This window comes from Pelecanus crispus, chromosome 5, assembly GCF_030463565.1.
Source record: "Pelecanus crispus isolate bPelCri1 chromosome 5, bPelCri1.pri, whole genome shotgun sequence".
Taxonomy (NCBI): domain Eukaryota; kingdom Metazoa; phylum Chordata; class Aves; order Pelecaniformes; family Pelecanidae; genus Pelecanus; species Pelecanus crispus.
In genome coordinates this window covers 36,731,155-36,875,333 of record NC_134647.1, presented here as the reverse complement: position 1 = coordinate 36,875,333, position 144,179 = coordinate 36,731,155, and the positions used below count along the sequence as shown (strand labels likewise).

Here is a 144,179-nt window from a genome sequence, read left to right as displayed (position 1 = left end):
GCAGCAACTTAGTTATGATAAGTTACTGTCTGAGATCTCAGTAAGGACAAAAAAAATATTAGCCTCGACTGTTGCTATTTCTTTGTGTTAGAGTAGTATAATCTAATAGCTGTCTTGGGAGGGGCAAAAAAAGAGAGTTTTTACTGAGCAAAGTACTTTATCATAAAGAGACTTTGGATTTCTTCAGATGAAAATATTTAATTGCACAGAACCTTTCAGAGGGATAAGCTGTTTGGAGTTGAAAGAGACCTTACTTTCCCCCTGTTGGAAACTCTGTAGTCAGTTGACAATACCTTAATGAGTATTCTTGGTTATACCCCTGAATCATAGAATGATTTGGGTTGGAAGGGACCTTAAAGATCATCTAGTTCCAACTCCCAAGTAGGTCATTATTGTTTAATTCTGGAAGGTGACTGTTCCTGGGTTTTTTGGTTTTGTGGTTTGTTGGGGTTTTTTTGGGGGTGGGTGTTGTTGAATGCTAAGAACGTGCTTGATATTATACTTTTTTTTTTTAAGCTCAGTGTCATCTGTGCTATGGCTTCTACAGTTAGCTGGTGATGTCATAGTTATAGGTACATATAAATGACAAGTAATTTCACTTGTTAGATTGCCTGCTAGTTTTTCTTTTCATTGCTGTTAATACATGAAAGCGCTCTGTAGTGGTAGCAGTGGCTGAAAAATCTATTAGATGGCTGAGGAGGTACACATGATTTTGGCAAAAGGAGCCTGAAATGAAAGATGATTCCCATAGAGTGTCTATGTAAGTTGCTAATTGTGGAGGGATTTCCTTTTACTGATGTTTTCAACCACCTGAAATAAGGGGTGCTAATTCTAGATTAGCTGGGCTCCTTAGTAAAAGGAGTGCATGCAGTGTTCAGCCTGGCAGAGAGCTCGGTGAGAAAACTCGTGGGTCGGATGGACTTCAAGCCAAGAAGAGCTTGGTGAAGATGTAGACAGACCCCCACGGCCAGCTTTACTGGACTGGCCTACAGCAAGAGTGATGGATGGTCTGAAATACTGCATGGGACAAATGTATCCCAGGTAGCAAAGGTGCAGACTTTTGCAAGACGAGATTACGGAAGACTCCTACTACACAACATTGACCCTGATCACTAAATCACAATGATGCCTGAAACCATTTTGGTAAGGACAGAGGGAAAAAAAGTAGCTCATCTTGTTTTCTTTCCAAGTGTATAAAGAAGAATCAGAAGAGGCTGCAAAATTGTATGTCTTCCAGATAACCACGCTAACTTGGTATCTGCGTTATATTTTTGTATATACTGACATATTGTCTGTTTTTTGGCCACACCTAGAAGAGACACCGCTTAGTGCTGTATTTCTGCTGCTTATCATAGATCTCTCCTTATGTAGTAGTAGAATAATAGCAGGGACCTGAAAAAAAATCTGTTTATTTTACTGGTCTTCTCTTATCACAGTAATTATTAAATAACTGTACTTTAACTTCAGTAGGTAAGGTTGCTTAAATTTGACACTTGATTCTCCAAAACTTCTTGCCTTCCCTTTCACAGCTAAAATTGTTTTGTTTCACTGCTAGAGATACTCAGTCTTCATGGAAATAAAGGGTGGGATTTGCTTTTTATTTTTGTAAAGAGAAGACAGAATTGTAATTTCAGTACTTTATTACCTGAATTTTGTAGACGTGGATTGTAAGGGACTTAAGTGTCTAAACAGGGCTTGCCCAATGTGCAGTGTTCTTAGAAACCCCATGCTGCTGCTGTATTGGGAAATACAACCATTAGCTGCAGTTAAGAGGATGCATGTAAAACAGTTCCTCTCTTTCTCAAGGCTGCGTACTCAGCATAATAAAATAACTCCATGCATTATGAAACATGAAATTCCAGGGTTGGTAACAAAGGGGGGGGGGGGGGGGGGAAAGAGGCTGCTATTCCAGTGTGACATCTCTTTTGGAATTTCTTTAAAGGTTAAAGGTTTAGCAAAGGTCTATGCTTGTGTGATTAGAGTTGCCTGGGGGTAAATTGGAGCTGAAAATCTGTTGGGTGTTAGTACAAAGTAGAACAGCTCTATGTAAAGCAAAGTTATTTAGAAGCTCTCTGTATCAGCAATTACTTTAACTCATCAGTTATTCTTCCCCTTGGTATACACTAAGACTTTAATAACAACCATGGAGTAACTCTTGTGAGTTTTTTACAATCTGAGAAACATCTTGCTTCCAAACCCAGTAGCTTTTATCTCTTACAAGACTGTTCTGAAAAAGATGAGGGAATAGCAGGAGGAGAGGTGAAGCAACAGAGCGCTGCTACAGCCATGAAGGCTTAGTGAACTTTCGTATCTCTCTAGCATTAGCAGTATCCCTCTGTTAAAAGTAAGCAGCAGCCTGAAGTTTGCAGTCACAGTATGTTTCCATTTTTGTAAAAGATACGTGCATCTTCTGTGGTTTACTTGAATGAAGTTTATTAGGGTCCAGTATCATCAAGGTGAAATGCATCCTGGCTGCTGCTTTGGTGAGGGAATTTTTATCTGAAGTATCCTAGGTGGCCTGTGTTTCATGCTGTTTGGTTGCAAGATCTTTGTGTTCTGCCAAAAAAAAAAAAAAGTTAAGTATATATTTCCAAAGTGTTTCTCTGTTTTTTTTAAGCAGAGAAGTGGTAGTGGTTTTATAGTATAATGGAATGGCAGATTTTCTTGATGGTAATTTTCTGGTATGCAGGTGCTGCAGCCACTTTGTTTCTGACATGTATATTATGGCATATTTGACAATGTTGGTAGCCAGGGAATTGGAATTACATTTAATGCGCCGCTTGTTTCTCTCAAAATACAGTTTCTGTTTCTGTCAACACGTATAAGACGTGTTAAATGAAACAGGTGAGCTACAGCAGATGGTACCCCTGACTGTACTGACATTCAGCAGATACATGTTCCTGCTCCAGAAATCTCGGCTGGGCCAGCTACTTCTTAAACTATGTTTATGTGAGCTTTTTCTTTAGTGTCCTCCAGATGCTACTGGTAACTTCTTTAGGCCATATAGGTGGCTGTGCAGTGTTCTGATGTGTCTGGTTGTATTAGTGTTTATCTGAATTACAGTTTTGAGGCCTTACCAGTCACCGATGTCTGAAATAATGGATCTTTAAGGAGGCTGCCTTCTGTGACACCTGTGAGTGTGAATTGCGGGTGCATTGTCATTCTCGCATGTTAGCGAGAGATGGTGAAGGATGTAGCACTGGTAGAGAGAATGAGATGAAATGTAAATGAATGGAGTAGGTGACTTTTGCTTTGTCTACATCTTAATGAAGTTTGATTCTAAAATACAGCCGTGACCGTGATGTCTGCTTGCAGACAAAGTTGTTGAGAAACTGGATGACTGTAGAAAAGATCCATAAAAATGAGTAAAAGATTGGCAATTAGAGACTTGAAGCTTATCAGAAACAGAAATGAGAAATGCCTTTGCTATATTGGAAAACAGCAGGTAGTGAGTGATTCATGTGTTCATTTGGAGGGAGACACATAACAGGAATCAATCACTAAACCAGATGCTGGATAACTCACTTTGGAGGCAAGGCATTTGTTTTTGACAACGAAGATGATTAATCTTTTGAACAAGCTACCATTTGGGAACAACACTGTAGCCAACATTTGAAATGTTTAAATTGAAACTGGAAGTTTTTGCTTTAGCTTTTTGGAGGTGGAAATCTTTACCAGATGAAATTTAATGGCCTGTGGCAGGCGCAACAGGTAATTTTGGTCCTTAAATTTAGGAATGCTCTTGCTTCCTAGCTTTGCACGCTGATATGTTGTTGGCTGCTGCATATGGAACAGTCTCCTTTGCTTAGTGTTTTTTTGCTAAAATGTGATGTGATCTTAGGGTCCAGATATAAACTCCCAAACACTTTTAACAGCTCACCTATTGGCATTGTAGATGCTTCTGCCATCTTAGTGAATGTCTTTAACAGGTAGCTTCTCTTTGATTTGTGCTTCTTGCTTTTGTCATGTTCCAGTTCAAAACTTAGTAACTTCCTGTGTTGGAATTTGAGAAATGAGCCATTTCTTAGGATTGTGACAGGTACAGATTCACTTTGTTCTTTCTCTTACTGTAATAATCCGTATTACAAGAAAGGTTTGGTCTGTAACTTACTGGTATTTTAACTTTTTATTATTTATGGCTTCAAGCTGTACTTAGAAATATTTTGGTGCCTTCACCAATGCATTGAGATGAACCTCTACTAGAGTGCTCTGTAGCATTGTTTTCTTAGTATTGTGGGCTCTTCTTGTTCTTGTGGGGTTGAAAACAGAACTATGTTCTTTACACAGGACCTAGAAAATCCAGGGGATGGAACATCTTACTAATCGTTTTTTGCATAGCGGGTCCATTTCATTCTCCACTGGGTCTATTTTGCTGTAGTAAAATACTGATCTAAAAAGTTCTGAAGTGTTGTTTAAATTAGCATGGTTTAGCTTTAACAGCAGAACTGGCAAGGTAGGCATGGTAGCTGTGATCAGGTGCTTTTTGGTTGTTGCCTTTCCGTGAGGTAGAATGACCCCTGTGATAATACTGAATTGTCATTGAAAGACTGTTACAGTTTTCTTTCCATTTTATTTTCTGTTGTATGCTTGCATTCCTTTTTAAGAGTGTGTGGATCAGAAGTACCAACTGGAAGAAGGGAGGCAACTTCTTTCCTTGGGGCAAATGAGTCTGCTTATTGGAGAGGAGTTTCCAGAGGCAGCGTGACACCCGGCAAGTGCTGCAGAAAGTCACGGCTCACATGAAGTGTCAGAAGTTGCAGTGAGGAGCAGAGAGCGCTAGCAAGGCCCCGGAGGCTATGAAAAGTATTCTGTAGGGAATTGAGGTGACTAAGCTAGTTTGCAGGCTCACAAACCTATTGACTTGGCTCAGGCTGAGCCCAGAAGGAAGATTCATTGGTGGGGAACCAGTGGGGAGGGGAAAAGCTCTGTCTTTTGTTGGACCAATCACATTAAGTTTTCTTTTCTCAATTGATTTGTTATTACAGATGTTTTGATAAAACTTTTCAGTTTTAAAAACCCCTGGATTGTTTTTGGCAGCTTGTTTTACGACAAATTCACTGGACAAATTCAGTTCTAGCTCAGGCCAGCTTGGAATCCTAGGAGAGCATCATACAGCAGTTAAGTAGGAGCAGTGGTCTTTAGTATTGGATGACTCAGACAACTAAGGCTATAATTGCTGTGGAATATATGCCATATACCTATGGCAGGAGTTAGAAGAAATTTTAAAAATGGCTGTGTGGAATCAGATTAATACCCTGACTTTGCACTATGCTATTTATACACTAATCTTCTTCCTTATCATTTATTGGGGACGAGTATAAGAACAAAGTAGCACACAGAGACACTTTTTTAGTGATCTGTAAGTCAACAACAACTAGGATCGAAGATGTGCTTTTTTTTTTTTTTTGTGCTTAAGGGAACTTCATGGACACTTTACCCCCACAGGTTTGTCCAGATACTTTTTGAATACTTGGAAGTTCGGAGCATGCAAAAAACATAGGCTTTTATTAGTGTCCAAGTTAGAAACTCTGTGTGCATATGTATTGAATACACAACGGGGAACTTGTTATTATAATGGTATTGATACAGTTGCCAAACATCAGTACTAGGCTGTTTGTTTCAGCACGTGGATTTAAATTGACTGCCTAAGGGGTTTTGAGTATATTTCAGTGATTTCTCAGGAGCCAACTACCTGCTTAGTGGACATCTGTTCAATATTTTAGCGTACCAGTTGAAAAATTAGTTAATAGATGGTCCTAGCTTTATGTTCTTTAGAGCTTACTTCAAAAAATACTGCTTAATTTTTTTTTTTTATCCTAAACCGTGTTCCTGTTAAATCATTGATGTGAAGCAGGGGAGGAGGCTCAGAAATCTCACTAGTTACATGCATAGTTAAGTGCTGTGTTGCTTCCAGAAAAATGAGAGGCTGATGTAGGAAGGTCTTTGAAGGAACTTCTTAAAAGGAAATTGAGCACAATAATGTAAACTGAATGTCATTCCACTGGATAGGAAATCTAGTGAATAACTGAATTGTGAAAGAACAGAGGTATTGTAGTAGCTGTTCAGCTTTTAATTAAAAATCAAAGCAGTGATACATTTTTTTTTCCAGTATTGTGCACTGTAAAGAATGAACAGTTGTCCGTAATTTTGTAAAATATATGCCATGTCTTTGTAGGAGAATTCTGTGGGAGGCATGCAACATTTATAGAACTGGCTCATGAACTTTGTGGTTGTGTTTTTTTGAAATGGTTGCTAGAAATCATTTTGATACCTATTAGTCTCTCATATTATATGTAAATATGTTTGAACTAGACCTCTCTGAATTCAGAGGATTTACTTATATAAACTCAAGGAGACCGTACCTTACTTGGCTTTTGGAATATTAGAATTATATCAAAGATGTACTATTTGGCTTGCTCTTTTCAGTAAATTTAGTTATACTACAGATGAAGTCCTGAAAATTCTAACACTGTAAAAAGATGGAGTATGCGCTCCAGGAAAAAGTGAAAAACTTTTCTCGTTTGTATGGGGACACTTGTGCAAAAATGAGGGAGGAGGGACATGGGCTTGTGGCATAGTTTTGGAAGCCATTTGATATGTGAGCAGGGATATCTAAAAGTCTTAGATAGCAAATACCTTACAAAAAAGGAAGGTTTGAATAGAACTTGCAGCAAATGGCAAGATTAGACATTGTGCTGCTGGCAAGTATGCAGAAAGAAGGCAAAAAAATATTTATGAAATGTATGTTATTGATACGTCTTTCACAGTTTATGTAGTAGCAGGGGGTGGGGGAGAAGGGGTCGGGTAACAGAGGTTATATGCAAAAGGAACTAACTGAAAATCCCTTGATCTTAGAAATCTTACTGAGAATGGTAGTACTGAAAGAGACAACCTCATGTATAATACAGGAAGAATGCCTTCAGAAGCTTAACACGCAGAATTTTTTTTATGCTGTAATTCCAGCTTTTCCAGTGCAACACAAGTCACTGCCTTTTTTAACTGTTAATGCTTATGTGAGTTGAATTTTTGCAGTGGCAGTTCTGACATGGTCTGGTTTTTTATATGATTACAAAGTCGATGTTTCTTGCAGTAAATCTGTTGTTCATAGTTTTGTTTATGTTTTCATCCACAAAGAATATGCTGTTTTAATGTGATTATTTGGGGTAGTGCTATAGATTTGATACACAAGAGTGTCCTTGGGATTCTGAACTGTTTACAAGTCTGATTATAGAAAACCCATTTTGACACATGTCCAGTAATGAGTAAAGCTGAGATAATTTCATTCTACAGATATGGCAAATGAAAAGTACTTTTCAAATAAAGATAACTTTGTAGTGATTATCAACATGCATATGTTAATCACTTAAAGTTTTGCTAATAATCATTTCGTTAGTTAGTAAGAAAAAATAATTTCTTAGTCTTCAGTGCATTAGAAGTCTGATTTGGATTACACTTAGCTAGAGGGAAAGGCTCCCATGAACTTCCCCCGATGCCCCAGCTACCTGTCAGGGGAGCTTAAGTATTAGCCAGGGGTTTTAATGATTTCAGATGACATCCAGGTCATTTCTCACTTAGGGAAACTGATAACCTGCAAAACTGGCAAGAGGTTTTCATGTCTCGTTCCACCTTACTGTGATAAATTCAAGATTCTTTGCTCACCCAGCAGTCTTGCTTAGGGTTAATACCCTGTTAGGAGTTCTGTAGGAAGTGATGAAAAACCTTCACTGTTGTCTTGGTAATAAGGGGCTTGGGCATGGGTGTGTTTGTGCTCTTGAGTTTTAAGAGCTACATTTAGTGTTTTATTATGGAAAATAATCAGGTGAAATGAGGGTAGGGTATCTTTCCTTTATTTAGCATCCTATATTGGTATCATTAATGTCTTGTTATCAACTCTTGTAGTTTTTGCAGTTCTTTCTCTGCTGGACTAGCCTCTTCCCTACTGAGGGAAGTTTGACTTGACTCAGTAGCCAGTGAAGTGGGTAAAATAAGTGCAAAATCTGCTATGAGACTCTGAAGTTTACTTGACCAAAGACTTTGCTGTTATAAAATGCTGATTCCGTATTTTGCTAGTCTTCATATCCTGGATTTTCCTGAGTGTATTCATCTTAATGTTTTTCCAGTTGGGCTACATTTCACTTGGCTTTGACTGTATGATCATTACTGTGCCTTAATAGGTGGTCAGCTGCATTTTTGCAGTTAAGTACTGGTTTTAGTATACTGGTAGTCCAGGCCTCTATGAAGAAATATCTGTTTACTGTTGGACTATGTGCATACATATAATCTCTTCATAATGTATTTAAAAATGCTATCCATGTTTTTCCTCTACATGACAAGAATGAATTATGGTTTTATACTTGGCTGTTTTACAAGCTGTTTTAAAAAGTAAATATTCACTCTCTCCACTGTAGATTTAGGTTGCTTCTAATCTGAAATGGAAAAATACAGAGATTAGGTGTGGGTTTTGTGTTTTGTTGGTTTGGGTTTTTTTTTTGTTGGGGTTTTTTGTTTGTTTGTTTGGTTGGGTTTTTTTTTTTTTTTTTAAAGTAATTATTTCCTAGAGAAGTGAATGCAGCCAGAAAAGGCAGGATTCGGATCAGATGGAATTCCTGCAGAGACACTGGAGGGAGCTTGCGTTGGATCAGGAGTTAGTTCCCTTGTTATCCCCTTGGAGCTGGGCTTGTATGGAGCTTCACTGTGTCTAGATCTAGTGGCTGTATCGTAGTCACATCACTGGCCTTCCCGCCCTGTTCTGAGGAAAACCTCAGAAGTGATTGTACTTGGTATGGTTAGTAGATCTGGATCTTGGGGATTAAAATTAATGTCTGAACAGAGGAGCTCTATCTACTAGCAGTTTGTAGTATTTTATTTTCCGTATATATGCTTTATAGAATCCCAAGAACTCAAGATGTTTTTTTCCCACTTGGCAATTGTGCTTTTGATCATTATGTGTGCACATAAAGATTGTGCAGACATAACTTGTTATAATGAAATATTAGTCTTTGTGAAAGTGCATACAGTATCGTGTCTTAATGAAATTCAGGAAACAGTAGCAAGACTAAAATTCTGTAGTACAACCTGAATTTTATTGATACTATTTTTGGGGGGTGGGGGTGGGGGGTGGTGTAGTATTACAATGTGCCTGTAGGTGTGAAAAGGCAATGCACATCTTAAAGAACATGATAGAAAGTCTAGCAACAATCTTAAGAAAAGCAAAATTGAACTGTCCAAATAAGTCCACCATGCTTTTACCCTCTATAGGACTTGGTAGGAAAGTGAATGGTTGCAGGCTTGAACCTGTGTTTGAAGAAGACACGCCTGTAATATGCAAATAAGAAGGGAAGTCCTTTTCTTTATCTCTTTTTGCTAAGTATAAATGTTTAATAATCATAAAGGTTATGATGAAAGAATACCTGATAGGTTTTTCATCTCATTTGGAAAGGAGGGATGGATTGATTCAAACCCTCACCTGGCAAGAAGATGCTGATGGGCTGGTTATGATATTATAAAAATTACTGCATTGAAGGCTATGGAGTAGCAATGCAGGTTTTGAGTCTATAATGATTGCCCCTTTGTACAGCCAGTACTACTTTTGGACCTTTTTACAATAGAATTATGTTTAGAGATCATTTAGAAGCAATCATTTAGAAGCAATACCTTCCCTTATTTAGTCAAGAGTTTGGCAAGCAGGACATCACCAGAACTCCATCATAGCTGTGTTTAATTGGAATAGTATGCTGTCCAAAGCCAGCAATAGCAGTCTGTTGCAGAGCACAAAATGCAAGGTCCTTGTAGCAGTCCCATCCAGAAATTGTGGATGACTGTGGGTATTGATCTCCCATCATCAGTCAGTATAAGTTGTGATTTCTTTCATCTCAACAGAGAGAGGTTTTAATCAAGAAAGGAAAGGAGGGAAAAATTAAAGATGCATATGAACTGAAAAATGGTTTCAAATAAGAAGAGGGGAGGAGACCAGTTACTGACTGAAAAATGAGCACTAGAATCAGAATGGTATTTCAGGAAGATAAATTTACCATAGTAAGAACTTGTAACTACTTTATAGTTTCTCTACAGTTAATTTTTACCTATTTTAAAAGACCAAAACAAGTTTTAGTGGAAGTGGCTGTACCTTACCTTCGGTCCTAATTAACTTACTGTGTATCTTCCTGCCTGTATGACAGGCCAGACTGAATGTGTTTACAATGATAAATGACCTCGCCAAGACCTTGGCCTGTTCATTCATTGCATGGATGACCATGTCCAAATTATGACAAAGCCAAATACTGTATTTTAGTGGGAGACATTAGACAGCCATTGGGGACCAGAGTAAGATAGTGTATTGCCTGTGCCTGACTGAGAATGTCACACTTCATTCCAGTGTGAGTGGGTTTGCTTAAAAGTAGAGAGTATCTGTGTGAAATGCAGCTGTGGTGTTAGGAGAAGTGACGCTTGCTGATTTCCTAGAGGTCATTACTGTAATAGAGCTGAAGATGGGGAGGGAAGGTTTTTTATCTTGTGTAAGTGGAATCTGAAAACAGCCTTCCAGATCCACATAAATACTACAGGATGCCTCTTATTTCATGGACACTCATGGGACTTGCTAACTTTAGTGGTGAAGCCTTGGGGAAGAGTTATGATGTATGGTATCTAAAACTGTCTTTTAGTCTTTGCATTGCTGAATATCTGCATTCAGGTTGACCATAGGATCCTTAATTAAACATATACAATGTTGAAAGAATGTTATATGGAGTGCTGTGGTTCTTGTAGGTGGCATCTAGAATTTACTTTGCTTAAAACTTGTCAGAGATGTTTAAATTTAATCCTATTAATAGCTTTGGTTCAGGGATAATTTTCGAGCTTCTTATCTAAAAGTGTTTTATCAATCTAATATATTTTTTCACTATGACTTAAGCTTATCCTTGCTTTATGTAATGTGATTTGCAAAACAAAGTTGTAGTATATGTGGCTTTAGGTCACTGACTACAGCTAAACAGGCTTTTGTAGTAGAATATGTTTAGCAAATAAATCTGTGACAGCTTTTAAAAATTCAGATGAAAATTGAAATTAACCATCTTATAGATTTACAAAAAGCATAATACCTTTATCTGATGATATGGTTGAGAAACCCATCTAAAATACTTTAAAAGATGATAATTGTTTTACTTCTTGCTAAAGGAATTTTTCCATTGTGTAAGTACCTATACAATATCTCTATTTTAGATTAAAATACACAGTGAATCACAAATTATTTCCATATAGGCTATTTTAGTGATTGATAATTAAATGTAGGTTTGTAGTTTGGCAGTTTTTTTGTATTGCCTCCCCCACCTTTTCCTGGATACAGTCTACTTATTTACATTTAAAATGTATCTTAAGATTGACATTTCAATTGACATGCTGTATATAACCTTCTCTGCCATCTTACCTCATATAAATAAGTGCTGAAATGTTTCTTAGTTTAAACAACAGATTGTCTACATAGTTTGTCATGTCAACTGTTATTCACCACGTGTCTAATGGCAACTGGGATTTTTCTTAAAAGAAAGAGAATGTCTCTATGGCCTGGGCGATTTGAGATAATGCCAAGGAAGTTGCCATGGATGCTAAAAATGTTGCAGCTGCAGTGCTCCATGCATTGTGCTGTGCAACTTCTGGTTTTGCACTTTTGTTCTTTCTTTTCTTTCCTGGATTACTGCCAAGAAACAGGATGAAATATCCAGGATGAAGCTGGGTGATGCTTCTAAAGTCTTACGATGTCTTGCATCAACCAAGCTGATTTTCTTTAAAGGGGGTGTAAATTTTCCTATGTGATGCTGTTGCAATATTGATATAATCCTGGGTTTTTCAGTGAGGCTCATGATCCTCATTCCTTGCATTGCTTCTATCCACAAGAGCAGTCACGGTTCATGCCATGCCTTGGTTTGATGTTCCATGCCTGTAATTAAGGAGAAAGTGGATAGATGATAATATTGTGTCCAGCGTGTGAAGTGTAGCCAAGAGCGGAGTAACAGTGAGGATCATTAAAAGCTGGGATCACTGTAGACAAATACTATTCTAATTTCCAAAGTAATGTCTTATTTACTAGATACTTGATACTTTTTCCCCCATTTTCTTGAGTTTCATTTTCTTCATGATTCCCCTTAGTTGCCTGGCTTTTTTTTTTTTTTTTTCTCCCCCTCTTACCTATCAATTTTGTATGGTCATAACGTAGAATAGTAGAGGATAAGAAATTGTTTTTTTTTTTTTTTTAAACCATTGAGTTCTGCACGTGGAAAGAGTGCTGGAGGTAGCATGCAAGGGAGAAGGGTTTTGATTTAGATGCTGTCCACTGTATGTTGATCCACAGAAGTTCAGCGCTGTGGGAGGAGGGTCCCACGTGCTCCAAGTGGTTCTAATCTCAACTGAGATACTGTAAAGCATCAGGGAAATCCAGGCTGGGGCTGAAGGACTGTGCAAGGGTGTGCTAAAGCCATTACGGGGTGGCAAAAGCGATATAATCAACAGTGCTTCCAAGTGTAGGTCTGTGAAATAGTAATAAACAGGAAACTTTTCAGAAAAATCTAAGGGGATGCAGTATTACAGCCCAGCAGAGACTTAGTCATGGGACCTTAATGTGTGAGACAGTCTGAAAGCTCAGGTAAAGTCTTTCTGTGAGGAGTATGTGGCAGCAGCATTCACTATCTGATCTCAAAATACTAAGAGGGGGATTCATTCTGCAGTTTGAATCATTTAAATTCAGATTTTTAGGCAAAGATGGTGGGTCAGATTACAACTTTTCCTGGAAGTTGGATGGAGTTTTTGCCTTCAGACAGATTCACTAATGTTAAGTCTTCCATGTTGGCAACTGCCAATGTCTCAGCCTGTCTGTCCTGATCTGATTTTTTTTTTTTTTTTGGAAGCCTTGATTAGAAGTGATGTGCTGCAGAATATCTGGAGGTTGGTATATGTTCTTATGGTGCCATTGTATCTAGTACAGGAATCCTGTGGGCTGAAACCACTTCCTTAGTCTTTAAATGGTACTCTACATGTTTTAGTTGTAATCACTGTAACTCCTTTTTTACTAATCAAATGAACACTTGATACATATTCATGTGCACATAGCAGAGGCTAATCTCTGAACCCTGCCGATCCTTAACAGTTGGTTGAGCATCAATGTACAAAATTCTCTAGCTTTAATAATGAAGGCATTTTTGATCAACAGTCCTGAATGTTACCGAATCAATAGATGTTGACATCACTTTTATTCATGAGTTTTGATAACAGCAGTAATTAAAGTAACTACATCTCCGAATCAATAGATGTTGACATCACTTTTATTCATGAGTTTTGATAACAGCAGCAATTAAAGTAACTAGCTCTAATGTATCGTAAGATATAAATTCTATCCTTTGGATAATTTCTGTACTGAGGGCATTTGCTCATACGAAGTGATGTCACTGTCAGTTGCTCCAAATGTGACTGTATATCAATATGTAGCTGCTATCTACCTTATGTTAAAAGAGATACAAATTAGTTGGGATTCAGTATTGTATGATTTGAAGCTCTTAATCTGGTTTTGTTTACTATTTGGAAAACTTCAAATTGTTTGGGCTCCTTTCCTAAATAAACCCAGGACTGAAGAGTTAAACTAAATTATATTTTGATGCTCAATGCATTTGCTCACTACTTTCTGTCTGGATAGGGAGCAAATGTGTTTTATTATTAGGAAGTAATATGGCCATTTAGAAAATTATTTAGGCTACAGTATTTGTGTTGGCAGTTTTATTTTCCAGGCATAACAGTTCTGTTTTCTTTCTATACCCATTTGTAGAAAGATTACATCATCATAAATCATGTTTTCAAGGGCTGTGATGCTCAAGTTGTTCTGTTTTATGCAGCTCTGGGCTGCATGGATTTAGGCAAGCTATCATCTGTAACCTCGCCTTATTTAAATAATTTCTTATAAACCACAAGCCTAATCAAACTTTTACCACCAGATAAAAACAATTATTTTCTTTAAAACTGGCCCCAAATGAGTAATTTGTCAGAGGGTTTAAATAAAAATTGACATCCAAACAGGAAGAAGAAAGCAGAGTATGTGCTTCCTTAAATCTGCTTGAGACAAGCAGACTGCAAGCTTACAGAGAAAGCTTTGAATTCTAGTTTTGGTTGTGTTTTTATAGGACTATTAGATTTAGAGAACCTGCACTGAAAAAATCAGTGTATCCAGTTGCTTAAATACAGTGATGTGACTGTTCCTCTGGGGGTGGGGAGCAGGTATCAATCAATTCTCTGGATTTTCACAGGTGTTAAATGATGAAACCATTGTAAGTCTGAGAACAAAGTTTAGTGCTTGCTGGAAAGTTCAGGCTTAATCTGTATGAGGTCTTGGTGTCTCAAACTTGAAGTATGTTTTTACGTCTGAGGAGGGCTGTGAGATTGAACATAGGATTGCCTTCGATGTGCAGATGTTTTGAAATCCCATTAAAAAGAGAAGTTAGGACACATGGTGAGGCTTATATGTGGCTATTTCAAAATAGTCTTAATTTGTGTATTGGAATTTGGACTTCAGTAAAACCTGAAAAACACAGCTTTTTCAGGAGTGAATAATTAGTGTGATAGGTAGTTGAACCTAACCGTAGCCTTATATTTGTTTGTGTGTCAGCTTAGCAAACTGGAAAACTTTTCTGGCATTCCTCACTCAACTCTCAGCTTTGTTTACTTAACATACTAAGCACAAGATTGTACTTCTTGAAATGTAAAAGGAATATTTCTCAAGGCTTTGTGGGGTGGGGGAAACAGTGTAGTACAGTCGTCTACTGTAGATTCTGGCCCTCCTCCCCCCCACCCCAAGCAGTGGAATTTAACTTGTTCTGTGTCTGTTCTCCATCTTCTTTGTCTCCTCTAGCTGCATTCCCAGCTTTATATTTGTCTTTAGACAATGCTTATAATCACTATCTTGTTTTCTTACTGTGGTGAAAAATAATGTCTGGAGTACACACTGAAATCTGGCTTTGTAAAACTAAAGTGGTGTTTGCTGTTTTTATTATTTTCATCTCCGTTTGTGAGTGATGTTTCATGAAGCTTCTCATTAAATATTTAACAGCTCTTCTTAAGTGTTTGACTCACGATTTTACAGTGATACGTGACTTTCCTATCTTTACACAAAATTTCCTAGTGAGAGAGATACATTTGCAGCACGTCCTCAAGGTATCACTGGTGTTTCTTGCTGTAGAGACTGCTTTTTGCTGCATGGTGAGTGTGATACATTCTGGGCTGATTTAATCTGCCTCTGTTAATTCTGCAGTGGATGTACGTGGGCAGTATTTCTGGGTAATGCGAGCAATACTTTGAACCTGCCAGGCTATGGCAGCCATATGAGGAAACCATCCTTACCAAACGGTAAATCCCGCACTACACAGGGTTACAATATAAACCTTTTTTACAATGAAGAGGGATCCTGTGGGAATAAATTCAGTGCAGCGCAGAACAGCTTCAGAGGGCAAAGCTGCTCTTGAAGGCAGAGGTATTTTTACTGTCAGCGAGGAACTCTGACTCTTGGCGTCCTCCCACGTTTCAGTCCACAGAAAACAAAGTGGTGTTGCATGAGTCACATTGAGCAAGAAGCAATACTATAATTACATTTACAGAGGGAAGAGTTCCGAGTCCCAGCTCCTAAATCAAGAAGTTTATGCTTCTTGGTTGCAAAACAACAGCTTCTGAGCCTTGCATTGCTCTCTCTGTCACATACCTGCTCAAACTTAATGGGGGAAGGAGTAAACAGCTGAAGGAAAGACTGCTTGCCTGCTTTTGAGGCCCTCTTGGGAACAGTACCAGTAAGATCAGTAAGTGAAGTATAAAATGCAGAGAAATTGCATATTGGTGCTCTATGCATGTATATACACACACACAAGTGAATGTGCTTGCATGTATACTTACTCCTATTAATTCCTCAGACATAAAGTAATTTACTACCCTATGCTTTTTTTTTTTAGCAAATTAGTGTGCTGACTTACTACTGTTCTTTTGATCTCATGAGACTGTCATGATCTGCTTGAAACTATTTAATCTCGTAGGTGTTTTCGAGCTAGCATGTGGGTATAGATCAGAAAAGCTTTTTTAAAATCTCCGCATTAATTAAAATATTCTGACAGTTGAATGTTTTGGCTTGGATTTTTTCATGGACAATGGAGACATCTAAAGATTTCTCGTCCCGCTCTTTCCTAGCAGAATATAAATATTAGGTGGTCAGTGAATTTTTCTTGTCTCTGTGGCATCTTTTACAATATGCGTTAATGTGTATCATGACAAGCTTTTGTATTTATGTTTGTAAACAAATATATGTATGTCTATCTGCAAATCGGTTTATATGACAATAAAAATGTGTGTAAAGACTGGCTACTGAGGAAAAATTTGTGTGATCATTTATTAGATAATGAACTCCAGGCTGGCATTGTCCGTTGTAAGGCAAGGAGCTGTATATTAGTTTACGTGGTAGAACTGTATGGAGTTCTTGTTTGATAACTGCGTTGATTCAGTTTCTTATAAATATTTTGGAGAAGGTTAAAATTAGTAAATGAAGTATATAGTCATAAAAGATTTGTATTCATACATGGTACATACTTATCATACAGCAAAACATATTTTAATTTCTGTCAGCTTACCCTACTTAATTTGCGCTCCAAAATAAATACCAGCTACCAATAGCTGAAAAGTCCTGTAGGTCTCTTCCTAATTTTTCCAGGAGTCTTTTGCTTACTCATTCAGCTTGGTGCGCTCATACTGACTCCATTATCCAGGCCAGTGATCGAGGCACGGTTAGGTGACATTTAATGGTCAGATAAGAAATAAGCATAGAACTGTATCTTAACTTTCAAGTCACTGGCCTGTCTAATTTTTATGTTTCATTGTTCTTTTGTGTTTTTATGAAAATTTCTGTTGTCCAGCACTCCTGCAGCATGTAATTTGTCGTGTTTTCTACATTATTGATTTTTAGTGAGAAGAATAATAGGACAAGCAGAATACAAATTCATGACATTATCAAGAAAAACAAAATATGAAATATATTGCCTGAAAATAAAATGGGTTCATTGACTATTTTGTTTGTTCTGGCAGTTAGATCGACCCTCATCACAGCAGCGAAGGCTAGTCAGTGCGTCATAGTTGGCTTGGCTGTGCTGAGCCGGTGACTTGCGCTAGCTTGCCAAAATATCCCTGTTCGCTGTACTCCTTCCCAGTGTCTGTAGGGGAGTATGAAGGAATGATCTCCAAGTCCCACAGCTCCTGACCTGTCAGTGGTGATGCACTGCCTGAATACCTGGTGAGACAAATGAGAATGGATGTCCTAAAGATGTTGTGCTCTGAATTGGTTTTAAGCATCCCATATTAATGTGTTAAAACAATTCATGCATACCCTTAAGGGGACCTGCTGCCTATCAAGAAGCTGTAGGATAAGTAGGATTTTAGACAGATTGCATTTCTTCAGTTTGCTTTTGGTTCTTTAGGGTGCAGTCAGATTTTGGGACTTCTCTGCAATCGTAAGGAGATTTTCCTTGCTGTGGTCAGAGATATTCTAACTGTTATTTGGGCATAAATTAAAACGGAGGAATAAAATAGTTGTGGCATCCTGTGATAGGGCTGTATATATTGCTCATTTCTCTAGTCTTCAAGATCTTAAAAATATCCCTGGGGTAAATTTCTCTCATACAGAGGAATTAAGCAATATTCTACTTTGATGTTTCTTCCCTGCTTAAGAATGCCTGCATCTTTAGTTTCGTCTTTGCTAATACATTCTAATTTAAAGTGTGAGAAATGACTATGTCTAATCTAGGAATTTACTTAATCCTTTATATTTTTTTTTCCACTAGTCTTTTCCTTGTATAGAGGACAATGTGATTGTGAACTGTAAAAGAGCTCTCTTCCCCTGAGAAGCACCCTAACTCCCTGCTCCCTGAATTAACCTTAAAATAACTTAGCTTAGTGGATTTTGATTTTTGTACTAATGGTTTGCTCATTTTTATTTCCTTGAAAGCTCTTATAACCACATCAAAGTTTTGAAGGCCCTGCCCCCCCCCCCCCCCCCCCCCCCTTTTTTTTTTAAGGACTGTATGGGAAACAGGTTGTTTAGACAACCATAAGACTTGTGAAGAGGTTTCTTTTCAACTTGAATACAGTCAGTTACCTAATCCATGTTCTAGCTGCTGGCTTCCTTAATCTGCCATAGGTCATTATTTTATGGCACTGCTGTAATGTTTATATTGCAGGGTGGCTTTAATTCTTTTGAGTACTTCAGCTTTGCTTTCTCATTCTTTTATCACCCATTTTAGAATTTACTTTAGGCCTTTACATGTTAGCATTACAATTTAGTCAAGATCATATCACATTACACCACACAGATCCAAGATTTAAAAATACCCTATATTGTCAACATTAGTTTATGGGTAAGTAAAGCCAACTGTAATATGAAGTACATAGATAACCAAGGTGCTGAGACATAGAAGACTTTTAATCTTATCTGTAGAATAGCAGGTTCTCTTTAACATCTGCTGGACCGGAATATCTGTAAAAATTATTTTTATGACCCTGCAAAAGAAGAAGAATGTAAAGTATTTTGCAAAAGAAAGAAAGTATTAATCACATTGAAATTATGTAAGAATGAAGTGAGATGCAGCTCTGAACTGAAGAAGATAAGTTGACAGGGATGGGTGTAACCAAAGTTGGAAAGGGGAGTTTAGTTGAGACTGTTGGGGGCTGTGAAGACTGTTTTGTTTCATGTGGAATTAAGGTTTGGAAATTTTTTTAAAATAGTATAATCAAAATAAGCGTGTTTGCACCAGATATGCTGTATGTGTCCACTAGGACAAGTGTGATTATTCATCCAAGAGTTTTCAAAGAGCAAAGTTTAAATGGTTCGGAAAAGTTTGCTCTGAGATGATGTCAAGCATACTGCACGTTGCACAGATTTTATACCCTTGACTAAATGCTGGTTGGTGTCTTCTAAAATTGGCGTAGCTTCCATTAAGCTATAATTATAAAGAGGCATCTTCTCTCTTTTGGAGGTAGGTTAAAACCAGAATATTTAGGAATAACTTACACTGGGACTTTTATAATTTGGAATGTATTCTGATAGCTGAGTTTCTTATATGTGCTTCCCTTCCCGTGTGTTGTTATATGATGTGGGTAGTACTGACCTGTGCATTATTGCCAAATCTTTTGACAGGTGTAATGAAAATATTCTTTACAATTTGTATATATAGTGCACTTAAATATTTTTATTGTTGTTATGATAATCAGAAGGTGTAAATGAAGAGAGGTAGTACTACTCAATGTTACAAATACTGTTTTACCAACTACTTATAGCTGAAGAGCTGCTGCTTTATTATGAGACAAATTTTTGGCTTCTGTACAAGAACAGACCACAGCAAAGGTACTTCCATGTCTTTCTCTGATAATTCCAGCTTAAGAACCTGTCTGCATGATTTCTGAAATGTCTGTGCCTTGAATATAGCTGGTGAATTGCCTTAAGTTTCTGCTGCACGTCTGAGTCCTACTGAGAGCTGCTCTATAAATGTAATTCTTGAAATAATGGTTACAGTGACTGTGAACAGTCCAATATGAATGAGTTTCTGAATAAAAATTTTCTGACAGGCAGCTATGTCAATGGCTTCAGGCACTGTAGGATGAACTGCAAATAAGCAAAAAAGAGTAGAGCCATTGGGTCAGTGATTCCCAGTTCCATTGCTCCTTCTGATCCAGCCTTGAACGCTGCATTAATGAGTGTTGCCTTCCAGAGTGTCCTATGACCTTTTCTCTTGTTCTGCTTTTACTGTGGAAAGTACAGTTGGAATGTTACTGTATAGTTACAAGAAAAATTACAGAGAGGCAAGTAAAAGTGTTTACATTTTTTTTTTAATTAAGCAGATTTTGAATCTCATGAGTGAGGTGTCAATCTAGGTGTGAACGACACTTACATATGTGTTTCAGACTTGTTTTCTGGGTTGGATCCTGTGTCAGTAGACAGGGAGTGGATGCTGTCTTTAAAGCCTGAGTTTGCAGAGTGGGGGGGCTGAGGATTTAGAGCTTCTGCTGTCTTCAGGGATATAGAATGTTCTTGGCTGTACAGGCTCAAGTAGAGCCACAACGTCATTACATGTAGAATAGATTAATGGTTTTATCTTCTGTCTGGAAGATCAAACATAGTACAGATTTGGAGTAGAAACAAAAATACATTATTGCAAAAGCTGAAATTACCACTTCTCTACCTTTTTTTTTTTTTGCTGAAGAAAAATTTAAGAAATAGAACATCGTTGTGAGTGTATAGCATTTTCTTGTTGAGTTCGGTACTGTCATGATGATGAAATGGTACAGGATACATTAGATCACAGGAAAAAATCTCTGTTGTAACTGCAGAACGTACTCTCTTACACAAATGACCTTCAGCATTTATTATCTTGGTATTTCTATAAAGGCATGATAGAAGCAAGTGAAATAGGTGAGCATGATGTATTGCTTAATTACTAAAATTGACATGCATTTTTGTTTGGCAGAATAATAAAGCAGTGAAATTATAACGTTATGTTGCAGTGTACAGCCTGTTAGAAAATGTTTCTGATGTATTAGCACTCAGCTTTTATTCTACTAGTATAGTATATCATTAGTCGTACTTTCTGGGTCTTTTTTGTATTTAGCTTACCAAGTTACAGGAAGAGCATGAAAGGCAGGATGCATTCTTGCTAATTATAGAGAGGCAAACTAGCAAGCAAAATTCGCTTTCATATTTCCTTTTTCAAGTTTTGTTTGTCAGGGGTCATTTTTTAGAGGACTTAGCAATTGTTTCTTAACTAGAGGTTTATAGGAAAAATGAGGGAGAAAGTTGTGGTGTTTTTCTGCTAACTTGTTGATAAAAGGCCAGTAATGAATGTGTGGTACACACAAACAGCACAAATCAGCATGTGTGAAGGACATACCCTATTGAGTATTAAAGGATTTAGTTAATGAACTTGCTGAACCACTGGTAATTATTTTGAAGTACATAGATAACTGATACTATCAGCAACATGCTGGGTAAAATTATTTGGAATACTTGTGTTCAAAGATAGTAAGTTTTGTTTGGTAGACCTAACTTTAGTCCCTAGTAGCATAAATAGAATAAGAAAGAACCTGGTGCAAGGTCCTGAAGCCTCTTTGCTTCTGATGCTATTCTGCTTCTTAACTAGGAAAACAAAATCAACAAAAAGTGCCTTTACCTAAAATAAACTTTAGTTAAGAATCTAGGTCTAGATTTGAGTAATATTTGATCATGTGGCTAGCTTTCAGTAGAGACAATCAGATGTTGAAGTTTTAATATGAGCTTAACTTTTTATTGAATTGAGACTACAGTGAAGACTTCAGAATTTCACTTTCATAAATATCAAGTGCATGTGTGATGGTATAAAGTCTTAGAAACCACAAAAATAAAAAAGGATAGTTCACACAATCACTCAATATCAAGTTTGTCATCTGTTTTATTGCTGTTTCTTCTTGTGTTTCTATGAAGATATAAGGGTGATCTAGTGATAAGATCACTAAGGAATGGAATGATAAAGAATGGAATATATTTATAAGTCATCTTTTTAAACATAACAGAATATTGCAATAGTCTTGAAAATAACAGCCCCTCAGCTGAGTAACCCTGACAAATCTATCCCATTTCAATAGATTCTAAGCCAGTTACTGAAATTTGACTTGGATGAAATAAGGAGACACAGGCTAAAGAAAACAGTAGATATGACAACAAATAGGCAAGTATGGTTGAAAAGGCAAACCAAAACAAAACCCAAGCAACTTTATTTTGAATAAAAGGGAGAGAACTAGGAAGAAAGCTACTTCACCTTTAAGAAACAATTGAGAGTACGTGAACCCAAATAAAGCTGCTTAGGGCGTTGGGGAGAGGTGAATGTAGCCATCCTTGTAAATTAGCTGAATCACTGAAAAGACTGAAAACCATAGAAGTTCAGCATAATCCAGAACATCCTTTGATTTATTTTCACTTTTGTACCTTAATTTACAATTTCGCCTTGAAGAATACGTCACTCATTTGCTATATATTTTTCTTTAAATTTCCCTAGATGATACCTCTGGTATCTTCAGTACCTCAGGTAACGGCAACAAGTGTAAGGTGTGTTTTTTTCTTTCAAAGGAAAAAATCCAAAGAGGCTTTATGCAGCCTAGGACAATTTAGGTATGTTATCTCCAGCAGGCTGCAGAGAGCTAATAGCAGTGTAATAACCAATGTAAACCTCTCCTGAGTACCTTGTGAGTAGGTTTCTAGTTCTGATAAATTGGTGGAGCTGTGGCTAGTACTATCAAGTAGCAGACCACAGCAAACCCTTTCCAACCTTAGTAGGTATGAGGCCTTCAAGGCCCTTCAAGAAACGGTAAGTTGAGAAAAGGTCACCAGTGAAACTGGATTATGCTATTCTGTTGAGCTATCTGATGGGAGAATGATGTTTTTTTAATTGTGTCACCTATTTATTCATTGTAGTGGAGTAAGTATCAGGCTGTAGTTATTTCTGGTGGGCTCTGTGCTGTAGCTGAAAAACCTTTGACATTTGTGCTTCTCCAATTTGTAATAGAAAAATTATTTTAGAATCCTTGAATGCAAGAGCTTTGTGGTTCTTGACTGTATTAAAAAAAAAATTATAAACCAGATCGGAGTTGTCAAATAAGGTGGTAGAGGCATTGCTGTCACCTGGTTTTACTTGCTGCCTTGACTAATGGCTTAAGAAAAGGGGAAAAACTTAATTAATTGGATTGATTTAGGTAAAACTCAGTTGAGAACTAATGAAGAAAACTCTGACAATTAATAGATGAAATGGTACAAGGTGGGGAAGGACTGAATAATATGATGAGTTTGTTTTGTTGGGTTTTTTTTCTTAAAGTGAAGGGGGGGGGGGGAGCAACCATGTCAGGGAAAGAGGAATGAAGTAGAGAAACAAGAAATGAAGGAAAAGAAATATGATGAGTTCATATTCCTCACCAAGTTGACTTTTTACACTAAAGCAGCAAAAGATAGACCAATGGAAGGAATGTCTGTATAGAAGACGTAGAGTCATTTACTCATTTCATGGATCAAGGAAGTAATATTCCCTTGCTGGTTCGGTGAAATTCTAGGTCTTGATATCTTGATACCTGAAAGTTAACAGGTCCAAGGGGATTGAACAGAATAGTATAACTAAACATCTCAGAGTGCATCATCAAGAATAGCAAGATTTAGATTGGTATGACTTAAGCAAACATTGAGTTAAAATCCTCTGTAAATATCTTAAAATGAAGAACATCAAGGAGTGAAGGCCAGGGTGGTTACTTAGGAGGGACCAGGTCACATGCTGCACTCTGGTAAAACCAGAAGTGGGGCGAGTGCAGACTTCTTTGACTCCTGGTTCTGCAGGAGAGTGGATTGAACCTCCCTATGTTGAAACAAGACATGGTACCGTTTCTACAGACACATTTCCTAGCATCTGTGGGAGTGCAGTATTCTCTTTTTTTTTTTTCTTTTTAGTTTTTGGGGTTTTTTCTAATTATGAAACTACCAATCAACTTTTCCTTTTTCCTTGAAGGAACAGGATTTTGGTCTAATGCTGCATGTGGTGAGCATCTTGTATTTAGAGAAATTAAATTAATAAATGGTCCAGCTACCATTCTGTGTGTTAAATGGTTATTTTGTCGGTGTAGGGCAGTTGTGGATAGGAAATTATGGGGAAAACATTTGAATCAGAATTCCTATTTGAAAATACAGTTCTATTGCTACCAGCATTTTAATCAGATCTAGACCTTTCCAGCAGAATTTTAGTGAAAAGATTGTGTGAAATATATTTCCATTAAGCTGTTCACACTAAATTTCTTAAAATGAGAAAGTAATTTCTATGCTTTGATAATACGCTAGTTCACAACTGATATCTGTCATTGTTTCTTTTTATTCTAGTACATGAGAAACTATAAAGCAGCAGTAACAAAGGTTCAAAAATGTTGACAAATGAGTGACCACAAGAGAATTAGTGCCTGCTCTCTACCTTGGCAAGAAATTTGAATGCAGAAGGGTAAGCTGTTTTAATTGTTGCTATGAACTCCTTTACAGAAAAGGATTATGCAAATATTTGAATTTTTCTTGGTTGAGTAGAGGGGGTTTTTTTAAGACTGGAATGAATTACTCAAGTTAGATTTTTTTGTTTGTTTGTTTATTTGTTTCTTTTCCATTCAAAGTGCTTGTAACAAAGCCAAAAGGCAAAGTTTATAGACTTAAGGGGTTAGAGAGGTGCTCCTGTTCATTTCCCCTGTTAAACAGTACCCTTGACATGAAGTCAACTGGTGAGTGTATGGTGGGACCAAGTTGTTGTCCCAAAGCTCTCACGATCTAAGTAACTGTGTTTCAGTAACCCTGTTGTTGAGTGAGAGATTAATGCTTGTTGGCATGAGTGGTATGAATTGGCTTTCTCCCCCCACCGCCTTTTATGTCTGTCCCTTCTCCACACCTGGTAACAGTGCTAGATTGAAAACACTGCTACAGTTCACTGAAGCTGCAGTCTCTTCTCTTTTATTTAAGGTAGAGGGAAAGGCTTGTCTGGATAAAGGAAAGGCAGCAGCTGTGAAAAAAGGCAAAATTTGGGGACTTAAAATGCTATGGATAAGAGTTTATTTATCGAAGTGGTTGTGATTACTTCTCAAAAACATTAAATAAAGCTGAATGTTTTCTAAGTGTGGGTAGGGAAAAACTGAATGTTTCATTTAGCTTAGTGAAGGGAAAGTAGGCTAAAACTGTGTAGCAAATTTTTGTCCTTTTGATGTCTATATAAGCAAAAACATTTGTTTAGCAATCTAAGGGTAGACAAAAACTTCCTCTTTGCTGCAACTGAAATAAGCAAGCCACGTGCTTTAGAGCAAGTGTATATTGCTACATTTGACTGTAAATCCAAAAATCCATTCAAATACCTCTGAGAAAGTGTAGAGCTACAGTCAGATTAGGCTGAGTCAGTCTGTTGATGCTGCTGACTTTCCCAAAGGTTATCTTTAACCTGGCGCCAAGGTGTCTATTGCTATGATATTATAGCCTCTTCAAACTACCCGCATGATTTCATTACTTCTGAAAAACAGATCACTAGTCTGCAGTTCCATTCCGACCTCCCTTCTGTATCTTGATGTCCTCAATATAGGTGGTATGCAGATACTTGAAACACAGTAAAAGTTCCTTGGATTTGGAATTATTGGTATGGCATTGTCTTCTAGGATGACCGAGGATGACTTCAGTTATGTTGGTTTTCAGGAAGTCAGTGTGTGTGTTTATGACATCATGCTGTTACTTCCCAATTCTGTCTCAGGCAGGTTATCGTTCTCACTTCCTTGACGGTTGGGATCAAAGGCTGTCATTCATGCCTTTCTAAAATAAAACAACGGGTATACAAGTCCTTAGCTTTCTTCCTTAGACTCTTTCACTACTTAGGCAAGAGTTCCTTGTTGAAAGATCTTTCTCACGGGGCAGATGGGAGCTTAGATCATAGAAAAAAAAGGGGTGGGGGAGTGAAGAGAAATAATAATTTAAAAAAAAATCAAAGCTTGCCAGTTGCAAAAGGATCTCGTAGCCTGGGAACAAATGGGAGGGACAGGTCAGATTCTTTCGTGCTGACAACAGCAACTCAGAGTCTCTCCCATGTACGTACTGGATTTTCCTTTTATCTCTGCACTTGAAAAAGACTACCTAATGGGTCTTTCCTTCTGCAGGACAGGGCAAAGCCAGACCCATTGGCAAAAAATGTTGTTGATAGGACTCATTGCCAGTCCAAAACAGGGAATCATTTTGTAGTTGTAGAGTTATTTGAAACCGATTTATTTAAGATGCTTAGATACAAATTCTTTTGGTGATTTGCAAGCAGGCTTATTTAGTATTTGGAATTCTGGAATTTAAAGACAAAGCTGGTTTTATGTGCTAAGTCCTTTATCTTAAGAACATTGTATCCTTGGGCTTTTAAAGGTGTATGTAGCTTTAGAGTCCATCACTTACTGAGTAAATGAAGAATGTAGTGTTGCAAAGTTACAGCAGAAATTACATGGAAAATACGTAGACTCGCACACAGGAATCTTTAGGGTCAGGATTAATCATTGGCATTATCAAAATCAGATGTTGACCAGTGATGGGATCTAAAAACTCCAAAATGGTGAACGTGTTCTAATTTCACTGTGGCTAAGTTAGAAGAAATGTTTCAACTTCCCTATGTTGTTTTGCAGAGTGTTAAAATTTATTTTTACTGCAGCAGTAATGTACTGCTGTAATGTACTGTAAATGGTAGAAGGTTCTAGCATGCATGACCTGGTTCAGCTGGATAACAGTATTGATTTTTTTTTTTTTTCAGTGCCTCTGCTTTAGTTAATTTTAACTTCACTTTCTGATTCTTGATTAGCTCAGTGGTAAGCTGTCACTACAGCATTCAACTCCCTAAGGACATGATCTATAAGGCAGATTTTTCCAGTGGAGGGTCATGATTCAGCTAATTTACACATAATTTAAACAGCAGTTGGCCTAATACCCTGAAGTGGAATTTGAGATACTTGGAAGTCCAAGGGTGTAATACCATAAATTAGTGTTTATGTTAAGTACTCTTTAGAGACCTGCAGGAGGGGCCAGTGGGACATGTTCAATAGGCATGTGAAGTTAAAATCTCAAGGAAGATTAAGAAAGCAGTTGCACTTGTTTCATCAAAGTTACCATAATATTTGTTTGCCCAGACTCTGTATTTGGATTTATATTTTAATGGCCTTTTCAAATAAATAAGCATAATAAAAATGTCTTCATGCGGTTAGAGCAAGGTAATGAACTCTGACTTTTGCATTTACTGGTGTTGTACATTTCTTGTAAGTTTAGTACTGAGCTATGTTTAGTTACTTAAAACAATTTGTATAAAGATACAGAGAATTTGCCTCCATGTTAGCATCTAAATGATTTTGTCAAGCTGAGCTGGTGTCTCAGAATGCTGTGTAGCTGTGGCAGATTGAGGATAAATGAATTGGATTCCTGTCTTTCCTGACTATTTTTGGCGCAAGCCCCTCTGTGGACTGAAGTGTGAATGTCACTACATCCAAGAAAAGATAGTTATTTACTGAAAGATTTCCTATATATCTTAATGCTGTGATTTCCAGTTCAGTACCACAGTACAAGCCAGTGTGGAAATTGGCAGAGACAGTCCTGCTCTTCTTCCACTTTCTGGTGCTTATTGTCAGCCCTTACTTTTTGTTGGCGTGTGGTAGGAGAAAACTTCAACACAGTTGGTGTTTTGGTTTTTGTTTTATTTTCCCTTTGCCCAGTTCCCTGACAGAGCTGGCTATGCAGGAGTGCTTGTGCCAGTGCAGGAGAAGGGCAGCATCAGTGGGAGGAAGTGTTTGGGGATGGAAGGCAGTGAGGAACACAACTGCTCCAAGAGCGCGTTAAATCAAATGTAAAGCTATTTATGGGACTAATGATAAGAGTAACATCAGAGCTAAATGTGTTTGAATGGCTGTGTTTCTGTGAAGTGGTTTTCAGCTAGGCTAGATGGCGAGTAGTTGATGTGCATTAGTAAAGTTTCTAAAAGTATCAGAAGCTATTGTCTAGATTGTTTTGTAAGTAGCTGTACTTTAATGTGATTCAGTCAAAACTGTACAAAACATCTCATAGGGCAGTAACTAAATTGACGGGTCACGGTTTGGATCTGTATGTTTTAATAAGTAATAATAACAATGTATAACTAACAAATACATAAATTTAAAAGATTTTTTTCTCTTAAAACAATTAAAACCATTTTTGTATTTCTGTAGTGTATTTGTATGGTGTTCTGAGTGTGAGTAAAATATACTAATGGTGTATGGTGTTCAAATAGGAGGGTGGAGTTATATGCACAATCTGGATTTTGAAAAATCTTCCTATAGATCTTTAAGCCTACAAGAAAAGCAGTGAAATTTAGTCTTAATTACAAGATGTTTGCCTGATTGAGATTTTTTTGTTTGTTTTGTGTGTTGATTTTCTTGATTCAAAAGTGGATCCTGTTTTTAGGGAACATAACAAGTTTCGGTGCACCAGTAAAAATCTGTGTGCTCGGTATTGTTGACCATGATCTGCTTATTTCTGTCCTTCGCTATTTCTGCCAAGCTGCCACCATACCTTCCGTCTGTCTTCTGCTGGATCTCTGCTTCCCCTTCCAAACGGCTAGACTGGTTTTATCACTGCTTTTTCTTGGTTCCCTTATTGCCTGTGGTACTGGCAAGGAGCCAACCAAGGCTGCAGCCAAATGATTCAAAATGTAAAATTGCTTCCAGGTCTGTTTCAAGGTATTGACTTGAGCTTCTTGCAATCACCTATATTACAGGCATCCTGCCATTTGTGAGAGTGTCACTCGTTTTTAGAGGGCCGTTAAACTTTTGAAAGTTTTCAAGTGGTAAAGATTTTGCCACATCTCTAATTAAATTCTTCTTTGTGGGCAATTATCCTTTTTTTAACCTGCTTCTACGTTGCATTATTTTTATTTTTAGTGCAGCATTAGGCTTTAGCATCTCTGAAAGTCAAGCAGTTATATCATTTTAGAACACTTTTATCTCAAACTTTTTGCAATATTATTAAAATGGGTGCACTACAGTGCCTTTTGGCATAATGTGTAAGGTCAATTTCTACCCTTTAGTTTAAGGTATGTTTGAGACACGTAATTCTAGCTGCTTTATCCCTGTTAATTTAAATAACCATAAGAACTGAGGACTCGCCTGTAGAAGAGAGGGGTTCATCAGTACCAAGATCTGCTCTGTCATTCGTGTCAGCAGCCAGGGAACCTACTTGATGTAGTTGATGAAGTTCTTGGATGCCCTGCTGCATCAGTGCTCCAGTCTTTACAATTTGCTGTAATCCAGCAGAATAGCTGGACTTTATGCATGATGCAAGGAATGAAATGGTGTCCCAGTCAATCACTCTCTGGCATGACAGGTGTGTCTGAAGTGGTTTCCAAAAAGGCTGTCAACAGCCTGAATACATGTCATCTGTGTTTAAAGAAAGCAAACAAACAAAAACTTAATGGATTTTGTTCTTGCATTTGTCGTTCTTCCCAGTTGTCCCCCCAAACCACAAATACTGCTTGAACTGTGTGTGGAAGAAATCCCCTGTGTCTGTAGTTTGCCCATTTGCTATCTAAATGCTTACTTGGGTTAATGATGTTCTACTATTGAAATTCCTCCTAAAAACTACTTGCTTCCTTTCCTTACTTACCTACAAAAAATATATCTGGCCTTATTAGGAATACACAATGCCTGTCACATTCTGCACTTATAGAGGTATACTTTTTCACTGTGAGTAAACAGATGAATTGAAGTATCAGAGGTCAACTCAAATGTTGTTTTGAGACAACTCTATAGTATGTTTTATTCTTTGTAGTAGAGGTGTAGACAGAGAGGTTACACAGCCCTCCTCTATCTAACCCTCAATCCTGTTGTTAAATGCAAGTCTGTTCATTCCATACTTTTGAGTCATGGTAAAGCATTAATTAAAAACCAGTCAATCTATCTGTGTTAAGCACCTTAGTGGCTTGCACAGCAGATAGTTATTTATAAGGTAATTTCCTTTTATCTGACACCTGTTACTTGACATATGAAACTGAAAGAGACTTTGTTCTAAGCATCCAAATGCAATGTTGCCACTTCTTATTTTCATTTATAAATTACTTTATTTCTAAGATCTCTATCCCTAAAGGTAGCATTCCTAGCAAGTATGAAGAGCTCTGTATTTTTTTAATGTCCTTCTGGAGTGAAAAGATCAACTGCAATATTTTTTTTGACTGCTCTTGAGACAGGGAAAGAATCATATTTCACATCACAATGGCTATGGATTTAGCATGAAAACATGTAATATTCTTGTTAAGAATCAAGGTACTGTATTGTAATTCATGTTGCATTTATTTTCTCATTGTTTATATATTTGGTTTTATATTTATAAATCACTGCCTTTAATTCAGTTCCAGAACTGGAAAATTTACAGATTTGTTTATCATGTTAGTCTAAGTTACGAGGCTGTTTGATTCTGGCCTTTCACAGACAGAAGTACCATAACTAAATTAAAAAAGGTTAATAATAACATAAATATAAAAGCAGTAAAGTGCCTTTCCTTCCCATTTGGATTACTTCCTTTTTGTAATAAGTTGCCACTTCCTTTTTGTCCTCATCTTTAACTGTGTTGTACCAGAGAAGTGGGATGACTGGAGCTACCCAAAGTGTATTCAAGGTCCTAGGTGTATTAGAAGTGATGTTTCCACAGTTCTGTAACTGTATTTCCTGATTTTTATTAACTTTTTTGGTAATTGGGACACTTTCACTTGCTCCTGGGATGCAAGTGCAAAGACCAACTAGGCTTACAAATGTCTGAAAAACAAGGTGAGCAAAGATGTGTTGCTTCACCAAAATATTGTCTATGCTGTAAATGACAGCCTCATTCATAACATTTTGAGGGGTTTTATGTAGGTCTCTACTTTGAAAGCTCAAAAACTTCATACATGATGTAGCCGTTAACAAAAACTTACCTAATTGGCTCACTAGACATGTATACTATTTAAACCATTTTTTTGCATTTTTAAGTGGCTATGGAATTCAAGGTGGAGCAAAAAAATCCAAACAAAGGAGATTTCTGAATAAATGTAATCGAATTTTGCTAGGTTTAAACCACAATCTACTTTAACAGACAGGAGCACTTGAATTTTGGTCTGTTGAAAAAAAAAAAAAACCAAACCCAACCCCCCTCAAAAAAACAAAACAAAACAAAAAAAATCAGGCCTGGATAGCCAAAGAGGCCATGTTTCAGTGATGCAGAATAACAGAAAATAAAGGCCTGCCATATTACTGTTTTTAACACTAGGGCATTTTTTTTGAAAAATTATTAAAGTGCTTCTATGAAGTTTGCAGCACCTAAAATAAAAGCATTTTTAAAGAAACTTCAGAAAAATCAGAGACATGAAGATTAACTTACCATATTTTAAATTAATTTTTTAACTTCTGTTGACCTGGGATTCATGGTTGTGTGGTGGGTAAGTAGGGACTCTCTCACAGGTGCTCTTCTACATGCTGCCTTCATCCTTCCTCTTCAAGAATGTTCTATTTTCCGGGATGAATTTAATCCTTTTTGTAGACTTATTGTCCCAACAGTAACTCTCAGACATGTCCGTTATCTTGTGTTTACTCTGCCATACTGGGACATTAATATGTAAGACTCTTAAAAAGCATATATGCCTCACTGCCCCTCTGCCTTTGGCAGTAGTTGTGTCAGCAGCTCAGGGCTGAGGTGGCAGCCCTAAGGGGTCGGTGCTCTAGTACGATGATCTGTGAAGAGTACTCTGTTACCTTTGAATAAATAACATGGCTCAGTGCCTTGCAATTTTTTATCACTAAGGCACTGTATATTTTGTGAATTGTCATTCACGCAATGTTTCAACAGATTCCTGAACAACAGTGTTCGTCTAAAACTGCCAGTCTTAAGACTCTTAGTTTATTCCTCCCCCACGTTGAGTTGTTCAAAATTAAAACTTGCATCTGAATATTCTTCTACACTTCTGATTGTTTTAGTTTGTGGGTGTTCTCTCAAAACACAGATCTTGTTTCCAGGTGTTTGGTTCCCAGCACCTGATTCTGTGCATTTTTTTTATATATATGCTTTTAAATATGGTCTCTCCAGTGTGTTCTATCCTTTACTGCTAAACAGTGGGAGAAATATGTTCTCCTGAATATCAGTCTCTGTATCTTTGCTCTCCCATCTATAAAAATGTAACTCTGACGTGTGAAGTTGGCAAGCCCTTATTATGTCATTAAAGGTGTCAAATAATATGGTAAAGGCTATATGGATAAAGCTATATGGATATTTAAGAAGAACAGATAGCAAAGCCAGGTGATTTCCTAATAACTCAATTGCCATTGAATTTAGACAAATGATTTACTGCAGTTTAGTGAATTTCTGTTAATCAGATAAGCCATGTTAAATGTGCAGATATGGCTTCATGACAAATACAGGATAAAACACAGTATTTTAACCTTGAGTGAAAGTGGTAATTTTGGTAGTGTTTCAACTCAAGTTGCGTGACTTAAAGGAAAATTTATATTTCTTTATTTCTTTGGTTTGGGGAGTTGTGGATCTCATTGCTCCTAAAAAATACCCCAGACTGATAACATGATAAAGCTGCCTTTGTACTTGGAAATAGCACAAAATAGTATTGTTACACAGCTTGGACTGCACTAAAATCTAGCTTAGAGTTTAGCGGTGGATATCACAGAGCATTTGAGCTATGTTCTTGGCATTTACAGTGATATTTTGTGCTCAAATTTTGATGCTACTGGGTAGGTATTTTTTCAACAGCAGAAATGCAGCTTATTAACTCTGAAGAGGAAGATGGACAGTTCTCTGGCTAGAAGTCTATTGAATAAAGCTAGTTCTCAAAATTAACTTTTTTGACAGGGGGAAGGTAGCAATGTCTGCTAGCAACTTTCCATTTATCACTGATGAAATTCTGTACAATCTGTTTACTGACTTTCTGAGTCTACAACAAGTACCAGTTTGAAACTGGTGCAATACAGATAAGTAAAAAGAAGTATCAAAGGGTAGTTCTTTGTATGGTTTTAAAAAAAAGTCATTTTGACTGTGGGATGAAAAATGCAGATCTTCTAATGCAGTGAAATATCAATTTAAATAATTTTGATCAACGTATTGTAATGGAGTAGTCACAAAACAGGCAAATCAATAGATGTAAGTGTCACAAGTGAGGTTCATCACTGAGCAAAGCAAAGATTTGGTTTCATGTGAATGAGTCTATTCAGCACTGGAGACTATGGACCCAGTGCCAGAATGCAGATGTGTAAAAAAATTAATTCTCTTTAATGTGAATTGTGGGGTAGAATTGAAGGTGATAGGTGGATGAGAATTCATGGCAAAAATGCTTATTTCACGCAGAGCACCCTAGGGAAGATACATAGGAAAGATTTACTGGGTTTGTGTGCATTTATTCCCTTTTACTTTAACCAAGAAAAGGGAAAAGAAAACTATGAAAAACAAATACCATCCTTGTGATGGGAAGATATGTAACAGTACAGACCTGTATTTGTACCAGGCATTTAGACCAGTCATGCAAGTTCTTAAGACTGCAAACATTTTAAATAATACAGTGGCAAAGTATTTGAAGACAAGATCTCCCCTTAGTGTCATGAAATAGCAATAAAAAGACGAATAATCCAAAGTCACTATGCTGAATGCAAATAGCAACAAATAGCTGAAGAAAATAGTATGGTAAATGTATGGGAAATATATGATTATTTCCTAAATCAGATAGTTGAGCAGAATTCAAGGTGTGGTGGTGAATTGCTCCTCCTTTTATTCCACGCAGTTGGAGGAGAAACTCCTTGGATAGAATTTACTTAAATGAAAAGTAAGAGTGTCATTTGGCAAAGAACTTGCTCAAGTGAACTATCCTATATTCATCAGAGCAACAGCAAGACATAAGAGATGCCAACAATATCAAAAGGATTCATTAAGCTTGGATGGCCAGCTAGGACCATTTGAAAGACAGAATAGCTGCTGCTCTGAAGGATCCCAAAAGCATGGTGGGGAGAGTGAGCTTCACTAGAATCCATGGGGAGTGCCACAAATACGTACAAATTCAGTGACTCACAGTATTACCATGGGCACAGTAATCCTTACCTTGGGGGGATGGGGGAACAGGTAGGGGTGTCATCCATTCCCTTTTGTTGATCCTAGCTATGTTGTTCGTCGTAACATGAGGAATGGGGCCATAAAATTAGGAGAAGCTTGGCACTCTGTCCTGTTTGTAGTTCCACTTTTCCCTTTCTGCTTTGAAACCTCCATTTAACTATCAGTTAATGAAATAGTATTAGAGTTCTTGTTTGAAAAGTTATCTTCTGGTTCTGTAGTAATGTTATGCTCTCTGCAAATTAAAGAGGAACTATCTAAGCTTGCTGTAAAAAATTTGTCAGGAAAATAACTTCATTTTAATCTGCTAAATAACTGCTAGAAAATACTTTCAGTTTAGAGAAATCCTTAAACAGTGAAACTCAGAAGTCCTGTGTTTTACTGCTTGTGTCAAATTTTTTCAGTGACATTGGGAGGCCATGTATTGTGTCTCTGTCTTCATTTATGCATCTACAAGATGAAATGATAATAATCTCTTAGGAGTACTTGGAAACTTTACCTAAGGTCAATGGGTGCTTCTGCATCCTTTGAAAGGTTTCATAAGTGCTAAGTAGCATTATGGGAGAGGAAGCAGCTTCCCCAGTATTAACAAGCAAGTATCTTCCTTTGTTATACCAATTTTAGCTCCAGCATTACTTTGGCATAAAAAAAAAAAATCATTTGGCTTATTAGTTCTGACTTCTTCCCCCCTCCCCCCCTGCCCCAGAAGGGGGCATGGGAGTGGCTTATGAAACTCCAGAGAATTTGAAGGAAATTCAGGGGTTGGTTCATTTGTTTGAGTTTAAGGTTTCTTTCACATCACATTTTTCCTTCTGGCTGCTTATTAAGTCCTGCTGTTTGGTTATGTACACTTATTGTAAATTAGGACTGCAAAATACATTTTGTTTCCCATTGGCTTGATTCGAACAACATTTGAAAAGTCAATACCTACTAACTGGTGTAGACTCTAGTTTGGGTGTTAAAGCCATTCAGGTTTCACTGGCAGCATGTTGACATTTTGCTGCTTGAAAAGAATTCTTACACTGGCAGTTTCAGCAATATTCTCCTTTTGAAGGAGCTACAAAGTGTGAAGAATATTTTAATTTGGCTCCAATAGTAGTTATGCTCTCATCTTGTTGCTTCTGATTTTAATGGACTTTTAAAGCATTGGTGGTATTAATAGTTTTTTGTGCTTTCCTTTAAGAAGTCTGGTTATAATAAAGGATAATTTCTGGAAGGCTAAACACAAAGCTAAACCTTTTTTGAAAAATATCACTGAGTTGTGACCAGCAAGGCATACTTTTGAAAATCCAGTTAGCAGACACACACATTCTTGGATGAAATAGAAAGGTGAGGTTTGATTTTGTGCAGTCATTTGTGCACTGGAATTCCAAAAAGATTTAAATACAGGTAGTTCAAGAAACAAATTAGAGCTCGCATGCTCGCAGTCATAATCAAAGTGAAGAAAAAGGAGCGTAGAGGTTTGGCAGAGTGATTGGGAATTTCTATCCCTAAATATACAGTAGTACTTAATGTCTCTGTTACTCCCAGCTTACAACAATACTTCCTCTTCAGTTCCTTTCCAGCTTACCAAGGCATATAAGTAATTTCGCATGTGATTTTTCTCTCCTAGCTGAAATAATGCTTTATGCTTTCAGTTTTCAAGGTAACTACTAATTAGTCATTTTGATTTTCATGTGTTGGTGTCCGGCCCCCGCGCGCCCCCCCCCCCCCCCCCCCCCCCCCCGAACTATTTTGTCTTTTTTTTTTTTTCTTTATACATAGAAATCTTTGTTGTGGTTTACATCAGTACTGTTGAGATACTGATTTCTTTCTTTGAGAAGTACGGTTTAAGATTGTAATTTCACGTAAGCTTGTTCTTTTTTGGTACTCCTAGCTATTTCTTTTGAAATGAACTTCTGTGAAATACAGAAATATTAGTAGAGGTGTTCAGCTCTCTCTCTTGTATAGCTGATTCTTTGATTGTATAGCAACATTAAAGTGTTTCGGAAAAGCAGTATTCAAGAAGTGTTTGTGAAATTGTGTTTGTATATGAATCCAAAATACCAAGTAATTTAATTTTTATTAGCGACTACCAGTATTATTTGTATGTGATTGTCCTGGAAGTAACTTAAGTAATCTGTTACTTAATAAGTAATAAAAGTTATGTGTGGTTCATAAAATTGGCAATGTCAACATACGGTGTTGGAGAAAGGAGGAGGAGAGAGTAGCGTATAGTTTGGTGTAACAGTTGGATATAGGGTGCAGATTTCTGTTGATGGTTCTGATTTTGTTTCACCGGCTGACTCCTAGGTTTGGTTTTTGAAAGCAGCATTTTCTCAAGTGCAGTAGAGAATCATTTCAAGTTCTGTGGTTTTGCTGAGGTTTCTTCTCTTGAAATAGAGTGTCTGGTGATAACTATCTAGGAGAAGATTCTCTATGACTACCTGTTACAAGGATCTCATGAAAGAGTATATGCACGCTGGTGGAGTTTTGCTCTTCATACAGGAGGATAGCTGTTAGACTCTGAGAGCTGTGCTTTCCAAGGAAGTCAACACTGGATATTCAAATACTTGGTGCTGACTGGTAGGGACAGATGTTAAAGATGTGTGAATATAGTCCAAGTGCAATTAACTTGCAGTCTTCACCTGCACAAGTACCTATGAAAATCTGTTTTAAATGGGGTCATATTTGATACACTGTGAATCCATATGCTGAGTTCTTGAAACCTTGGTAGCGAAGTTTAGATTTCTGAAAGGACTGAGGTGCTATGAAACTCTCATGGTTTTGCTTCAGCTTTTACAAATCTTGTCACTGTACCCAAAGCCATAGACCAGAGTTGGTAGCTCAGATCTGTATAGAAAGAAAGGGAAAATAAATGCCTGGCATAGGCATTTAAACCATTCAATAGGAAACTTTCAGGCACGGGTCCATTTCTAGTTTTTAAATGCTGTTCTTCTGAAGTTTGGGGGGTGCCCCCCCCCCCCCCCCCCCCCCCCCCCCGTTTTCAAGAGAAAAGCCTAAAAATTACTTTCTTTGAAAACAGGGCAGGTGTTGCTACCTACTTTTCACATCCCTCTCCTTTTACATCCTGTCGTTCAGTTATGGGATCAATCACTGAATCTGCTGTTAGCAGTTTTCTGAATTTTCTTCGTATACTTAGGAGGATGACCTGTATTTATTTCTCTCCTCTGCTTCTGGGGTTCAGCACAGAATGGTGCCTACCTGGGGAGTGAGTTGCTATGCGTAGTGGTTTAAGGATTGTTGTCAAAGTATCATATGTTTGTAAAGGACAGGAGAGGACACTCTTTCATCCCCAAATATTGGAGCTGCCTCACTGAGAGTTTTTCTATGGACAGTTGAACAAGCTGTGAACATGATGTTAGACTTGCAGCATGTTTCAACTACATGGAAGTTAACTGGAGCAGGGACTGGAATCATGTCTTCCCAGTCCCAAGTAGCCAGTACCATTCTGTGTGTGATGTGATGAATGTTTGAGCCTAAATTTGTTGATCTATCATGCTTTTAAAAACTTGCACATCCTCCTTAGTCCCAACTGTGTTAAAAGATACAGAGCACTCCTATCTAGGAAAATTGAAGAAATTTGTCTCGCTAGCTTGGAAATTCTATTATATAGTAGTCTATATCTCAGCAATTTGCACTAAATTACTCTAGGATGGATCACTTACCAAAATCTCAAAATAAGATTCGTAATAATTGTCATAGTGTGCAAAACCTCCTTAATACACATTATAATGAACTACTTGAACACATGCCTGATCTACAAGACATAGATGAGGAGATTCATTTGTCATAAGTCTTATTTTGTCCATTTAATATCTGTGCTTTTAACTTCATATCACATCCTTGTCGAAATGTTGGGATAATTCAGAATGTATTCAGGAGGGCTAAAGAAGATAAGCTAAAGGAATGTAATATGATAAAGCCTAAAAGACAGTATAATCTAGTTTTCAAGATACTGAGATTGATATAGTCGAATTGACAAAATGGATATTGCCAATTTTTCTTAATCTTGAAAACAGTCGCAATCACTTAATAAAACCCATTTCATCTGTATAAATACAACTTAATGCTGTCCTTGAGGCTAACCAATTAAAGCAAAGATTCTGAATGTATGAATGTTAATGAGAAATCTATTGACTTTAATAGTAAGGGATTGTGTTCAGTATCATGGATTGTAAAAGTCTTTGTGAAGTGAATGATACTTTTTAAACTTTTGTTAAACGAATGATGCTTTTGTATGTCACTTTCAGAAGTATGTAATAAGTCATAAAATGGTTATGAGAAAATCAGTTGTTAGAAGTTTGTATGGCAGTGATTTTTTTCAACATGACCTTTAGCACTGGGAGGGAAGTGATCATAGGAATTGGACTGTAAAAGATAAGAAAGCAAGTATATATACACTCTGCATAGCCGTCTACACCTAGAATTTATACATGGTCCTGGTTCTCCTTTGAGGGAGAGTTGTGGATCAAGGCTCCCCAAATTAATTAAGGTATAAAAGTATGGACTTTAAGTCCTGCAGATACGTAGGTTTAAATAATGATACCATCACACCCCCCCACCCCCATTTTGACATGATCATAACTTTTTAGCATATAGTTCTCATTTCCATAAGAGGACGATCTCTGTTAATTTCATATTGATCTTGTACACTAACCCCCCCCCCCAAAAAAAAAAACCTTTAACAATTAAAAAAATCCCAAACTATGACCTCAAAGAGTTATGAAACCATTTGTAGCATCATAGTTCAGCACTCTTGGAGAAAGGGTGTTTATTTCTTTTATTTTGCATTTTTATAATAAATTGGAGCAAGCCTGCTGAGCTCCTGGAGAGAGGACTGCAGCAGAGAAAGCATCTAGTGTGTACTGTGAAGTCTGTACAGGAGCAAAGATAATATAGGGCAGGGGGTGTGGGGAGAAGCAGGCACATTTCTTCTTGCTCTTCTCTTGCTGGTTCTTCCCTGGTACCTACCCAGAAATTTTCTGATTGCCTCTGTCTAAACAGACATCTAGGTTTTTCACTTCCTCTTAATCATCTTTTGCACATCAGTAATCAGCTTTTGAACCTCAGTTAAGTTTAATGCACATTGAGAGAAGCACGTAGAGTGGTCTTATGGGACCTGTTGAGCAGGTGTGTTGATGCCTAATGCACTTGTCTAATATATGTCTAATGCACTTTTCCAGTTTGGCCAAATATACTTTGCTAGAGTAGTAAAATGATACCTTTTGTTAAGCTGTTGAACCTCTACAATGGATCTCCTAAATATGATGAGCTTTTCATTGTAAGCGGAACTAAATTAATTTTTTTCTAAAATTGTTGTGCTTTTTTGGGATATTACCTTTAGAATACCTAATTAGTCTTTCTGTCTCTGCCTTTTCTGTCAGTGGCACTTTTTACAATGTGATTGTGAAAATGCAATGACAACAATAAATACAACTTACAAAATTTCAGAAGGTTAACGAGAATTTGCTCTTGTTTGGAAACCCGAAGATTTCAAATAATCTCTCTCTTTTCTTTTTTTCCTCTCTCTTTTCTTTTTTCCTCTCTCTTTTCTTTTTTCCTCTTTTTTCTTTCTAAAGCCTTTCTACTGTCTCTAAGCACCTGACATTTGTAAGTTCTTCTACAGCAGAGAAAAAAATTGGGCTGATACGACTGAAATCCTTCACTGTGTTTCACCAGACACTGGTGCTTGTGGATTTGAGGAAAAAGGAAGCTCCTCTTGTATCCTGTTATGATTATTCTATCATAGTGAACAAAATCAGAGTATTGATTTTTCTTGCAAAATATAACAAGTTTGGGAAGAAGGGAATATTCCTGTTTTTAGAATTACTCCTTTTGTTGGTACAGTATAAACTTTCGTTTGTTTTGAGAGTAATGTCATCCCTTGATACATATCAGCATAATCATTGGTAAGCACAATACAAAATTGTTTACAAATAAATATGCTGAAAAATGCAATATTCTTTAAATTAAATGTCTTTTCTAATGCTTTACAAGCCTCATCTAGAGAACTGTTTTTGTGAAACAAGTGAATTTTGTATTTCTGTTTTTTTCTTAAGATTGTGCCATTAGCAACTTGTCTGAGGATTTATTGGTGCTTGCAGCAGTTTTAAACACATTTTCTTCAGAGTTCTACTTTAATAGTGAAATCTATTCCTGTTACATTTGTTGATGTTGATGTTTCTTGTTGCTGTAAAACAAAAGTTAGTGGTAACCTTGTCTAAGGAGTTGTTTTTGCTGTCAGACATCTCAGTGATATCCCCTTGTCATGTGTTACTCATCTATTTTTCTTTTTTTCTGTTGAAAGGAGCTGGTTATTTTTAGGAAATGGAAGAGTAAAAAGCCAGTTACCTAAACTTTTTGGAAACTCATATGAAATGCATGAGTTTCATAGATTTTTCTGGTTCCTGGCCTCTGTTTGATGTTAATATTTATAGCAAAACACTACTGTCTGCTTGTCCTTGGAGTTTCTGTGAATACTTCTCTAGCTTTGGCAGATCCACTGTATGAGAAATGCTTTATGTGTGGTCTGAAAGACTTCTTGCTGTGGGGGGAAAAACACTTGTCACAATGGTACTAGGTTTATCCTTAGTTGAGAGAGAAAAAAAAATAGTGCATGTATGATTCTTCTGTACCTTCCCGCTGGTTTCAAGAGCTTGGGGACAACAGGAGCTGTGATGTCTGTCAGACTGGAGGAACATTTTTAGCCTTGGGATTAGGGTGTTCCTGCCCATCCCTTTCACACAAGGAGGCTGAGCGTATTGGAAGGTGAGCTGTATTTTAGGGCTGCGGTTTCCAGCTGTTTTGGTATTTGCCAGACCACTTCTGTCTTCTCTTCACTTGGTGAGCCCTGGTGACGCCTCTGGTCACTTCACTCTCATGCCTCCCTTGCTGCAGGCTCTAGGGCCAGTGCTGCAGGCTGGCAGTCCACCAGAGTTGTGTTGTCCACCAGTGAGAATATCATCATCTCAACAGGAAGGTAGTGGGGAAATGAGAGCATTTGAAGACTAATTCTTGACCAGTTCGCTTCCCCCCACCCTCCCCCCACCCCGCACCTGCAAAAAAGGACAAGAATTAACCTTGGACTTCTGCAGATTTCTCTGCAGACAGAAAGTATGCCTAGGGCTTGATTCTGGCTAATGAGTGTTTTTGAAAATGCAGAGATTAATAAAACTTTTAAAATAAAGCTTTCCACTAACGTAATGCTCTCCTTTATACTCCATTTGTGCTTCTGTGCAATTTCAAAGCTCAAGCACATGCTAAGAGCTTCAGTTGACAGAAAGTTGTTCAATTTTGGTGAAGCCCATAGAGCTGTGCTGTTTTTAAGGGAAAGATTATTCCTGCAAGTTTTTATAGTACTAAATTTCATTTAAATGCTGTTGTTGCTTATATTCCTATAGACTATTCTGTTATCGCTTATAAATGTAAAGGACACACATAATTTCATAACCGTGACTGGAACTGCTGGCTTCCCGAGCATTAAGCAAGGCTGCATGTGACTGCAGGTTCAGGGTCTGCACCGAATTTTGTTCACTGATGTGTCAACATCTTTTTCTTACAGTTTTACTGTTTCAGAGGACAAAGGGTTGTGGCAAGTTAAGTGTTTCAGTTACTTGTCATACAAAAGGAAGGGGAGTACATCATGATATGATGATGTTTATTTGTTTTTGTGTATCACTTCATGTAGTCTTTTACTATGATAATTTTTTCCTTCATTATATCACATGTTGTATCAGGATGATATTTTCATGGTGTTTTGCTCTAACTCGGGAAGAGAATTTTAAAGCTGTTACCATATTCCGAAGTTTCTCATCTTACCTTCAGAAGTAACTTTATAAGCGTATGTTTCATTGCAAGTCAATGAATCACACATTCCTGTGTGCTGCGGCCCTTTTGAAAACAGGGTTTAAGACATTTTGTACTTCATTCTTTAAGAAATGTTATCCAATATGCTTGACAGGCTGAGGTCTGAGAGGGGAAAAAGTCTGAATCTTCAGGTCTTCTGAAGCTAAATTTGGCTTTGTTATGGAAACTGTGTGTGATTGAGAGGGACAGCAGATTTGACTTGTTTTTTAAAGGGAGTTGACGGGTGCAAGTTGGGGGTTTTAGGAAGGTTTTGTTGGAGGAATTATTTGTGGAATGAAGAAGAGGTACACAAAAAACCCCAAAAAACTCAGCCCATGTAATTGTTATAGCCCATGCCATTGGAAGGGACTGGCTGGGGAGGGAACCCCAAATAAATCCTGAGGAATGTCCAATTTTTAAGGGGAAATAAGAGACAAATGAGACCAGTTACACTGGTGGTTTGTTTCATCCCCTTCCTAAGTACCCCCTCTCTTGGCTTGTCTGACACAGATCTAAATTTAGAAAACATATCAAAACACAACATTTCTGAAGGAGCCTGCAGGCATTTAAAGATGTCTGCGTGGAAGCTTCGGTGGTGTTTCAGCAGCCAGGGAGGACTGCGGTTGCTTGTGCTGGAAGGCTGCCACTGCTTCCTTTGTTCGGCTTCCTTTGCTGCATAAAGCATAGAAGACAGCAACCAACATTATTGCTAGAGTTAGAAAGTAGTTATGGAGGTGGTGTTTTCAGCTTCGAATCTTACCACCCTGGCACTCACCAGCCCAAATGCTTGCAAACACTGCAGTCACCAAATCTAGTAGTTTCCTTGTACCCCCTGCCATTTTGTGGTTTTCTCCTCACTATGAGAAGCACATTGCTGTGAAAAGTAAGGGGTTAATGACAGTGAAGACAAAGGGGAAAGGAGATGAAGGTGTTTGCTTTCCCCTGTTACTGTTTAAAGTTTGATGTGGCAGCTTAAATACTCAACTTCCCATGCAACGTGCCCATGTCGCTGTTCAGACTGACAACGTTATGTGCCCCCCCCCCCCCCGCCCGCCCAGAATGTTTGGCTGTTATTTATACGTTTATTATTGTTAGTTTAGTAAAATTATTTTCTAAGCCTTTTCTCTCTCTTTTCTTTCTGTCTCTCTTTTCTCTCTGCCCCCAAAGAAATAACCTGGTATAACCCAAAATTTCCCTAGTGTCAGAACTTTTCATATTTTGTCAATTAACCATTTTGTGAAATCACATGCAGGTTTGTATTTCCTAGTAGGGTTTGGTTTCTGGACAGAGCTGAAGGAAACTCCTAGGAGTAAGGTGGGGAAACATTCTTTACATAGGTGTGTCTTCCTAAGCGATGAGTAATGAAATAGTTTGGTCCACATTCCTGTTCCCTAATGCCTCCGATTGTTACAACCGCTTTACCCTTTCTAAACAAGTGGTTTCATAGGATGGACTCCCCCCTTCTGCACAGGGCTCCCTGTACCATGTTTTTTTTCTGACTTACCTTCCTTCTGAATTCATTACAAGCTTTTAACAGACTGTTTTGCAACTCTGTTTCTTCCAGTGGCTTTGTGTAGACATTGTCAGAAACAAAATCATATTCTGTCAGAAAACCTGTCTGGCATCTGTGATAAGAGAACAGCTTGCTTGCTCCTAATAGTTTTATTTGTCTGTTTGAATATTGTGAGCAAAGATATCACAGATACATCTAACCATAACTTTGCTCTTTTCCTGATCAAAAACTTACCAGTGCTGCTTACGACAGTCTGATATCTCCCTCTTGCCCTAAACCCAACTGAGGAATTTGAAAGTAGCCTTGTGGTGTTTGTTTGGGGTTTTTTAATGGCAAAATTTTATGGGGCATTTAACCGTCTGCTTTTTCTGCATCCAAGAGGTTGATGAAGTTGTTCATATTAGAGTTTGAGGGAGTTTTAAAAGCAGTTACAGGTAGCTAATTGTGTTCCTTTCCCTGTTTAATAACATTTTCTGTGATAAGTTGAAGTACACTGATTAAGTATGTTAATACTAGTTGTTGCCTAAGCCATTTCCATATTTTCTTCTATTGATGTTTCGTTGGAATTGAAATTATGAACACGCTTTTGGCAAAATACTGTCCATTTTTAGGTAAGTAGTCAATAAATTTTGGCTTTTATTAGTATAGATTAATGGTAATACATCCTTGTTCATGAGGAAGAAACATTACATTTCCCAATTTTTTGAAAAAAAAAAAAATGCAGCAATTAAGAACTTCCTTGCATCTTAGCACATTTGCTGGGCAAATATATGCAACCTTTTAATAGTTAATACTTATGTCACGTATAACAGTTAAAATACTTAGTTACAGTCTGTTTTAAACAAAATACTTGGATGATGAGCTCTAGAAATGTGGCCAGCCAACAGCCTCACGATATCCGTGTATAGTCTCTATTTAGGAGATCGTCTACTCAGTAAGCAATCTCAGATATGTTACTTAGTAGTCTCTTGGATGAGGATAGGAATACACAATTAAAAAAAATAAAAAGAGTTCTGAAAAAGGAGATGCTATGATCCCATCATGGAGGAGAACTGAAGTGGTTGGTCTAGTGCTGTGCAAGGCAACTGCCAGAGCTATATAAGAGGGAAAGCATACTCTTTTTACTCAAAACTGCCTTCTTCACTGACTGTAATGATTCATGAACAAGGTGAACATCCTGAACAAAGTTCTGCCATTGCTTATGTATCCTAAGTGTACATAATAGGCTGCCTGTGTTCCCTGTGAAAGTAAACCTCTAAGCTAAACACATTTGTCAGTTGCCTGAAAAGCTGAAATTCCGGTGTTCTTCACTGCTTGTTACTTCAGTTAAACTGAATTGATTGTCATCATTTACACTGCTTTCTGTGTAACACTGCTGATAGTGAAGGTAGCCAGCAGGAATGGCTGCGAGTGTATGTAAGGCTTCTGCGGTTTTGCTGTTAAGAACTGCTGTGTAGCGTACCAAGTGCATCGTTTCTTGACTTTGTATCAAAACAACTAGATGGAAAGTCTATCCTGCTACCTTTGCTTATTTCATTGCATTGTCCCTTCTTAAATACTCAGTAAAATCTGTAAAACAAAAATGATCTGGTACATGTACTTTAAAGAGCAGATGTTGGATGGTTGGTTGCACATCTAGGGTACTACACTGTAGTTTAGGTAAACAGGGATTATTCCTTCATTCTCACATTATTGTATGGAAGAGAAGTCCTACCATATCAGCGATTATTTGAAAGGAAAACAGGTGTTTTTTAGCTGTAATTACCCACATGTTCTAATTGAAAAATACCAACTGTCTACATGGAAATTGGGATAGAATTGCTTTAATTGGTATTGAACTTAATTATGTGAAAAAGAGGGGCAAGCACCACAAAAAGCGTTCATGAGCTGCATAAAGTATGACTTTGTCATCTGGATGCTGGCATTTGAAATACTGGCTTAGCTGTTTTTTTTCTTTTTGTTCAAATCAAAGGTAATGTTCTAACTGATTTCAAAGATAATCTGATACCAAGTACTTTGATTTTCTTTTTTTTTTTTTCTTTCTTAAATCCTTCCCCCCCCCCCCCCTTTTTTTTTTTCTCCTTTGACTGGATTGCTCTGAGAGCAGAGAAAGAGGAAGGACACTGGTGCAGCTTTGGGCTGGTGGATCTGAACAGAATGGAAAGAAGTGGTGGGAATATCTTTACCTATGGTTGAAAAAGAAAAATCTCTATATTACAAAACAGGATGAGTTTGAACAGCGTTGGATGTGTTAGATTTTTTTTTTTTTTTGGCTGCAAAATGTTTGTAAAGAATAAAATTCTAAAATAACATTGTGAATCAAAAATTAAGGTAAGAATTTAGGAGTGTATCAGTGTTTTCAGGTGAAGAAAATACAGAAATTACTGTACAGTCTGATGTAATCAGAGCAAGGAGGTAGTTGCACTGATAGAAGGCAATTTTTTCAGTATTGAATCCCTGGGTGAAGAGGAGTCTTTACGTTGTGATTATTTTAAATTTTATTTTTCAAAGTCAAGCCCACATGAAGATGAAAGCATAGCTTGAAATAATCTGACAGCCTCAATGACACAAAACAGGGCAGTGCAAATGTGAACTGAATGTTTTTATGGAGTCTTGTAGTCAGCATTCATTTTAAAGCTTTCTTTCCAACCTATTTGTATGTAGTATTTGTCTTCATGTGTACGTATAATACCATCTGCTCTGTGTCTCTGAAATCTTAGTGAAAAGAGCTTCACGGAAAGCTTTAAAATGTCTTTCTGTATTAAGTACCACTGGGCATTCAAACATAAATCTTCTCAATTCTGCAATTTCTTTCTCAGCAAAGCACATCTCCCTTTTATTTCTCTGAATTATTTCAGAATTCTTAAAATCATTTGCATTGTCTTTAATATGAAGATAATGAGCTAACTTCAAATATAATAATGGACTTTTCTGTTTTCTTATGTGTATTGTTCTGCAGGTTAAAGTGGGGGGAAAATACCAGACCCAGAAACATTGTTGACTGGATAGACTTTTCAACATGAATCGTGCTTTTAGCAGGAAGAAAGGTAAGTAATTTAGCTTATGTTCCATGTGAGACATAAATATCCTGTATAATTCTTTAGAATATCAGGAAGTACTTAGGAATAATTGCACCTAATTAACTAGGTAGAAATGGGCAGCCTTCTATAAGCTGTACAGAGCAAAGCATTCTCGATTGACTGTTATAGAGCTTTCTGGATTTGTAAGGCTTATGCTGAATTTCATAGTATTTTCTTTATTGGGGGTGGTGGTGCATGTGTATATATAAAATACACAAACTTTTTTTTTTCCCTCTGCACACACCAGAGGATGTGTTGGAGGGTTTCAGAACTTCTAAAGAGTTAGTGACTTCTGTATTTATTATATATATTCATTGGGTTGTTACTCTTGGAGAAGCTATTTTAGAAAACCGTGTTTAATATACTTGAAATATCTCATGCAGCAGAATATCTCTTAGCTTTAAGAAGCTATTCTGAATTTGTAGCAATCTGAAATGGTATGCTTGCCAAAAGAATATCAAACCACTAAATATTCAGAGTTATGTATGTTGCTCTTCTGGCTTGCTTATTCTCTTTTCATGGTCTGTTTATTGTCAAACAGAAGTTTTTTAGATGGAGCATTAGAGATGCAGCTTTTTTTACTGACATCTTTGCTGCTATTTTCCCCATTTGTTTGTAATGTAGAAAATAGTAGGTCTAATTTCTTTATTTTTCATGTTTTCTTCTAAAGATCCTTAGGTGTGATACACACTGAGCTAGAGCCCCTGCTTTAATAACTAGGTGTAAACTCAGTTGGAGTAAATGTTTTGTTTATGTAACAAGAATTCCTGCTTTAGTATCAATATCAAAGCTGGGAATAAAAGCAATCTGCCATACCTTATACCAACACAAAATGATAGCATCACCGCATCCTTCCATGTCTAGTACAGTTATTTGTTAAAGCCAGATGAATCGAGGTAACATAAGTAGTCCAGAATATCAGCAGATGTAGCTTGATTGCAAAAGGAAGATACATTTATTCACAAAGGCTACAAAACCTGACGAAAGATCATTTGATACCCCAGTAGCACGATGAATGCTGAGGAAATAAGCTAAAATCCATAGCCCATGCTGCTCTTCAGCACTGATATATTTTCCTGTGTAGATATTTGTAACACATCTATCAAGATCTGTACCTATCAGCTCCTTAATAGCATTGCCTAGCTTCTTCCAAGTAACATGAGAGAGCGTTTCAATATTCTTTAATTGTGTATTGATTTATCACAACTGGGAAAGAAGCTTGGGTTTTGTAGATTCTGTTTTGTCTAGGTGACCATATAATTTTTTCCTTTTCTCTAATGACTTCTGATAACATTTGAAACTTGGCCTGCCATGTTTCAGAAACACCCTGGTTGTGTTTTATGGGATATCTCCTTGGCGTTTTGACTTGCACCCAGAGCGCTAAAATGCTCTTTCACTAATTCTCATTGCCCTTGCCAGTGTCTGCATCTTGCCTTTATGGTCAAATGGTGAAGTTGTATCCTCAGGTATCTTGGATCATTTGAGGAGTCTGGATTCATTCCTTTCTGTTTTCACTACTTGTCCATAAGAAAATTCTTACTGACCTCACCCGAATTCTCAGAATTTCTGTGTATTCAAGGGCATTTGCTTTGTTGTTCAGTTGATTTTGTGTGCTATTCTCTTTACCCCAACAAGAAAAAAGTATCATAAAAGAAGCTGTCGGGCACAATGAGGTGCAATTATTGTGGATTCTTAAAAATTATTCAGAACTTGAGCAACCAGAAGAATTAAATACTGACATCCTTTTATTTTACTCATAGTAATGCACACAACATTTCCATTCTTGTGTCCTAGAAAAAACACAAATTTCAGTTAAGCAATTGTCAAGAATAAGTGAAAATTACATATTTTTTGTGCCAATTGAAGTTCAGAAAAGCTTGGCTTTATCAACATTTGTGTCTAATAACTGCATTTAGGAGCAGGTTCAAACAGGTTCACTTGCTGAACTTCCTTTACTGTGTTTCCTGATTTTACTCCCAGACCTCAGATACACAACAATTTCTATGCCTGTGTTTGGTGGGGTTGTTTGTGAGTGTCTTGTGTTCACAAGAGCGTGGATATTTTAAGGAGTTAACTACATGAGTGCTGTGAGTTTCCTAGCAGCGCTCTCTAAATCCAAATTAGTCTCCTGGTGGCTGTGGTGGTAGGGTCTGTGCTAATTACAAGTTTGCATGAGTCTGTTACCTTGGAGCTACATAAACAACAGTCTCAAATATATACGATTGTGAGGGGAATTTAAACACATGTAAGTGGTACTTTCACAATAGCCAAATATTGAAGTAGTTTTTATAGATGATCTTTTTTTAAGGGTCTCTTTCCTTCTCTCTCAAAAACAAATTCAAGACCAACATTATATATGTTCTTGCTGCTTTGCTATTATGACAAAGCTTGTGAAAACATTTATGTATCTTTCACAGTATCAGGAGCTTGCTTTTGTATGTGATCCACGTTTGGGTCATGGTTTCTGAAGAATCCTCTTCTTCCTTTAAAGTCAGGTGTGGTAGCATGCTCGCTTTGAAATGTAGTGTGAAAAGTCTGTAGTGCAGATTGAAGTCTGTTTAATCTTGATAATTTCAGTCTCTCTTTTAAGTAGTTTAGCGATATTAATGTAATTCTGCTGTAAGAGATCTTTGTAAATGTTATATTTTCATGTAAATTTTTCTTATTATTAGTGTATTGGCATCTAAACTGAATTACCTATTTGTCAATTTGTCCTTAATTTATATGTGATTGAGTGTACAGGTAATATGTATACATAAAACAGAAAGCATTAATTATGGGGGTTTTGTTTTGTTTTGGTTATTTTTTTGGTGAATGGAGATGCCTCTCCCAGATTAGTTTGGCACATTTTACTGATTCAGTGGGCTTCCATTCAAAGCAATTAGTATAAGAACTGGTGCATATAAGTAAACAAAAATTAACTAGTATTGGTTGGCTTTTGCCTCATCAGAAATGTGAAAGAAAACTACTGTTCCTTCTAGACAGAGACATTTCTAAATATGGAATGACTGTAATCTGAACCTTCTGGGAGTAAAAGAGTGAAACTTTTTTAGTGTCTCAAAATAGTGCTAAAAATGTAGGTACGTACATCTACTTTGGGCTAATTTAGTACTGAATTACAATGTGTGAAATCCCCTGGACTTCAGTGAGGTTGTGGAAGGTGTTAAGTCACAGTTCAATTTACTTCATTCTTTATTACACCCCAATGGTCCTCCTTCATCCCAGAATAAATGTCAGCCTTTGTTTACATATGGCACAAAGTTCAATGCCAAAGCTGCTGTTGTATGCGTGAATCTGAATTTTCTAATGGGTTTTTTTCATATGATAGCGGTTCATAAGGTTGGTAATTGGTGCCACATTATCAGCTCATGAGATGTAGATGGTATTCATAATGCTAAATGGAATATATTGAAGTAATAGCCTGTCATAAATCATAAGTTTCAGCAATAACATTTCTGTGCAATGGCTTTTTATGAGTCTCATTTATGAAAGTGTAGACAGATGCATTTAATGGGCAGGGTCTGACATATAAAAAAATGCCATCAAATGTTATAGGGTGGTCTTTTATGTGAATGGACTGGCTATAATATGATCTTTATTTTTACTGTAAACCTATGCTGCATTCCAGAGATGACAAATGTTTTGTTTTATATTTCTTTTCCTGAATGAGTAGACAACAGGTGAAGCCCCAAAAGGGTGAAGGGGATAAGTATAGTCCTAAAGCAAATACTTTCATTGTGTCAGAGAGTATGTTTCACATCAGTGATTTAAACAGGCTATTGTGTGCTGGACTTCCACATTAACAATGATGATAAAAAACATAAGGAAAGAGTAGATACTCATATACTTTAAAGGCATATAGGTAGTCACAATCTTCCTCATTGTGATCTTCAGATATTCTTGTGACTGCAATTTGTCCTTTTATAAAAGCACTCATCACCTTCCAGGAACAAAACAAAACTAGGTCTAAATCTCCTCCTCTGCCCCCACCCCAAAAAAGCTTCTGCTTGATATTTGTAGGGTTTTTTTAAATAAGAAATTTTTCAAGAGCAATGTTCGGGAGGAAAAAAGGGTGCTTTTTTGTATACCAAATATTTCTGTATTCATGTAGTGTCACTTGATGCAAAAATTAGTTATATTTATACTTTTGTAATACCTCCACAAAGAGGTTTTGTATGTTCCAAATACTGCTCCTTGGGTTTCGCAGTATGGGGTCATGTGGAAAACCAATATTCAGTGTCCAAGTCCCTTTCTTGGATTGGTAACTGAATATGTCTTTTTAAGTATCATTTGTCCTGTTACATTGTTCTCATTAGGTTATGGAGGTACCCTTTCAAGTATGCCAACAAGGAGACTTGAAGGGTTACTACGTTAATTTGGCAAGGACCAAATCGTCTTTTGTTGGTGGGACAAGGAAGTGGCCAGTCCTGCAGTATGTGTGTGTTGACATGCATTTGTATGCAACTGTGTATGTATTTATATTCTGAAAGCAGAAGGAACAGGTCTAATTATTTAGGAAAGAAATGATTACAGTATCTCTTTAGAGGATGCATAGCTACAAATGAGGAGTACGCTTTGGAAACTTTCTCCATAGGATTCATGTTGAGTCTGCACAGATAAGTCTAATTTTTCTTTTCTTTCTGTTAACATGAGAATAGGAGGATAATTTCCTGTTGGCTATTTTACCTGCGTTATCTTTGGAAAAGCATTGCAGAAATAATCTTATCTATCGCCTGCTTTAAAGAATATTCTAGGCAAGTTAACAATGATATTTACCACAATAACTATTTGTTGCTTCTGCAAAACCTAAGGAGCTCCTTTCAAGAACATATGTGCACTGCTTAACCATAAAGCACTAAATATTGGCTTCAGAATGGGAACAGCATTGAAGGAATCTTAAGCTTTTTGGTTTCTACCCTATTAAAATTTTATACAGCCTAATTTACAGAATGTTAAATGATTCACATGGCAGTTTGGCAAGCATATCTTTTGAGATCTACAAGCTAATAAATTCTCGATGTAAGTTGTTACTAGTGTATGATGTAGAGTTCTTGTCTAAGTGTACTATTGCAATTAACTTTCCCAAGCTACAACCTAAATGCTTGAGTTACATAGGTACACTGCTAGTTAACTGGATGAATGTCTAATTAAAGACAAGAAGTGTTATTCTAGGTTATGCAGTGAGTGTTACTACTGGAGGAAATGCAAATACTAAACTTTTTTTTCATTTTGTAACTATGCCAACCCAGCATTCTATGATATCATTTTGCTATTTTAGTAATCAGCTGTTTAAAACCATTCATAAGGTCCTAAATATTATGAGAGAAGGACACAGAACGGCAAAGCATTCCGCAAAGCTCACTCTGTTCTAGGGAGATACAGCTGCATTGTCTTGGCAAAGAATAAATATGCCTCCAAATAACATTTTGGGGGGGGGGGGGGGGGGGGGCGGGGAGAAAAAGAGAAAGAAAAAGAAATAACGAAAGTAATTATTTTTCAATTATGTATATTGGTGGATATTTGCTTATATGTGCTTAGGGCAGAATCTGACTCATAATTTCAATTGCTTAATCATAGCAGCCTGGTAATAACTTTAATAAATTACTGCTATTAGACACACAGATTGTACTTAGTCATTCCTCTAGAAGGTGGCTGGAACAAATACTATAGCTGAATTATAGAAGAATATGGGTAGATTTATGTTTGTTAACAATGTTTAGGTATTTATTGCATTCAGATGAAAACTCTGGTAACAAGCATTTCTTCTCATGGCTCAGTGTATCAGTTGATTCATTGCCTGCAGTATCCAAGAAAACAGATTCTACCAAAACTCACAGCATAAGTGAGGTTTGTGAGAATCTGCCTATTTCTGTTGCAGTGCAGGATAAAGGAAATGGTTTAACAGGGTGACAATTCTTGTATGTCCCATTGTGAAGGTTGTCTTTATTTAGAAAAAAACTAGATAATCTAGGAAAAATGAGAGATACAACTATGTATATACACAGACTGAAGCAAGTAAGTTATTTGTTCCCTGAGGCGTTAATATGTAGATGTAGCACTGATCTCGTGGGATGCTCTCTTTTTCAGGAGACTGTTATTAGGCTGATTGTCACATAAGATCTTTCTTTCCATAGCAAGTTTTGTAAAGCAGGAAGAAAAGACAGTTCCAAGATTTCTTCTCTTCTATTAGCAAGGAAAACACCCATTGATGTCAAAGACTCTTTGATTCACAAAAGAATAAAGACTTTAGTTTTTACCTTCTAGAAATGACTGTATTCTCACTGTGGCACTAAAAAAAAAAAAGTTAAAATCAGAGTCTTTCTCCGTTTATCATATTAAATGGAATGGCCACTAGGTCTCATATGCTTTGACAAATGCTTTGGGAACATAGTTAAGTAGAGCCACTCTTAGCATGCATGAATGGATAATGACAGTGGGGTTTAGGGAAGCAGTTAGATAAACTTTCCCTGTTGAGCACTGTTTTGCCATTTAGAAAATAGTTCATCAGTGCCTCTCTACTAAATCCATTCTGTAATATTGGTGGGCAGTAATGTGTGGAGAAATTAATCTCAAAGAGAGAACAATTTCTTGGCACTGTTATTGCTTTCCTTTTTGTTAGATAAATGATCAGCTGTGCTGTTATCTAGCCTAGTGTCATCCTCTGCTAAGTGTAGCACAGTTCTTCTGGATAGTTTATGAAGTCCCCGAGTCTATTGACTTCAGCGTGTGATTTGTCAGCACGTTCCTCTTCCCCGGCTCGCCCAGCGCTGCTGAGGCCTCTGAAATGGCTCACACTGGTGCTCCCAGACTGTGTGATCGCCAAGCATTTGATGTGAAATGCAGATTGTAAAGGAATCTTTATGATGGAAAGGGGCTGGTGTGATTCAAGGGGGCTAGAAAGGAGTGAAGTCTCAATTCTGAGCACAATTAAACCTCTGACCATGAAACTGCCCAACCCCCTGCCTCCACTCTTGCAATTCTCTCTGTGAAATCCTGGGTCTTCCAAATGTTAATTTTATGCAGTTTTCCCACTGCCTTTAGCAGACTAGTGTATGCTGGCAGGGAGCAAAACCTGAGAAGCTCTCACCCAAGTCAAATTCTCTTAAAAACTAGATGGGATATTGTGCTGCTGCTACAGGGGCTCTCTAAAAGCCTGTGCTACACCGTTAGCATGCCATGCACGTGAAGAGGTGCTGTGTAGAGGCTACAGGATTACTAACACTCTTTAAGCAGGGCTGTGGCTTACCCTGTGCCCTTGAATTCTGAACGTTGATCCTTTTTCCCATCTTTTCTCCCATGCAGTGCCAGTATGTTTGGCAAAATCACCACACACTTAGGCTTTTACCTCTTAGAATCTCTCATACCTCATTCAAGCTAAACTCTACTTAGGTTTTAATGGGCTCTGGATGGCTCAAACTCCTAATTCTCAAAAAATAACCAGGCACTTATTTAAACTTTAATGTAAATGCTAAGGCAACCTAGATTAAGAGCTTCAGACAAGATCTAAAATAACTGTAGTTTTCACCCAGTGTGATAGCACAAGTCTCTTTTCACTTTCTCCTACTGTTATGTCAGATGCATGCAGTTTTGGTTTTAATCTAGGCTTTTGCTCCTTTCTTAAGACTTACAGTTTTATTTATCTATAAAGTGTCTAGAACTCTTGCTGCTACATAACTAATAACATAATGATATGAACTGTGGTTTTCATTGTAGGGTTTCATTTTGTTTGGTGCTTCAGAATGAATAATTAAGTGCTAAAGCTGTGAAAACATGTTTAAAATTAATTTTATAAGTGAGGGATCATGCAAACCACAAGCCACATCTGCATCAGGTATTTAAACGAGGACCTGTTTTATAGGCTTCCTTTTTCCATATTTTTCTGGTTTATTGGATGCAAAATGTCTGAAATTTGGTATTTCTCAACTGCTGTGAAATCAAACTAACTCTAAGCAGTATTTCAAACAGCTGCTGAGAGTCACCTAAGTCCAAAATCGGAGCTTAAAATTCAGAAGGAGAAGCTGGTAACAAACTTCCTTGTAATAGCTTGCATGATTTTTTGCATGTCTTTGCTATCAATGTGAATTTTGCCTCGTATTGATTTTGTTTAGTATTAAGAGATCTTTCAAAAGTGCCACCACTCTGTAACTATAACCTTAATTAATGGGCTTCCAATGTCAATGGAAGACTTTAATACCTATGTCATAGTGTCTGTGGATCTACATCTGGATGTTGGAAATGCTCCTTGCTGACTCACTGTTTTAACCAACGGCATGAGACTTGTAGAATCCAGGCATCGTTTTGATGCCCTCCTAAGTTACTGATTTCCTTTTAAGCCGAGAGTACCCAGCCATATTTCCTTATCTTCCCCTAACTAGGGGTACCAACAGTTATGGAAACACTTTCCTAGCAGTGTTTTTCATTGCTGGAATCCCTATAGCATTACAGTTTGAGGTTTATATTATACTATAATATTATTATATTATAATATCATAAAATAATATTCTATAATATTGGAAGGATTACTAGCTGCTTAATTAAGACCACCATTGCAAACTTGGGTCTCAAATTGAATCACTTTTTTTCAGATTTGAACTTGCCCTGCTTAGGGATAGGAAGAAGGAAGGAGGAAACATTCGCAAAGAATAGTTAGTTTTACGAGTACCTGTGTAGTCAATTGTCTGCCTCTAAAATTGCTTTAGAAGCTACATCCCTTTTGCTTGTTTGTGCTAGTACTAGGCACCAAAATGAGTGGAAGACTGGTTTGGGGTTTTTTGTTGTTATTTTTTAAGAGATTCAATGGTTTTTTTTGGAGCATTTTTAGTAGATTTTTCCTTTGTGTATTTATAAATATGCCAGTATCCTGCTGAAGCTAGTAAACAGTTGATATATAAGAAATGGGTATATAAAACGCTGACATTAGCAATTTGAATGCATATTTTGGAGCTGAAATTTGCACCATGCAAGTCTTTACTCTGCTGCAGTAAGCACGATGGGACAGAGAGCAGTCCTGCCTTATGTGCCAGCTTCCTCTCCTCTGTGTGTGGGACTTGCAGTCAAGCCCCGTCACCAATCTGCTTGTCTGGCCTTCAGCAGTGCGCTGACTTGGAATAGAATGCTTACGGTTGTCTTTTGGGTTGTCAGGCTTTATTCTAACATTCCGAATTCACACTGATGGTTATTTTTCACTTGTGGATAACACCAGCTTTTGATATTGAACTCAAAATGGAGATCAGGCTTCAGGTCTTAAAATACTCTGGGAAACCAACATGGTTCTCAGTTCTGGTATTCCAATCACAAGCCACAATTGAAAGGAAAAGCCACTTCAGTGCATAATCGTACTCCTGGGTGCCGCTGAATGGACAAATCATGCTTCCTTAATTAAGGAGTCATAATATCACTCTTCAGTAATGGAGCTGAACAATACTGTCATCTAGAATTAAATTTGCTTAAAGAAAAAAATTTCCTCTAGCTTTGCAGTTTTGATCCTGTTACTGTGGTGACTGGTGAATATCTTGTTTAACAGTTTTCTTGCTTCTGTATATTCAAAAATATTTAGTTATTGGTGTAGTGTCAACAAATGTCACAGCTTTTCCTTTTGAACAGTTTGAAGTGAACAGGATTTTACTGTTCTTATGTGTAACTAACAAAACAGTTAGTAATTGCTCTAACTGTAATTCCCATTAAGGCCAAAGGGAATTGTCTGTGAATATCCAAGGGTAGAGTTTTGCTTTAAGCTATCATTTTGTTACTTAATTCAGTAAAGTTCCAGATTTGTGAATTTAATTCATGCTAATTAAAACAGGAGTAGTCTCATGTTAGAAAATACTATTACATATTGAATGTGTGGAGTATAAAATAGTACTCAGTGTTACAGAATCTCTCATGCGGTTGGTAATACAACTTAGTATTTTGGCACTTCTTACTTCCCCCCCCCGCCCCCCCAAATGTTTTCAAATGAGAAAATGTTAAAAAATGGTTTCTAAACTTCTAATAAAAAGCTTTTTCTAATGTTTGGAATTCTACCTTAGATTACGTAGAACATTCTAAATGGCCATTAAAAAGAAGGAGGGAAGGTGTATTTCACAAATAATGAACTCATCCTGTCACCATATGAAACATGCGGCTGGGCAAGCAAGACAATAGCACGGTCTTGTGATGTGAAAATCATTAAAGGAAAATATGCAAATTAATTTAGGATATGTAAGGAAAGATTAAAGAAGATCTAAACTTCTGAATCAGTTACCACAATCTGAATTGCTTCTATTTTCTTGTAGAAAGATTAGGGCTGTTTTCTATCGGTTATCGCTCTGATAATTTTTCCAAAATAATTTCCTTTGTCCCTTTAATATCTTGATAATTCATCAAAAAAAGCACATAATTCATCAAAAAAACATCATTATAAGCGCAACTTGCAGTAAGTGCTTTGAACAACAACAGCGGGATGCAGAAAATACTGACCTGAGGCAGAAACAAGAAACAACCTTAGACCAATCAATATATTTGGGGGAGGAGTTGGAATTCTTACGGTAAATCAAGTCAGTTAAAATGGGAAATGTACCCAAGAGAAATAACCAGATTCTTTCATGTAAATGTTTGGGAAGTTGTGAGATACCCTGTGTTTCCCTCCAGCCCCACGAACTACTTCAGACAGATACTTACCTGCGTAAAAGGAGGGTTGTTGATGTTTTCCAGATAGATACTATAATAGTTACATTAACAATTGAATAACCTATTCAGTGCTTCTTTTATTTTGCTTTTCTGTAGACAAAACATGGATGCACACTCCTGAAGCCTTATCAAAGCATTATATTCCCTATAATGCAAAGGTAAGAAAATACGAAGTTATTTTGTCCTCTTACCTTTAGAACGCAGCACATTCTGTCTTGCTTTTCATTTGAAAACTGCTGAGACATGAATTAGCCAAATGAAACAGTGGGAAAAAAACTTCATAAATGTCTGTTTTGCAGATGAAAAATTTATATTTCTTAAATAAATAACATTTCTTAAATAATGGCCAGTTGATCCTTGTTCTGAATTATTTGATGGTTTTATAGAAAGCAGACCAATGTTTCTTTTCTGCTTGATGCTCTGTTTCCTTTTAATGAATGCTAAATGGATGGAAATTTTGAGTGCAAAGGAATTTAACATCAAGCTGCATGCTTACAGTACTATAAAAATTAAAATTAATAGCACAAACTTCTTTTGGACAATAGCAAAGGCAATGAGTAATGATCCTATCTGCTGGATATATTGAAATGTCAAGTACTCTGGAAATATGGTAGAATAATAATGGAATTTTTGCACAGTAAAAACAGAAGCCTTGCTCATGCTTTCTTATCCCAGTTACAGTGTAGTTCTACAATAGTATTTCAATTAGTCTAATGACATCTGTTCACAGGAAATGCATCTTCCTAAAATAACAACTTAGGAAATGGTTTGCTAAAAGGAGGAAGGAATATGCAGTAATCAGCATAACTCAGAGTAAACTGAGTAATTGGCTAGTACTTGCCCAAACTGGGAGGATGTTTCAATAGGATTCTACCATGGTCTGTTTTGGATAAAGTGTTCATATGATTGGTATTTTTTAATGTAAAAATAAAAATTATTTCACAAGCCAGGACTCAGTTTTCCTATACTGGTATTCCTTGATGTTGTGTTTGCAATTTTATTTTGCTTAGTATTGCCACACAGTTAGCAAGTGTTTGTAGTGGAAATTTGAGTCTTGTTCTGCTAGTTGCCAGGTGAACATGATTTTTTTTCTGTATACTCTCAAACTGAATTTTTGACCAAAGGATGTATTACCATTTAACTGTGTAGCCTTGTCAGACACCTTGGCTTTTATATTACAGTTTTTGAGAGGGAGGAATACTTGCTGGGGTGACTGTACCATCTGTTTGAAGAGCAAACTGAAGCTCTGAATTCTATTAATGCACTGAACAATATCCGTTCGTTTGTGGTCTTTACTTCAAGAGAAAAACAAAACCTCCCTCATCTTTTGTGTCTCATTGTCTTTCTTAAGAGCATACCTCGTGAATAGGTGTCAGTACAGCTATGCAGAAAAAATTTTTAGAATAAAGAAAACGGTGATAGGATGGTGATAACCGTAGAAACAACAGCATCAGCAGCTTCTGGAGTAGAAAAACGGGATGGGGAATTCCTGTCCGAAGGAAGTCTGTTCTCAGCCTTGTTAGAAAGACACTTGATCCAAAAAAGTCTTTCCTTTTATTTAAGCTAATATATGCCCAAGTTTCCTTTCCAGTTCTGCTCCTGTTTGATGCAGGTTCTGACATCACAGGGCCTCTTTGACCTCCATGCTGTTGGCCTCTAAGGTCTGTCAGAATACCTGGCAGGAAGCTGCAATGTACTATAGTATATGCTTTTTTTTGGGGGAAAAAAAGTTTACCCATTTTTCTCATTTGGATCACAGTAGAAAATTATTATTTAGAACTGTCAGTTATTTGATTCATTATTCCAAAGCAAACAAAAAATTACTCTGCTCTGTAACTGCAGTGTAAAGGGTATGAGATTTTCACATTGCTTTTTTTTTTATTAAGATCTGGCATAAATTTGCACAGCTTTTATGAAGTTAGCTGGCATATGCAGACACAACAACATTATTAAATCTAGATGATGTTTCAACCTCAATTCTCAAGTACCATTTTCATTAAGTTTTGCAATATTTTTCTTTTTAAGAGGAAAGCATGTTTCTATTAGTACCTCATTTGGGTTTTGTAACGTTTTGATTTTTAACTAAAATATTCCATTGATTTCATACCTTGTAACTGCATTGTGAAATAGTGATTAAAAATGCAGAAAACATTCATAAAGCAAGTACTGAAAAAGACCCATTGGTTTGGGGTTTTTTTTTTTTTAATGTTCATGTTGTTCCACTCCCTATTCTATAACATTCAATTCGTATAACATATATTTGTTGGGAGGAAAAGACACCACATCTGATTTATTTCAGAAGGTAATTACGTGAGTGAAGAATGACATGTTCAGAAAATCAAATCAATTTGATGGAAAGCAATACCAGAGATGTTCTTTTTCCATGGGCAAGTGAGGTGTATTCTGCTGCATAGTTTTCTGAATGCAAATTACCATGGATGAAAAAGTATTTCTCTTTATAAGACACAAAAATCGTTTCTCTGACACTAATCTTCTGAGATGATCAGAAAAAGGACAGCTTACTGAGAAGAACTGGAAAAGATGGGATTTTGTTTGTTTACTTGATTCCTAAGACATCTTTACGAATTAAAGAAAGCTTGTTGATAAAATGCAGTTCATGAGTTGACTGTTATTTAAATTCTTATCTAAAAAAAAAAAAAAAAGTCCTAGCAAAAGAACCCTGCAGTATAGACAGCTGACCTTTTTTCTACAAATTGGAGAGGACTTTTTAACAGAGAATTAGTAATGTCTTGTATCTCTTAGGACATACACTCTCAGAATGATTTATGGCAATAATCCTCTTTGCAAGAAAACACGAGCAGAGTTGTTTCTTCTGGAAGTAAAATCCAGGAGCCACGAGTATCATAAGGATGCCCTTAAATATAAAAGCATCTTGATTCTTTCTCGCCTTTCCAGCATACCCAGTCCTCATGGTGCTTGCTGTTTTGAAATTTGCTGGGTTTGGCATGGTTTGGTGTATGGTGTAAGTTGATGAGGGTCTGGGGTTTGGGGTTGGTTGGGGTTTTTTTGTTGTTGTTTTGGTGTTTTGGGTAACAGTAACCAACTGTTGTGGTTGGTTTGGGGTTGACTTTCTTTTTCATTTTACTGATGTCCCCAGTCTTGGCCTTGCTGAAGTCACTGATAATAAGACTCCACATGTTTCAGTATGCTCTGGTTGTGAAATTAGGGCCTACTGAAGTCAGAATTTTGCCATCAGTTTTTGATCCTATATTTTTCTTGAATATATCACTCCAAATGAAAGCATACTGGTCACATAATTTTTTTTTTTCCCCCCAAAAAGATTATTTAGAATCTTGATAGTATATTATCAAATATGGGGATACAGGACTTATTTAGATGTCGTAGTGTGGCAGTTTTCATGTTACCAGGATATAAAATGCTAAGGCAAACAAAAATTTCTCTTTTGTGTCATCTTTTTTTCTGTAATGTTTCATAACTAAGAACAGATGTTTGTGTTATTTTCCATACTGTAGGGAAAAAAAGTTTTCTTTTGTTCTTAATTCTCTTTATTTTAGGCCAGTTTCCTTTCTCAAAACCAAAAGTGATCAAAGTATGACTTTATAATGGACTCTGACTGCAACTTTAAAAATGGACTGATTGTTGTCATCACATAACTGATACTATGTTCAGTATCTCAGTACCTGAGGGGTGTTTTTCTGCTAATAAAATGTTGCCACTGCCCAAACCAGCAATGTTTACTATGTCTCTTTGTAGTAAATTACATAAATATGCCCCTTTATATTCATTTGGCTATTTTTTTGGCTTAAATAAAATGTCCACTTGCACATCTTTACATTTTGCAGATTAGAGGTTCTGCTTTGCATGCCTGGTGTTTATGTTGGCTACTAGTATACTATGGAGTCAGTAGCCTTGACCTTATGCTAGGCTGAAGAGCTGCTATTTTACATAATAACATGATGGCATGTTAAATCCTTGGGAGTTTATTTTACCAAGAGGTGTGATGGCTTCCTAGTGCTGAGACAGCTAAAGTCCTAATGCTTACTTCAGACTTATTTTAAAACTTTGTATATTGTCATGTACGTATTTATGATTCTTGATGAAGTTTAAATTTGAAACTTTGAAGATAAATGAGCAAAGCTTTCCCCAAAAATACTGTTAAACATCTCTTACTTTGTATTACTGTGGGGTTTTGATGACAATTAATTGTGAATTGTTGTGCAGTTTCATGGATGATCTTTCCTCTCAATTATTCAATATATGTCTTGGATCTGTATTGCAACTGTAGGGAAGGGGGGCGGGGGGAGCATTAGTAATAAATACCCTGCAAAAGACCTTGCTTGGCAGTATCTAGTAGTATTAATCTTCACTGAAGTACAATACACAGAGTTTAGTTAAGTTTTCAACTTTATGTAATTTCTTATTCCTTCAGCTTTTTTATCATTGAGGAATTGCAGATAATACTTTCCTGGAGCAGTCATTTTGGACAAGAATTTTAGGTCAAGAATATCATGCTGCTTCTAATTGATGTAACTGCCATAGCAGGGCTCTAGGTGCAATGATGTCTTTTGAATATCTGCATATTGCTATCATTAGTGTACGGTATTAACAAAGCCATGTTTTCATGGCATAAACTGCACTTCTACTACAAATTTTTGTTGCTATAGCTATACTAGCAATTTCTTTTTTCTATCCAGTCAGCATACTACAGAATGATCATGGTTTTGTGTCAGTAAAAATAATTAATGAAGAATATCAAAGGGGAAATTGTATATGGATATTTCCAAGTAAACAGAGTTACAAGGCACGCTATTAAAAAGTATGCTTAAATTTATGTGGTGAAGTTAGTTATAGCAAGATATTCCAAACAGAGCACAAAACTGTTGAAAATTAGAAACTAATGAAATAGAAGAGAGCATTACAAGAAAGAGTTAATTTTCCTACATTTAATTTATCATAATTAGAATTAATAACTTAATTCCAATTAACTTTCATTAGAGTATAAAAATGTCTTGGATGTAACCATAATTAATTTAGTGTTTAAGCGCAAAATAAATTAGTATTGTGAAAATATCCAAATGAAATATGAAAACAGAAAATTATAATTTTACAAGGAAATGCAAATCTGAACTTCTTAGTAATTTCTGATACATTACAGTCATTAAACTTGGGGCTCGTTATACCAAAGATGAATAATCGTGTAAATAAAACATAAAATATTTAGAGTCTGCAAGGGGCACTGTTAACAGACTTCTCTGCTTGAGGGAAATGAACCTACCTACTCCATCTTGCTTACAAGATTACATACTTAAAATGGGAGAAGGGTAGGAGAGGATAGCATTATATCCACAAATATCCTACAAAATAAATGACTGTGGTGCAGAAGGATTGTATCTAAACTTTCAACAGCAACAAGCATTGTCTCATATAAGTAGCTGAAGGAGGGGAGCTGCATTTTAACTGTTCAGCATCAAGGAATTTCAGTTGTTGTCATTTGTCTCTCTGGAAACTGGTGAATATTTCAGCTTCCTTAAAATGTGAACATTTGCTAGTTCCTCGGAAAGCTCTGTGGGGTACTGCGTGCTTTTGAAAAGCTGTCAGTCTGTCTTGCCTGAGGTTGCATAGCCAATCTGTAAAGGGGCAAGAATTAAGTCTGCACCTCCTGAGCCTTGGTCCAATCTTTTGAGCCCCACACTTTCCGTCAGTAGTGTATCACTGTACAGTAATGGAATTTGAATAGTATTTGCGGACAATTGTATATCTCATCTGATGTGAATGCACACAAGTTCAAAGACTGTATGAATGTGTGTTGCGTATGCTTGAGTAGCCCACAATGCCCGTACGTGTCAGCAGGTCAAGATCATTTTGCAAGAATTAGTAGGCATGTGGCTTATAGTATCTGTGTGCATCTGCACCTAGAGTTTTGTCTTTCATGTCCATTTACTGTTGCTTACCTGAAAGCTTTGAAAAATGGGACTTGTTTATAATTGGAATACTGGTATTTTTTATGACTGAATGCTGGCTGAGAAGTTTAGAAAACTTTGCAGAATAGCAACAGTGCAGTTCTGACATGTGTATGGTCTCTTTCCAGGTATCTATAACCCTCTGTTTGTTATGTGTAAAATACTGCTGCACAAATTCAGGCTCTACAGGTCACTCTTATTTTCCAGAAAATTATCTGCTTCGAGAAAGGAATGAAGTTTATAAGCAGTTCCAATTGTAATTTCTTAAGGTCTGTTTGTGTGTAGCTTGCACAGAGAGCTTTAGGTTTGACTGAAAGACCCAATGCCATACATAAATGCAAAAAGGTATGTAATTTTGAGGCAAATACATGAGACAATGCTTAAATCCAAGTCATTAAAATTTGGCAAGGTGATAAACACTTGCAGAGTGGAGGAGTAGGAGTAGGAAGTTTTATATCTGGATACTACAGGTACACATACTGCTAATTCTGCAGTGTAATAGATGAGTATAAAGATGAATACATATATGTACTGAAAGCAGAGACAGGCGCCGTAAAGGTACTTCACCTAATGCCTAACTTTTAGTTTACAAATATTACAGCTACTTTTAGGCAAACATGAACTACAGACAGTGTAAGGGCTGGTACCCTTTTTTGGTTTTGTCCACCCAGCACAACTGCAGTGTGCTATTGCAAAGTCCTCCCCAGGTGTGCACAAGGAGACTCTGCAATAGCATGGCTGCTACCACAGAAAACAGCATATTTGCTGCACCTACTCTACATCCGTACCTAGCACGGTATCATCATTTCACCACTCAGGGCTAATAGAAACCAAAAAGGGTTTCAAAACTTCTGAAATAATGCAAGACAGTTTAATATAATGTATAATGTTTCATTTCTTTTTCTCTCTCAGGAAAAGGAGTCAATAGAGCATGTGTTTTAGTGAGATATTTTTGGTAGGTTCTAGTAAAAAAAAATCAGTGAATTTAATTGGGGGAGTGAGATAAAAAATATTGGTCATGTTTTTCAATACATTATAAACTGCAGCTGAAAGACAAAACATAGCTTTTGATCTATTCTCCTGAGTGCTCATCTTCTCTCGGGTTCCGCTTACCATCCCTTGGTCTCTTCATAAGCTTCATTTTGCTTGAAATGTCGAAGTACTGTGTGACATACTTCAGTTACAAGTATGAAACAGATTTGCAATGCAAATAAGAGATGGAAGCTATAATTTCATGGCAAGAAGAAAAAATAGATCACACCAATTAATGGTAGTGTATGTAGCATAGGATCTGAGAAGTATTTTAAGTCCCTTTCTCAGTAATGTATTAAGCAATATATTAAAACTGTGTAGTGAAGCAGGACTGGGACAGAGCCCCTAGTCTGCGTTGAAGCTGATCAGTAACCTACCACAGCCCTGGAGTATTCCCTATTCCGAGCAAGTTTTAAGTTTCCTTTGTATTCAAGCAGTTTGTTTCTCTAGCATAGATTGCCTTCACATCCATTCTCTTTAGTACCCTGGCTGCTTAATTACAGTTTTTTTCCTCATCTCTGACTTTGAGCAGTCTAAGTTTCAGTTCTCTCATCAGGGAAATATTATTTTTAAACAGCTAGCAGCTTTAGACACATTTCTTGGTAGAAAGTTCTAGAATCAGTTATTTGGCACTGTAGATATAATATCTAACAACTACAATCTGGATTGAAACTACAGAACTGCAAGAGAATTTAGCTCATTGTTGGACTTTGAAACACCCTCAATTTTAGAAAGATGGAATGGCTTATGATTTGTTTAATATTAGACTTGTCCTTTGGCTACATTGCATTTGCATTAGGATTTGCTGTGGGAATTGAAATGTTAGAATTTAGAATAATTTAGGTTGGAAGGGAGCTCTGGAGATGATCCAGTTGATTCCCATCTGAAAATGGGGCAGACTTCAAAATCAGGTGAGACACAACAGAGCCTCATACAATTGAGCTTTAAATACATGCAAGGGCAGAGATTCACAGCCTCTGGGCAGCCTGTTCCAGTACTTAATCCCTGTCATTGTGAGGGTGGTTTTTTTTTATTTTTTCTCACTTCTAGTTGTAATTTCTTTTGCTGCAGCTTGTGACTTTTAGCCTTACGCAGGCATGTGCACAAATACACCAGCCTCATCATCTTCAGGCTGAACAAATGCAGCTCCCTTAGCCATACCAGACTTAGCCATACTAGACTTTAGTCTAGTCTACCCTTGATTTTTAGTCTAGTCTACCCTTGATTGGCTTAAAGTCGACTTGGTAGTGTGGGTTAATGGTTGGACTGGATGATCTTAAAGGTCTTTTCCAACCTAAACGATTCTGTGATTCTATGATTCTGTACGCTGTGGTTCGTTTTCCCGTCTCATTGCTTGTCACATCCCTCACCGGTTTCAACTCCAGCTAAGATTTGTCTTTCCTAAGTTCATCCCTGCGTGCCTGGAAAACGTTTCTGTATTCCTCCTAAGTCGCCTGTCCATGAGCCTTCCATACGCTCCCTCTGGTATCCGAGTACCGCCAGGCATTGTGCAGTCTACGTGATTGCTCAGTCAGCTATTAAGGCGTGCAGGAATGCTTTTGGCAGTTACGCAGTCTAGCCAGTCGCTGCATGGCCCATGGCTTTGAGAGGAAAGTTGATGTTGCTGTCTTACTAAGAGGCTTCTGCTACCATAGCAGTTGGTCTAGCTATCTTTCACATTCAAGTTAGGTTTTAGTTTAAGCTTCAAAGTGTGAGTGCAGCTTAAGAGAAACAATAAAACTACAAGGGCCTAATTTATTCTGCAGGGCTTGAGGAGTTAGCCTTGTTGGTGTACCCATACAGGAAAATGCTGTATGTTGCTGCTTACTGCAGGGTTGGTCTCTTGGTTGCTGAGGGCTGCAGTTAGCATTAGGAACTGGGTTTCTAAAGTTTCTGGAGTGCAGGTTATTGCTAGATTTCTCAGCTTCTTTAGATATGGGGAGGTATCAGGCCTAGATGTAATTTTAAGCTTATCTTTTGTTTTACTTTAAGAATGGGATATTGTTGCTCTGTTTCATCTTGGAATTGGAGCTGCAGGAGGACTGGAATGTGAAACTTCTGGAATTCATATGACTTCTGGATCATGAAGCACATAGTTTATATATATATGGGAAACTTCTTTCTGGCTCAAGGCTTTTTGTGGCCTTTTACTGTAAGATTTGATCTCCGAGGTATGCGCATTCTTTTGGTTAAGTTTGAAAATCTGCAGCAGGGGATTCCATAGTATTGATTTATCTGGCATGGTCTGCAGTTAGGAAGACTTGTGTTGATGGCATGATGTCCTGGTTTTGGCTGGGATAGAGTGAATTTTCTTCCTAGTAGCTGGCATAGTGCTGTGTTTTGGATTTAGTAGGAGAAGAATGTTGATAATGCACTGATGTTTTAGTTGTTGCCAAGTACTGCTTACGCTAGTCAAGGACTTTTCAGCTTCCCATGCTCTGCCAGGTGCACAAGAAGCTGGGAGGGGGCACAGCCAGGACAGCTGACCCAAACTGGCCAAAGGGCTATTCCATACCATATGATGTCATGCCCAGTATATAAACTGGGGGGGGTTGGCCGGGGAGCAGCGATCACTGCTTGGGGATGGGCTGGGCATCGGTCGGCGGGTGGTGAGCAATTGCATCGCTTGTTTGTCCCCCTGTCCCCTCTCCCCGGGTTTTGTTTCTCTTGCTCCCTCTCATTGTTCTTCTTTTCATTATTATTGTTGTTGTTGTTGTTATTGTTGTTATTATTATTTCAATTATTAAACTGTTCTTAACCCGTGAGTTCTCTCACTTTTACTCTTCTGATTCTCTCCCCCATCCCACCAGGGGGAAGGCGAGCAAGCAGCTGTGTGGTGCTTGGTTGCCGACAGGGCCTAAACCACAAGGCACAATTAACAGAGTACACTGGTTAACAACATGGTACCTGAGACTCATTTGTGCCAGGTACATTCTTTAGATTATTTTTGTTGTATAAATTATGATTCTTGCCAGTAGTCTTGGTGTAGAAGACCTGTTTGTTGGAATGTAGGACAGCCGTATGTTGAAGTGTTAATCCAGCAAGTTCTGAAAGTACAAGAATATATTTGTTTATATGTATGATATACAGAAAAGGCAAGTAGGAGTTTTTCTGTAGTAGTAATAGCGACTCTCCTTCAACAGCAGTTCTTCATAATATGGCATTTATTATTGAACACAGCATCTAAAGCATGTTTCCAAAGATACTGTGTTAACTAAAAGTGTTAAAATAAGTTTTAAACAGATTCATCACTGCCCTTCCCCAGTGTCTATCTCAAAAGAGCTGAGCAAGGAGACTGTTGAGACAAAAGACTCGAAATCATTAGAAGCTTTGTAACAGCTTTTATAATGTCATTTTCTTATTCTTCAGAAAAAGAAGAAATTAGTATTTGTGTATAAATCTTCACTCTGCTGTGTAAGATACTCGGAGTTGTGAGTTTCTCAGCACCAGGCAAGAGCAGGCACCAATTGAGTAACAGGCAGTGAGTGATATGAACATCCATTCAAGACAACTGAACAAAACTCAGAGGTTTGTCCAAACAGAATTAACAAAACAAAAAAAATATGCAAAGAAAAAGGATGGAATTTGCTAAGACCTTACGGTCAGCAAAGATTTGCTCAACTCTCTGTGTCCCTTTCTGTTCCTCCTCTGTTGCTGATATTTATTCCCTTGCCTCTCCTTAAGTCTGCTTGGAACTACCAATTAGCCTCATTAGCATGCCCTCCAGGGATTCTTTCTGCACAGTTATATTTCCATGTGAGCTGTCAGCTGCGAGAATGTGAGGTTTCTTTAAAGAGGCTTTCTAGCCTCTGGACTGTCAAGTGTCAAGTGAGTTGGATGTCTGAGACTGGGACTAATAGGCTGTAGAGTTCAAACATCTGGATTATTGTACTTGTGAGCTAGGTGGCTCACAGCAGTTTATAGATTGTTCTTGCTTTAAATTAGAATCAGGCCTGCAGATGAATTAACTCCTTCTCATCTCCCATTTTTACGTTTGACAAAGCTGGGTATTTCTGTTTGCTCAGCTTTTGCTACGTTTATGTAGCTACTGCCACTTTCTTACATCTACTATTCATCAAAAATAATTAGGAAAGTCTTCCAAAATAAACTGGAAAAAATAAATAGAACTGGATCATAGAAAATGAGAGAATGGCACGACTTTTTGAACAGAAGCTTCTACAAAGACATACAATTTTACCATAAAAACAAGAGTACTGGAATCTGTCCAACCTTTCAGAAAAAAAGTTTCACATATACTGATCTCCATGAGGATTCATCCACAAGAAACTATTGGATAAGACACCAGCTGCAGTCTCTGACTTTATTAACTTTAATAAAATAATAACCAACACTAGTCAGTTGTGGATCCTGAACTGTAATGAATATTTCTCTCAGAAATGCCTCCTTCAGATTACTCTGTGTGGTGGGTTGACCCTGGCTGGATGCCAGGTGCCCACCAAAGCCACCCTATCACTCCCCTTCTCAACTGGACAGGGGAGAGAAAATATAACAAAAAATCTTGTGGGTCGAGATAAGGACAGGGAGATCACTCAGCAATTACAGTCACGGGCAAAACACACTCGACTTGTGGAAAATCAGTTTAATTTATTACCAGTCAGAACTGAGTAAGGTAATGAGAAAATAAAACCCATTCTTAAAACACCTTCCCCCCACCCCTCCCTTCTTCCCAGGCTCAACTTCACTCCTGATTTTTCTCTACCTCCTCCCCCTGGAGCAGCACAGGGGGACAGGGAATGGGAGTTGCAGTCAGTTCATCACACATTGTCTCTGCCGCTCCTTCCTCCTCAGGGGAGGACTCCTCACACTCTTCCCCTGCTCCAGCGTGGGGTCCCTCCCACGGGAGACAGTCCTCTGTGAACTTCTGCAACGTGGGTGGGTCCTTCCCACGGGCTGCAGTTCTTCACAAACTGCTCCAGCGTGGGTCCCTTCCACGGGGTGCAGTCCTTCAGGAGCAGACTGCTCCAGCGTGGGTCCCCCACGGGGTCACAAGTCCTGCCAGCAAACCTGCTCCAGCGTGGGCTCCTCTCTCTCCGCGGGGCCACAGGTCCTTCCAGGAGCCTGCTCCAGCGTGGGCTTCCCACGGGGTCACAGCCTCCTTCGGGCACATCCACCTGCTCCGGCGTGGGGTCCTCCACAGGCTACAGGTGGATATCTGCTCCACCATGGACCTCCATGGGCTGCAGGGGCACAGCCTGCCTCACCATGGCCTGCACCAGGGGCTGCAGGGGAATCTCTGCTCCAGTGCCTGGAGCACCTCCTCCCCCTCCTTCTTCACTGGCCTTGGTGTCTGCAGAGTCGTTCCTCTCACATGTTCTCACTCCTCACTCCAGCTGCAGTTTGTGTCCTGTTGGGTTTTTTTTGTTTCCCTTTCTTAAATATGTTATCCTAGAGGTGCTGCCACCATCGCTGACGGGCTCGGCTTTGGCCAGCAGTGGGTCTGTCTTGGAGCTGGCTGGCATTGGCTTTATTGGACATAGGGGAAGCTTCTAGCAGCTTCTCACGGAAGCCACCCCTGTAGCCCCCCTGCTACCAAAACCTTGCCACACAAACCCAACATACTCTGATTCAGAAAGTGTAAAGCCAACCTTGGCCTATTTTAAAAAGTATTTTCAACTTTGAACCTGAGAATTTTAGGTGTAACTTACTAGAGGAACAAATCATTTCTGGTTTGGGAAATAGCAAAGGAAAAATATTTACATGAACTAATTTGTAAAGTTTTTGTTAAAACATTTTGCATTTTCACTAGAAATTATTATTGCCCACTGAAAGGAAGAGAGTGGTGGGTTACATTGGTCTAAACTTTAATTTTTTTTTTCCTACTGTATACTTTTGCATAAGTAATACTTTCTTCATTCTCAATCCTTAAAGGAAATCAATCTAGTCAATTCCTGTAGTTTTAAAAGTTGTTTTCCGATTTGTTGCTGTAGTATTACTGAAAAGAGGGAAAATGTGGAAACAAGGGTATATACATCAAATCTTAATGATATGTGTGGAACCAAGGATTGCATTTGAAGGAACAGATAATTTGAAACATGGAATAAAATTTCTCTAAGCCATATCTCTTGCTACCACTGTAGCTCTTACGTGCTTCTGAAATGGGAGATACTGGGGAGACAGAGAGAAGTAATTCAGCAAATAACATTAATTAGAGCATTTTGTTAATAAGATAATAGGATTACTGCTGAAAATCCATTGAACTCAGGAATGTGTATGTCTTCCTAAGTTAGCATTTAGAGGCCATATCCCAACTTTCAGTTTGAGTCTTTGAGGAACAGCAACTATTAAAAGCAAACCCCATTCTCAAAATGAAAAAAAGCATTTGCCAAAATTGCATGTGCATACTTAACATTCAAATCAATTTTAAAAGCTTTAAAACTAGGTACAGGTTTTGGGTTTGAGTGTTTTTTGTGTGCGTGTGTGTTTTGTCTCTGTGTTTTGGGTTTTTTGTCGTTTTTTTTTCTTAACAGATGTCTAAATGATGGTACTAGTGGTCTTGCTTTGGTATGTGGTCAGGTAAATCCTCCTTACTCCTTTAGTGATGTATTTCAGGGGCTTGGCATCTTCCCCCTCTTGCCTTTGGGTAACCAGAAGAGAGGGAGGTTGGAAAGTTGGACCTCTTCATATGATTTTTATTTTCAAAATCAGAGAGCAGTCTGTTCATTTTGTACTAGTTGTAGCTTTTCATTTGTATTAGTATTTGCTGTTAGAATGATGTGTACAAGGAAGAATGAGGTCAATGTTTTATGTTGATTTTTACCAGTAACACTCAGAGGTACTAACTGAAGTTGTGCTGTGCATTTCCAAGAGGTTAGTGTAATTTATCACAGTTCATTAGATCATAAATTCTTTGAAGCTACGGACTATCTTTTTTATGTTTGTACAGTCTCTAGAATAATGAGACAGAGGCTCTAGGTGCTACCGTGATGCAAATAGTCGTAGATCAAAGTTTAGAGTAAGTAAGCAGCAGAAGACCTTGGACTTGACTCTCATGAGCTTTCTTTTCAGTTGGAATAATTAAATGATAATGCAGACAAGAAAGGGGTGAATTATTATCCTCAGTTTAAAGATGGGGAATTGAGGTAATACTGGAGGTTTTCTGCAAATCTGCCCCAAATCTCTGTTTGCAAATCAGATCCCAAATTTTGAATTTTACTTCAGTGCCTTGAGCTCAAGACTAAATGTGTTCTCAATACCTGCTCTCTTAGTAAAAAGGATTATGTTGCTATTAAGACTCAAAATCCTTGTATGAAGGATTTTAAAACACACTGTTTTCTTATTTTATGTTCACCTAATGATGCAAGTATGACTGTAGTGATCTAGACTAGATTAATTTTACTACAGAATATGGGTCTTTTATTGAAAAGCCTAATTTTTTTTTTAATTAAGAAGTGACAGCCAACAGTGTTGGATTAATTGCTATTGTAAAATAATTTATAAATTACTTTCCAATTGAGTTGGTTCTCTTAGAAGAGTTCATCTGAGATGTCCATCTCATCTGCTGATGGATCTTAAGGTTGTGATAATAGTGGTTTCATTTCATATTTGATGTTGTCAAGCTGAAGTAGTCACTATTAAACATTTTTGCAGTTTGCTAAAATAATCTTTTTAATAAAAAAGACAGTTCCCTAATTTGTATTGTTTAGAGGGAAAAATACTTCCTACGTTTAGGTAAGTGCTCTGCAAATTTGTTTTAAATATGTGCAGAATGGTAGCTTAAAGAGGCAGCTCTTTCTGTTTCAAGTATTATTTTGAAGTAAATGGCTGTCATCCTAGCTAGCTTTTGGAAAAATTCTGTTACTGATATTCTTGAAGTGCCTGAAGGCCAGGTGTTGAATTATGGTGATCACATATGTTTTATAACTGGCTTTCATGTCAGGTTATGTGAAGAAAAGACAGTTTCTTCTAAAAAACAGATTAACAAGAGAGAATATAAACAGGTTCATAAAACGATAGTCATCACAGAGAAGATGACACTTCCAGTTACGTGTAGGAAAAGTGAAGGATCCAGTACAGCTAAACTAATGTAAGAAGAGCTTTACTTGTTAAGGCTCATTGTCTATGTAGTACTTGCTTCCAGAATCTGTGATGGAATTGAAGAAGAGGGATTCAGAATAGGATTTGACTTTTATGCAGGCAGGACATTCACAGATAGTGAGGCAGGTATGTTAAGGGTATGTTCCCAGTCTTCAAAAGGAAAATTTCGAGTTTGTTTATGTTATTCCATAAAAATCTAAAATGAAATTCCTGAAGATTCGTTAAGAAGTTATCTTGTACCATGGTCACAAACCTGTAGTAGATGAAAACGCTATCTAACTGCTACATTTAAGTGTCACCCATTTAGTCTTAAGCTTCCGTACATTCCGGTACACTCCAGCCTCTGTTCTTCATTTGCTCTTTCAGTTTGCCTCCTAGGTGTGCTTTCTTTATGCTATTACCCATCTTCAGTTCAAATAATCAAAGCACCCAGAACCAGTGCTGGTTTCCATATCCTTTTTCTTTTTCCACATGATACCTACTTTATTTAAAGAAATTTTCTCAGAACCTCAAACATGATGCAATTTTGGGGTCACAGTTACTACTCAGCTTCGTCCCCTGTTGTCGTCTTCTGTGCTGCATAGAACTTCTCTCTGTTTAACTTCTACAGATAGAGAACTAATCTGATTTTCACTTGGCTACCCCGGTCAAATATTCTCTGAAAATTTCTGAGGGTTTTCTGTGAATACAGTAACTCAGAAAGATGTCTACAGGTGTAATTTGTGTAAAATTAACAACACTTTTAAAGTAGTAGATGGATCTTAGGAAGTAGTTTTCAGGAGCAAAGGGAAAAATTACATTTTTAGTTAGAAAACACAGACATTTTCTTGGCAACTTCTATCAAAATACTGCTATTAATTTATGTGAAGATGGCATTTATTTTAGCACATTCTTGTAGATTATCCATGTTGTTATGGATTGTACTTTACATACTGGCTCAGCATATTTCCCCACTGAAGTTGCTTTACTAAGAAAATGTTAGGCTCATTCTTTTTTTACAGATGTAGTGATTCTCAGTATAGGAACTCTACAGTTTAGGAAACAAAAAACAAAACAAAACCCAACAAAGGTAGTTCACACATGTTCCTATCCTTTAATACACCTCAGTACATATATCTGTCTTGTGTCTATTATCTCCCCCATAGAATATATGTATAAATTATTTGCTACACACAAAAGTAGTTATAATACTAGAATTTAAAGAACAGATGATCTTTTGTAGTAATGATAGTTCGAAAGGAAATGTTCAGATTATGTCCAAAATTTGTGTTGCATGAAAAAATTACCAAAAGTGGTATTAAATTTCCAGTCTACTAAAGCTAAAGCCAAATGATTCTTTCTCCAGTATAAGTATTTTCTGGTGCACTGCTTGTCCTCTGTTTGACAGCCAAGTGTTTCTGTGAATCGAGAATTAAAACAGGAGTAATTTATTCTAATCTATGGTGCAGTAAGGCTCATGGAATTAAAAGTCCTGATTCAGAAAAGATGCAATGTCCTTAAAATAGGCAATTTCATATTTCACATTAAACTGGAAAAGGGCTTTAATAAAGTGGGAGTAATGGACAGTAGTTATTTGTTCCTATTACTAAGGCTATTTGTGTTAGAATTAGAATTTTGTTCCTGACTGTGACAACTTCTGTTTTTTGACCCACAGGGAATTCCTGTTTCTGTGTTTATAATATCATTGCATGTTGCCATGGCAAAAGTGTGGTACTACAAGTTCAGCATTATCATGTTAGTCAAGGACAAAGGAGGTAGCAATCAGTTTAGGCAAAATAAACTTTATTCACAAAATCAAAAATGTCTGTGGTATTGTATCTCTGCTTTTATAAGATATTGTTAATGTTTTCCAGTACAGAAGAGTAACTTCAATACTTTTCTATTTGTCTTTATTAATATTTATACTATATATATAAAGAATCCATCACAATTTCTTCCATAACTTGTAGAGTTTGTTTACATTGAACAGAGGAAGGCTCTAATGATCTTGTGTCCAGCTTCAGACTGAGGAAGTTATTGCAAGCTGAATGCTCAGAATTGGACAGTCCCACCTTGAAACAGCACATGGAAACTCCTGGCTGTTCTTGTACATGTTGTTAAGAAAGAAAGAATCTGAAGCCTGCGCTCAGATTCATGCCTAACAAGGAAGTCATCTGGGAAATACCTCTTTGAAGAAACAGCCGCTTTCTGAATGATGTCATGGCCTGTTTATTCATGTGGCTCAGAGGTGCACCCTAATTCAGCTGTCTTAGTCCATTAAAGAAGTTCTGAGTTAATCAAAATGCTGCAAATCTTAAAAAGCTTCATCTTACTGGTAAAGGAGAATGTTTTTGCCAGTTTTATGAACTAAGATTGGTTTTGTTATTGAATACTTGACAACATAGCTTGTTTCTTCATACATTTTTTTGTGATCTCAGTTCAGTTTTCATTGTTCTTGGGGAGGTTTTGTTTGATAGACTGAATATTTGCAACAGGAAAAAAACATCAGCAGGACAGACAGAGCTTGAGAACGCTGAGTTTGAGCTTTAACTTGCTATATTTTGTGAAAAAAGCTAGATAGCCTGCAGAATGCTAATACAGAGCAGACGAGCACATGCTACAGTTAAAGGAACAGTGGCATTATGAAAACCAGTGGGTTGATACAGCAGGGCAAAACAGAGCCAAAAACTAGGACAACAGTTTTGCCTGTTTTGTGCAGGGTGTTATAGTGGTAACTCTTAAGAAAGTTGTGAGAATACCAGCACTTGGGATCTTGATCTTGCTGTTCCTTTAGTTGTAGCATTGTACTAGGTTCAGGGTTTTTTGGGGGGTGGGGGGGTGGTGTCTGTCCTTTAGCTTTATGGGAATGCTGAAGATGATGAACTGTAACCTCAGTTTGGGTAGACTAGTGGTTTATACAAGTAGTAAAAATGAAAACATTTTTTCACACTGCAATGCAGTGCAGTTCCCTTTAGACTTGCCAGTGTTGCTAGCTAGCATCTGTGGACATTAAGTGGGAATTAAAGCAAAGGTGATCTCTCTGTTCTAAAGTTTCTAACAGTACATTTGACATCTTTGCAAAAGAGCCTGTGGATGTAGAGCTGTTTGTGCTACTTCAGTACATATGAGTGGAATACAGGGATTGTTGAAGTTGTCTTATGGTTAATATAAATTAAATCACTGTATTGGCATATGGTTTATGAAAAAATGCAAACAAAGATGTCAACTTTCTTACAGTAAGATATTTGAAAAGATCTAGGACTTGGTGAAAAATAGCATTTCAGTAAATTTGAGGGCTTAGTCTGACCTTACTATTTCCATAAAGAAATGATGCTTGAGTTGAATCCAATTCCTGTGGTGCAGAAATAAGTCTACTGTCTAATTATGGACTTGTAAAGCTGAAAAATCTGTCTACTCTGTTATTATGCACTTCTAGAGCTGAAAAGTTGATGTTTAAAATAGTGACTGTGAATTATTTTTAGGTGGCACACTCTTCAGTTAGGTCGGAGTAAATTTTTTTTACTGGGAATAATCCAGTCAGGAATACAAATCTTCTGAATTGAGGCATTCAAGCAGTATGGTATGTCTTCAGTGAGTGAGTATCAGAGGCTTCGCGTTTGGAATATACCTTTCTAAAGCAAGTGCCAAGTTTGATAATTAGTTCTGTTTTCCCTGTCTGCATAGAGAATAGAATGGTTCTTGTGACTGTGCAGGTACCCTTCCCTGTGCACCCACACTGTCAGAAGTATAATCTGTTTGAATAAACACCTTCACTGAGTGTGGTTCAATAATGATAATTCTTACAGAAGTATTTTAAGTTTCAACAGTGAACTTAGAGTTGCCAGTACTTAGTTCTTGGAGGTCGGAGACTAAATAAAATCTAAACTAATATGAGAGTAATGATAGAGGATTGCAGGAGCTCGCAAGGATGTTATTCAGCATCTGTAGTTGGGTGGCTCAGTCTTTTCTAGGCAAGTCAGAAGCCCCTCAGAAAGGCCATGAATATGATCAAGCTAGATTACATTAGTCAACAGTATGCTCATGTGATGAGTTATCTCTTGTTAGTTATCCTAAAACTTCCAGGCAGTAACAATGATACACTGCAGGAGGCTCTGCAGAGTTGATGAATAGCAGTAGAGAAATGGAAGATCGTAATTTGATGCCATTGTTTGATGTTAGATGAATCTCTGTGTTAAGTCTTAATAGTTTCTGTATTGAAGCAAAGGAGCTATAATAACCTGATGGTGGTGCCTTTGGATTACCCAGAGACATCTCCTGTTGCGGTAAAAGCAGCTGACAGATGCTTCTGCCAGAAGGAAAAAAAAAAAACAAACCAACCCAACCCACAAAAAAAAAAAACAAAACATACACCCCCACAAAAAAAACCCAAAACCAAAACAGCAAAAAAAACCCCCAACCCTGTTGCCATGTGTAAAAGCCAAAACTGGAAATGCTGAGTGTGTCCAAATTGAAACCCAGAGGATAAAATTTGGAAGTGTGGTTGTTCTTTAATTCACTCCTTCATTTTGTCCAGTCTCTGAGCACAGGATTCTTGCATGTGAAGGGTAATTAACAATGCAGCACACCTGAAGAAAGAATGCTGTTAAAAGAATGTGTGTCCTAATGACAACCAGAGAACATATAAGAAATTATTTTTCTCCAGTAATATATTTGTTCTCACTACCATCTTCTGTTGCCCTTGTTTCTTTCATGCCAAATATTATCTCTGATATTTTTGTTTATATATCAGCTATGGGAAGTGCACCTGGGCTTAAAAGAAAAGCAGGCCTTCGGTAGGATATACTACTTACTATTAGCATCACTGACATTTGTGCACTGTTAAAATCTTCCTCTTTAAACCCTTTTCTGTACATCAAAAGCTTTTAAAGAATTTTCTACAAATTACTTGAGCTTGCAGGCTTTTTTGCTCCAAGCTGGAGTATCCGTAAGGGCTATTCCTATTACCCTCCTGCTGCTGCCTCCATGCCTCCACTGGGTGGGGATGTAGAGCTCACCTAGACCAGCAGTGAACTGTTAGCTCCAGCTAACAGGTTTGCAGAGCAGAGCCAAAGAACTACTTTTTCCTCATCCAGTTGTTTGAGGTGGAAGTAAGTCTGCATGTAGCTGTGTTTATTCTCAGCCTGTGGCTAAAATCTGGGTAGGTGTAAGTTGGCTGATAATGGTGTATACAATGGGAGAACAGTGTATACCCCCTCCATCACCACCCCAGCTCCATTATAATCTTCAAATTCAGACTGACAGCTCTTCAGGGTATGACACAGTTTGAGAGGTGCTTCTGAAGTGCTGTGTAGATCGATGGACTGAAGAGATACTGAATGCTTTTCCTTGTACAACTGGTGTTTTCTGTAGTGACAGTCTTGACAAGATAAGCTTTTTACTTTTTCTGCTTTTTTTCTGTATTCCAGCCTGCTCTTATGTTCCTTGTGGCAGTACTAGCTGTATCTCTTAACATTATTTTTACCTTTAGGATTAGATGTTTTTATGCAGAGAACAGCTTTGGTAGCTAAATTGCAGTTTGATTTAATTGTAAATATATCCTTGTTGATAGCACCCTTAGCGTATGACCACACTGATCTCTCTGGAGAAGGTCTAAGTTTTGATCATTTACAAAGCATGTCCTAAATTCTCCTGAAGTTGTGGTTACAAACAAACTGTTTACATTAATAGAAATGTATATTGCTATTGTATTCTCCTTTTTCTGTGCCCTTTGGTTTTTCCCATCTGGCTGTAGATTAAAAGGCAGTGGGACTTGAGGAAGAATGTGACCTGATGTAATTATTCTCATTCTTTTGCCTTTAAAATTACACCAAGCTAGATTTAGCTTACTTGGACCATGCTTCAGGTTTCTTCCCAGTGAGCAGCTATATAATTTCTCATCAAATCTAAACATGGGTTAGAAGACAGGTGTAGGCAGGATTAGGACTGCCATATGTCCTCAGCTTCTCAGGCATCTTTACCAGAATATATCTAGATATTCCTGCTTCCAGACATTTGGGCTCCTGGCAAGAACCACATCCAGAGCCTGGTGAGGTGTACTGCTCCAAGGAAATGTCTACATTGTCTATGTCCATTAACCATTCAAAGACATGTTAAGCTTTAGTTACCAAATTATGTTCTCTGTTATTTAGTCACAGCATCAAATTTAAAGACTGAGATGATGGCTTACACATTTAATAGTGAAGAGTTCTTAGTTGCTACACTTCTAGAGAATAGAAGAAAGTACAAACTAAACCAGTGTGGCTTGTTGAGAGGTTGCTTAAAATTAAGCTCAGCATCTTTTTTACATCACTGCATCTGGAAGATTCTTTTGTTAACGGTTACCTAATTATTTTATGGTCCTTTGTGTAATGCTCTCTCCCCCCCCCCCCCCCCCCCAACATTTTAATAGCTTATCAAATAGATTTTTCTTTCTTTATATCGTAATTACTGTAAATATTTTCACCTCTATGTTTTCTCACATTCATCTAGCTGAATTCTACTGATGGATGAAATACCTGGTAATACTTGATTTCTGTTATAAGACACTTCTTTTTTCTTATTATTTTTAACCATGTATTCCTTCCTTTTTTGCCAATAGTACTCGAATACTCCCTTAGAAAAATGTGTAGAATGTTTTTCCTGTGTCAGAGTCACCATTTGTGCAGAACATTACATATCAGACAAGGAGGGGATATTCAGGGAATGTGCTGATGACTGTGGTACTTTCCTCTCTCATACTCTTGTGGTGAGTATCATTTCTGCTCTTATTTGAGCAGCAATCATGCTCAGGAGAGGCAGTTCTTTTTAAGGTGTTGCTAGAGAAGTGCTCCCCAAAAGGGAAGAATCCAGATATTTATGTATTCTGGCAAAAACATGTACTGGTAGAGAACCAAGGAAGCTGTTACAGGTGGGGAACTGGACTGTGGGGTAGGGAAAGCGAAGGAACCCAAAAATAGAGAGCGGTGTGTATTTTATAGTCCATATTGTACTTCTGCTCTTTAATTGGTGGAGAAGACTCACATATGCAAGGATGAACAAAAATGTCTTAGGAAGCTATTAACAGCTTAGACATTTGTTCATCTGTTTTCTGCATAGCTTCAAAAATGGTCCCACTTCCTTTCATTCTAGTTTTGTATTATATACTGTCATTCTGATGTTATCGGAATGTGGATACATTTGTCTTCCTTTCATCAGTAAATCAACATCCCTTCAACTTCTGCTGTAGAAGGAGCTAATTTGTCAAATTTTGGCAGCAGGCATCCAGCAATTTTGCATTGCTTTTTTTCCTTCCTTTATTGTATGAGTTTGGTAAGTACTTTTTTCATATAATTGCATTTAAATCTGCATAAAAGAGAACTTTTAATGTTCAGGGATTTCAGAGTAATAAAGAAATGTGGCACAGTGAAAGACTGGTTTTTTTTAGAGATTGAAATGTGATGACAAGAGAAAACAGATGTTGTTTTATTATTAAAATATCCTACACTGCTCTCTACTGGAAGAGTGGAAGTCTACATTAAACATTCAAAAGTGCACCTGAAACTATTTCTTAGTCAAGTTTTAGGTTTAATGATTTTTTTTGACCCTTGTAAAACTAACTTTTCTGAAGGATGGACAGGGTTTTTTGTATTCCCCCTAAGTTTTGAAGAAAAGCACCTGGATATACTTTGCATGTAATAAAAGTAGAATGTTGAGGGTCAAAATGTTAGCTGATGGGGAGGAGCTACTGCAGAGTGTCTTGTTAATGGCAAGGAAAAAAAGTGTTAACCTTAACAATTTACCTGACCTTACTAATAGCTATTGGGCATGTGATAACAGCAATAGACTTGCCAGAACAGTAAAGGATTCAGAATGCCTGAAGTTGCCCTATGTTTGAAATGACTTTTAATTAAGCCAGCAAAATAAAAGTAAAAAAGACTTACCTTTTATTTTAATAGTTTCTCCAGCCAACGTACAACTATGAAAGCATTTTTAATAATTTCCCTACAGAATTTGACCAAAACCTGTCTTGCTCAAGTTAAACGCATAGGAAAATTTTCATTTCAACTACATTCTGAAGGAAGACATATTCCCCACAAAGGGTCTGTTTACTATTTTGTTGTGTAATTCAGCCCTCCTGGCCATTACATGGCTGAATTATTGTCCCAGTTGCTGTCAATGATAAAACTTTTGTTGATTCTAATATGATGAAATAGTGTCCGTTAATTCTCTGCAGCTGTACTATCTTGCAAATCTTTGCATGTAGAGCGAGCACATCTGGTTGTCTGCTAATACTGGATTATAAACAGTTTGATCTGAGGCGTTTGTCTTGTGTATGGCTGGTCAACAGCTCACTTCCTTAATGGGAAACATCAGTGAGAGAAGAACAAGCCTTGATATACTTTAAAGGGACACTTAAACTGATTTGATTGTTAAGATCCGTTGACCTTTGTCCTGATTTCAGCTGGGATAGAGTTAATTTTCTTGCTAGTAGCAGGCACAGTGCTGTGTTTTGGATTTAGTAGGAGAAGACTGTTGATAACAGGCTGATGGTTTAGTTGTTGCTAAGTACTGCTTATGCTAGTCAAGGACTTTTCAGCTTCCCATGCTCTGCCAGGTGCACAAGAAACTGGGAGGGGGCACAGCCAGAATAGTTGATCCAAACTGCCCAAAGGGCTATTCCATACCATATGATGTCATGCTCAGTATATAAACTGGGGGGGGTTGGCCGGGGAGCAGCGATTGCTGCTCGGGAACTGTCTGGGTATTGGTCAGTGGGTGGTGAGCAATTGCATTGTGCATCACTTGCTTTGTATATTAGTATTACTATTATTTTATTGTTACTATTATCATTACTATTTTTCTTTATTTCAATTATTAAACTGTTCTTATCTCAACCCAAGAGTGTTTCTCACTCTTACTCCTCCGATTCTCTCCCCCATCCCGCCGGGGCAAGGGGGAGTGAGCGAGTGGCTGCGTGGTGCTGAGTTGCTGGCTGGGGCTACACCATGACAACCTTGTAAAAGTTATTTCTGATTATAGACAGCTGCAAGTGAGACCAGAATAAGTGATATATTAGAAAAATAACCTTTAATCAGTTTTGTAGAGAATGTGTTTGGAAGAATGGCAGACTGCAATGAAATATGTGTGGCAATTTATATGGGAAAAAATTTGCCTTAGCTTGCTTTTCATTATACAAAATATTAAATGTCACCCTCTTTGAACTTCTTCAAGTATCCAACTGAAATTCAGTATGATTCTGGTGAACCTCTCGTTAGCACTAAACTTAATAAATATTTAAAAAGATGAGTCTAGTGGCCTGCCTAACATACTGAGCATTTATTTTAGTTGGCTTATGATGCATGAAGTACACCAACTTCAAGAATAACCCTTTTACTAGTTGCAAACAGTAAATATATCTAACAATCATATGTAAACATTTCTAATCTGTATTATGTATTTGATGTTAATGAAAACTTAAGAAATTAATGCATTTATTAAATTGCATATAGGATTAATACTGGATGATCTGAAGGGGAACTGCTGCATTGTTTTCTGTTTTGCTGTTCTGCAATTAGATTAAGCATACGAGTCGTATTAGCTTGACTCTCAAGAACAGTTATATTTCATGTTGTTGTTGTTCCCCCTCAGCTGGGTCTGCAAGAGGGCCATAGCTGTGGGAGGGAACCTGAAGTGATCAAAGCAATGGCTGACTTTTAAAGTTCACATCTAGAATTCTGCATCAGTATTGCTTTCTAAAGGAGCCTGGTCTTGAAAAAGGAAGTTTCATATTTACTAATTTTGCTTTGAAATTTTTGTTGCAGAAGCTCTTCCGTGATTAATATTTATAATATTCATGCCACAGGTGTACCAAATTCCTGATGTAACAAATACTTGTTCTCTGTGTTTGTGTGAGATTTGGTGAGAAAAATCTGCTGAAAAGACCATAATGAAATGGCCATCTCCCCATTTGATGAGGGTGATGCATTAGTTGTTAGTTATTTACTTTAGAAGTCCCAGAGGTGGCAGCGCATCCATTGTGTTAGGGATTATACAAACACAGAGGCCTTCCTCACGTTGAGCTTGTCATCTAAATTCTCGGTTTTGCAAATATATGTGTGTTTGTTTAGCTTAAGTATTACAAGTAATATCATAGTAATTGGTACCTAGTATTAAACAAAACACAATGGTAAGGCAGATCACACAGAAAAGGTACAGAGCAGAAGAAAAAGCAAGCAATAAAAAGCTTCCAGTTAATACGTTAGCTATATGTTAAATCTATATTGCATAGTCATTCTTTTGTTATAATTAGAAAATAACTTGTCTTGATTTGAAATTCTGTTAATGTTTTGCCCCAAAATAGATAGCTCTAATTAATACAAATATTCACAATATTTGCTTTAATTGCTGTTTTTCTCTTTATTACTGTCTTACCAAAAAGAAATAAATAAATTAAATGAAAAAGCTTATGAAGGTCAGGCATGAAATGTGTAAGCAGTTATAACTAAAATTTGAGCTTACCTGAATAATGAAAATAGAACTGCAGTTAACGAAGATAACAAATATGTATCAGATACTAACAATGCAACCCATGGCATGGTCTTGTCATCTTGTCATGATTGATATTAACACTTAAGCTACAAACCTTCTCTGTATTTCTGGATTAAATGCATCTTACTATATTTTCCTATGCTGAATAGTTTATTAAATATAAGCTCTGATTCCACATCCAGCTCAAAATTGCTGAGAGCAATAAAAATTTCAGTAGCGATGCTTGATGTCAAAACCGATACTCATCTGGAAGACAGCACATTGCAAATGACTGGTGGAATTCTGGTTGGTTAGTCATAGAATTATAGAATGGGTTGGGTTGGAAGGGACCTTAAAGATCATCTAGTTCCAACCCCCCTGCCATGGACAGGGACGCCTTCCACTAGACCAGGTTGCTCAAAGCTCCATCCAGCCTGGCCTTGAGCACTTCCACGGATGAGGCATCCACAGCTTCTCTGGGCAGCCTGTTCCAGTGCCTCACCACCCTCGTTGTGAAGAATTTCTACCTTATATCTAATCTAAATCTACCCTCTTTCCGTTTAAAGCCATTACCCCTTGTCCTATCACTACATGCCCTTGTAAAAAGCCCCGCTCCAGCTTTCTTGTAGGCCCTGTTCAGGTAGTGGAAGGCTGCTGTAAGGTCTCCCCACAGCCTTCTCTTCTCCAGGCTGAACAACCCCAACTCTCTCAGCCTGTCTTCATAGGAGAGGTGCTCCAGCCCTGTGGTCATCTTCATGGCCCTCCTCTGGACTCAGTCCAACGGGTCCATGTCCTTATGTTGGAGGCCTCAGAGCTGAATGCAGTAATGTTATGTTCCATAAATATTGATATAATGCTCATGATGTTTCCATGTACTTTGGGGCTTAGTTGTTTATTTCTTTTGTAACTTGTTGAGCAAACCCAATTCCTATGTGTTCCTTCAGGTTTTCTCAGTTATTTAAACATGTGCTTTCAGCAGTTTATCTTTCTATTTAGATGTCTGCTTCTCCCTCCCCTCTGTGATCAGAAATGGTATTTTCCGATTTGGGGAACATTACTATGGGCTTACAAATTCAGTGAAATTTAACAGAAGCCCCAGCTGTGGCAGAAGCTTAATTTAGTGCTTACACTTTCTAAGGCAGTAAGGTGAATTAGCATGAGGTACAAGCCCCTGGAAAAACAGTATTTATGGAAGTTATTGTTCATGGAAAGATTGGTCTGCTGCTGAGATTTATTGAATGCAGCAAAGATATCTTCATCTTTCTTGGACTATGAATCAGAGAGAGATAACTGAGAGGGAGGGGGAGGGGAAATGACTCTATGGCTTTTGAGATATCTTCTCCTATCTCAGATCTCAGTCATCTGGATGGAAATAAGCAAATAAGAAACTTAGAGCAGCCCTGTGCCCTTCTGCAGAAGTGGCTGCAGGTGAGGCAGTGTACCCCAGGGTGTCTAGAAGTGTTCTTGACAGTTCCACCCAAGGCCTGGCACTAAATGTGTATCAAGAAGTACCAGGCTGCTTACATTGATAATGCCTCTGGAGCTGACAGTTTCAAAACTACACAAATATTAGGAAGCACGCATGGATGAAGTGTGCTCAGCCATCTTCCACTTCACCGTGGGCAGCAGTGACCTGTGCTCTCTGTTCATTGAGCCTCATCCACACTTGCAGCTGTTATTTCCTGTGTTTATGCAGGATTCCTGTACTGTATATATACCCTGGCCTGCTCACAAACTTTACAGCAAGCGGTGTGGTGTATAAATACACTTGGGTACAGATACCTTGTATTATTAGTATTCCTCTTAGATTCTCATCTGTCCTTATCTACTTTCTTGCCCATTCAAGCTTGTGGTTACCTTTTTTTTTTTTCTTTTTAACTCACATTCGCTCACATGCATTCCCTCACCTTTCCCTTTCTGTCTCTGTCACATGTAGTATCTGTAATGTCGGAGAATCAGTCTTCTTTCTCTGTGTGCATTTTCTGCTACGGTCACTTTTCCAGGGAAGAGCACACCCTCTATTTAAAGTCATCAGAGATGTTGCATGAAAGACAACAAATCAATAATAGAGGTTTCTGCTTTGTTATTACAAAACCTTGGTCTCCGAGCTGCAGAACTGTAGTAATAGAGAGTATTGACAGCAGATGTGCCTGGTGTTTTGATTTGCACACTGTATTCGAGACAGCACATCATATTTGAAAGTCAGTAGCAAATTTATAATGAGACTTAATTATTGGTAGAGCTGCAAAGTTTCTTTGCAGGTATACAGCTTGAGCACATTGACTACAGTAAACACATTTTGAGGTTTTAATAAAATGAAAAACTTTAGAGTTACTTTATTGAAAGCATCTGTAGCTTGGCAAATTTATGTTTGTTTTGAAACTGTTAAGACATAAAAATTATACGTACCTCTGTGTTGTGTTACACAGAAAATTGTACTTTAAAGAAAAAAGGGGGTTTCTTTCTTGCTAGCGTTATTTTGGCATATACAGGTACATGGTGTGACTTAAATCAGCTGTACCTCAATATGACAATTAGGCAATTCAAAATTAATTAAATTATTACACAGATGCGGTTCAGGCAGGATTATTGTACCTTTCATAATAGTATAGTAGAAGGCAAGCAAAACTGTACAGAGGAATGTAAAGGCATTTCAGTGCACAAGTAAAGAAATGGTAAGGTCCCTTTGAAGTATCATGCTTTGGGTATCAACAGGTGTGTATTTGGTTTTCATTAAAACTTTACTTGGTAAAAATATGATCTCTAGTAGAAATACCTTGACTATGAGCCTTTTTTAAACATAAGTTGGAGCCTGGTTCCTTTAAATCTTTGAAGTTACTGTATCAAGCAGCTCTGAGAACAAAATCAGACCTTCTAAATTTATCTTGCATCACTGTATGAAAGTTTTAGCAACATAGTCCAAACCATTAGCTCATGTTGATTCATGGGAAGTATCTTATATCAGTATTTTTTTTTGCATTTTTTCATTGTTTTCCAAAAGAGGTGATATTACCAAAATGACAATTTCCCGGTGGAAAAAGGTACTGAAGCTCTAATTTACAGGCTTGTATAAGACCAAGGTAAATAAAATGGTTTTTAAAAGCTGCTTGTGATAACGCTTGTGTTTGTCTAATTAGAACTTAGTTCTTGTTATTCTCTTGATTGGAAATAACGCTATGAAGTTTTGTTATTGATCAACTATTGAAATGATTTTCTTTACAAAATGTTATTTGGAAATAATTGGAAAATAAGGTTACATGAGTCAATCAGTACTTTCAGTGCATAACTTATTTCTCACAAATTGCAATCTTTTCAGTTTCTTGGCAGTACGGAAGTGGAGCAGCCCAAAGGCACAGAAGTTGTAAGAGATGCTGTTAGAAAATTAAAGGTAAGAAAGTATTTTTAATTAAATATAAAGGGAATGTATTCTTAACGTGTTTTCACAGATAAGACACTTTGTAAGTGTTTCTGGGTAAATTCATTGGTTTAAGAAGCAGTTGCTTTTACTAATCTCTTCACTCGTTTGTAGGCACTTCCCTGTGGTGTCCATATTATCAGATGTTCTGTTGTACATATATTTAGCTGTCTCCTAGATTACACAATTATTTATAATATAAAGTTTGTGTACCTTAATGCATAATGATTGTTCTTTGGAAACTTCAGGGCTTCATTAATCCTAACTTAAGTAGTAACAGTTTGTTTTAGTTGCCATCCACACTTTACAGCTACTGAATGCTTCTAATTATGGCACTCCAAACGTGTTGTCAGAGAATTTAAGAAAATGAACTCGACCAAATAACTAGTGACTTCAGCAATGCCTGTCCTGCATTTCTCTGGGCCATGCGGTGCTTCCTTTGAGCCCCAGTTAGGTGAGTTGCCCCTTGTTGCAAAACATGGAGTACCCCGCCCACTTAAGGTAAGCTGTTGGTGCCAGAGAACAGAAGAAAGAATGTCAAACCACACTGTAAATGGGATGTGATAGCCCCATGGGTACTGGCTGTCCCTGACTGCTCTTCATCTAAACCTAACGTGTCTGATCCACATAAGATTAGACTGGAGGTGAAGGTTTATAACACTGGCATGAATGTCATTCACCCTCCAGCTGTGATAATTGGCAATATATCTGGACAAAGAGCTGTAGTGAGAGAACAGGGTTTACAAACCAATATAAAACTGGTTATGACAAGGGACATTACTGCCTTGTCCTCCAGGTCTTCATGTTTCGTTGGAAAAGGTCTGTACGCGCAAACACCATCTATGTGCTGGTGCACATAGATGGCTGAGAAAATCACACGTTTACAATTTCTTCTTGGATATATGTTCTTGGGTACTGAGGGACTTGGTAGGCAATTGGAAAGTATCCTAGTGCAATGACCAAAGACAGACAGGAAAATGGTGTTCATCACATGCTAACGTTCCTTGATTTTAGCCTTAATGTGTTACCACTTGCTAGTTATTGACTTGTTGAGGGTTGCTAAATGATAACACGGCTTTGACTTGACTGTTTGAGTGACAGCTAATATGCTTAAAGCTCTTCAAATGCTATGAGTTGTGGCAGGGGATGCTGATTAGATTTGTCTGGTAACTCACATTACCAGAGAATCACACTGTTTCATGCTTAACTGCTTAAGGTGTTGGAGCATTAGTTTATTTAGATGTAAAAATTGTTCTGCCTACTATCATAGAATCATAGAATCGTTTAGGTTGGAAGAGACCTTTAAGATAATCCAGTCCAACCATTAACCTAACACTACCAAGTCCACCACTAAACCAGTTAAGTGTAGAGTAGCAATTTCATGTTTCCTGGCTTGGTGGCTGGATTATTTTTTAATGAAAGTAAAAAATAGGAATCATTAAGGTTGGAAAGGACCTCTAAGATCATCAGTCCAACCATCAACCCAACACCACCATGTCCACAAAACCATGTCCCAAAGTGCCACATCTACCCATCTTTTGAACGCTTCCAGGGATGGTGACTCCACCACCTCTCTGGGCAGCCTGTTCCAATGCTTGACTACCCTTTCCATGAAGAAATTTTTCCTACTATCCAATCTAAACCTCCCCTGATGCAACTTGAGGCCATTTCCTCTCGTCCTATCACTAACTACATGGGAGAAGAGACCAACACCCACCTCACTACAACCTCCTTTCAGGTAGTTGTACACAGTGATAAGGTCTCCTTTTAGCCTCCTCTTCCCTAGACTAAACAATCCCAGTTCCCTCAGCCGCTCCTCATAAGACTTGTGCTCCAGACCCTTCAGCAGCTTTGTTGCCCTTCTCTGAACACGCTCCAGCACCTCAATGTCTTTCTTGTACTGAGGGTCCCAAAACTGGACACAGTATTCCAGGTGCGGCCTCACCAGTGCTGAGTACAGGGGGACAATCACTTCCCTTGCTCTTGTTGGCCACACTATTCCTGATACAAGCCAGGATGCTGTTGGTCTTCTTGGCCACCTGGGCACACTGCTGGCTCATGTTCAGCTGGCTGTCGACCAACACCCCCAGGTCCTTTTCCACCAGGCAGCTTTCCAGCCACTCTTCCCCAAGCCTGTAGCGTTGCATGGGGTTGTTGTGCCCGAAGTGCAGGACCCAGCACTTGGCCTTGTTGAACCTTGTACAATTGGCCTCAGCCCATCGGTCCAGCCTGTCCAGATCCCTCTGCAGGGCCATCTTACCCTTGAACAGATCGACACTCCCACCCAGTTTGGTGTCATCTGCAATCTTACTGAGGGTGCACTCAATCCCCTCATCCAGATCATTGATAAAGATATTAAACAAGACTGGCCCCAAAACAGAGTCCTGGGGAACACCGCTTGTGACTGGTTGCCAACTGGATTTAACTCCATTCACTATGACTTTCTGGGCTCGGCCAACCAGCCAGGTTTTTACCCAGCGAAGAGTATGCCCGTCCAAGCCATGAGCCGCCAGCTTCCCAAGGTGAATGCTGTGGGAGACGGTGTCAAATGTTTTGCTGAAGTCCAGGTAGATGACGTCCACAGCCTTTCCTTCATCCACTAGGTGGGTCACCTGGTCATAAAAGGAGATCAGGTTGTTCAAGCAGGACCTGCCTTTCATGAACCCATACTGACTGGGCCTGATCCCCTGGTTGACCTGCACATGCCTGTTGAGCGCACTCAAGATTAACCACTCCATAATCTTCCCCAGCAGCGAGGTCAGGCTGACAGGCCTGTAGTTCCCCAGATCCTCCTTCTGGCCCTTCTTGTAGATGGGCGTCACATTGGCAAGCAAAAGTACTATTGTACTTTCCATAACTTTTTGTAGGGTTTTCAGTATTCATTTAAACAGAAGTTCCTCAGAAATGGACAGAAAAATTTGGGATTCAGTATTGAAAATCTTGATTGTGTTATTACTATAATAAAAAAAAGGAAGGAAGAAGGCATGAAACACTATTCTTGTAGCTCAGCTTTTAAGATTGAGGTTTCCCTTGAAAAAGCCATCTTTACAAGATTGATTAGTAATTATGTTAAGGTATTGCAACAGAAGTTCTTTGCCATTATTTTCGCTGTACCAAAATAGCACAGCTGCCTTTAAAGGTGTTGTCCGGATGGGATGGGAGAGAGAATTGGAGGAGTAAGAGTGAGAAACACTCCTGGGTTGAGATAAGAACAGTTTAATCATTGAAATAAAGTAAAATAGGAATGATAATAATAACAATATAATAATGATAATAATAATAATAATATACAAAGCAAGTGATGCACAATGCAATTGCTCACCACCCACCGACTGATACCCAGACAGTTCCTGAGCAGCGATCGCTGCTCCCCGGCCAACCCCCCCCAGTTTCTATACTGAGCATGATGTCATATGGTACGGAACAGCCCCGTGGCCAGTTTGGGTCAACTATTCTGGCTGTGCCCCCTCCCAGTTTCTTGTGTACCTGGCAGAGCATGGGAAGCTGAAAAGTCCTTGACTAGCATAAGCAGTACTTAGCAACAACTAAAAACATCAGCATGTTATCAACATTCTTCTCCTACTAAATCCAAAACACAACACTATGCCTGCTACTAGGAAGAAAATTCACTCTATCCCAGCCGAAACCAGGACAAAAGATTGCTTAGACAATATTTAGAATGTTTTATTCCAAAAAGATTTACACTGCTGCAGTTTGTCAGAGACATTATTGCCTAGTTGTTTTCAAGTATTTTAGGCTAATGGAAGTATGACCCTTTTTTAACCATTGCAGCATACTACCAATGGAAACAAAATGTATGGTTTTGTGTGCTCCTTGTACAGTTTACAGATACTACTGGAGTGAAGCCTATTTTGTTAGGTGGTTTGTGTTTATAAAACTTCATTACCCTGAGTAAAGTTAATTCTGTGCATAAATCTGTCAAGATAATATCTTGCTATGGAGAAGTTTTGATTCTATTTTAATGATGTTTTACCAGACGACTCCTAAGTAAAGCAGCTGGTAAGTGTCTGGGTTTCACCAGTGGAACCCCAGACTAACCTGGGCTCTCACGGATCACTGGAACCTTTTGGTGGGTTGGATTGTATTTTCTGGTACCTTAAAATAGTTTGCTGTGAAAGCAGGTCCAAAAGGGATTTCAAATGACTGTTCTCTGAAGCGTAGGAAGAGCCAGAACTATTTTCTTTTCTTGGGAAAAAACATTTGTCAGAGTAGCACTAAAATTTAAAAGCAGGAATTTTTTGTATATTCTTGCGGTGTCATTGGAGTATCTAGATATCTGTTCTAACTTTTTACATGTGTTCCCTATACAAACCACCTTGGAGATATGTGTCTGAATCATTGCTGCCAGAATTACACTATTTTTTTCAAGCTTGGAAGTTTGGAGCTTATATGTCAAGTATTACATGGAATCTTATATAATCACAGCTTTATTAGAAAACTCACAAAGTAATTGAAGACAACTTTTGGAAAGACTTGAAAAATCTTAGAATTCAGAGAGCAATAAAGACATTTTATGTTTGAAACAATCTTCAATTAATTGAATACTCATTTCAACATTGATTTATGTTCTGCATCTGAATTCTTTGAAGAGAAGCCTAGAGGTACTAGATTTCATTATTAACCATGCATGTCTAGCTTGGTTTTAGAAAATGTTAATTAAAAATTTTAAACCAGTGAAAACAGCTTGAAAGCTAATGTCTTATACTGGAAGAAAACATATATAGTGTTTTTTGGAGTAGGAGAGTTTTTAAAAGATGTGTAGTTTGTGATGCTATCTTTATATTTCTTTATTATATGGATTTGGTTTTAATCACAATGTTGTTAATCATAATTTGGTTTTAATGAAAATTAATAGATAGCGGAAACAGCTGACTCTCTCTTAATATTTGGAGCTATTTTTACAACTGATGTGCATCGCACTAATAACCTTTCGAAGTCATGTGCTTGCAGTGATCTATAGACCATGAAATACAGTCACTGTAAACTATTTTTCTTAAGCCATCATGTCATCAACCTATGTCAGAATAGACATTTGACATATAACTGTTTACTTCTTTAAATCAAAAGCTCTTAACTCATATAACACAAAGACTGTTCGTTTGACAAGCAGAGGTTTGTGCAAGACTGTAGCATGCCACTCCATGAACTTACTTTTACCAGCAGGTGGAGCTGATGTTCTACAGTAAAATACGATAGTTTGGAGGAAATTTTTCTTGATGCTTTCTTGTACTTATTTTATCCCAAATTCTACTACTACATTTTCTAAACACTTGATAATTTTGCCATGTCAGTTGCAATTTGAATATACAGTTGTTTCAAGCATCTATATTTAATTTTCCTAGAGGGTTGTCCAGGGTTTTTATCTAGTTGGGATTTCCCCTCATGTTTTCAAATTTCTTGGGGCTGTGCTGCAGGAGAAGGAAGAAAGTTGGACACTAATGTTTTAAAGTGTGTATTTTTATTTCTACAATAAGGTGAACTGTTTTCATAGTTTATTACAAACAATTTTTTTCCTTCAGTCTTCTAGTCAAACTAAGTTCTACAATTAAATAAAAACTAAGGAAAATGGTACGAAGATGATGTATCAGAAAATGTCTGCATTATTCAAATGTGTAAATGTTGTCCAATCACACTTTATAAAGTGAAATGATTACTTTCCTTGATTAAGGAAGGATGTAATTTTGAAATCAGACTGTAGGAATGAATCTGATCCTTCTCAAAAAGTGCTTGAAGGATTGCCAGAGGTGAGAGCAGGTAGAAAGATCAGCATAATGGATGGAAAGGGCAGCTAACCAGACCACTAGTAAGATAACAGCATGGAGGGGTGTTAGGGAGAAACCAGAAGTAAACACCTGAGTTTTCAGCTGTTCCTTTTACAGTCTTCAAAGGGATGTTTTTGTGAGGACCAAACTTAAGGCTGTTCTCTTACCCAACTTCCAACTCAGTCATCTTTTCTCCTCCTCTTCTCTTCTGTAAGTGGAGATGACCAAAGATAATGTAAATACAATTAATCACTCTAAAGCCACTTGAAATATTCTTCATCAGCAAAGATGATGGAGACCCATAAGGATACACAAAATGAAGAGTGCTCTTTCACAAACCTCCACACATGCTGTGATGCTGTCCTCCTGCTGCCATTAATGAACCATCAGTGGATATTGTTCTGAACACCCTTTCGTGGTAAAGCTGGGTTTCATTTGTTGTTGAAAGGACAGAGGAGGGTGGAGTACAGAAAATCTTTTAATACTGGGATAAAGAGCTTTCCAGTCAAGCCTTACAGCCATGACTGTTCCCTTTGAAGTACTGGAGAAAGCAGGATGTTTGGTTTGGGACCAGCCAGGGACAGCCTGAAGACCAAAGTAGATCAGACAAGAAGAGTTGAAGAAGAGAATACCTGTTTAAACCCCCCCCCCCTTCCCCCACCCAAACCAAACCTAAAAACCCACCAAAGAAACCCAACCAAAAAAACCAACAAACCCTCAAAATCCCATACCACCAAACAAAATAACAACAAAAAAAAAAAACCAAACACCACCACCACCCCCCCCCGAAAAACCCAACAACAACGAACAACAACAAAAAAAAACTTCAGGGAGTGAGAGATGGCAGAAAGACTGTACTGCATTGTCTTCTACACTATGGTTAATAGATCAATAACAGCCTTCCCCTCAGTCCAGTGTGTGTTTGGAAAATAAACCACAACATATTCCATAGAAATGGATTGCTGAGACAACTTTTTCCCTACCCAGCTGATTATTGAGAGATTCAAGTTTGCATATCTGTGGCCTTTTCATCCTTTTCCTCTTCTTGACAGCTATTTTTCAGAGGTCATAATTTCATTATACCCACATAAAACATGCATGAGAGTTTGGACCATAATATGACTAAAAAGATGATATATAGTCACTGCAAAAGAAATAGGGCCTAATTTTCATTTCAGGCATCTTTCGTTATAATGAATGTTGTTATGAAAAAAAAAAAAAGAAAAGCATCTTCTCAAGGCTATGTATAAAGCTGTGTCTCAGCTTAGTCAACTCTGTTGCCCTCAAACAGACATCTTTTAAGGTGTCCACATGAAGTGCTGTCTGATGTCTCACTGGAAGCCTGTGTAAAACGAAGCAGTTGAACCTCTGTTCCCTGGGCTGAAGATTAGCACCCAGATCACAGAAATGTCTAGGTTTGATGTTTCAAGTATTTTTAATAAACTCTTGAACTGCATAGTGAAGTGTAAATATTAAATAAAAGCACATAGTTTTGATTTGCATAGTTTAAATTGATTTTGATAGAGTTTGTTTTAATCGCTATTTCTTTAACTAAAGTGCCTGGCTCATTTTTAAATGTGATTTTTTTTTTCCCTCATGTTATTTTTGCTGATGAATCCTCTGATTGCAGTTTGCTAAGAGTTGATGCATAAGCATTTCAAATGTAATTTTAATAAGAGTCTCAAAGTTTGCAATTTTCCCTGCTACTGTAACAAAAGCCAAGATACATGGAAGTTTTCTCTTCTTTATTTTTAAAGCTAAATTAAACCATTGAAAATAGTTTTATTTATATCTGTTGCTTTCCCTAAAAGATTAGAGGAAAATATGATGTTAATTCCAAAGCAGTTAAAGAAAAGCTAGCCCATCCCCCTGAGCTGCTCATATTATTATTGGGCCAAATCTGGGTGTCTTGCCTGAGAACAATATATGTCTAAACTAACAGCTTAAGAATTTGGCCCATTATACCTCTTCCTAAGCCACGCTGTGATTCATTATAATTTTATATCATTGTCCATTTTGATGCCAATTGGGAGGCTACAGATTTTTACCCTCTTAAATAATCTTGTTACTGTGTGAGCCACAAATATTACTTTGTTTCAAATATGTGCTGAAAGGCAAAAATAATGTTTGTAAATCTCCCATGTCCAGAGGTCCCTCAGGGTCCTCTTTAGGTAGAAGGAATGAGCAGAAAAAATAGAGAAGAAAAAAATCAAATTGGCTGATACCTGACTAAGTGTTAGGATCTGCTGTTCAAACCCTGCACAAGTTTGGGAGGTGGCTTTCTAGCAAAGGTCAGATACAAAAGAAATTACTGATTGGTATCTGTATGTTATCTGTTATTCCACAGAACAGGGAGTGGGCAGGAAAAGCGTTAAGAAAGTAACTGCACCAGATTTTCTAAATTTATCTTACGTGTGCTTTTCAGTCACTGTAACTCAGTAAACCTTTGATTAAAAAGCTTGTTTGTCTCTCTGGATGTCTGTGTTGAAGAGATTCTTTTGTGGTTTTCTGTCACCATTAGCTTGGTTTTGATTTGAAATTTCTTATAAAATTAGTTAGTCCTCTGCTAACTTTTGCAAATATCCTGTGATCTTTCTCCATTTTGTCAACATCCTTCTGCATTTGAACACCTCAGAACATAAGATTTGAGTAGTTTCTCACAAGCAGCTGATGTGGTGCAGCCGTTGTTGTTGTTGTTGTTGTCTTAAGGATCTTTTTGAAATATCCAAGGATTTCATTAATCTTCCCAGTCATAGCTTCATGAGAAGAGTTCACAGTTAGCAGAAAGCCTACTATGACATCAAGACTTTCTTAATTCCATCTTTACAGGGTAGTCTCCCAAGAAAGAAAGAAAGTTTGTTCCCATATGTATGATTTGCAAAATTGGTATTGCAGCAGAGGTGGTTTGTTTGCATACAGGCAGTCTGTGGTGGTCTGATTGGTGAGGTATTCTCTGTGTTATTTGCCACTCCATCAGCCTTCACAATCTGCAGGTTTCCTCTGTAACGATTTTAGATTTCAGATCACTAGTTACTTTTCTCCCTACTTTTTCCTCTTATTTTTTCTGCCTGCACATTTTATTAGTAATTATTTTCCTCCTGGTCATTGTTCAATAATGTCATGCTTAAGAAATAAACCCTGCTGGAATACATTAGAAACATATCTTCCCAATGACAATTTCCTGTTTATAACTGCATCTGGAGACTAATGTAACTAACTTAACTAATACTTTCTTTGTGTTGCTTCATTTCCTAAATATAATGGCATGCAAAATTCAGTCAAATGCTTTGTCTTTTTTGACAAGCTGCATTTTTTGTAAAATCCATATTGATAATCAGTTTCATCTCACTTGAATTCTCTAGTTCTTGGAACTTGATTTATGGCTTTTGAGAGTGGAGACATGGTAAGGTCACTTCGTTTACCCTTTTTTTAGTATTGGCACAGAATTATCTTCTGGAACTTCCTCAGTGTTGTTAGACTTCTTGACTACTTGGAAGAAAGCATTGGCCAGCTGTTCTAAAACTTGTACAAGTTATTCAGGTCTACTTATTTTAAAAAGTTTTCATGTTGTAGCTGTTGTTTGGGACTGAGTTGATTACAGTTGGAAAACTAAGCATTTCATCATCATTCTCAACATACACTATGGCTTTAACTCAGTAAAATCAAATATCATTTATGCCTCCTCTTCATTACAGCACAGAAATACTTGTGCGTGTCTTATTTATAAAAGCACATTTCCAAAAAGCCAAGGTTCACTCAAGTTCAAGGCTGTTCCAAATCGAGGTGTACCCCAGGATTATCTATTGCATAGGTATGTTTCTGTGCACTGTAAAGTACATTGGAAATTGAGATGGCCAAACTGTCCAGGTGATATGTGGGGTTTGTCATCATTCCATTTAACGCGTAGCAAAGTGAGGCAAGCGCAGAGCCCTGTTGTACTCTGAAAAGGGACCACATATGTCCTCAAAGTTTTATCCAATAAAAGGACATAATCAAATTACAAATCAGAAAGGAAAGCTGGCAGAGTGGGGGTATTGAGTAAATATATGAAAATGATCTGAAAGACAATTTTTTATATTCATCTTGGAAAAAAAATCTGTGCTAATCAAACATTGATTGGTCTATCATTTTCCTATTTTTTTAAAGCAGAGACTTAAGAATCAAACAGGTTAAATTGATAGTATAAAATTTAAGTCAGATTGGGGAGGGGTGGTGGTAATTATTCTTTATTAAAGAAAAATTTTTTTTTCCTGTAGCAAATTTGAACTGTCCTAGAAAGTCAAGAAATGTTGTTGGCCAAAATGCCTGTAAACCAGTGATTAGGTTTTTTTTTTTTTTTTTTTCCTATGATTTTTTTTTGAATAAAAAGATGTGTATAAGATGACCCACCTTAATTAAATAAAGGGATGGGGATAGTCATTAAACTGTATTAAAAGTATACCTTAAATATGTGAGAAATGGGTTTGAAGATAGGAGGACATGAAAAGGATATGTATATTGCAAGAGCTATATACATGATACTGAAGAGAGGCAGAAATAGAAGTTCTGTTAGATTTGCTTAACTTCTGACTAGTTGGGTTTCACTAGTACATCATCATGTACAAACCTTCATAAAGTGTTTGGCCAATGACTGTAGCAATCCTAGCTGTTGAACTGTAAAATGGATGTCTAGATTTAAGAGTTGGTTTTGAGAATGGCATAGAGTGGTTTAGATGGGGGGTTTGGTTTTGTTTGGTTTTTTAACTTGTGATGTGTGTGATACTTACCAGCTAATGTGATACATTAATCAGTAATAAGCTGGATAGGTCATGTTACTCTATGAAGTTAATAGGCTTAATCATAAATTAATGTTTAGTTACTAAAGTTTTCAATAAATGTGCTTTCAAAATGAGGACTAAAATTGGAAGGAAGGGAAAAACAGGTTAATTATATGCTTTTAGGGTGGTTCTTAAGACTAGTTAATAATTTGCCATGAATGGAGCTGCCTACAAGCAAAATGAAATAAAATAGATGGAGACAGTCATACTGTGTAAAGCAGTTGAGTTGATGGAAGGATTTCCCAAGTACTAGTTGGCATAGGAATAGGGACAGAGCAAAAACCCAAATCCTCAACTATCACTTAAATAAATAATTAATTAAAATCAGTGGTTTAGGTGTTTGTGGGGGAGGTATCAGTTGGCTACAGCCAAGTAGTCACAAGGTAATTCATGCTTCTGTCTTCTGGATCTAACCCTTCTTAAGACAGGTTAGCACCCTTCTTGACATCCTAGACTCTTTATGCAACTAAAAGTCATAGTTTATTTGTACTGATGGTGAATTATGCACTCATTTATACTTGAGTGGGAGCGAAGTTCGAGGACAATGTGTTCAAATGTGTAGCTGTGAAGCAGAGACTCCTAACTCCACTGGCCTTCAGTGAGTCATCATCCTTACTTATGCATTTGAAAACACCATTCCAGGCTGTCAAGGACTTGAGAGGAAAAGGGCTGTTAAGAGAATAAAATATAGAGCAATTCTGTATCTTTGCTAAGAAAGTTACCCAAATTCATGACACCTCTTAACTGCCATGCAGTAGCAAATTTTAGATACTCTACTTATTTTACATGCAGTGTTCATGAGACAAAGACAAGTCAGATACAGCAGCTAGAAAAGAAGATATGAAAGGATGGAAAATGTACTGAATAGGACACATTACCTGACCCAGTCATATAAAATGTTGTCTAGCCATCATCTAGTGAACTGTTAGCAAATAAATTCTGAGAATGTGATAGAAGAGATCAAGTATTTCTCAGGTGTTGACAGCTGTAGTGCTTTCACTGTGCCTGTTTAAAAGAACTGATTTCCTCAGAGGAACATAGGGGAAATACCTGCAGTGCTTGTGTACAGAAGTGAGTGTAGAAATAGTGAGATGTGGAAAACATAATGATGTTCACTGCTCAACAACCAGCCAGTTGGCAAACTGGCTGAAAGTGTTCACATTTCTACTGTTCTCCTAGAAATCTCATGCAAAAACTTAAATTAAGTGCATAAACAGCAGATAAAAGTTTCAAGAGAACCAGCTAAGTAAGTTTAAAATATTTTTTCTATAGTGTGCAGTCAGAAGTTCTGTTCTGTGCCTAGCTGTGACTTTCGGAATGGTTGGTGTTGTTTATAAGAGCTTTTTGAAGAAAGAAGGAAACAACTTCATGTGGAAGGAGTTGGGAGGAAATGAGAAGTAATTAAAAAATACCCAAAAAGAAAACTTACTATTAATGTGATTGCTGTTGTGGTTTTCATCTTATAGTTTGCAAGACATATCAAGAAATCTGAAGGCCAGAAGACACCCAAAGTTGAATTACAAATCTCAATCTATGGTGTAAAAATTCTAGATCCAAAAACAAAGGTAAGAGACTTATATGTTTATGGTGCTAAACTAGTAATTAAATATTATTTTAACTGTTTAATGTTTTTTATTGTTTTATATTTCTAAAAAGTATTATAATGAAAGCCATTCTGTTGATGGAAAATTCTTCTAAAATACCATTTCTTGTTACAACACATAGATGACATCTGTCCAGGAAGGTACATGATACTCCAAGATACAGACTGTAGCTAATGTGGGATTTAATTTTTTAATCCTTTCACACCAGAACTTTTAAACTCTGAGGAAGATGAAAGCACTGTGGTAACTAAATGTTAACACCACATATGATAAATGCCTTTCCAAGTGGTCACCATTGTGTAGATGCCCACATGTAGGTGGTTTGCAGGTGAATGAGGAGACAATTTGTTTGCAGTGACTCAGTCTTCATGCTGCTGCTTTGGAATTGCCCCTCCCTTTCCTTAACCTGTTCATTTTTTTTTCCTCTTGTGGTTTTAATTTTTTTTTATTGTATCGCCCATCCCTAGAAAGCTTATGTTTCTCAGTTGTGTTACCCATTTCTCTGTAACTTTCATGTAGCAGACTATAAGCACTATTGTAGGCTTTTCGTCTGGCACAGCATGACAGTTCCTGCCTTTTCAGCAGTTAAGTCCAGTGAGTCACCCGTGGATGGGTTTTCTGTTCCTTTGTTTGCTCTGGTATTTTGGAAGGGGTTACATAGTAAGCAAAACATTCTTCTCACAGACTTCAAAGAGGAATAATGAGATAAATATAATCAAGCTAAAAAGTATTCATTCAATAGTCAGCAATTCTTAACATCTGAGTGCTCTTAAATCTTTTATGCATATGTTGGATTTGAATGAACTGTTTGTTACTGCTTCTTAATTCTGGAGTAATTCAGACAGTGATAGTGCCCTTTGAGAAAAGGTAGCTGTAGTTCAAGGCTATATCTACTTGCAACCCATTTTTGCTTCGGACTCTCGGTATAACCACAATTCGACAGCTCATAAGCAGAGGGGGCAAGAAATATCCGTGTCAACTTTAATTGCAGTTTTTGCATCTTCCTTACATCGTAAGGCGGAAAGGAGTACTAAGCCCCGTATCCTGGCAAAAACTGTTTTAAAATAACAGTTTTAAATGCCAAAATATGTTAGTCTTCCTAACTCTTCCTGCAGAGATTAACAGAAAGCTGTGGGACGGAAGTTCCTGGGGGAATAGGAACATTCTAATCTCTTAATAATGTTATTACAACTCAAATTGTAATCAACCATTAGTAGTCTTTTTATCTCCCCCACTTTGTTTCTTAAAGCTACATGTAAATGTAAATTCGAAACAAGTTTTCCTTCTTACTGCACAATTTATAGATGCTTTAGCAAACAGCTTAAATGCTGTGTTGTCATCACTGATTACAATATTTTTTTTCTGTACGTTTTTGAAGCAAATCAATATTCTTACAGAGGAATAGTGGTTTATATTCATGTGATGACTATTAATTGTGGTAGGAACAGGAGGCCTGCTCATGTATCAGAATTTGATTCTATACATGGCACTCAATAAAGGAGGATTATAGGAAAGTGGTTCTGTCCTTAAATGATATAAAGTAGTTCTATGGATCTATAAACCTACAAGAGCCAGAACAAGCATGTGTTGTTATATGTAACTGTTAAAGAGCTACAACAGAAAGAGATTAAATGTGAGAGAGATATGGGGACATGGGAGAAATAGGATACACAGAACAACAGCTGTAAAGACCAAGAAAAGGAACCCAGTGGGGCAACGGGAAAAGACTGCCCATATGGTGCATTTTTTTGATAAAGGGTTTTGTGCAGAGAGGGCATGCCCTTGTTTATGAGCCTATAGCAGTCTGGGAACCCTGGTGCTGCACAGAAACTTTGTTTTTTTAATAGATAATAGTTCAGCACAAAACTGCATGTTTTCCTTTAAAGTAAATACTGCTTTCCCATGTAATAAGCCAAATAAAATAAAATACCAAGAGGAGACTTGTTGAAGAAAAACAACAACAAAAAAAAAAATAGTTGAGATAGTTTATTTCAGTCTTGTCAAGCTCTCAGCTGAAGGGCATTGCCACTGCAACTTTTTGAATAGCTGGAACGTGCTTTTTAATGGAAAGTGAAATACGGTATTGAAAATATGTGAATAATAATATTTAAAAGATGTTTATGTTGCACCTTAAGTAAGCAATTGTTTAGATGTCTAATTTATTTCTCTGTGCTCATGTATTTGGATAACAAAGTCATTTTATTTCTGTTTTCTATATCTAAGATAGAAAGATAAGAACTTATTTCAGTAAAACCATTTTAACAAATGCTGGGGGATGATGAAATCTGAACATGGTGTACACCTGGAAAAAGAACAGAGTATTTTACATAATCCCTAAATAAACTGCACAGGGAGGCAAAGCAACAGTAAAACCAATTTTCTAGAACTGAAATTACTGTCCAAATAAACACTCCCAGATAAATGCTGTCCAAATAAAAACTTCCTGCTTACATTCTGTAAAAATGGGAACATTTGTTAGGAGATGTGTTTGCTAACTTCTGTTATACTTACATAAGTCAAATTTTGGGTGCTGTCATGTACAATGAGAGACATTAAAAAATGTTACTGCAACTTGCCTGCTCTTATGTACATGAGGAAATCCAGAGATTTACTTTGTGCATCTTTGTCCTAAGCAAGTATAGTAATTTCTTGAAGATAATCTTTCTTTTTATTTGCAGGAAGTCCAGCACAACTGTCAACTTCATAGGATATCATTTTGTGCTGATGATAAAACTGACAAGAGAATATTTACTTTCATATGCAAAGACTCAGAATCAAATAAGCATCTGTGCTATGTATTTGACAGTGAAAAGTGTGTAAGTATGCAAGACGCTTTAAAAGAATTTGGGTGACTGTTACGGACTTTGATTGGTCTGCTTTGAAATAAAACAGGAATGGTTAATAAAGGCAGGTAGCCTGCCTTTTGATTGGGGTCACTTTGATATAATCTTTCATGTGTCTTATAACTTAGATGTGTTAATTTAAAGGAGAGCCTTTCTCTTCATTCATCTAAGGTGGTTTTCTGGGACAATTCTTCTTACTACCTGGCTCAATATCCTAAGCCAGATATCTGCAATACTTACAGAGAGCAGACTGCATCCCACCAAGATTGAAATGTTTGCACAGCTGTTTTGGAGAGATTGCTGCAACACTGTGGCTGAGATACCCTCATAGGCTCTTCTGCTGATGTGTCTGCCTCAGCTTCTCTGCCTCAGACTTTTTTACAATTTTTGGGGTTTTTTTCAATAGCAAGGTTCCCTCTTCTCTGCTCCCCCACCCCCATCTCTCAAGTTTGTTAATGCCATGATGCACTACCAGAGAATTCATTGCACTAACTACTGACATTCTCTCGTGTCTGAGATAGAACAGGGCAACTGTTCAAAAATGTGCAATAGCATAAATACTTTAGGACAGGAAATGAAGAAAATGGTGTCTAGCTGAAAGAGGGTCATGTGTTTACCCTGGCAGAAGGTAATTAACAAATAAAAACACTGGAATCAACACCAAACATGGATGATTAGGGTTTTTTATAAAAAAACCCAAAAGATAGGACTGCATACTTCTAGTGTCCCTTACACTTTTCTTTTACTAACATAAACAGTTACTCTCTAAAGTAGTCCCGGTTCAGCTTTTTTGGTCTAACTCAGTCTAATTTGGTTAAAATAATTTCTTGAGGTTTTATTTTTTTTTTTTTTATAAAGGTGGCCATATGGTTTTTTTCACAGTAAAAAGACAGAGGGGTTAATTCTCCATTCCTGTAGAACTCAGGTCTTCATACGCCTCTATTGAATGACTTCACTGTTGCACTGATGGATAAAAGGCTGGGAGCACCACATTCTGTACCATTTTTGTGCATCCAGCCCTTCATTTTCTTACAGGTAGCGAAGCAAAAATGTTCTTGGCATTGCGCAGAATACTCTGCTTTCATGAGAAACAACCAATTTCAGGTTGTCATTTCAATAAAGACGACAAAATTCTAGTTTAGCTTTAGCCAGATTAATGGTTTTTCCGATTTTTTGTTGTTGTTGTTGTTCCTCTGCCAAATTGTTTTTTTTTAAAAAAAAGTTACTACTTACTGTGTTTACTTTCTCTACTAAAGTTCTAAGGCAAATGCCATATCTGTATGTTGACCTTTTATTGGTACCTCTTGTAAGTCTGCGTTTTTTTCTGAAACCCTGGTGTGCTCAATCAACTTCTTGTACACTTATTTTTACCTCTGTTATTTTGCAAGTAGGTTGTCTGTAAGGATTGGATATACACACCATAACATATGATATGAATCAGCATAGAACTACTAAATTGTTATATTTTGCATGTACAGATGCAAATTTTGTTTGGTTGGATTTTTTTAATCAAATACTTGCGCAGGTAAATACATTTATCTACACTATGCTGATTGAGATTTTATAGGACTTTTAAAAATAAGTGTTGAAAATAAATTTAAAAGCAATAGAGGTCAAAACATCCATTATCATGAAAACAGTAACCCAAATTAAAACAATTTATTTAATGATAGAAAAGCCTGTATTTGCTTCAGAAATAATCAGAAAAAGACATACTGCAGCATGCTATCTGTATTTACAGAAATTAGAGGCATAATTTATACTAAAAATTAGCTAATTGTGTTCTGCCTGTTCAGTCTCCCTTCTTTATCTGAAGTTGTATTTTTAAGTTGTATTCATAGTGTTTTCTGTCAGAGTATTTTGCTGGAGTGTTTGCCATGCTCCTTTGTAGTGTTGACTTCCCGATGGATGAAGCAAATCCTTTGAACATGATACATGGTGTAAAGTATTTTGTGATCATGTGAAATGAAAATAATTATATGAAATATTCTTAATATACTAATCTCAGTCTTATGTTTTATGTAAAGGCAGAAGAGATAACTTTAACAATTGGTCAAGCATTTGACTTAGCTTACAGGAAATTTCTGGAATCCGGAGGAAAAGATGTTGAAACAAGGAAACAAATTGCAGGTTTACAGAAAAGAGTAAGTTCTGAAGTATATTTTTTAAAGAGATAGAAGAATGTGCTACTGTATTTGTGTTATGTGATTTCTATAACAGCATAATTTCCAGCATTTTTCTTAGATTGCTAAAAATTGCAACAGATAGTAAAAAAAAAAAAACAGGTGAAAAAAGACCTGATAACTGTGAAACAGTGTTTTATTTTTTGCCGTCTTGGAAGGTCATTAAAGAGAAAAGCAAGGTTGAAATATGGAAGATACAGAAATTTAAGTTATTTTTTGTAATCAGGTAACTAGTTAAAAATTGCTTCTAAATCACCATATCTCAGATGAAACTTATTCTCAGTGGATGCTATTGTTGAAATGAATGAATAACCCAATAGCTGTTGTAATAACCACTTGCTTTGTAGATTCAAGAATTAGAAACTGAAAACACAGAACTGAAAAATAAAGTTCAAGATTTGGAAAACCAGTTAAGAATAACACAAGTACATGCATCTCCAGTAAGTACATGAATGTAACTCTTATAAATCTGAAGTTACTCTAAATTTATAATCATCTGTGTTATGATAATTACTAGCATCTATGCTGTTTCCGGTGTTTATGATTAACATAGAGTGATCATGTACCATACCTGTTGAAATGCAGTATTGAGGTAACAGTAAGATTGTGACAAGCCAGCAAAAGTACAAATTGCAGTCTCTCAAATTGTGGTTCTCTAATTGTCTAATCATACCTATTTTTTGCTGCCTAGACAGTAAATACTCCTTCTAGTAAACATCTAAGGATGAAGAACTCCGTTTGGCACTTAAATGATCTGGTCCACGAATGCTACTTTGGATTTTTCTGGGAACTTTCTGTCACAAGCATATTGTCACTTACAACTGACATTTTCTAAATGACTTCTAAAAAATTTTGTCTGTCTTTCAAAGGAGTCATTAGGTCTCAGGAACTAACATTGAGTGCATAGGTAAAAACGAGCAAGTGCGGGTTTCTCATCATTGGAAATTTCTAACGCTTTCTGCAGTTTCTATAGACGATGACGACAAAAGTATTTTTAAATGACTGACTGACACTTACATCTAGGCAGGACCTCTAAAAATGCAGGTTGCATTGCAGGCTGATCCTAATGACTCCCCTCTTCTTACAAACATATTCCATCTATACAGCATTAGGTAAATGTGAAAATAGATCAAATTTCTCAATGTACATGTAGCAAAATCTTAGAAGAAGATGGACTGCTTTTTAGCATTTTAGGCTGCCTTGTTCCTGCGCTAGCGATACACCATTTCACTTTAAATGGATGTTTAGAAGTTTGGGCAATGTAAAAGTATGTTTATAATGGTGATGACAATTTTTCAATAGTGTCTACACACTCCCTTAGATTGTTGTTCCCATGAGGAACTGTCATTTCATTTTACTGTAATCTGTTTAGAGCAGAGAGCACCATAAATTGTAAATATTGCATAACTCCCACAGTGCAAATTGTAAATTATGGATGTCTTCTCGCTTATGAAGCGTTCAGTGAAAGGTAATCAACTTTAATGCTAGATTTTTCCTTAATCTTTTCTTTTCCTTAATTAGGATGGCAGCTAGTTTGCATTTATTTATGAATATAATAACTAAATGTATCTTTGAATTCAACTAAACAGGCTCTTTAGTATCTTGTGATAGATGCATTTCTCTTTCATTTTAATTAGTGAAGAACTTGGTAATTGCATTTAGAAAAAAAATTAAAAGTATCAACAATGACCAAAATATTTCCTGTAGCACATGTAGTGCATGTGTATATTTATTTTGTCTTTGAAGACAGTGGTGTCTAATTCCTTATTAATGAGTTAAGATCTAAATTTGTAAATTTGCCAGCCATTTGTTTCCTCTCCCTAGATGGTGTTTTATTGTTCATTACTATTGGTACATGAATATGCATATTGCTTAAATGTCACTTATGCTACAACAAAATTGTATAATAATTATTGATAATTATTCATATTAGAATATTAATTGAATTTAATAAATCACTACAGCTGTTAGTTTTCAGATATAATTTTGTTTTATTTACTCCTTAATCTTTAAAAAAAACCCCAAACCCAAGCATTTCCTGTCACAAATTTCTGAGTTTCCTCATGATTAGAATTGCAGTAAGAGTCACCTAACAGCCTATTTAATATCTAAATTGATTCTGCCAGAAAATAGCCTTATATAAATGATTTGAATAAATACAGGAACAGGCTGCCCAGAGAGGTTGGAGGTATCTGTACTCTTGGAAATATTAAAAACTTCCTTGGACGTGGTCCTCAGCAGCTTCAGCTAATTGGATCCTGCTTCATGTAGGATACTTTCTGCTTGTGTGATTCTTTGATCAGTTGTGCAGCCAACAATAAAAAAGAAACATTTTTAGGAAAATGGCTTACTCAAATCTAGGAATATAACTGTATCCACCAACACCAACAATCCACCACCACACTATCAATTTTTGTACTTAACCAAGAGACATCATTCAAGTAGACCTGTTTTAAACTAGGTTGTGTACATTGTAAATCAAGGCTCTTACTTGTGCTAGCATAAGAGTAAGTTCGTATAAGTTCAACAATTAGGTTGAAAATAAATGAAGGAATGGAATAGTGAGGTTATGAAGTGACTTTTCAGTGCAGGGAACAGGAAGCATAAAATTTTTTAAGATAGTTTGAGTGCCTGGAATAGTAGTGGATATGATTTGGTGATATGTAGCTGCTCATCTACTATGTGAGCAACAAATATGTATGAAAGAAGGAAATTACGAAGAATAAATAAGGCAACTGATTGCCTGTCATATTTCAGTTAATTTTATATGCTTTTAATTCAAATCAACCATCATTTCAAGCATTACTTTGCAAAGCTTCAGCTCCTTTTAGAAAAAAGCAGAAGCAATGCAAAGAATGTTTTCCTCTATTTCTACATAATTTCTGTGATGAAAAATAACACTTTATTTTTAGAAAGTTATTAGAGATTTGATTTTTATTGCTGAATTTAAATTTAAAACTTATAAGTACTGTGTTGTTAAAAATATCTGTACTACTGCTGCTCTGTTTCTTCAAAATTGGCAAAAAAAAATAGCAGTTCTATCTTGTGATCATTTTGTCAGAGTGACATTTTCAAATCTGCTGGTAGTATTTTGTTAAACACTGAGATAAAATAGCTTACATAATGAAGCAGAATATCCAGCGTGGGGAATAACAACTCATCTGAGTCACTTCCTAAGTGCTTCTGGTTAGATGGAGGAAAACTTGCTTCCCTGCAGGTATTCTTCATGTTACGTGCTATGAACATAACACAATCATTCTCATGATTTAAAGCAGATTTATAAAACTATGAAGTTTAGGTTTTTTCACAGCTCTCATATCCATATTATTGAATTATAAAGAGGTGCCAGTGCCATGCTAGAACTTTCTGAAGTTTTTTTTTTTATATACATAATAAGTAATTTGATTTATTTATATTTAGTTAATTTGATACAGTTGCAACTCCTTATCTGTCAGTCCAATCTGCTGTTATTCTGTGTACTGAGGTCTAGGGAGGGATCGTTTAACGATTGATGGAAAGTTTAAGCCTTTGTACTTGATAGCTGGTATAATAAAAGTATGTGTGCCGTTAACTGGCATCACGGTAATTTGTAAAGAAATACTCAGTTTCACAAGCCAACTACAGATGGTTATCAAGTTGCTTCTGTTTATGTTTAAATAGTACCTTGGATTTTCTTATCTTACACTTTCCTTTTTGTATTTGGTTGTTTGCACACTGTTTGCACTTTCTCAACATTTGCCAGATGTGCTGAAATGTCTTTCCTGTCTTATAGGTTGTTGACTGTGCTCCTGCTTTAGTGATTAATGCATGGTCACAGAAACACTTGGTAATCACCAATTGATTCAGTACTTCAGAAGTCAATACTAGCAATTTGATTAAACAAGTATATACTTAAAGAAGCAGATGATGTTGCAAGGGCCTGTGATAACAGTTCACAGAATATGACAAATATGAACATTGAAATCATACTGTGCTACATCCTCTTCTCCTTCAATCCCCATCCCTGTGAAGGGGTGACCACAAGCCATACGGTCTAAGCAGGCATAATTTCAGGCTGACAGTGGGCGTGTGTTTTCCTTCCCTGTGAGGGAAGACTTAGGCTTTTAAGTACACTGTTGCACTTGTGTGAAACAGTGCTGTTACAGACACCAAGTGATGTCACTGTCGTGCTTTATTTGTTAAAATACTGATGTAGGACAGAATGTCTTTCCCAGTTGTTAGTAACTGAGAAACCATGGTATCATTTGTAGGCAGTGCTAGTCTATCATTTGTTTACTCCTGCTTCTTCCTTCTGAAGCTGGTGGATTTTGGTGTCTTTATTCTAGACACATTAGTCTTCACATTAATTTTTAATGAAATGGAGTAGGTAGAAAATACCTTCAGAAATTCGAAGTTCGATTCTTTTTGTATTATTTCACTGACCCTTGACACTGTTCATTTTTTAAATACTCAGTTGATCCTTCTTCCGTTACCCTTTTACATTTTCTTTGTAAGGATTTTGGGAAATACGAAGTTCCTCTTTAAATAGAAGATTCTGATACCAGACTGCAGGAAGTCTAAAAATTACATGCTTTTTGTTCTATTTATTTTTATTTTTCATAATTAAACCCAGAGTAAAATTAGACAAAAGAAGCCATTGTGTTAGGGAAATGTAAAGCAAACAGAAAAGAAACCCTGAAGACATGGAAAATCCTAAAAACTTTTACCCACAATATCAACATTTAACTGGGGGAATCACTGTTCACTGTTCAGTTCTTTGTATGTGACAAAGTGAAATGAAGGTCATGCTTGTCAATAAGGCCTGTAATTTGGGGGTGCACTGCTGCATAAATGTGAGTGTCAGTGTCCCTGCTAGCACTTCTTGAAAGTCAGTGCCTTGCCAGTCAATGCAGGAACACACCGTGTACAAAGTTTGGCTGAAGAGGAAATTAAATATTCATGATCTGTGGGCATTTCTTTTTAACATTAAAAAAAGAATCATCTCTTGAAAAAGCAACAACAATAGCTATTACCATTCTTAGCATTCCTCACTTGGCATCTTCACTGAAAGACTAATTCCATGTGAATTTCATGAATGTAACTCTTCATCAGTCCAATATGCACAGGTGTTTAACCTGTTGTAGGAGAGGAAGGCTATGATAAACATAACATCCTTTCGGTGGAGACATGTAAACCTGGGGCCTTCAGCTGTTTTATCAGCTTTATTTTTAACCCTGGTAGAAATACAGAGTTTGAGAAATTGTCCTTCTATTAATTTGATTAAGGTATGATCAGAAATTAAGAAAGGCTTTCTTGTGCCGGAAGGGCAACAAAGCTGCTGAAGGGTCTAGAGCACAAGTCTTATGAGGAGCGGCTGAGGGAACTGGGATTGTTTAGCCAGGAGAAAAGGAGGGTAAGGGGAGACGTTATCGCTCTCTACAACTACCTGAAAGGAGGTTGTAGCAAGGTGGGTGATGGTCTCTTCTGCCAAGTAACAAGCGATAGGACAAGAGGAAATGGCCTCAAGTTGCACCAGGTGAGGTTTAGATTGGATATTGGGAAAAATTTCTTCACCTAAAGGGTTGTCAGGCATTGGAACAGGCTGCCCAGGAAAGTGGTTGAGTCTCCCCATCCCTGGAGGTATTTAAAAGGTGTGTAGATGTGGTGCTTAGGGATGTAGTTTAGTGGCGGACTTGGCAGTGCTAGGTTTATGGTTGGACTCCGTGATCTTAAAGGTCTTTTCCAACCTAAATGATTCTATGAAAAGCAGCAGGAAAAGGTATTGGGAAAAACAGCCCTAAAAGGAATGGTGTTCTTCCATTCACTATAAGTATTGTCAAAGATGCAGTATGTAATATGTATTCTTATCATGGCAGTGTTGCAAAAACCCCCTCCATTTTTAAATGGAGCATTAAGGATACTGATTGATTAGACCTTTTTTCAATGTTCTTTAAGTAGTGACTTAGAAGCATAGGCCACCTGCACCTATTACCCTCATTAAAAAGCTTTAACACGCTCATAAGAAAACCCCAAGATAGGTGTTGGAACTGTATGCATATTTCAGAAAACAGTTTTGGAATGCGTTTAGGCATATCACTTGATTCATGTTTCCATTAAGACTGCCAAGTGGGAAAATGTCCATGTTTTTTCTTTGCCTATCTTCTGCTCTTTCAATTTTATAATATTCTGTATTCAGTTCAGTGAGCACTTCTTCATGAGGGTTTAAAATTCTATTTTTTGTGATGTTAAAAAAAAAAAATTGAAATTGCCTATGTCAGTTTTCATGTTACCAAAAAAGCACTAAATGAACCAAAGATGTAGCAGTTATTTAATGAAACTGCTAGTGCTTATCCAGTATTTTATGAATTAGTCAATTAATCATAGAATCGTTTAGGTTGGAAAAGACCTTTAAGATCATCCAGTCCAACCATTAACCTACACTACCAAGTCTACTCTAAGCCAATCAAGGGTAGACTAGACTAAACCATGTCCCGAAATGCCACATCTACCCATTTTTTGAATGCTTCCAGGGATGGTGACTGCACCACCTCTCTGGGCAGCCTGTTCCAATTCTTGACCACCCTTTCCGTAAAGAAATTTTTCCTAATTTCCAACCTAAACCTCCCCTGGCGCAGCTTGAGCCCATTTCCTCTTGTCCTATCACTAACTACTATATCCTTAGCAGTCCCAAATCTCAGGTAGCTTGTAACCAGTGGGTTTGTAACTAACTGCATCATTTCCAGTTCAAGGTCACTCACAGTTCCCTGTAACATTCACTGCAGTTATCCACTATGGCTGTTCTGTGTGTTATCAACTTGAATGTTCTAAGGAAGGAAAACATTTTCTAGTTCTCTAATACACTTATGTGATTCCTATGGGGGTATAACACAGAGATTGCAATCAATGTCTTGAGACACCTAGTGAAAACAAACAATTTTGAAAAGATTTCTTGATTAACAGAAACTCAATCATGCTACATTTTCTAGTATGATGCAGCCAAAAGTGCATCTTCAGCATCATGCAAAGTAGAATGAGTTAAAAATAAATCCTTTGACAGGCACATAATAACATCTAATCATAAGAGAGACCAAGTCCACTGAACTAGTATGTTAATTTAGTTAAGAATGATTTCATGTTCATTCTTGTGTTGATGAAATGGGGCCCAAATTGTAAAGTAATATATCAACCTGACCAATACTACATGTTCAGTGCTACACAGTGGGATGCTCAGATAAAATACAGTTGCCATATGAAATGACATTTTAATATATTTTTACTATATTTTCTTCCTCTACAATTTGGTGTACGAGTATCAAGTTTCAGAAGTTACACCCTTTTTAGGTTGTATTCTTCAGAGTAAGGGTCTGTTCCCTTCTCCTTCTGCATTTTCTAAATCTAGTGATATCTCCTACATTTTAAAAGCCTTCTGTGCAATCCTTCTCTTCGTGACCTTCTAATTATTATTTTCCATTGTTGAATACACTTCCCTGCTGTACCTCTCCTGTCTGTAGGCTGCTTGAATACATAGAACTATAAGCAGAAAGCCACTGTCAGCTTCACAGGTCTTTCTGGATCATGGGATGCAACACACAGAACAGTGCTCACAACACAGGTCCCAACGCCCAGTCATGGGCTTCTGCACTGCCCTGCAAATGAGGAATTACCAGTGAAAATTCATTATTGTCAAGACACATTCCCAAAACTGTCACATGAAGCTCGACATCCTATATGGTGTGAAATATCCTAAGATTATCGCTTATCAGATAAATAGGAGGAAACATGACTGCTCAATGTTCAAGGCTCAAATGATACAAATAGTGTATATTCTGGTTTTGTACTGAAACCTTTCATTGCCTGGATTTGATATATGTTCATAATCCTTATAGTTTTGCTGCTTTGCATCCTGTATGCATTTTGCTTGTTTATATATAGATTTTTTCATGTGATATACATGCTTTCTTATGAAAACTACTCATCCTCTGCTGTTTTGCTTGTCAGGGAAATATTTTGCTTCCTTAATTTGACTGCTAGTATTTAGTATCTTCCAGTGTTTACTATTATGAGATCTATTTTTTCCATATATATATATATATGGCAGCAAGTATTACATGATAGTAATTACACGGTAACATTGCAAGTCTTCTACCTGTAGTCTAGCAATACTCTTGAAATAATAATCAAAATTCTATGTCTTGTAGGTTTTTTGCTTTCATTTTTATTGATTACCATTCCAAGCCCTCTGTTTCACAATTCCAGCTTGGCAACAGATGAATTCTTTGCAATTGCGAAAAAAACTTTTTTTTTCTTATGAATCGCAGATTTTGAATAGAGAGTTTTGTGGTGTTAGTTGGTGTTCTCATAAGTATGGCATTGTTACTAAATTTGGTTACCTGTACCCTTAACCTGCCTTATCTGTAAAGAAAGTGAAGAAAGGAACTAAGACTCCATTTAAAAGGATTTGAAATGTTTTCTTTTCTACGTAACTCTGAAAAAATGGTTTAAAATCATTGATTAAATCCTGCTCTGCTGGAGTGATGCAAACTTCTAATTAAATAATCATGGCATATCGATTGTGTAACACTGTATGAAGAGAGTAAAAGCAGACTTCAAAATTTTTGCTGCACGTATCTACCACTGCTTCAGCCCGGGCAAATTGGAGGGTTCTTTAAGCAAGATACCTACAGCACACATCCAATTCCTGCCTTCTCAGTGTATAAACTCTTGGCTCTAGCCAAGAAGTATCTGCACAAGTGTTCAATCCCTTCTGTTAAGATTCAAAGATTAATTTTTCCTCTAAACCCTTGTTTTAACTGTCCAAAGCTGTTCTCCTCAGATTTTGAGGTAAAAATCACAGCTTGGCCCCAACAGAATGATTGGTTGGGTATGTTTCTTAAATCAAATATTTAAAGACATTTCCTTTTTGCTTTTATTTCCAGGATCAGTCCTAAAGGCTCTTTGTTTCTAATTTCACCTAGACAAGACCCATTTCTTTTGAAACCTTTCAGGACTGCAGATACTTCCCATTCCGGCAAAAAATTAAGGGTTTTGGTTTTTATCAAAGTGGAAAAAGCCCTTGGTTTCATTGTCGGTACACAATGAATCTTGCTGGAATATACAGTTAAATACTCCCCAGTCATATGAGGCAGCTGGCTTCAGATTCTTGTCTGCCTAATTCAAACCAGAACCTTGCAGTTACCACTTTGTCATCTTAGGTGAACGCTCTTACGTCTGTATTCTGGTGTGGGTATTTCATTTGCCTCTGCCTGAAGCTGTTCTGTAGATTTAAGAGATCCAGAGAATCTTACAATCTTCAACATTTTTATTTCCCCAGCAGCAAAGTTGTATTCTGTCCTGCATCCTGTGCTGCTGTTGTAGGGACATGAGGATTCCTTTGCTTTGCAACAAGTCTCAGCTTTTGAGATACCTACTGAAAATACCGAGTTCAATTAGTTAATCATCCACAAGAAATGATGGCAGAAGGGTATTATTGTCCATAAATGTTTAGGTTCTCAAATTCTATAGCTGAGGAAATGAAACAAAGTCTAGTATTAATGTAAACATTAATATTTGTGCACTGTGAACTTCTACTGTACAAATATTTTAATTAAAATAATTAAATTTCTTTAGATATTGGTGGGATATAAATGGTAGGTGTTTCCTGGTTTGGTGAAAGAAAATTCTGACCTGTGCTTTAACCACCAGAGTAACTCTGCTCCTCAGATATGCGCTTACCTGCTAATTTACCTGTGCAGAGATGAGATACTGCTGATATGTTGGTGGATTTAAGCATTTGTCAGTGCATCCGACACACCCATTTTTGGAAAGATGCCTGTCTTCATTTTGTTCGATGTAATTATCAAGGAGCAAGTTCTCTTTGTTCCCGTTAATACTGGGCTACCTCTTACTGTGGTATATTTCTAGATTTTGTTTTAAAATATTTTCAAGTTCTGTATCTTGTAACTATAGCACTGAGCAACAAGTTGCTGACAAACTTTTTTGAAGTATGAAATGTGGGGTTTTCTTTTCTTCTTCCCTTGATGTTACCACATTCTGTTCCTCAGGATGTTTTCTCTTTCTGTGATTCCTTTTCAGCTGCTGCACATAAAGTGTGATAACGATGAACATATGTTTCAAAGACCCTCTACTTTTTACTGGTGTAACAATGAGGATTCACCTCCTTGTTTAGATATCTCTTCCATTACGCTTACTCCTAGGAGTTCTCCTGACTCTAAACTACCATCTGGATTGTTAATACCACCACCTTCAAAAAGTGGTCTTCCAAAGCCAACCAGTGAATACAGCTGCCCAAGACCTCGTGTAATCCTGCTGTGCAAAAGCTTTTTCAGTTTTTTTAGCTTTTCTTTGTTCTCTGTTGTGTATTAACTTGTATTAAAAATGTGCATTTTGTACAGTGGTTAAAGGACAGAGCAGATGTATCTTAGATTCTCTAGGGATACTCTTAAAATACAGAATTTGTGAAGATTTGCCCTTACTTCTACATAGCTTTTTCTCTCCCAACCCCAAAACATAAATTCTTATTTTCCCAACATGTTTAAATTAGTCCTTTAATTAATTACCTCTGGGTTATCTGTCAATCTTTTTGTTACAATTCTTTATATTAAGAATAGTTATTCAAAACAATTTTAAAGATCCAACTTCAAGGGCTTCCACCCCACCCCACCCATGGATTAATAGAAAAGCAATCAGCCATTAAATACTTTTTAGCATACTTTATAAAAACTCTGTGCAAAATGAAGGTTGAAAATTATTCTTAAATATGAAATGGGCATATTGCCTGCTTTTTCATAGCAATATGCTTATACATATACTTTTCTTCCATTTGCAAGTAACATTTGGCTGTATTTGGCAAACATCATGGCTTTCTGCATGTGTTCACTAAATAAAAATGCTTCTTGTGCTCATATGTATTCAAAATAGCGTTTCTTAAAATAACTAAATTATAGTTTTACTTAAAATACCTGTATCAGTAGTATCAAAATGGCCAGTAAGTTCAACAAAATGGCATATGGAAAGGAAATGACAGTGTAAAGTTTGGGTTTGCTTTTTTTGCCTAAAAGACTCATATAAGACTAAATGTAAGTACTGTTTGTTTATTTATGTAGCTTCTAGGTAGCCATAAACACTTAGCAAATAAGGAGGATCCACATTAGCATTTACTATCTCCAAGACATTCTAGGATTATCCATCAATGTTGATGGGAAATGTAGGTTGATATATGGCATATACCTATGCATTAAACCTGATTCCACCTTCCTAATGCAGACAAAAACTATCGACAAGAGAGTTTTGTTTGTATGAAGAACAGAATAGGCAGTTCATTGTATGTTTACTTTGGGTCAAGCACATCCATTGCCCTACTTTGAATGGATACAGATGACATCCAGTGATCTCCCTGACTTAAATTATACTGGTTCTCTGACTGTGCACAAAGGCTCCAGGAGGTTAATGCAAAGTCCATGAACATGGCAATAAGAGCCTGTTGTGTCTAAACACTATGCACTGAAATCTTTTTACAATAGATTATCTTTGAAATTGCTAGGCTAACTCATGTTGAGGTCAGTAAGGGTTCTGTATGTGTAAAAAAACAAAACAAAACAAAAAAACCCCAAAAAACCTTAAAAATTAGTTATTTTATGAGGTTAATTCAGCTCTGGTCTTGCCAGGGAATAACATGACTAATTTTTTTTTAAACAGAATGAAAAAAAAAAAAAACAAAACACCAAAACCCGCAGCATGTTAAATGTGTATTTATTTTCTTTTCTGCCTTTTTTTTTTCTTGGCACTTCAGTATAGTTAGGTAGAAATATCCCAGGTTTTTGGAGGTATTGAACAGTTCTAGATCTCTCTAATCCAAATTTAAAATATGAATTAAAAAATCCTAAGAAATAGGAAATATAGGACTTCGGAGTCTAGTTTTCTCTTTAAGCAGGGTATTCTGTGGAAGACCATGGATCAATATTCTTTCCATCTCAGCAGCCACTGCAGCTTCCAGAGACAAATAGATGTAGTTCAGAGCTACCTATAGACTTGGCTCACAAATCTGTGCTGTGTGCTATGAGAGGGCAGCTTCAGTTGCTGCAGCGAGGCACTAAAGAAAGTAGCATTCCAAAATAAGGTTTAGGTCCATGAAACTCTCATGGACGTGCAGTGCTGAAGATGACCCACTTGCCAGGTTGTTGTATTCATGTATTCTGAATAAAAGGATCTGTGCTTAAAAATTTTCACGTGTACATTTTGGTCAAAATGAATCTTATTTAAAAGTAGCAGGGTTTCCCTGTGCCTGGCTGTATAGTCTTCCTAATACACAGAATGTAGGTTTTTTGTCTTGTCTGAGTAATAACATTAACATGCAAACTAGTTTTGCACATATATTTTGCCTTTGGTTTGTCAATCTCAGTTTTAATTTTTTTCATCTGTCTTTAGTGTTCAGTTTATTCTGACTTGACTGTGCCTCGTTTGTGTCCTGAAGTAATGGACTGATGGCAGGAGTAATTAATTGTTAAAAAATAAATACGGCTATAGAATGATGGTAATTGTTGGATTTGGGTTTTCTTTGCTTATCCAGTAGTTTTTTGAACCCTTCCAAATTCCTGGGACTTACTAATGAAATCTCTTCTGTTACACGTTCAAGGATGAGAGTTTTATTTTGGATATTAATATTCAGTGTATTGCATGTCTAGGTTGTTACTTACCAAAAAATATATTTGAAGTTTTGATCACACCAGATTTTTTAGGTTGTCACATAAGTTATCATGTAAGGAAGAATTAGTAAACAAGAAATATTGTCATTGTGTCTTTTAATTTTAGCTACTTGTTCTGTGCACTCTGGAGCGTAACGTATTGTTGTTGTAGTATTACCTTAAACGGGTCTTCTGAACATATCTGTGTTCATCTGCCTGCAATAGAGAACTGCTTGTCACCAGCTTATTCAGGTTTAACTGTGATACATTTCTGGCTGTACCAGATGGACTGAAAATGGAAAAATTACAATGCTGCTTTTATATTGGAGAGTTTTAGCATGTCTCAGACTCTGAACTGCAAATGCCATTTGCTTGGTGTTAGGAGCTGTTTTTTGCATGCTGATGGTTATTTTTAACTTTTTTGAAAATGTGGCTCTTATCTGCATGCTGAAGAATTCAGTGTTGTGACCTTTCATGTGGAATATTGCCCTAATATTTATTGTCCTTATTGTAGGCAGGCAGTGTGACACCTAAATCACCCTCCACTGACATCTTTGATATGGTTCCCTTTTCTCCCATATCCCCTCAGTCATCAACACCTACTCGCAATGGTACACAGCCTCCTCCAGTACCCAGTAGATCTACAGAGATCAGTAAGTTTTGTAACAACTGACCTAATTTTTGCTTACATTATTTTTTTTTTAATGAAGCATCTTTAAAGATTTACGTACATTTTGCATGAAAAGCCAAATACGGGTTTTGTAAATCGCATTCGGTAATGGCATTTCATTTTTATACCATCTTCCCTAAGTCATCGATGTTGCTGCCAACTTACATTATAAGCAAATTTATTTACTTGCTGAAGCTATTATATAAACAGTTTGAAGGAGTTTGCTTGGGGATTTTAACTTGGCTTTTCTTTTACAGTATCTCCTTTGTACTTAGTTCAAGAAATATTTTTACTTCCTGTTAGTTCTTTCCTTGTCAAGCCACAGTTGTAGCATCTAAAGCCTCCATTTCTGGGGAAGACAGCAGGTGGAGTAAGTATGGTGATGATGATGCAGAAGAGAGAGATGAAGGAATCCCTCAAGATGTAGACTGTCTTGGAATACTATTTTTTAATACTACTTTTCATATCATCTACAGCTTTGTTTTTCAGTTATATTTGATGAACCCGTCCAGATCTGTGTACCACTCCTAAAAGATATTCAAAAGATTATTAACAATAGCAATTTTATTTTCCAAAGGCTTGAAAGCAGCTAGGGTAAGGTTCTTGTCTTCACTGGAAATCTTTTAGCAGTCCACAAACTATCTTTAAAAGCTTTGGAAATCCGTTGGGGGAGAGGAGAGCGGAGCATACACAAGCAATGTTAGAGGTTGTAGAAATAGTGGTCTGCGTGTATCTTCTATTTCTGATGCCTATTTTAGTATGGATAAGGAACAGTAATGTTACTGCCTGCCACCTTATAAAACCACATTTGAAGAGTTTCTGTCTGTTTTGCAGAATGCTGCTAGTATGTAGAATTTTCAGGTATGAGTGAGAGTGCTGCACAATTATAAAAATGCATTGTACAACTTAAGTCAGTGCAAGTCTTCCTCAATACCATATCCTATGCACCTTTTGTTTCCATTGCTCAGAATTACCGTCACCCTCTAAAGAGACAAAGTAGATGTCAAGGCTATTGATTCAATTTAAAAAATCTGTTCTTTTTTAAGAGAAGACTTTAAATTAATTTAGGTTAATTTATATGGGTTTCTCAAAGGGTATATTAACAGAATTTAAAATATTCTATTAAGAATAGTTCATATTAACTATTCTTAAATAACTTAAAAGAATATTAGAATATTCTAATAGAATATTAGAACTGTTTATTAAGAGAATTTTTATGGCTTTGTAAAGAACAACAAAAAAATAATTCAAAGACACCGCCTCCAAGAACTCCTTTTGTGTTTTCAAATGTGTTCCTCTGAAACTACAGACAATGCCATAAAATCATTTTCAGTATGCATATCCAGCTTCAAAAATAATAACTTGAATTGAATTACAGGACAAGATTTTTTTTTTTTTTTAAGTGGTCGTCCTACCTCAGTTTCATGGAAATTTTGGCTAGAAATCTTGTTGGAGTCAGTGCTGAGTGGTCTTGAGAATTCCAGCTATGTAGTTTTGTACTTGTTTAATCAGTGGGTTTTGTAATGTAGAAAATACTATAAATAAGTTGCTTATTCACTGATATGACTGTTTAAAATAGTTGTTTCTTCTGCGCTTCAATAATTTGCATTAAATTAAGATTATGTAGTTCAGAGACATGGCAGTCAGTGTCTGTTAATTTTCTGTGCTCCTCAGTGTGCCGTGCTTCAGAGAGAGATTACAGAAGGACATCATAGTCTTTATACTTTGATCCCTGCTCTTTCAGTCTACATCATAGTATTTTATATGTTGAAAATTGTTGCATTCATCAGCTATTAAGACCCTTTGGCATATTTGAAAAATGCAATTTGAAACTGAAGACGAATATTTTATAATCAAACAAGGACTTACTGTCTTAGATGAGAAAGTTCAGCTCCCATAACAATCTCATTCAAGCTGTGTAATGTTACATTCCTATAATACTGTACAATAATACATTGTTTTATATGGTGTTATTGCTGCTGGTACAAGCAAGCTGGCATTACTTTCTCCAATACAAGTCAGATAGGTGGCAACCAAGAGGAACCAATGTTTGGAGTCTCCCATTTTCTGAGGTCTTCTGAACATCTTTTCATGTTCTTATCTCTACTTTGTCACTGCACATGACCATTTTTTTCCATCACGTTTGATGAATTTATGGGGTGATTTTCTTGGATTTTATCATTTTTATAATTTTTATCACATTCAGTAGTAAACAAGGTGAAAGATTAGGATGTACCATCTATTTGCTAGTGTCAACCTCAGTTGCTCCATTCATGTAAGTGAGGTTCATCTGCCTGTTACCTAGGGATGGCACTTGGTTTGCTCAAGCAAAATGAGCTTTTCAAAGCCAGTGTTCATCTTACTCACCAACTGGTCAGTTTGACAAATCACCCAAGAATAACATTGCACAAGAAAGACAGGTCCTATTTGTAGGAAACTGGTAACAATACCAAGTACTTTGGATTCCTCCAAGACCAAAAGCTTCATAGCTGATAATTGGCATCAGGATGCCAGTTCAGCTTTTCATAAAGAGAAATGCCTAGAGTTAGAGTTTTGCTTGCCAGGTCTCCTTTGGGTAGTTCGCCCAGCAAAAACTGAGGGTTTATAAATTACATCTTTTGCTTTGACTAGCTCACAGTACGTAGTTCAAGACCCCTGGCATTCTAATACTGGAAGAGTGCAACACTGACCTTTTTTCTGAAAGGCAGTTATCTCCAAAGCACTTAAGCTTTAAAAAAAGGAGAAGTTTCTTGAAATTTTGAGTTCTTATTCGGCACTATACCAATATGGCTTCTCAGTAAATGTCTGCTCACTACTGCGTATATCAGTGATAGCAAATAGATTGTTTTTTTCTATTTTAAAGGAGAAAATTGCATGATTTTTGGACAGGAAGTTTCAGATTGGACAAATATGTGGTGTCTCTTTAGGTAAGAATTGCAAAAAAGTGATTCTTTCAAAAACAAAAGCCCTTTCCAGAATTGTATTTCTACTCAAAATGTTTCTGAGAAATACTTCTTTTAACACGAAGTTTGCAGTAAACAACTTGCAGGCTAAACATAAACATTGCAGCCAGGTATAGTAATTGCTTAATTGAACAGTTGACCAATCTGTAGTTAGTGCAACCAAAAATGCAATGTTAAAGACCATGCTGCTGCTTCCTCAGGGAGTAAGGGATTGCAAATGTTCTTCTAAGTTATCTTAAAGGACAGAATTAATTTATTAGTTTTAATTAATTAAAGGAGGAGTTAATTTATGTGGTTCTTGTTGGCACAGCATTATTGTCATATCTGAGAAAAGGCCTGGAGAGGAGCATTCTCTGTCGAATGGTTCAACATTTATTTCACTCAAATGCATCTTGTACAATCCAAGGTCACAACTGGCAGATGTAGAAATCTGCTCCAAGATGCTATCTTTCCAGAGACATTGAAGAGTCTGTTGTCAGAATAATTGTGGGACCAATTTTTATGCTGTAATAATTCCAAAAGAAAAAAATATGGAGTAGCCTGCAGCTAAAGGAAAGGCTTCCTGGACTTCACTACGTCAGCTTATTCCAAATATTTTCTTGGGTGCTTGTCTTAAGTGTGATTAATTTTTATTTGTCATCACAGCTGCTCCAGGACATCTGGGGAAAGCATATATCAGCATAAGTCTGTGCCTGGATGATAGCTAAGGTAAAGAAGATTGGGATGCAAAATGCAGCAGAAAAGCCAAATATTTGTAGTTTTGTTTGGTAATTGCTAGTTTTCAGGTTATTACAGAGTGCAGGTTGCTACTCTCCAGTGTTACGTGTTTCTTGTCCTGATAGGTCACAGAAGCAAGAATTTATTACCTGTTCATGTCTTGTGTGGTTTGAGTTCCAGATATAAAACATCAGCATTTCATGGTTTTGAATTTGTTGGTCGATTTCTCAAGCTGTGAATTTATTTCCATCCAGAAATTAATGGGAAGGGGAAAGGAAATTATATGTGCTGTTTGAAAGGATCGTTTTCAAAGGCTTACTCGTTGCTATGTATTGGAGAAAGAAATGCCTGTCTGTGCTACAGTTGTTTTGGGGAGTATGCCAGGCAAGATATTCTTGTTATAGTTAATCTTCATGCAAATACTCTAGCCTGAAATGAAAAATTGCTGATTTATCCCATCTCTGCTAAAAAGGAGCACCTCTGTGAACAGTGGAGTGAACACTAGCAGATAAGCTTATGGAGATTCCATGCAATAGTGTAGCTCTGCACAGTGATTAAATTTTAGTATTTGTCTAGTTCCCACATGTTCTTCAGCTTCTGTTCAAAAGAGAAATACTGATGATGCTATTGAAAATATTTCATGGAACTTTATCCCTCCCTGACTCTTAGCAGTGCAATCTCAAATAACACACAGACTTTAAATGCAGAAAAACAGTTGTACTATGGACTTTTTCAGCCAGTTTACTGAAATGGTTAGCAAGTTATAATAGAGAGAGTTCCCAAAATAATAATTTTTCATAGAAACTCAGCTAGGAAATACTTCTCTATTTTGAATTTAATTCTGTACAGGGTTTATTAGGCTCTGTCACTTAGAGTAAGTTACACAGGTTAATTTTATAGTCTGCCTTGAATAACAATGTAAATGAAATAATCCTTCACCTGAAGGCAGGTGACATTAAAGGAGCTAAAGCTTCTGCCATTCTCCTGCTAGTGAGCTCACAAGTGCTGTCATTAATAAAAGCCCAATAATAAGGCATGAATGAGATAGTATCCATAACAGTGTACAGAATACTTGCTGTCAAAAATAGTGGTAGGTCATATTTCAGTACTGAGAAATGCAAGAGTTGTGCTCTTTACTGTTTTTTCCTAGATACATTCCTTGAATGTTTGCTAAGGCTTGGTGTTGAAACTGGCTGCTTTTAGCTGTCTGATCACACAGAAAACTGTCAGTTCCTTTTAAGGGTAAAGAGAGAACCTGGGGAAGCGGGGGAGAAAGAAAATGGACCTACATAATGAACAAATAGGCTTATGAGGAGCATATAAAGCATAATCACTTTCTGCCCAGTAGAGGTTAGATTGAAAGTCGGAGCTGCTACACATCTGAAAGTTACTTGGTAGGAGCTTCGGAGCACATAAGGACACTGATTATACTGGAGCAGACCCATTTTGGCTGTGAAAGAGGCAAGGGATAAGGTAGATCCTAATTCTTACATTAGATTATCCTAGTTAAAGTCTCTTTTGCATGTAGATGGTCTGCCTCTGCCAGGACAGACTAGATTATTTTTTTTTTTTGTTGGCTCAAGTGGGCTTTTGGAATAAGGCTTTCTGATCTGGGCCGTTTCCTGGTCCCATGTGACAGTTTATAGCTTTTTAGCCACAGTTTTTGTAATATGTAATTAATCAAGTTCCTTCGTGTTTCTGTACTTTATTATGGGAATGAATGCTGGTAGCTGCTAATTATTTAAAATACCTATTGTGCAGCTTGATAACACCTAAATGATTAGGTCAAAACCCATGGAGACTGACACACAATAAAATGTTGAAGAGCCTAGACAAGTACAGGTCTAAAACTCTGACTCCAAGGAGGACAAAATAAAGACATTTATTTAGCTATATGCACGATCTTCAGCACTGATGAGTGGCAACACTGCAACATGGATTTTGTGTCTAGTCAGTTGTCAGCTTCCATGTCTTGCATGTTGAGGGTAAAATTTTGTGCTTACCCAGAAAACTGTCTAGTAATTTCGAAGACACTAATGGCCCCTTTTACTCTCATGCTCTTAATCTAACATTGTTTTAAGGTAGGTAGTATGCTTACCAGGTTTCTTGCTGGGTGACCATGAAAGTTAGGAGATAGGATATGGTTTTAATTTTCTCTCCACCAGTAACAAGACTGTATTAACTTGGTTCTGTAAATTTTGCAATCAGTGGGGTTGGGTTGGGTTAGCAAAATTATTTTCTTACTGGTTTAGTTCAACCCAATGTGCGATAGAAAAAGTCAGTATAGATGGCACCATTACATGTAGAGAGAAAAAAAATCTTATTACTGAGAAGAAAGAAAGAAAAAAAAAGGCTAGATACCCTCAACCCAAAATATTTGGGATGTAAGATGTGAAGAACTAGCATTACACTGTTCTAGTAAGAAAAAATAAAAATGTATTGGAGGTGTTTCTTCTTGTCCAGACAAAAAAGAAGCAAACTCTATTAAATGTAGGCCTTACCTTCCATCAGTAAGGGCAGTTGTTTAAAGATGTCCTTAACCACCAGATGGTAAGAAATGGCAGATGGGGGTCATGAAGGCTAGGTTGTTTACAAGAATATGTTTCTGACATAATGTTAAGATGAAATTTGACAACTGAAGTCCAGTTGTTCCCTCCTCATTTGTGAAACACCTATACACACCGATGCCAGAGCGCATTTCAGTAGAAGATGCCCTGTTCAAATTGGAACTTTTCGTCGATCCCTAAAATTCCTTGAGAAGGCACAAGCATTAATGAAAGCTAAGTATAGGCTTAAACAGAAGTTGATGGTGTTCTTGGAATAATACTTGAGTTTTAAACTTTGGAAAACTAATCAAGACGTGGCTTTCAAGTTTGGATGTTAAAAGCTGTGGTTAATAAGTTGCATATCTGGAGGTGCTATTATTCAGTTTGTAAGGAGATGCAAGCTGAGTTTTTCAGAGAGCTGTTGCTGTAGCCCATACATTTTCTCTCAGTGACTCACTTTTCTGTTGTTCCAGAGAGAGACCTTTTTGGAGCAGAACCTTTTGACCCTTTTAGCTGCGGAGCAGGAGATTTCCCTCCAGACATTCAGTCCAAACTAGATGAGATGCAGGTAACTACTGGGTTATCAATTATGCAGTTTTCTATGGCTGGATGAATGTTCTTGAAATACATATCTACAGTATTCTGAAAATGTATTCCAGACTGCACACACAAATATATAGAAAAAAACCCTACCTATTTCTGACTATTCTTTCTGTAGTATATCTCATGGTCTTTGAGTTGGAGTTTGAATTTGCTTGCGTGAAGATCCCTACAGATGTTAGCCCATGGTGTTAATATGGACACCTGCACTGATTTAGGGTTTATCAGCAAAGTAATCAAAATGGATGCTGCTACTCTTGCTTGGGAAGGGACTGAGTGAGCTAAAAAAGAGAGCTGAGGCGAGAGCCCTGCGGATACACTGATGCTGTTACTCTTCAGTTCCAGCAATCACCACCACCCTGCTATACCCTGATCTTTCCCTCAGTGGCATTAGTGTGGTTTTCCATGGCGTTGGCATCGGCAAAGTACATGCTTAAGGGGCCATGGTAATTTTCTGCTGCCTTTAAAAATGGCTGTATTTGACTATGGCACTCTGGGACAATTAAACTATTGAGAATTGATTCAAGAATTCTGAACTGATGTGTTTCAACCAACAAACATCATAAAATGTTTGTTGATTCTGAAACACTCAACAGTATTTGTTCAGTTATTGACACGATTTTGAAGCAATTCTACAGAAAGCCTTCAGGTTTTGGAATAAATCACTCTCTTCAGTCAGACTTTCCAAACTGCTAGTTCCTTGCCAGGTTGTTTATCTGGGTTTTTTTTTCAGCAGTCTGCCAGCAAAACAGAAGGCTGAAAATACTGGGAACTTGAATTTCTAGGATCCTGGCTTCTCAGCAGAAAGTGTTCCCAGGGCTTCCAGCCCTCTTGTATCTCAAGAGCCCACAAAGTCCAAGAGAGCTAGCTTTCAGGCTCCTCCAGTTCTTCTTTTCTGCCTGGAGAGCAGCAGAAACGTGTCAAAATGGCTGAAATAAGATCTAAATACTGTTTAATTTACCTAAGTACAATTTTTGAATTGCTGTTCATTGTGAAATTTCATTTTCCATGTCAGTTTAGGATGGTGCCACTGGCAAACTCCACTCACTGTGAAGTAAGAAATTTAGATTCTTGCTCACCTATGCTCCAGCCCATATAATTTCAGATAGCAGCTAAAAGCCAAAACTGGCTTCTTTGTAATTTCAGTAAAAATGCTTGTGTTTTGTTAATGCTGTAATGTTATTACAGAGCCCTTCAGCACAAAAACCCCAAATTTTTTAGCGCCTCACATTGATACATATCAATGTTTCCATTGTGTATAGCCCATTTTAGGAAAAAATATACTGTAGTATCTGTGGATACTAGCAAGAATCCTGTGACTGTAGCTGAACATCACACACTAAGAGTTCTTATTACAGGTAATACTTTGGCAAAATTTTATATTGTCAGCACGTAATGCTGCAAAGTGTTACCATCTCACAAAACATCAGTGAATGGAACAGTAGAAATCTTTATCAAAGATTTTTGAAGTCATAAAATGAAAAACTCATATCATTGGTTGTACTCTCTTGACCTAGAAAAGCAGACAACCAGCCAGTAATAAAACCCCCAAACCTTAGGTTGTTACTGTGTCCTATTGCAAAGAATACTGTATTGGTCACGTATTCCTGCCGCACATACATATTTTACTTTTTCTGACTTTTTAATTGCTTTATAAACTAGTCGCACAATTAGAGAGACTAGCATACCAGTCTTAGCATGCCCTGACACTTTACTGAAAAATTGTGGGTCTTTATGTAGGCACAAAACTTATTCATGTATAATCCAGCTGAGAAACAGTGTAAAGCTGACAGGTTATGAAAAAAAATTTCTGACCTTGGCCAAAGAAAAAGGTATATGCAGTTATTTTACTAGGTGGTTGGTTCAAAATACAGATTGAAACATGTTTTTTCTAATATCTCTTTTATCTTCTTGTGCTTTCCTGGGTGCCTAGCGTCAGCGATGGTTGGTATATCATAATTTAATAATGGTATTTAAAGCATTTGCAATTGAAGTGTGCATGTGTTCATGTCTGGTGTTTTTATTTTTATGCATATGTGTGTACATAAATATAAATATAAAAACTTTTAAGATTTATATTTTATATATACAACTCTGTAAGTCAGGGCCATTTTAATTTTTAGGGGCCTACAATTTTTAAGGTAGGGACAGCTGATTTTAGTTTTCTTTAGTCTGTCTTATCAGCTGCTAATAGCCTTCATTTTCATTGCTGTTTGTTTTCCATGTGTACTAGTGAAATCTCCAGTTTTCATCAGATTGTCATTAGTGAAATGGTTTAAGCAAACCTTTGATACACAGATTTTTGTGTTAGTACAATCACATTTGTGAATGTGTTTTTAATTGGAACTAATTAATTAAAAACTTGCAATGAGCAAAAGATAGCTGTGCTAGAAGTCAGCAGTTGTTAGATACACAGCCTGTAAGAAGGAAGGTGAAATGGACTGACAAAAAGTAAAACCACAGAACATGTAATGTCCTCTAGGAAATCTAACATTAAGAAACAGGAAAGAAAAATGTAGGTTTCTTTCCTTCTCTGGAATACAAAGTGAAGGAATCTGTTTTCTTCACATTATGATAGTACAGCTGGAGTTTCAGTAAGTATGTATTCCATTTAATATACAAAGGTAGGTTGTTTATGGACACATCTGACAGTTCACAATATAAACTTATTCTGAGTTTATGCAGTTTACCCTACAGTCAGAGTGGCAAGCAAGCTGCCTCGGCACGAGGCAGTGACTGCCTGGCTGGAGCAGCCTCAGTCCACACGCTTTTATCCTATTTCTCATGTAGAGCTATGTCAGATGCATCAGCAAACATGCCCCAGTCTGCAGAAAAGCTGGCTTGGCATATGCGTGCGTTGGAAGGTGATGTGTAAGCAAAGTGGGAGAGGACAGCACAGCAGAAGAGGTGTTGGAGAATAAATTCTTAAGTAGTGGGTGCTTTTCCTTTGCATCGGATATTCTGTACTTAATGAGATCAGATAAAGTTCCCTGACCTCTGGGGAACACTTTTGTTTAAACTTTAGTGAGGATCCAAATTTCACACTTAAGCTCTTTCTATTCCATTTCTCAGTCCAATCTCTGCTGATCTTTTTGGAGAACTCAAAACTCAAACATGTGCCAAGATGTGCCTTTTACAGCTCTGGCCTCTCTCTGATGACTATCCAACCTCCTGTTTCCCCCCACCCTTATGCTGAAACATATTTTCACCCTCTCTATTTTGACTGTATCCAGACATTAATAAAATGAATCTGTCTCTTTTCCCAGAAATCTTGCAGTGAGGGGAAGTTTCCCTAGATCATGAATCATACCAGCAACAGCTGCTATAATATATTAAAATCTCAAGGTAGTTAATATCATAAAGCTTCCAGGAGCTGCAAGCCATTCTCCCTGCATGGCCTGAAGCAGTCAGTAGGCTTGACATCTTTCCATCTGAAATAAGTTATGCTCAGCCCTCTAAATTATCTTCAGAGACGTGTAAATTTGTCATTGGTTCATGGGGTCTGTGCTGACTTAAGCTCATTGAGTGAAGTCACTGTGAAATGATAAGTGACTTAACCTCGGAGCCATAAGGTTGACTTCGGCAAATTGATCTTCTGATAAAATGGAAGTTCTTTGTCTCTTACTGTTCGCTGTTTTGAACTGGAATAGCTCATGTCTTTATATCATAGACACAAAAAAGTGGGAGTTTTGGAAGAGGGGTTGTTTTCAGGTTGCTTTTTTCTAGTGAAAATAAGCTTTGCTGCTTTCTTTAAGAGACCAATCATATATGTTAGTACAATACCATCATTTTCCTGGGTAACTAAGATGTTCAGTCCTTGAGTTAAGTCACCTTGGAAGTAAGAAAGTTATGTGACACTGTCGTCATAGGGTTACGAACACAGAAGCAAGGCACAATACAGATGCACACATTATATCCCTTCCTGTTCCCACTCCTGTCCAGTATCAGAGGATGGCCTTTTTCTGCATTCCCTGAAAATCAGCAGATTTGAGAGATTTTCTGACCAAATGAGGAGTTATTGTTTCCTGAACCTTTAAAATACAGGAAGTCATGGCACACATTTTTTAATGACCAGGCAGTGTGTTATGCTGAGAGCACATGTTATTAGAAGCTGAAATGTTTGAATTTCACAAGGCAAAGTATTTTAAATGCTGTGTATTAAAATTAATGATGCTTTTTTTAATCTATGTTATGTAATGTGTACCAAGTGTTGGTTATATATGTCATTTTTAAAGAAAAAATATTCTGCCTAACACATTAATCGAGTTTATTAGAAAAAGATAAAAAGAAATCATAATTTATAATCTGCTCAGTCATTCCAGCTGACATCATTATTATTGCAGCTGTGAATGCAGGGTTTTGGAGTGGAGAGTTGAGAGGAGGCGTATGCTGTATGGTGAATATTATAATGGTCATACAGCAGCTTCAAGTAGGAGCCATAAGACTTGAGAGACGTATGCAGTTCGGACATATGTATGAACTGCATTCCTGAAAGCGGACATAAAGCTGTAACTGTTCTGCATTGTTGTGAGAACTACAGGATAGGATACTTACTCTGTTTTCTGCATTAATCAGTTCAACAGGAGAGTCTTTTCTTGAAAACTTGTCTTTCTGCAGCTTGGTTGACTACAGTTGATTGGAATTTTTTTTTAATATCATACATTTACCAAAGTATAGTTTTGGACACTCTAAAAATTGTTTAAGAATTGGGAGTTAATTTGCAAAACTTGTGGGATTAGGAATGGAGATGGCTGTGGGAGATCTGAAGTCTGTGCTTTCCTGATCCTTAGGAATTTGATTGCAATCACTTTGCCAAAGAATCTGCTGGACTAGGATGTTCTGATTCCTGCCCCTTCCCCCCCGCCCCTTTTTTTTTTCTTTTTTTTCTTTTTTTTCTTTTTTTTCTTTTTTTTTCTTTTTTTTCTTTTTTTCTTTTTTTTCTTTTTTTTCTTTTTTCTTTTTTCTTTTTTTTCTTTTTTTTCTTTTTTTTCTTTTTTTCTTTTTTTCTTTTTTCTTTTTTCTTCTTTTCTTTTTTCTTTTTTTTCTTTTTTTCTTTTTTCTTTTTTTTCTTTTTTCTTTTTTTTCTTTTTTTTTCTTTTTTTTCTTTTTTTTCTTTTTCTTTTTTTTCTTTTTTTTCTTTTTTTTCTTTTTTTTCTTTTTTTTCTTTTTTTCTTTTTTTTCTTTTTTTCTTTTTTTTTTCTTTTTTTTTCTTTTTTTTCTTTTTTCTTTTTTTTCCTTTGACCCTGTGGTTGCCGTAAGAGTTTGAGCCTACTGGTAACTGTAGTATTCTGACACTGAAGTGTCGTGTTTCTGTTATAGACAGCTATGTGCATGATTCACTTTTAAGCATGCATGTGTTAACACTGCAGTTCCTGGCACTGTAGTAGTGGGTTTTACTCCATATCAATTCTGCCTGTTATAGAAGCTGGGTTCTCAGGTATGCAGCTAATAACAACACCTGGCAACTGCATCACTATTTTCTTTTAGAACAGAAGATAGTTCACTATGGTAATAAAGGGTAAAAGGCTGTTTAATAATTCTGATACGTATAGTGCAGCAATCTCTTAATGGGTTAACATTGATCACATTGCAAATATGTGAAAATGTGGTTGTTTTAAATGCAAAACATCACAGACACCTTAAAAGATGAGGACTAAATGGCAGGGGGGAAAGTGGTCTGGAGTGAAGTTGCAGAAGGAAAGGTCAAGGAGACCACTGTTCTTCAGGAAAGTAGAAACAGTTCAAAGTAAAGTCATAGCAAACACAAGGTAAGTAATAAGTGATCAAATACCAGTTTGTGTGGAATAAAACAAAAATAAAAAAACCCCACATGATCAACATAGGAGTGAGATGTGTGCACTTCCAAAATGCATGATCTGATTTGCTCTCAGCTAGCCAGAAAAAGGGGATTGGAAGTGCAGCTACATAAGATACCAACAAACAGTGCTTAAATGTATAGAAGATAAGAGTATGCAGGACATGCATGGGATATGTGTTCAGTCATAGGGCTGGTACAGTTCTGAAAGGGCTCTCCAGGTTGCTAAGAATGAAGTTAGTTGTCCTTGTTAAACCAGTTGCCATAGCTTTTCTACTATTGCAGCTGTATCCAGCATCCTCAGGCTGAAGCACGAACTGTCCCTTTTACAACCTCAAAACTGGACGCAGCCTTTAAATACTTTAAAAGATTAGCATTTCAGACACACCATAACTTGCGGGGTTTACAATTTAACAGGCTAGACTGTAGGGCTAATTCTCTGAATTCTCCTTCTGTGTAAGCAGTTCTTCTTTGATTGCAGTTACATCAATTAATAGTATTCTTTGGGTAAATTAACAATGTCTATTTATAACAGGATGTGTTTGACTTGGAACTTCAGATACTGTTTGCTTGAAATAACTTTTGCATTTAATGCTCTTCCTGTTAGCTCTTTGAAAAATACAGAGGGGGGGGGGGGGAAGAAAAAAAAAAAGTAGTGAAATACATCAGTGAGCTTTGGCAGCACCATGTCACCCGCGTAGGGCTAACTGGGTAGGACAGTTGGAGAAGCTTTACACCACAGTACTGCTACTAGCTCATCATCTCATAGTATGAATCTGCCTTTAGGAAAACTCAAATTTTACTTGGAAAATCTCAGATCATTTAGTAACCATTGCCAGGAATTTTATTCTGTTTCTCAGCATTACTCTTCTGATGGCAGTAGCTGGTGGAGTTATTAAATATTCATATGCTTTTAAAATTCTAGCCTCTGGTTTAAATTTGTTTGATATTAAGCGGGTTTGACTTAGGATTTATCTTTAAAAAACAAAAAGGTATGCTCTTGACATACTGCTGTGCGTTATGAGAAAAGGTTTGACTATATATGCCTATTCCCAATACAGATTGCTTTACAGAAAGATTTGTTTACAAGTTGTTTGCTTCATGAAAGCACGTGTTATTGATTTCATAGCATACAACCAGCATTCTCTAAGTGAACTGTGTGTTAAGACAATGCTGAACTGAACATTGTGACAGCTGCCACTGGAGCTGATGTTCTCAAGGCATTTCTGTTCATAGCCCTAGTCTCCAATTGCTTATGGCTTTGCAGTACTTTCAGCTAACAGACTGAAATTTTCTCGACTCAAAGGTGACTTTTCTCTTGAAGGCCAAGCCACAATTGTTCAGCTTCTTTTAAAACAGAAAGAGAAATGAAAACAAGAGCACTTTCCCTGTATTAGAAGTGCTGTTGTTATTTTAGAACTGGTGCAAGCTAAGTACATTTTTTAAACCAAGCACAGGTACTTGTAGAATTAATTTCTTTTCAATAGAGGAGTTTTATAACCATTTTTATATTCCTGCTAATCTAACTAATGTGAGTAAAAAGAGGAATTTTGTTCTGAAAATTTTAAGAATTTCTGATATTAGTAGCAATGTTCATGCTTATCAGACTCATTAAAGTGTAAATATAATAAACTCTTGGTTCATATAGCCCTAATCTTTCTAATCTGTAGCCCTATAAATCATGTTGAATTTTACTCAAGAACAATGTGGTGCATATCAAGTTTGTTTTTTCTATATGTATTCAGTATTTTTATTCTAGAATATTTTCCTCATTTTATATACATACAGTATTATATACATACAGTATTTCTTTGTTATACCAGAGATGCATCCTTTTGTAAGTTAATCACTAAGACTTACTAAAAATCAGCTGACCAAATAATGTAAAGTCTGTGAAATCACTGAAGTATCCTTACGGTTTATCTGCCTAAAGATAAGCTCAAATTTAGATGTTTTTAGAAAGAGAGTTTAAACCTCCAGAAGTCTCTTTCCTTTTCATTAACTATGTCTTATTTCATTGCAGGAGGGGTTCAAAATGGGATTAACTCTTGAAGGCACAGTATTTTGTCTTGACCCATTAGACAGCAGGTGCTGATGCCAGGAAACTAAATGTGAAATTCCTACGCAGTGGGTTTTTTAATTCTGAACATGTGTTCACAGATATTAACCATGTGCCAAAAATTGCTTTTTTTCAACATGTAAACTCCTGTGAGGTTTGCCTCTGTAAAAATCCAACTTATTTCCGGTCTTTCCCTGTACAAATGTAAAAAGTTGTATTTGTTTATGAAATATGAATTAAATTGCGTTGTTGTGTTTCTTTCACACTTTGGCCCAAGTTTACTATGCTTTATGGCTTTTATCCTGAGAAGTTCTTCAGAAAGCTCACACATACCCCTCTCTGTTTGCAGATGTACAAGCATGATTTTTACATAATACTTCACTTGGCAGCATTGTGAAATTAAGTTTTTAAGCCATTATTTAATATTCAAGCAGTAAAATGATTAATATCTAGTACAAAAAGTTCAAATTGCAGTGAAAAAGCAGAAAATACTAACCATTAATATATGCTTAAAAGGTAAATCTGGATACCGTGTAATTGATTTCTATTACTGTGTATGGTTACTCTGCTGTATATATGTTGTTATTAGTTTATAAAATCCAGAATATTTTTAGGTCCTTAATGTTTTAGAAACTAACAAATTGTTAGTATGCTAATTAGTGTTTAATTGAGCATAGAACTGCTGAATTGCAGAATGGACAAAGTAACTGCTTTTTGTTTTGATATTTTATAGCTGAACTATAAAGTATGTAATTTGGAATTCATGACATGATAACCATAACTTAAAAAGAACATTATGGTGTTGCATTTACTTAGGAATTTACATAGTTTTGTGTATAAGCAGGCACTCTCTGTATACTGGGCTCAATTCTGTAAGTTACTTTCAACACCTGAGTGTTTACAGTCAGGCTCTGCTGAGAATTTTTTTCACTGTCTGCTTTAATGTTATATGTCTCACTATAATTTTGAAGTTTGCTGCAAGAATTCAATATGTTAGTAAGACCTTCATACCCACTGGTTGTTCCTGTTACAGAAATAACTGCACACCACAATCTTCAGCTGCTAGTGAGTTGAACGCTGACCTGTCTATGCATATTCTTCATTAATCTTTAGTATAAGCAATAAAATACCATCTTAAACCTATCTCAGAAAATTATTATCATTAGTGGTTTGGTGCCCAAACTCCACATTAGTTCAATTCAAAAACTTTAAAAACTCTTGTATTTTCCCCTCAAAACATACAGGTGTGGAAAACCCCAAAATTTCAGATTTTTTTTAATATATATTTTATTTCCTTTTTCCTGAGATTTTTTTTTTTGTGGTACTTACAGTTTTGTCCTTAGCAGTTAACAGTTTACACCAAAAATGTATTTTGCAAAGTCATCATAACATGTATATCTTTATGCCTTGTTCAGCAAAGTACTTCTGCATATACCTTTGAAGTCCACTGAAATGTATGAGATTATTCCTTTGCTGAGTTTATCATATGCTCAGGTACCTTGCTGAGTGGGGGCCTTAATGGCCTACATTACATTAGTCTTCCTGTCTCTTTGTTCAACATTCATATAGAGTATTATATATAAATATATATATATTATAGAAAATCACTAACAAATAGAATAGTATATGTTTCATAAAGAAAAGTCTTTATAATTTTGTTTGTCATATAGTATTTTGGAATTTGTATAATGAGGATGTTTAGTAGCCATAGCAATGGCCTTTTTTAACAAATAGAATTTGTATTTTTATTGTACTTTAAAAAGCTTTACATAATAAGCATCTATTTAGTGGTCATTTATTATCAATGGTAACACTAAGATAATATTTGCACATTTAAAGAAACCTTTTTCTTTACTGATTTTTATGATAGTTGACTGCAAATGGCATGATAAAATATTGCATACCTGGTCAATACATACAAAAGTACTTAAATCAACACAACAGTGCATTTTTAATGAGAAGCTTATGTGATCCAATTGGAAACTGTATTTCTATGTAATCTCAAATGTCTGTTTAATTTTACCTAAAATAAATGTTTATAAATAAATTACATCCTAGAACACAGTGTTCATTCAGTAAAATGCCCAGTGGAAGGGAGGGTGGGGAGGTGCTTAAATGTTTGGCAGGACCTGCCACAAAGAATGGTTTAGTGCTGAAATGTGTCAAAGTCACCATAAATGCTGGAAAGAATCTGATCTCAGCCAGTGTAAAATAACTCCAGTATTTGACCTTTATTGTTGTTGAGTTTGGTCAAATCTGTAAACAGCAGAGAAAAATTTTGTTCTACATGCAGCTGCCTAATACTAGTAATTAGGCAGTAACTCTCCACAGTGCTTCATGGATTTGATTGACTTTTTTTATTGCTTTTTTTTTAAACATACTTAGCTACTCAATATACTTAGCTACTAAATGACCCTAATGGTTATTTAAGGAGTAAAGGATGTTCTTGAAGTCTTTCTGAATCCTAGAAAGCAACTTCTGTAAACCAGGTGCGTTAATAGGACAGACTGCAGTATATGGTGTTGATGCTTTTGAGAACAGAAAACTAGTCTTCAGTCATCTGGGAATTATTTCTACTGCAAAATTTCTCTTCAAGCTAATACCCAAAACCTATCTAACCTCTGCCGTTTGTAGAAATGGGGCTTGGACAGTTTACGGGAATGGACACTGTCAGGGCTAGCAAGTAAGGGGTGTGTATAATCTCCTGTCAATTATGAGCATGAGCTATTCTTTCCCAGAACATATCTCCATGCTCCCACTAGTATCAGTTGTCTTCTGTAGACAGTGTGATAACATCGTCTGCTAAATCTTCAGACCATTACTTTAAAAATATATGTTTGAGAGCAGTACAAGGACTCTAGGTGATTGCTCTTGCTCTGTTTAGAGTGAACGGGAGTGCTGTCGTTGCTCAGAACAGAATTTTGTCTGTGGGAGCTGTCTTGTTACAAATTCCTATTCTTTCAATTATCTATTAACAGCATAGTCTCTAAACTTTCTAAAAAAATTTTTTAAAAAAGCAACAAACAAACAAACAACAAAAACCCCACCAAAGCCCAAAGCTTGATGGCTGATTTGGATTGAGAATGTGAAATGGTTCTGCTAATTGCGTGACCTTAGGCATTTCACGTCACAGAAGCCTCCTGTTTTCAAGCCGGTAAAAAGTGAGTAACATCATCTACTAGATTTGCCATATGGTGCTAAATGAGTCGTGAACAAGATTTTTTTGGGACTTGTGAATTTGCCCTCAAACAAAAATAAAATAAAATACCAGTGCAACTGGGTGCTCCCAGATTTGTCCACGCTTTGCTTTTTTTTTTTTCTTTTGGATATATTTTCTTTTTTTCTTAAACTTCTTTAAACTGTGATCACACTGCTGATCGTGCTAACTGTGCCTATATCACATTGTGAACATGTTAATACTAGATTTCCGTTCCACTTGGTAGCTGCCCAGCTACTGCACTGGCATGTCATAGTGAGCTATATTAACACCTAGAAGCAAGATTCCTCACTTTCTGTTCCTTTTTTTTGTATGATATGGACTATTTTTCTCTTCCTACTTGCTTATTACAGCATACCTGAGTAACGGAGGTGCTTATTAATTAAGAATTCTTCTTAAGTCAAATCAGCCGATACATGGTCAGTTTGTGTTTTTCTTCTTTTTAACCTTTGATAAATTACTGAGCATTATTGCAGGATGTTCTTGGCTTAACCCATTGTCTTTACTTCAGATGGGTTTGTAAGTGGCTGTCTTTTGTCCTTCCACAAGACAGATGTGCTTTGCGCTAAACTTATAATTGATCAAATGGCTCAAATTGGCAAAGATCAAATCCTTCATGTGGCAAAAAGAATTGCATTTCATTTTGGCTTTGCTTATGGAAAGGAAGAAAGGAAAAAGAAAATTCTCACACTTGCAGAAGTAAGTGTGGTTGCATAATCCCGAGGTGATTGAACGTGCCAAGGAATGGAGCTGGCTCTGAGACTTCATTATGATGATTATTTTTCAATTTGTGGAACTAAGCACGGTCTCATTCTCACCGACCAATTCTGCTTCACAAAAAGAGTCTCTTCTGCAAAGGAAGAGAGTGCCACTGTGTGAGAAATCTCTAGTTAAACATCCAGAAGTCCTATTTTCATTATATCCTGTCAGTCACTAGAGATCGTCACCCTTTGGACACCCTTGTAAGAAATGTGTTAATAATTGCAGGCAAGCTCTCCGCTTTCTTAATTTGACGCTTTGGGGTTTTGTTGTTGCTTTTAAAATTAGAGGATGCAGAAGTCACTTTCAAAAAAAAATTGCAATAACTGGCCGTATGTTTTAAGATGCAACCAAAGATGTCTGCTAGTACGTGTTCTATAAGCTTCAGCTAAAAGACAGCAAGTAAGCTTTGGTACATAATTAGCCTGCATTTTTTCCCCTGTTTTAAGACATATTCTTAATGAGAGACTGAGACATAAATTGCATTTTCAGCTGGTGAAAAGTACATAGCAGTTCTCATCAACAAAATAGACAACAGGATTTCAAATACATGATTTTGTTGTTATTACAGAATGGTCGGCAACATCTCATTGAAATGAAAGTCTGATATTTGTAATATGTGCCATCTTCTTGAGATGCTTCAACATTCAGTGGGTGTCAGTGCATAGATTAAAAAAACAGGACATTTATTTATTCATCAGACCAAAGCATTTCCTGGAACTACAATGCTCTTTCAGTGGATTTCATGGGCTGCATACATAATATTTGTGTGTGATGGGGTAAAGGTTTCTGAACATATGAATATGCAATTTACCTTTTGTGTTTAAGAAATTTCCTGAGAGTCTAATTTATATGTAGTTTGGGATGAAAAAACCCTGCAAGTTCAGTCTCCTACAGTGAATTCTGGAAGGGATTGAACCTATTTTAAGGCTCATATGAATGACAGCAACCAAAATCAGTATATTTGAGCTTTTGGACTTTCTTTTTTTTTTTCCCCCACATTTTCCACTATTTATTTCAGCAAAGCTTATGCCTTGCAATAAAGAACAGGAAGGAGGAGAAATAGATTAGGAAGGAAGTATAGAAGAAAATTCAAAGGGAAAAAATGTCGTCTTGTGCCAACATCATACAACATTGCATTTTTTGTGAAACTTAACTGATTTGATAGCTTCTCTTGTTCTGCCCCATCACTTTTTATGCCTACCTCAGGATGTCATGAGGGCTGCTAAGAAGCAGATCTGCCATATTTGCAGTCCACAAGAACTGCTATTGGAACTATTTGAGCTCGCCAGAAACACGGAATGTTTTTCCTACCCCCTGTAGCCTGATTACACACAGTAGGTAACTCACAGTGGGCCTCTTCTAAGATGCCTGCTTGCCACAAGCTCCAGTTTCCATCCATTTATCCTAATTCCTAGTAGTTTATACCATACTGAAGACCTAGCTAAGTTGTTTATCTGATGAAGGCTTCCAAAAGGAGAGTCTTCTGTACTAAACTATTACAAAAATGCTTTAGCTAATTGTCCTTATTCCCATATTGATTGGAAAGTGTGACAAAAAGAATAGTGATCATCCATATTTTCTAAATGCCTATTAATAAATTGTTTATATAAATTAATCTCCTTATGATAAAAGCTTTCCCAAAACAGGAGTCTTGGAATAGACACTTAAGAATTTTCATCAATTCCATTTCCTTTGCACCTTTGTCCTACACACAAGCTTTTCTGACTAAAAAGCAACTCAGAAAATCTATTCTACTGAGCATTTGTAAAAGCTACTTGGGGCGCTACCATGCGTGGCATGTAAATTGTTGCAAGTTTTACTTCTTATGTGATTGTATTCTGTAAGCATTTTATTCAGTAAAAACAAGATGCTTTTTGAATCTTCTGCACAAAAGTTAGAATTGGAATATTTTGAGCATGTTTCCCTGAAAATAATTAAATGAGTTCTCTAGGAATCTGTACTGCTTTGCTTTTCAAAACTATTGTGCATTTTAAATATTTTGGTGTTACTGTTTTTTTTTTTTTTTAAAGGAACATCATTGGTTTCAAATAAAGTGATCCTTGACACTGTGGAAAGACTCTGAGAAAATACTCTGTGTGCTACATTGGGATAAGATTCTAATGAAGATATGGTTCTTGGGGGGAAAAAAAAAAACAACAAAATAACCTATTTGAAGGGCCTTGATAGACTGTAAAAATCTGTTTTTTTCATGCTCATCTTTAATTATGTTAGAACGATATTGTCATTCACTTACATACTTTGCTAATGTTTTTGTAGTGGAGGAGAGCTACTGTAAAGGCAGATTAAAATCACCTACAATTTAAACAATGCAGGAATGGGTTCCGCATGTTTTTACAACTTTATATGTACTAGAACACTATGACGAAGTCAGAATAGATCAGAATTTCTGAGACATTTCAACCCTGTAAAATAATGACATGATCAGGTATAATTTGTGAGAGAGAAACCTGGGACACAAAAAGAGCGACTACATTTGGAAAGGAAAATAAGGTAAGGGAGTTTTCGAGATAAGCGACAGTTAATGAGAAATTTTACATGAGAATGAAAATGCTCTGTGGGATTACTTGTCTGACTGGGCTTAGCCATGCTCTATTCCCAAGTGAAGCAATATTTATGTATCTTTAGTTGCTGATCAGACATACTGCTTCTGAGAAGCAAAAAACCTAGATAATTAAAATGCCTAATGCTGTTTCCAGATTATCAATAGAAGTGTGTAATGGTCAAAATTTTAATCTTGACTTGCCAAGTTGTGTGTGTGTTTTCTCATCCTTAAGGTTGCAAGTCTAAACTAAAATCTCTCCTTCAGGGTGTTTAAGGATTGTTAGCATTCATTGTATGTATTTTGATAGTACCTGTAGATTGCCATAATATTCAATGTACATTGCAATGTACAATGTGATGGTCTGTGTCATCACAATTGGATGCTGTCTTAACATCGCAATGTATTGATGTATGAAACTGAAGTAATATGATGTCGTAGAAGGTTCCATTATTTAGCAGTCCTTTAAAAACACAGGTATTTTAAAAGAACTGAGTGTTATTTAAAAGTCAGAAATATAGGACTAAAGACCTAAGTAAACAAGATAATTTACCTCTTGACACTATAATAAATAAACCAGTAAAGCCACCAAAGCTACATGATTCATATAGCCATAATGAATTTACTTGAAACTTAGGAAAACAAGGATTTGTTTTCTCACCACCACAGATTCAGTCTCCCACAGACCTCCCTGGTTAAAAAGTTGAATGCCAAAGGAAAAAAAAAAAGATCCTACACAATACTCTAAACAATATTTGACTCTGATCCAATGTATTGCTGTAGGTAAGTTTGCATAGAGGTTGAACTAGGAGCATGATCATCACAAGCAGTAATGCAGACTGCATATTGAGACAGCGCAACTATTTAGAAATAATGGCATTACTTGTAAAAGGCATTCTCCACTGAAAAAGTGTAAGAGAAGATTAACTCTATGATGGCTTTAGCAGTCTTATTTTAAAGTATTCATGCAGGGGTCATCCTGATTCTTGGTGTGTTCATAAGCAACCTGTATGGTCACAAAGGATACTGGGAAGCAATGAGAAAGGCAGTGTAAAATGAGAAAGCTCATGTGAGATTATCAACAGGAAAACCTGAATTTGCATGAAAACACAGACCACAGAAAACACTCACATGATGCTTAACTGATCTGAAAAGATAAATTTTTGAGCATCTATGAACTTATAACTGATTCATAAAATGCTACTGAGCAGTATCTATCAAGTGTCTAAATACTACTGTATCACTGTTACTGATAGGTTTCATTTTTCAGAAAAACATGTAGACAACCTGTTTACAATACCCAAAGTGACATTTCCTTATTGGTCTATTCGCATTAGAACTGGAAAGCCGGTATCTATTGCTGTACACATGGCAGTGTGTGGTATGCAGACGGTGATGTGCAAACAAGCGTGCTGAATGCTTTTCCTACAGAGGCTGACGCTTCAAAGTGTAGTTCTGGAGTCAGGAGGGGACTTTGGGGCGGTTAAACGGGGAGGTGCTTCATACACCGCAATTTCTGGACAAGAATACAGATTGCCAGAGCTGACAGTTTGTAGAAATGCCAAGTCAATCTCCATCAGGACTTCAAGCACAATGCAAATAAGTGCAGACAGATGTTGAAAGGCATCCCAGACACTGGCCCCTCTCTCTGCTGTTATAAAGTAGAGAAGATTTAAAACTTTCTTTCTCTCAGCCCAAGAGTAAACCCGTGGGAAAAAGTACCTTCAGGTACATTCCAGCAGGATTTAGATTAAATAGGAACACATTCTGGCTCCCTGTTTTTAATTAAAAAGCACAAAGACAGTAAGAGAGAGAGGGTTTAATGGAAAATATAAAAAAATGCATTACCCCTATGTTTTATAAATGCAAGCTTTTGAAAATTGGAGTAGTTGTTTGTACATAGAGCATTCTAGCTTCTGTCTGCTTGAATACTGCTTATTTTTATTATAATTGCATACATTTTATTAATTCATTTTTATTTTTTCAAAATGTTAATATTCCTAGAGAACCTTCTGGAAAAGCATAAAGTATGCTGGCTGTGTATATTCCAATATTCAGGCATTTCTGCCTAGAAATAACGGCAAGACACCTTTCTGTCTTAAGACCTAAAATCCAGTCTTCTTCCTAGGAATCATAAATTGCATGTTGATGTTTCTAAGGGTAAGCAAGCCGACCAAGGAAAGTTGGAAAAAATATTGTGGTTGGCCCCAAGAAGCGTGCTGTCTTCCAGGAATGATGAATTAGTTTGTAATCTACAGCTCCGTGTGTCCTTATGGTTGTGCTTTTTTTCTGCACCTTATGCAACAGCATCACATGGCTGGAGCATATCCTGAAAATGATCCTGTGTTACACGCTTGGAAAGTAGCACTTGTGGCTGCTTTCCAGGAGCACACTATTTTAAGTGTGAGCTAATGGGGCGTTTGTACCTATTCAGGTGTGAGCATACAGAGAAGCAAGTTCTGTGTGTACTGAGACCTGCTGAAAGGCAGGGACAATCCAAGGTTTTTGAAGTTTTGCAAACTGCTTGAAGAGCCCTGCGCCACTTTTGCTGACCCAAGGTACCAGAAGCAATAACTTCCAGTGCCAAGACCACCCGTGCAGGTTGACTAGAGCTGCGTTTCCAGTGGGGAGACTAGGACAGGATAGTAAAAACTGGCACATGGTGTCACTGCAAACCCACAACTTGATGCAGCCACCTCTGAAACTATTTGTATAGTATGTTTTGAATTCTGCACAATATGCTAACACCTCTTCTTCCCCCCCAGCCCCCTGCCCTCTTTTCTGTAGTCTAAGTAATGTCTCTAACTCTTTTTTTAGGGCAGCTTCTTAGGGCAGTGTTTCTAACACCTTGTAGTCTGTCTTTTTCTTTAGCCAGCCAACTGTTGACTGTTAGTTTTATTCTGGTGTTATAGTTTATGTCCTAACAATGCATAATGAATATATGCTAGAAAAACATTGCCAAATTTGTAAACCAGGAAAAGAGAACCATGCCATTCCTCTGTTTTATAAAAATAATTTCTGACCAAAATTCTTATGTGCTGCTCTGGGATTGTCTTCTACGTATTAGCTTTTCAAAGCTGATTTGTTAGGGCAAGTGTGCGTTTACCTTCCAGTTGCACTGCTATTTTGGATGTTTCCCAGTTTCTTTACCATTGTCAGTATGGTGGGATAAACTCAGAGAAATGCTCCTGCCTCTTTTTATATCTCCTAGTGTCATTGGATAGCAGTCCATTCTTTATCTTCATATGTATCTGCATATCAAGATGTAGACATAAATAAGATTATATGTATAAACTGTATCTGTTTATATTGTTCCACAGCTGTTATCCTTATTCCTTTAAATGAAAAGAAGGTCAGAAGTTCAGGATAAGGGCCTTAAAGGCTCTCTGCAGTGGAGCCAAATTCCAGGAGGCCACACCGTCAAGGAGATTCACCCCGGGCTTCTGGCACCACAACTGTCTCTGCACACCTTGAGGGCAGCTGTGGGGTATGACCTCGGGGCTTGCCTGTTCAGGTGACCCTCTGGTGCTCAGCATGTTGGTGTCCAGCAGCGGGCAAACCAAGTTGCATGTGCCTTTACAGCCATCAGTACAGCACCGGTCTCCTGCTTCCAGTCCCGTTATTCAGAGATGTGCATATATGCGGTGGGACAAACAAGTCTGTTGCAGCCATCGACTCTGTGCTGTTTTGCAAAGCCATCTGTCCCCTGCCATACCTCAAGCAAGTCAGGCGGGTGGAGAAGGTCACCTTCTGCAAGGTGGTGCAAGGTAGAGATCGCTGTTGCTGTAGGGTTCATCAGACCCAAATATGTGGGAGGGGTTGTGTGGCCCATCTTGCACTAGCTCCGAAGAGGTGGTGACTGGTATAGTTGAAGCTGTTGGAGAGAGCGAGGAGTCATTGCAGTCAGAATAGGAACAGGAGGACGAGGCAGCCCAGGAATCCCAGCCCCGACTGGCCTAGTTGGCTGCGAAACACCTTATGTGCTCGGATGGCTTGCACACGCTCACTAATAGGGTGTCTGTACCCGACTGTGGACTTAAATGAGCCTTTGATGTTTCAGCTCAGGATTCCTCCTTACTTTTCCAGCTCCCCTGTTCCTCACCCCAGCATTCCCTGTGCAGGCACCAGAATTGTGCTTGCATAGTTACAGCCACATCCATTAGTCTGGTCTCTTGACTAGTTTATTCAGGGCTTTCCTTTCTGCTCTTGAAAAGAAACCCTGTATTGAACCTCACTTGATAGGCCTTAATTGTTTTTTCTCCACAAACTTTAATTGCTTCCTGTGGAGAGTCTGTCTCTGCTGCGAGAGAAACTGGGCTGCCAAGCACCACTGCTATAGGACCTGTTTGAAGCCGAAGTATTTAAACCTCATGAAAGGCAGACTAGATACTTCTTATGAATCAGTCCCAGCTTCCCTTTAAAGTCTGTCTGGAACTACTTTCTTTGTGTGGCTGCCATCATGGTCCTCAGCAGTTCATTTGGTGAGGAGACGGTGGTTGAGGCCAAGCCAAATGTACTCTTGATTTCCACAGTGCTCTCTCAGGACCAGTCTGTGGCTATGGCAGATTAAATGCACATGGAAAAGTTAATTGCTGCCCCACAGGCTTGGCTGCCTTGACTGTCCAAACTCTGCCACCCACACAATTCTCCGTGACCAATATTCCTGTTAATATTTTCATCCTCCTGTGTATTGCTGAAGGCCCGCGTGCCATTGGCTAGGAATTCCAAAAAAGGGACCAAAGGCAGTGCATCCTCCAAATCTGTGCATTAACTCAGGATAAGACCACACATCCAAACAGACTGTAAAGCTTCCAGCTTTATCTCCACTACTGATTGATGGATTAATTCCCAAATGCGCCACTGCCTCTGGCTCTCATAGCTGTCTCAAGAGCTAGCAACTCCAGGGCACAGTCAGGATCCTGTGTGAGGGATTTCCTTGATGGCTGGAGGAAACATGTCAAGCAGTAATGAAAAGGGGGGCTCTTAGAAGGTTCTTGTGGTCAAAGTCCTCCCACAAACTTCTTTCCTCTTCAGCTGCATTAGATAGAAGTAGCTTTTCTTCTGAGTCTTTGCCAGTGTGGCCAGGGGCTTTCGTGGCTTCTGCTGTGGGTAAAATAGTCTTTAGTCAGAGATGGTTCTGGTGGAGAAAAGGCCAATGTGCGCTGCAGCCCAGCCTGCGGGAACTGTTGAATGCAGTTTGTCCACGCACGGACTGCCAAGCCTTTGGCTGGGCCAGGCCAGGTTATGACAGCTTTATCAGTTTTCTTTGGAAGCTGTGGCTGGAGCTGGTGTCTGGACAGTCTGGCTGGGCAAACATAAGCGCAAAGATTGGTGGGAGAGAACGTTTGGGTTGGGGACAAAAATGACAAGCTTTCACGTTAGCAGCCTGTTATTGTAATTAAAAGGGAAAGGTACAGGAAAGACTTGCAATTGAGGACAGTGCAGGGAAAGGCAAGAGAGAAAGCTGTGTAATTCAGTTGTTCAATATCTGTTGCTGTGTTGTGTCAGCATTTTTAGCAGCTGCCAGAGAAGAAATGAACCACGTTTTGTGCACAGCACATTTATGTTAGAACTTCTGTGACACTTAGGGCATCTTCTTTGGCTTCCCCAGTACTTGCTGCCTGACTTCGCATCCAGTGGTTGAGGTGCACAGAGTCCATGATAACACATGGAGAAAGCAGTCCTTCTCCAGTCAATGCGTGTTTCAGAGTCATGGAACTTATTAACTGCTGACAGCAAGGAATTCCTTGGTCAGAGGGATATATATTTTTGGTGGTGCACAAGAGTACATTTTTATGTGATCCTTTCATGGATTATTATGCTTTTAATTTAAATGGTATTGTTTCATAATAGCCGTTATTGACAGAGTATACTAAATTATTTCAAGCAGACAGTGGTTTGCCCTGTAATTGTCCCATAGGTACCCATAAATACTTGTCCAGTAACATAGGCACTTATCTCCCCCAGGGGTGGCAGGCATTGGTCCTCCCCTGTATTAGTTAGCATAATGTATTTTAATCCTGTCTCTAGGGAATCTAGTTAATTCTTGGTTTCCCTCTCTGGATAAGGAAGAATGTTCATAATAATATAATTACCTATGTTTATAGGAAGTCAATCTGCAGTTTGGAAAAAACAATATGAACCTTTTGCCTTTTAAGCATATGGCAAGAGTGGGTTGTCAACAAACATTAAATTCCAGCTCTTGGCTTTAATCATGCAATTACTTATATAGGTGTGTGTCTAAATGCAATTTTTTTTTTTTTTTTAAAGTATATATATATAACTTCAAACAAAAAACCACCAAAAGATCTTCTGGAAGAGCCCACAATAGCACAGTAGGTAACCAGATGAATTAGGTGTAAGAGCTGTGGTCTTCATCACTTCCAGATTAATGCTGCTATGAATCTTGTGAAATACGGTTGTACACCCAGAGTTTTAATGCAATCTACAAGCTTACATACTCTAATGAATCTAAATTTATATGATATATAGTTTATGCCAACTTTGCTTTGGGGATCTAAAAAAAAGTAGGAAGAAAATGGAATATTTTTATTTACTCTAGCATTTTCAGTGAAGAATAACAGGGCATTTCAAAGAAACTGATCAAGAATGGAAGGTTCTTGCTAAA

At 37.2% G+C, this 144,179-nt stretch overlaps 1 protein-coding gene across 1 annotated transcript; it reads left to right on the top strand.

Annotated features, from left to right (window-relative positions):
- Positions 1 to 46,074: 46,074 nt before the first annotated feature.
- GULP1 (GULP PTB domain containing engulfment adaptor 1) lies at positions 46,075 to 130,998 on the top strand. The gene is made up of 12 exons (XM_075710514.1): positions 46,075 to 46,102; positions 56,900 to 56,961; positions 85,634 to 85,705; positions 97,799 to 97,897; positions 100,615 to 100,752; positions 102,807 to 102,923; positions 103,310 to 103,402; positions 113,034 to 113,258; positions 116,157 to 116,295; positions 123,012 to 123,106; positions 125,072 to 125,082; positions 130,977 to 130,998. The coding sequence occupies exons 1-12, from the start codon at positions 46,075 to 46,077 to the stop codon at positions 130,996 to 130,998; spliced, it is 1,101 nt and encodes a 366-aa protein (XP_075566629.1).
- Positions 130,999 to 144,179: the final 13,181 nt, after the last annotated feature.

Coding starts and splice junctions, on each gene's coding strand:
- GULP1 (XM_075710514.1), top strand. CDS start 46,075: ATGAATCGTGCTTTTAGCAGGAAGAAAG. Junction 100,753..102,806: donor TATTTGACAGTGAAAAGTGT/GTAAGTATGCAA, acceptor TTTTATGTAAAG/GCAGAAGAGATAACTTTAAC. Junction 103,403..113,033: donor CACAAGTACATGCATCTCCA/GTAAGTACATGA, acceptor ATTCCTTTTCAG/CTGCTGCACATAAAGTGTGA.